General features: G+C 36.9%; 8 protein-coding genes, 6 long non-coding RNA genes and 3 pseudogenes across 41 annotated transcripts; 8 read left to right on the top strand and 9 right to left on the bottom strand.

The window, feature by feature from the left end:
- The first annotated feature begins 1228 nt into the window (after positions 1-1228).
- LOC147520626 (uncharacterized) lies at positions 1229-2206 on the top strand. The gene has a single exon (XM_086592164.1). It carries the CDS (start codon positions 1333-1335, stop codon positions 2011-2013), a length of 681 nt encoding a protein of 226 aa, XP_086448290.1. The 5' UTR covers positions 1229-1332; the 3' UTR covers positions 2014-2206.
- Positions 2207-2896: 690 nt separating this feature from the next.
- On the bottom strand, positions 2897-8012 carry MTK (S-methyl-5-thioribose kinase). Its single transcript, XM_086592163.1, has 6 exons — positions 7462-8012; positions 6454-6763; positions 6118-6292; positions 5806-6007; positions 4623-4837; positions 2897-3388 (listed from the first exon to the last, which is right to left on the bottom strand). Exons 1-6 carry the CDS (start codon positions 7648-7650, stop codon positions 3205-3207), a joined length of 1275 nt encoding a protein of 424 aa, XP_086448289.1. The 5' UTR covers positions 7651-8012; the 3' UTR covers positions 2897-3204.
- Positions 8013-13754: 5742 nt separating this feature from the next.
- Positions 13755-17053, top strand: LOC147520624 (uncharacterized). The gene is made up of 3 exons (XR_015212742.1): positions 13755-15370; positions 15483-15570; positions 15792-17053. It is a non-coding gene; the product is annotated as an uncharacterized LOC147520624 (long non-coding RNA).
- A 734-nt stretch (positions 17054-17787) lies between these two features.
- LOC147520623 (lipase 1) lies at positions 17788-22755 on the top strand. Its single transcript, XM_086592162.1, has 9 exons — positions 17788-18030; positions 18102-18218; positions 18321-18461; positions 20196-20306; positions 20406-20549; positions 20790-20830; positions 20932-21005; positions 21837-21932; positions 22020-22755. Exons 1-9 carry the CDS (start codon positions 17875-17877, stop codon positions 22349-22351), a joined length of 1212 nt encoding a protein of 403 aa, XP_086448288.1. The 5' UTR covers positions 17788-17874; the 3' UTR covers positions 22352-22755.
- Positions 22756-24624: 1869 nt separating this feature from the next.
- LOC147520622 (uncharacterized) lies at positions 24625-35925 on the top strand. Its single transcript, XR_015212741.1, has 5 exons — positions 24625-26260; positions 27502-29261; positions 29426-29759; positions 34480-35327; positions 35435-35925. It is a non-coding gene; the product is annotated as an uncharacterized LOC147520622 (long non-coding RNA).
- A 1736-nt stretch (positions 35926-37661) lies between these two features.
- LOC147520621 (cytochrome P450 76A2 pseudogene) lies at positions 37662-38573 on the top strand (annotated as a pseudogene).
- A 1983-nt stretch (positions 38574-40556) lies between these two features.
- Positions 40557-42628, bottom strand: LOC147520620 (gallate 1-beta-glucosyltransferase 84A24-like). The gene has a single exon (XM_086592161.1). It carries the CDS (start codon positions 42249-42251, stop codon positions 40824-40826), a length of 1428 nt encoding a protein of 475 aa, XP_086448287.1. The 5' UTR covers positions 42252-42628; the 3' UTR covers positions 40557-40823.
- An 11435-nt stretch (positions 42629-54063) lies between these two features.
- Positions 54064-61123, top strand: LOC147520619 (uncharacterized). The gene is made up of 2 exons (XR_015212739.1): positions 54064-55118; positions 55173-61123. It is a non-coding gene; the product is annotated as an uncharacterized LOC147520619 (long non-coding RNA).
- On the bottom strand, positions 55749-61228 carry LOC147520618 (uncharacterized). 4 transcript variants are annotated; one of them, XR_015212738.1, is made up of 7 exons: positions 60699-61228; positions 60526-60606; positions 60419-60448; positions 60119-60253; positions 58522-59787; positions 58346-58427; positions 55749-57731 (listed from the first exon to the last, which is right to left on the bottom strand). XR_015212738.1 is itself a non-coding variant. In XM_086592160.1 (4 exons), exons 1-4 carry the CDS (start codon positions 60944-60946, stop codon positions 60185-60187), a joined length of 306 nt encoding a protein of 101 aa, XP_086448286.1. In that variant the 5' UTR covers positions 60947-60953; the 3' UTR covers positions 60119-60184. The 4 variants fall into 4 exon arrangements, 1 of the variants encoding a protein (XP_086448286.1); XR_015212737.1 differs by having other exon boundaries at positions 60119-60448; positions 60699-61227; XR_015212736.1 differs by having other exon boundaries at positions 55749-57405; positions 60119-60448; positions 60821-61226.
- A 713-nt stretch (positions 61229-61941) lies between these two features.
- Positions 61942-72080, top strand: LOC147520617 (putative prolyl 4-hydroxylase 7). Of its 13 annotated transcripts, none has more exons than XM_086592156.1 (10): positions 61942-62557; positions 62672-62778; positions 65823-65924; positions 66226-66268; positions 66633-67637; positions 68157-68214; positions 68330-68502; positions 68604-68763; positions 69014-69122; positions 70438-72080. In XM_086592156.1, the coding sequence occupies exons 7-9, from the start codon at positions 68353-68355 to the stop codon at positions 69115-69117; spliced, it is 414 nt and encodes a 137-aa protein (XP_086448282.1). In that variant the 5' UTR covers positions 61942-62557; positions 62672-62778; positions 65823-65924; positions 66226-66268; positions 66633-67637; positions 68157-68214; positions 68330-68352; the 3' UTR covers positions 69118-69122; positions 70438-72080. The 13 variants fall into 13 exon arrangements, with proteins under 13 accessions (XP_086448282.1, XP_086448278.1, XP_086448273.1 ...); XM_086592152.1 differs by having other exon boundaries at positions 62672-62813; XM_086592147.1 differs by having other exon boundaries at positions 62672-65582.
- Positions 72081-73291: 1211 nt separating this feature from the next.
- On the bottom strand, positions 73292-74655 carry LOC147520616 (long chain base biosynthesis protein 1b-like). Its single transcript, XM_086594967.1, has 3 exons — positions 74494-74655; positions 74315-74410; positions 73292-74143 (listed from the first exon to the last, which is right to left on the bottom strand). The coding sequence occupies exons 1-3, from the start codon at positions 74560-74562 to the stop codon at positions 73901-73903; spliced, it is 408 nt and encodes a 135-aa protein (XP_086451093.1). The 5' UTR covers positions 74563-74655; the 3' UTR covers positions 73292-73900.
- Positions 74656-82835: 8180 nt separating this feature from the next.
- Positions 82836-86245, bottom strand: LOC147520615 (sodium/proton antiporter 1-like; annotated as a pseudogene). Its single transcript, XR_015212735.1, has 7 exons — positions 85893-86245; positions 85686-85789; positions 85245-85365; positions 84469-84530; positions 84077-84378; positions 83212-83407; positions 82836-82975 (listed from the first exon to the last, which is right to left on the bottom strand). The product of XR_015212735.1 is annotated as a sodium/proton antiporter 1-like (transcript).
- Positions 86246-98720: 12475 nt separating this feature from the next.
- Positions 98721-99629, bottom strand: LOC147520614 (uncharacterized). Its single transcript, XR_015214442.1, has 2 exons — positions 99479-99629; positions 98721-99109 (listed from the first exon to the last, which is right to left on the bottom strand). It is a non-coding gene; the product is annotated as an uncharacterized LOC147520614 (long non-coding RNA).
- Positions 99630-101350: 1721 nt separating this feature from the next.
- LOC147520613 (uncharacterized) lies at positions 101351-103331 on the bottom strand. The gene is made up of 3 exons (XR_015212734.1): positions 102852-103331; positions 102605-102768; positions 101351-101704 (listed from the first exon to the last, which is right to left on the bottom strand). It is a non-coding gene; the product is annotated as an uncharacterized LOC147520613 (long non-coding RNA).
- Positions 103332-103586: 255 nt separating this feature from the next.
- On the bottom strand, positions 103587-106234 carry LOC147520612 (bifunctional riboflavin kinase/FMN phosphatase-like). 3 transcript variants are annotated; one of them, XM_086592144.1, is made up of 7 exons: positions 106152-106234; positions 106006-106077; positions 105036-105190; positions 104843-104938; positions 104171-104322; positions 103988-104071; positions 103587-103900 (listed from the first exon to the last, which is right to left on the bottom strand). In XM_086592144.1, exons 3-7 carry the CDS (start codon positions 105157-105159, stop codon positions 103754-103756), a joined length of 603 nt encoding a protein of 200 aa, XP_086448270.1. In that variant the 5' UTR covers positions 105160-105190; positions 106006-106077; positions 106152-106234; the 3' UTR covers positions 103587-103753. The 3 variants fall into 3 exon arrangements, with proteins under 3 accessions (XP_086448270.1, XP_086448268.1, XP_086448271.1); XM_086592142.1 differs by having other exon boundaries at positions 106006-106055; positions 106152-106233; XM_086592145.1 differs by lacking the exons at positions 106006-106077; positions 106152-106234 and having other exon boundaries at positions 105036-105199.
- Positions 106235-113996: 7762 nt separating this feature from the next.
- LOC147520611 (uncharacterized) lies at positions 113997-118435 on the top strand. Of its 9 annotated transcripts, none has more exons than XR_015212725.1 (6): positions 113997-114260; positions 114353-116005; positions 116455-116666; positions 117183-117344; positions 117456-117507; positions 117673-118435. It is a non-coding gene; the product is annotated as an uncharacterized LOC147520611 (long non-coding RNA). The 9 variants fall into 9 exon arrangements; XR_015212722.1 differs by having other exon boundaries at positions 114353-116171; XR_015212719.1 differs by having other exon boundaries at positions 113998-114260; positions 114353-114547; positions 114654-116666.
- Positions 118436-128454: 10019 nt separating this feature from the next.
- LOC147520610 (gallate 1-beta-glucosyltransferase 84A24 pseudogene) lies at positions 128455-130174 on the bottom strand (annotated as a pseudogene). The gene has a single exon (XR_015212714.1). The product of XR_015212714.1 is annotated as a gallate 1-beta-glucosyltransferase 84A24 pseudogene (transcript).
- Positions 130175-143231: the final 13057 nt, after the last annotated feature.

Genomic DNA, 143231 nt, shown 5'->3' with positions numbered 1-143231 from the left:
ATTATAAACTTGCTAACTATTAAGCAACACCCGTAAAAATCACGAATCATTTAGGTAGTAATCGATTACTTACAAAAAAAAAAGTAAACAACAATTAAATAGAAAAATGCTAATTGTATTTCTCAAAACAATTTAATTCAACTTCAATAAACTAAAAGAGCAAACAGATTGAACTGAGCCAAAGGGACTTCACAAAATAGAACACATGGTTCAAATTTTGGAAACCTATAAAACTTCATTTAATTCATCTTTATATTTTTCTCTTAATTCATTCATCTTAACAAAAACTTGTAAAAATAAAAGTTTTTTTTTCTTTGATAAAGTAAAAAAATTTGTAAAAAGTTTTATTAGGATGCACTCTATTATAAAAACTTATAAAAATTGTATAATTTATTGTACCATACAATTATTGGATCGAGTGTGAATGTGTCACATATAGTTAAAAATATATAAAAACAAGAAAAACTGCAAATGATGATAAGACACGCGCCTTGTGCGCCTCAACAAAATGCACAAAAAGCACACGTTTATGTTTGCACCCACGCCTTGATTGAGGCGAGGCACTGCGCCTCGCGCCTCTTTGAGCCTTGACTATACGGGGAAGATAATGATTCAAATTGTAAACCTCTCAAGGCTATTTTGAAACACGTAGCGCAAAGTCGTTAAAGACTATCATCTGACCTCGTTCAATTTGTTGGGCCATCAAATATGACCCAGTAATTCATATAGTCAAGTCAAAGTTGTGAGTTAGTGACATCTGAGAATGAGGTCAATCAAGTGGATGTTATCCGCTGAGCACCAAGTGCAAGTTTGACAAAGCCGGCCGATGCCCTGAACAATTAATTAGTGCGTTACTGAGTCTTGGGCCAACTTGCAAGTGTGTCCAATGCCTTGAACAAGTAGTGCGTGCTGGGTCATACATGCAAGTTTCCTCTACATTTGTATAGATTTCATAATTCTAGTAAAAGTATTTTATTTTTTTTAAAAAAAAGCAAAAAGGCAATGCGCTAATGTGGATTTGCGATGAATTTTTGACAGGCTTTTAATTTTTTAAGCTAACCAGGATCAGTTGATTCATTTTCTGATTATTCTACATCTTTCCGACCAACCTTTGGTTATCCAAATCAAGGTCAAAGAATTGTTAATACTGCAGGCGCTCCAACTATTTGATGGTTTTCAACTTGACAAATCAATAATACCATTTCACGGCTCTTGGAGTCTTGCCATTCAACTGTTTGTAGTTGGACTATTGATTATGAAGCAACTATATATGTATCACCAACATTCTTATCATTCCCAAGACCTAAGAACAAACTACCCCCTGCAGTAGACATGCCTCACCTGATACTATTTTTATCTTCTCTACTCATTATTACTTCCCTCCAGGGTATGCATGCAGTTGAATATGCAGTAAATAATACTGCAGTTGGAACCCCTGGGGGTACTCGGTTCAATAACGAGATTGGCGCTGGATACAGCAAACAAACACTTAAATCTGCATCTGCCTTCATTTGGCGGACCTTCAAACAAACAAATTTGTCTGACAGGAAGAGTGTGCAGCGCGTAAGCATGTTTGTTGATAACATGGACGGAGTGGCGTATGCTATCAACAACGAAATACATGTTAGTGCTAAGTACATTGCAGGTTACTCGGGCAATGTAAAGACAGAGATCACAGGAGTACTGTATCACGAGGCAACACATATCTGGCAATGGAATGGAAATAGACAAGCTCCAGGAGGATTAATTGAAGGTATTGCTGACTATGTGAGGTTGAAGGCTGGGTATGCACCATCCCATTGGGTTCAGCCAGGAGGAGGTGATCGATGGGACCAAGGGTACGATGTGACAGCGAGATTCCTTGACTACTGCAACAGTCTCAAGGATGGATTTGTTGCCCAACTCAATGGCAAGATGAAGACTGGTTACAGCAACAACTTATTTGTTGACCTGCTTGGGAAGACGGTGGATCAACTTTGGAGTGACTACAAGGCTAAGTATAAATCCAACTAAGCACAGATTATGTCTATTGGGATGAACATTGTCTTTTCCACAAATAAAACATAAAAACATATCTCCCTCGCACCATTTTAATTGTCATACCAGCGGAGCTCTAGATACTGAGTTTGAACGTCTAATTGAGAATTGTCATTTTGTTCAAAAAGTGAGAATGGCTTAAGATTAGCTTCGGATGCTTATTTTATTATCCTAAATATTCACCAGTACGACTGCTTCCTAACTGCCAAATAAAATCTTTAATATCCGTAGCGAATTCTAACAGTTATATAAAATGGCAGACTATTCCATGCAATCGACATGAAACACAAGGGTTGGAAGCCATACAAATGAGCAGGGTGACTTGGGAAATTGCAGAGGTTGGCTCCAGTGGGAAAAAGAACCACAGAAAAAACATTTCGGCCCAGCTTGAATAGGAACGGAAATCCATGAAAAACAGATTGATGGGAAATTATGAGGTCAGATGAAAATATAATAACCTGGATCATGAGGATGCGTTGCAAAAGCACTGTGCATTGTTGGACGAATTTCACATGTGTCCTTTCGTCTCGTGCACTGGATTGAGGCTGACCAAACCCTTACTAAACAACCACTGTCTGATACCTACATATCACAAGTTCAACCCTCTTGAAAATTCTTTAGCCTTAAGTGACCTTTAATTTACCCACTTCAGCCAAAAATAAAACATTGTGCAAACCCAAGCAGGCTATTAGGACTATGACTAATATCCAACTAGGCTGGCACCCTAGCAGTCACTCTTCATGTTCACAATTATCTAGACTACAATATCAACAAGGCCAGAGTACAACTTTCGTCTACACACACGATGTATTCCAGTCCTGAGCAAATCGCTAAACAAAAATGAATTACATGCTTGGAATAACATCACAAAACAATTTGGAATAACTTATTATTCAAGAAACTACAATTGAAAATTAAATGAGAACAAATCTATTGGGTACAGGCACATGACAATAGGAGTTGTGACCAACTAATATGAATACTAAAATGTTAACTGGGTCTGGTCAACTGCACTAATGCTAATGCAAAGTTGAACCAACGTCCTCAAATGAGGAGAGTTTACCACATGGCCAAGTAAGCATGTGACGCAGTTTTTTACCAGAAAACAAAAACATAATTGTTATCAACATAAACTTCCTCACCAAAACCAAAGGATACAAGTAGTACCTAAGAAACCTTATCAAGGTTAAGGTCACGAATAGCCAAAACAACTTGATTGATACTCTGAAAGCCACGTCTTTCCTTTAGAAGCAACCTTGCAAACTCCAAAGCTCGATGTTCGCAATATGCACGTTTGCTGTCATCGTGAATCGACTCAAAATCCTCAACATGAGCTACACCCACTATTCTCCTGTAAACCAACAAATGAAGAAGCTGTAAGTACAAGAAGTAGCCTGCAACACCATAAAGATCCCTATAGTTACGAGTTCAACAAAAGAATGCTATTAAAAGAGTGGTACGTGTAAGTATCTGCTATGTGCCATCAAGGCAACCTTTCTCAGAAACTACCCCTCCAAATCTCATTGTAAGTATCCAATAACGAGATTTTGTTTCCGGTGGAGATCCTCCAAAACAAAATTAGCAGTTCTCTCTTGGTGTTAACCTTAACATTCTTGCATATAATTATTCCCACCTGTTTCTTACTAAGAATCCATTTCATAGAAAAGAATGGTAAGCAACCCCATAAACAGTTGCACGATCAACCAGGTAGAAGATGTCATGTGGCACTACATCTGAAAGAATACAGAAGTTGTGTGGGTCACTATTTGATGGATCTCTTGGTTTTTAGCATGCTCTCACAATGGTGTCTAACCATCAGATTTTGAATAAACCAGGAATGAATAACCATCGAATTTTCCTTCCAAGATTTCTTCAAACCCTGTGTAACATGCTGTGTAGGACCCATTTTCAACAATTGATAATTCAGATATTTAGTGTATTCCTTGATTTGTTATTTAAAGGAAAATAGAACTCACTATTTTTTGCACTATACCAATAAACATATGTCAATGCCTATTGAAAAAACACGTTCCAATGTACCAGAAATACACAGTGAATGAATCAATAACCCAAATGAAAAGTTATTGAAAAAATAAATAAATAGATGAACCAGCATCTTGTTTTTATATACAGTGTGCAAACCTCACACTCATGATATTTTAATAGGCTCCATGGTTCAGCACAAGAGTTTAAAACTCGGAAGAACAGGACAAAACAATCAACTAGTTCATGGAAATAATGCAAGGTAATCGTAAGAGTCCAGCAGATTGGCTGGTCAGGGCCCTGGTGCTTGTACCAGGAGGTCCTAGATTTGTTTCCCACTTACAACGGGGTTGGGGGAATTGCTCATTTCTTTAACACCTAGTTGCTTGGGTTCTAAGCAACAACTTTTTGTATAATTTTTTATTTTTTTTTTTTTAAAAAAAAAAAAACATAAAAATTTATAATACTATAGGGAAAATAACACTAAAAAATATAAAATTCGAACGAAGACTTTACTAGGTTGAAAAGAAAAAATTGAAAAACAAAATACCATAAACAAGACATCACATAACAAATATACATTATATATTCAGGCAGGTAACCTTATCATTTTGGCGGCTCCAAACCCAAGACTGTCATGGAACAAGTTCTTCATATATCTCTGTTGCACAAGCAGCAAAAGCTCAGAACTGTTATATACTGCTGAAAGATATGCCTCTCCAGACCCATCTTTGTGTTCATCCCAAAGTGCAGTGAACTTCTTTTGAAAAAGATTCCAAGTGTCTTCTATTGCCCGCAAGATCCACTCTTTATAAGTCTGCATTAGAACATGCCTCTTAGAAGTAATTCATGAAATATACAGTATGCAATCTACTGATGTACAAAAACAATCAAGATTCTATGGAGAGCGGAGACTAACATGTATAAATAAGAAAGGAGAAAATGACAAGGAATTAAAAAACTTAAATCTCTTCCAGTCATTGGTCTTACGTGACAGTAAACAACTATTGAACAAGTGATAGATAAATAAATTGTAAGCTAATGGCCCCAGAGCTATACTGATAACGTTGGAAAGTCATAATCAAGATACATGAATCTGTAAAAGCTGGAGGCCAGAGTAGAACTTCATTATTGCAGTTTCATATTCATAATAGATTTTAGTTGGTAAGTTTGCAAGTTAGACTAGAGCATTAAAAGCAAGGACTTTTTTTTAGTGAAATTCCATTAATTGTGGAATCCCATTAGAAAACAAAAGGACAGGGGGTAAAGGCGTACTAAGAAATCTTAACTACGGTGGATACCCTTTATATACCGTTGCATCCAGAAAAGCATTAACTTTCTGACCTTCAATAGTTGGGAATAGAAATTTGAGAGAAAAATTTAGTGTATTAGTGTATATAGACACAAACACGAACATGCGTTATAACGATGGTCAGGAACTAACTGTGGGGGAGCTAGACCACAAGCTTCCTTACAAGAACGTGTGAAGTCACTAGATATCGAGGAGTCAAATAGTAAACATAGATTCAAACAAAGAACTAAATATTAGCAATAGCAAAACCAACTAGTTGGTTTTTACGCATCTGTCCTCATCTCTTCCTTCTGTTTTTCTCTTTTTCTCTCTCTTGTCATGTGGAGGCATAGTATTGTCATGTGGAGGGAGAAGACACCTTGTTATTCAATTTATGGCACAACACACAAACCACTCAAGCTCATTAAATGAAAATAAGAAAATGCTAAAGTACAAACCACACAGCCACTATGATGGATTAGCTTAATGCTTACTTTACGATCATTTCCCTGATCAGAATGTCCATCTTGTGCAAAGAAAGCCAGAAACAAGTTTCCTAGGAAAGCGCCTATGTCGAAACCCATTGGTCCATAAACCGCAAATTCTGGATCTATAACCTGGGTAGAATCACAGGCGACCATGATAGAACCAGTGTGGAGATCTCCATGTATAAGGGCTTGTGCCCTTTCACAAAACCTACATTTTGAGGAATGGTTAAATTAACAGGAATAGCATATCCAAGAAAGGACACACATCTAGTGTGTCAGCGATTATAGTGATATATAAGTTTGGTGAAAAGTGAATACATGGATTTCAACTCTGCAACTTCGAGCTTCAATAAATTATCTTGCCGTACCGCCTCAGCATCGCGATCAAGATAAGGAGAAGTCCAACGATTATACTGAGACTCTTTGTACGGGTCAGAGAAAACAACTTGCTCAGTGAGCCTGCATAACTCTAAATTCCCACAATACTCAGCAACTGCACAGACAACGAAGACAATGATACATCGGTTACATGCAGTTAGAGCAGGAAAGCTACCCAAAACTCATAATTCAATGCCAACATGTCGAGACAAACATAGTTTATACAACAAATTAAGTGAATAACAAATTAAGAAAATGAATAACAAGTCTAGTTACCTGATTGTCTGTGCTCAGCAGTGGAACGGTAAAGCAGGGAAGTGAAGAAGAGAGTTCTTGCCATGTACTCAGACATGTGGTCTGCAAGCAATGGATATTCAACTCCAGCAATCAAACCCTTCCGCAAAATTATATGTGGAGGCTCCACGTATCTCATGCCAATCAAAGACATTGGACGGTCGAAATGATAAACTTCCGGAACATGATTTGGACACAAACGACCATGCTCTTTTAATGCCAATGCTTCAAAATATGCCCGCTCTTTTGTCATCGGCCATGACTCCCCAATACAACGTATGTACGGAAGAGCCTTCTCCCCCAATACACACAACAGTGTAAATGTAAATGTAAATGTTCAGTTTTAATCCCCTCAATAAACTACAGTTCCAAATGGGACCTGTAATTATGGCCCTACCTGTTTGAATTTAAAGAAACAAGAATCCCCAGTGACGGGCTTCGAAATTAAGCTCTATATAGCCCTCTTTAGTTATCATCCTTTAAAACTGTCTCTTTGTTTCCAATCATTTTATTGAGGGCCCGGGGTCCGTTTATGTAATCAAAGAAACGCCTTCTCGTTTAATGGGTGAAAACCCATCTAGTTGGTCTCCATTGTTCTTGGAATGGGTAACTTCCTAGGTTCGAGTCCCATGTTGAACAGAATGAATTTTTAAACTGTTTTGAACAAAAGGCTTATATTGTAGAAATAAATAAAATGTTCTTGCTAAGAACTCGAACCCACACCAGCTCACCCTCAAGATTATTCTGGTACGAAATTTTGCCACTAGTCCATTTAAACCAGATTTAATCGTTGCCTTTGGATTTTAATTTTGATTATAAAAAAAATTGCATTGGAGAACCCATGATTTAGATAGGTCCTTTGTTACCAAGTCTCTGGAAACCTAACATTTAAAATGATGTGATGTGGCCCTCTTTTTTGAAAGCCTGCATTGAACCTGACAATTGCTTTAAACATCTTTCCAAATGAAATCAAATTATTAGAGAGGTTACCTGTTTGATGACTAGAGAACCAGAATCCCCAGTGACGATATATACGAAATTAAGATTCCCATCTCCAACTTCTTTAACTTGCAACTCTTCAAATTTGTTTCCAAGTATTGAACATAGAGTTGGGGTGGCTTTTATGTAATCAACTAAAGTTTTCTCGTTTAATGCAATAAATCCATCTGTTTTCTCCATTGTTCGCAACTTGATAACGAGGTGGTGAATGTTGAACAGAATGAAGTAGACTGCTCAACTGATTATATAGACGATATATAGATGGGCTTAAGAACTACGCAATTTATCAGCTCACAAGTTTTGATATACTGCTAGCGTACGAAGTTTTGATAGACAGCTAATTCAGATTTAATCGTAACCGCTGGTTTTTACGTATAGTGAAGTAGAAAAAAATCTGGATTAAGGATATCGAGATATTTGGGATAGCGAATTTGTTACTCTGAAGTGGCATGGAAAAGTCAGGCATGGAAATGGATGTGGGACTGGTAGACTCAACTTTTTTTTTTAAAGTCGTACATTGAACCTGGACAATTGCTTTGAACATCTTTTCAATCCAAGCCTAGTCGGGCTTGGCACTGTTTTATGACTTTTATCCATAGTTCGTGATTTTTAACAGAATTTCGTTGAATATTTCGGATTTCGAAAAAATCGATATATTATCTAAGAGTTAAAAAATAATAACTTTTGAATTTTGGTCGAAATATTTTGGAATTCCGTCCAGAATACTAACTTTTTGAGCTGTCAATCATGTCATAATTCCAGCAATTCCGAAATCGTTTACACAATGGTTTTATCCATAATTCAATATTTCGGAATTATTGAAATTCTAAATTTTTCAAAAACTGGAATACCAAAGGATATTCAGTTATATTTCGAGAGTATTTCAAAATTCTCAATATTTCGACCGTTAACATATAATTCTGAATTTTCCAAAAATTGAAATGTTTGGGAGAATTCCGAGATTCCATACGGTTTTAGCTAGAGATAATCTTAATTGTCTGTTAGCTAGGCCTTATGTAGATTGGGGAGAGTTGTAATTTTAAAGTTTTCGCTAGTTTCAGTTTTTTGGTTAACTAGTATTAACCCCCACTAAATGAGTAAATTAGGACCCTCCCCCCCTAATGGTGGAATTTGAGTCGAACGGCTCGGAGCTCGGCTCGTTTAACTCGGTTTGAACTCGTTCATTTAATAAATTAGCCAAAATCGAGTCTATATTAAAGTTCGTATAACAAACAAGCTTGATGAAATTCAGCTCGATAAACAAACTACTTAAACTCTGCTCGGACTCGTTCATATATTATATAAGCCAAGCTTGAGCTTTTTTCAAAACTCACTTAATAAACAAGCCAAGCTTGAAAGTAGTGAAGCTTGACATGATTAGCTCAAATCCCACCCCCCACACACACACAAATACATACAAAAAAAAAAGGTTGAATCCTAATTTGTTCATCTAGTATAGGGAGTAATATTAGTTAACTATTTTTTTTTTTATGTATACCTTGTAAGAAATTGGGTTAGAGAGTTTCTTTTATAAAAAATTTACACTTAAAAGATTGAGGAATATTATTTTATAATTTTACTACTATTTACCTTTGTTATAGAGGAAACTATTTGTACAAAGAAAAAAACCTATATGCAAAGGCTTTGACTATAACTATCCACGTAATGTGGAAGTGGATAAATAAATTATTGGGATTTGTAACGGCTTTATTGTTTTTTTTTTTACCTTTATATAACTACTAAATTAAATATTATAACTAAAAATAATATAGTTCGATTATAACTACTTGTTTTGCATTTAAAAATGCAGATGTGTTATAAATTAAAACCACACCCACGTAATAAACTTATTTTAAAATACATAATGCATTTAAAAATGTAGGTGGGTTTATGTATTTTTAAATGCACACAGATACAAAATGCATTTTATTATGCAAATAGGTTCGACAATGCAACGAGTTAGGTTATAGGGGGTTAGGGTTTAGGGTTTATGCTTAGGATTTAGGTTGAGGATATAGTTTAGTAGGATTTAGGCTTAGGATATAGTTTATTGAGATTTAGAGTTTATGGTTTAGGCTTAAAGTCTAGTTATAGGGATTTAGGGTTTAGTGTTTAGAGGTTTGGTAAATTAGTGTTTAGGCTTAGGGTTTAGTGTCAAATGCCTATGGGAGACACAATATTTTTAGTTTTTACACTATATACATTTTAAAATACAAAGTAGGTGATTATAAGTTAATTATATTGTTTTTAAAATGTTAATCGAGTTAAAATGTATTTTAGTAATTTTTTAAATAAATGATTACTTTCAAACACATTTTAAAATATTTTAAACTTTAAAAGATTATGGGAGAAGTAATTGTAAATAATTAAAAGAGAGCATTTATATATTTTGTTTCCAAAAAATAGTTAACATGTGTTAAATTATAATTTTAATCAAATTCAATGTTAAAACTAAAAATATTATGCCTATGTATTTAGAGTACAAACAATTTTTAACCAACTCTCTTAAACTAATTTTTTTGTAACCCACAAACTAGCTGGATGGCATGGAAAAAGGATATAGATTCCCCGATAATAAAATACTTTTTAATTATCTGTAATCAACAAAGTAAATTAAATTCCCTTTTTCTTTTTTATTTTTTTCGATAAACTCAAAGTAAATTCCCTTGAACTTTCAAGCTTTCAATTATTCGTACTCTACCAGCTCATGGTTTGTCTTGTCGTTTGTGCATTGCGCAATTGCGAACTGTAAAACTATCGAAAAAACAAAAGAAGAACTGAACAAGTGAACAGCATTTTTATTTATTTATTTTTTCGATCAAAACTGAACAAAATCAGAGGCATTCTCGTTATTTCGTCGACTCCCGAACCTTCTTTCCTAACAAACGAAAAAGAACCCAAGAAACTGAATTCTCCTCCCCGTAGTACCCATACCATACGATCTCCACGGAGATGATGCAACTTAAAAAATCGACGATCAAATTATCAAACTATTTTTCAAATAAGGATGACGTAACTTGCTAGGTTAGAACGCTAACAAGCTACATATAATGTCACAGTGTCCCTCCATGGCCCCAACACAGCTCATCACTGGTGCTCATAACTTCATAAGTAGTTTGGGGAGAAAACTGATCTCTATCTCTAGAAATGAAACGCCCACTCGAAGAACATCAGACGGTGGTAATTGACAACAAGTCGAAGAAGAAAATGAAGACAGACGAACAAGGAGGTTGTGAACAGGCTACTGTGTTTACGAATCTCGGTGAAGATCTATTGTTCGAAGTACTAAAACACGCGGATCCAAAAACACTAGCATCGGCTGCGTGTGTGAGCAAGCAGTGGAGCAAAACGGCACAAGATGAAAGATTATGGGAGATGATTTACACACGTCACTGGGCTAGCAAGACGTTTAACAGTAACCCAAAAAAACTCAGATCAATGGTTCTTAATATGGGCGGGTTTCGTCGAATCTATTCGCAAAGTCTTTGGCCTCTATTAAAACCCTTTTACTCTTCTCCATCTTCTTCACTGTCTCCTGCTCCCAAAATGCCTACTCATTGGGGTAAAGATGAGGTTCATCTTTCCCTTTCGCTACTCTCTATTCGCTATTTCCAGAACATGAATCCAATCATCAAACGTCCCAATTGAAATTCAACTATGTAATTCTCATTATACGTGAGTGTTGGATTTGTTAGTTGATCTGTAATTTTTAGTTTAATTTATGTGAAGTTTATGGTTTATGGCTAATTTTCTGTAATTTTTAGTTATTTATTTATTTTTTAATGATTTGCGTTGGGAAGTGTTTGGGTTTGATGCAACAATTGCAGACCTAGTTCTTTTGTTTTGGGTTCTCAATTGTCTGTTGTGGAATCTAATTTGTGGGATACAGACAAGAAAAGAGTTATGTCTGGTAGTGAGCAATCTTTTTTCTTCTTGAGGTTCTCTAATGAGAGAGAGAAGGATGCAGTTTTACTGATTTTGTTTGGATGTGAACTAAAACCAAAACCAAAACCAGAACCAGATTGGTGTTGCCGACTGGATTGATCTACTTGCCTTGTATTTTGGTTTGTACTAGGGGATAGACGTATGGTCGTATCGAGGTCTTTTGGGCTTTTGGCCCAATTAAAAAGTCAATTTTTTTTTAAATCTCTAAGTTGGGCTTTTGGGCTCACAAATAATTAGGTCCTTAGGGCATCACTAATGCAGGCTCTCAAAATAGAGGGCTGTGTCAGTCTTTTCAAATGTGTTTAGAGGAGACAAAGGACATAGAGGACCTTTATATTTTAGTTTATACAATACAAACATTTATATTGAATAGTATATCTAGCTTAAGTTTTTAGCTAATGTGAAACTGGTATAGTGGAAGTATATTTAACTTGTGAATTGCACGCTTTGGGTTCGAGTTCAGTGGCCCTTTTTTGGGTCTAAAAAAACTTAAAATACTATTGACATGGGGTTTTTGGTCTAAAAATACTTAAAATACTATTGACATGGGTTCGAACTAGGGGTGGGAATTTGGCTCTAACAACCCTAATATGGCCCTGACCGACCCTGACCCTAAGCCCTATAAAACCCTTACAACTAAAGCCTTCCGCGAGTTTAGGGTAAAGGCATAGGCCCGCCCTAATGCCTTCTAAGGCAGGATCAGGGCTAAAGTTATGAAACATAGGCCCGACCCTAACTAAGCCCTAACCAAGCCCTAATTATAATTTCACTATAAAATACACAACTAAAACTATCCAACTTCTTATTATATATTTTTAATTAAAATAATACTGTCTTTTGTAATTTATCACTTACCGTATGGGTATTTCTAATAACTTGTCTTATATCATAAAAACTTGTAAACCTAATTGTTTCTATCTCATAACTCACGTCTGCACCACCCTGACTTCCTATCTAACCTGGTTCTTAAAACAATAATGAAGACTCCTGGCACTAGCCTAATGAAAAATAGATTGACGTCGGTAAAACTCATTCCATACTCTTATTTGTCTTTGTGTTCTTCATGTTAAATGTAATTTTGGTGAGATTTGAGTCTGAAAATAACATATTTATGTCGATGAAAGCTCATTCCAAAATATGTCTTGTGCATTTTAACTATAATTTTGAAATATAAATATGAGTCTCTATGTCTTCAGTTTATTAGATTGTGGATATGCATTTTAAATTATTGGACTTATCGAAATTATTACTTAGATTGGTTGTTATTCAAATTTCAAAGTGGTGGGACTTTGAGTTTGCAAATCTTTGAAATTTTTTTAATATAAGTGAGTTTTAAAACGTCATGCGAAAAGAAGAAAATATATAGACCCTGGACCGACCCGCCCTAAAAGCTGTTAAAGAGGGCTTAGGGTAGAAAACTGGTCTTTGAAATTTAGACTTATGACCCGGCCACGGCCTCCGACCCTTTAATAATTGAAAAGCTTTAAATGTTTAGGATCGGGCTAGCCCGACCCGGCCCATTGCCCACCCCTAGTTCGAACACAGACTACAACTGAAATCCTTACGGGCCTTATTTAAGGTAGATAAGATGAGCTGGCTTTTAACACGTGCCTAATGATGATGTGTCTGTGCTGGACCAATACTTATAAATAACGCATATTGACACCTTATTTTATAAAATTGGCACCCTTTTAATAACGCCTATTGACATATTATTTTATAGAATTGGCACTCCTTTGACCAATTTAAAGGTACTAGCACTCTTTCATTGATCACATAAAAAACATATACGGCAAGTGCGAGATTGTACAATCTACGATATTGGGTTGCCACGAGATTTCATATCCCACGGAAGGTGGTTGATGTGGGTTTTTTTTTCTTAATTTTTTTTTTAATTGCCACTGTAAAAAAAATTAATTACCGCGAGATGGTTATGTTCATTAAAATGGAGTATTTGCTTGTGTTAATTATCAAAACTCTTCTTTATTAATTTGATCACAAGTTTTTCTTATAGCATATGAAAATATTTACTGCGAGATAGCAAAATTATGTTTTGATTGTACATTTTTTTTGTCATGATTTTGGTGTTGTTTTTGGAGTATATAAATAAGGGTTTTAAAGAAGAAAATGAGGTATTCATATGTCGTGTGTGTTTAATACGCAAAATTTAAAGTAAAAATATATATATATATATATATATATATATATATATATATATATATATATATATATATTCATTCATTCAGCGGCAACTGCCTACCGTTGGATATAGGATATGGCGGCAACCGATGCGGTGGATTGTGCGATTTCGCTCCAACTGCCCGTGGATATGAGAACTATAGGCATGCGGGGTCTTTTTGCCAAAGGTGCCAATCCCATAACTAACATCCTTCTCGACCACGCACTCGCAGAAGTTATTGGCGCGAAGAGAGTGGGGATTTGATCAAGTGTCCCCAACTCCCCTCTACTGTTTCTGGGTAATTAATCAACATCTCTTTGTTCCTTTTCAATGATTTTGCTCTCTGCTTCAGGGTTGTTGAAAGATACTAATGATTTAGTTTTTGTTTTTACTTGATTTCTTCTTCGTGTGTGACAAGGAGTGATGTACATTCGGACTGTTAACTGTTCTATGGTTCCCGCCAGGTCAGTTTTACTGCCGAAAATATAACTCAATCCTATTTCTAAATTCTATTACACATAAATCCTAATTCGTCTATTATTACTTATCGTAGTTTTCATTGGAAAAACATATGATTTGGCCTAAAATAATAAAAAAAAAAAACAACAAGTACCCTATGTGAGCACTCAAAGCATTGCAAACAGCCTCAGACTGTCAGACATTACAAATCACAAGTGGTGTTTCAATCCCTTTTTCATGAGCAAGTAATTCCACTTTTCTGTATGATTTGGTTTCACTTAATAAGGTAAAATCTAGTGTCTATCAACTCGAACTATTTGTCTTCTTTACTTTGATTATATGCTCAACTATTTGAAGTATGATAACTGTGACGACACCTATGATTAACGGCCAATTGTTGGGTATTTTCAACCATGTTAGTGTTTGCTAGATGCCTAGATTATATATACTAATACACTATCCATCCATATAGTTTAGACTTCTACTCATGTGCATGGTTCTTAAGCTAGGAATATAATTTGATCCAGGGGTTATACATGGATTCTAGAATCGATTCATGTTATTCTCTATTTGGATTATAAACTTAGCCTTTGTAAGCATGCTTTTTCTTAGATTGTTTCATATTGATTCCATAAATTGGAACTTGTCGCTCTTAAGGCATTGCTTATGGACCTGTAATTTTCATTTTTAATCTAGGAACAGCACAACCTTCTGCACGAATCTGGGTGGGTTACCAATTCCTCTCCGACCAAGAACCGCCTGATAAATATAAAGTGGATTGTACTTATCAATATATTTAGTGTGGGGTTCTAATGGGTTGTCCATTATATTGTTGAAGGGGGGACATGTACCCTGATCTTTGGGGGTGCTAAGGTAGGAAATAGCTGGAGAACCACTTATGATACTTTTGAAGTTTTGAGACATGGAAAAGGTATCAGTGATGTGTTTTTATGTATAATACTTCGTATTTATGGTCTGGTACATTTGTACCTATCTTATATTGATATCTCATATGTATATATCAACTTTGTGGCTTCTAGAGTCAACCTTGATGAAGCATATACTGAATGGTAAAATCACAAGTTGTTACTATCTTCTGTTCATGTCTTTGTTGTTAGTATTGAAGCAAAAAAAAGCAAAGAAGTCCGTGGTGGTCTAGGACATATTTCAATTATATTAGCAGCAAAAAACCTTGTGTGGGAAATGAAGGTATGACACAAAAGGTGAAATTTGTGGTGGTCTAGGACATACATGGTTCATGTGAATTCAAACAGATCCAATATGCTTGACATGTGGGAAATGAAGGTATGACAAAAGGTGAAATTTGTGTCATACTCTAAACTGGTTCCTCTCTCTCTCATTTATCTTTTTCTTTTTGGATAATTATAATTTACTAGTGCGTATGACATACTATTTTGTAAATGCTTAGGTACCTATTCTCATTAGAGGAATGTTCGGAACATGAAAAACTAACCCTGGAGTTCCTTATGAAACGGAGGTCACAGTTGTTAAAGAAGGTATATCTTTTGATTTATTTTAGTCACATTTTGTTAGTTCTTTTTTAATGTGAACAGTTTTGACTTGGTGTTTAGGCAAAGAAAATGCATGGGGTGATTTAGAGTTGCAAAGAGACAATCCACTATTACTATATGTGATTTATTGCTTTGTTCTGTTATAAACTTTAGTTGCTTTGGGTTTGAATTATGTTTTACTTAGGCTGGATCACTTCTGTCTATAGGTCTGTCATCCTTCTTTGCAACTGAGGCTTCAACATTCTTCCATTACTTCTCTCTAAGGTAAGCAGGTTATGATGTTTAGGGAGCTGGTGTTTTGGGAGTTTTGCAGGATTGGAGCCAAGGGAAGCGGATGGATAAGGTGAAGAACATTACACCCATGTCGTTTAGTTACAACTATATTGTCTTCAACATGTTTGGGAATATGTTTTTATCATGGATTCATAAGCTCAAAATGGTAAGAGCGCTCTTAATTGAGAGGTTGATGGTTCAAATCCATCTGGATCCAACCACACAAGGAAATTTGATTTGCTATTCACAGATAAAATTATAAATTGCCTTGTGTTATCAAAATTTGATTTTATCTATTAAGATGGATAAAATACCATAATATCGATAGCTCATCACTACAAGCAGTAATGAAGGATAGTACTCTACTATGTAATTTAGCATGTGGAGAAAATGCTTTTGGAAACATAGCATTTGGAGAAGAACAATGTGCTGTTACATTGTGTTTGGAGGAAAAACGCCATCATATTATTTTGTAGTTGTAAAAAAGATGGCATAGGGCCTTGAGGTTATGGAACTATTGTTTCTTGCTAAAATTAGAACTGGAACCTGAACTTGAAGCCTCTGTTGTGTGACTTGTGACTCTTGGTTGATGATATACATTATATGAATAGTTGTTGGTCTTGAAGTACATTTTTATTATGTGGAGTAGAATGCACTTTTAGGTGCCATCATCCAGCTGAGAACTGGTTTGTTGCAAAGATGTCCGCTTCACTAACAAGCACACGCGTCAGCATTATCGTGAAGGATGCCATTCTCTGGCATTGAGTTACAGACTTACAGGTATACATCATTCTAGTCTCTCCATACGTACCATAATTATGCATGTCAGAAGATTCTAAAGGGTTTCTACAGTCATCTTGCTTTCTAGTCATAGTCATTTATCAATTTGTTGCTTCTCTTGCGAGGCATGTCTAGATGCTCAAGCCATTTGGCAGTTACCATCTCTACTCAGGAAATTGTACAGCTACTGTAATTTGGCGAGGCCCTAACTTTTTAAACGATTGGATTCTACAGGTGAAAGACAAAAACTCTCCTAGTTCACCTAAGAAATCTGTCCTGACAAAGTGACAAGTGACGACGACCAGACAGATTAAACTAGTTACCTCTTTCTTTATTTTTCTTCTTTTACCTGATCAACATACTTTTTCTCCTAAACAAACCAGCTGAACCGCCAAACCATTTTGCAATTTTCCTTTTTTTTCTCCCTGGGTTTTATAAAATAACTTTTTTTCATTTTGCAGAATATACTCGAATGAATTTATATTGGCGAAAAAAATATTTGGAGATATCTATCTATATAATATTTCTCAATAAAAATATATAAATATCACGCGATTGCATTCACAAAATGATAAAATACTACATAATTAAAACATCCAAAATAGTTAATAGATCTGATATTTTGTGTATATAATAATTTTATTTAATATTTACTATTATATTTCAAATAAATATAAATAATGTATCATGATATATCAAGAAATATCCATAATATCTACGATATTTATCGATATTTTAGATATATCAATGATATTTGTATATAAAATAATGTCAAATATTTTCAAAAAGAAAAATATATTCACGATACATATCCAGAAATTGAATATCGATAAATACCTATATTCTGATATTTTGTACTATGCTATGAAGTATTAACACTACCACACCAACCTCATCTCCTCAGTTCCACTTTCTGGTTTTCAGAGTCACTCACAAAGTCACAAGACCGAGACGTTGATATCTACCGACATATCAGAAAACACTACACCGATATATGAGCGATAACAGAGATATAAAAAATGTCGATATCAGTCACAAGATACCCGATATAATCTATTATTAAATGTGGAGATATTTTCTGCCCTGTCACTCATACGTGGTAGTTTGATAATTCCAACAAAACACCTCGTGTCATCTCACTTGTATTATTATAATAGATTCCAAAATTCTCTCTCGTGTGAGTTTGCGACGAATAAAATAAAATGCGCGGACAGTTTCGCTCATCACTTGTCCCAAATGGAGAGAAGACTGGTGGTTGCGGTCGCTTTCTTCTTATTTAAGATCGTCGCATCGTCCAAAGAATGGAATCTCAGCCGTCGATCACCGTCACAAAACGAGGGTCTATGCGCACAACTAATCCAACCTTCTGGCTATCCATGCACCGAGCACACCGTAACATTTCTCTTCCTTGGTAAATTATATTTTCAATTCAAAAGTAAAAATAATTGTTTGTGTTTTTTAAGGTTGAAACGAAGGATGGTTATCTGTTAGCTTTGCAAAGAGTTTCTTCTCCTCGTAAAAAGGATGGAAAAGTCAAACCATATGGTCCTCCAATTCTCCTTCAGCATGGTCTTTTCCAGGTGATCATCCCTCATTAATTCATTATGTTTTTTTTTGTTATTACTGTTGGTGTTCCCAGAAAAAAAATGCATTTGAGCTGATAACTCTGCAATATTGAACAGGCAGGAGATTCATGGTTTCTAAATTCCGTCGAGCAGTCACTGGGTTTCATCCTTGCAGATAGTGGTTTTGATGTGTGGGTTGCCAATGTACGAGGCACCCATTGGAGCCATGGGCACACTACTTTTTCCAAGAAAGACAAGGTACACAAACTGCTTCTGTTTCTGTTTGTGTGTGTCTGTACTATACAGTTGGGCGAATTTCCTGGTTTGTTTCCAATACCGTCAAATATTTTCAAAAGATGCCACCCTTACAACCTCACCCTCAGTTCCACTTTCTGGATTGGGGAGTCTCACTCACAAAGTCACAAGACCGAGATGTTGATATTATTATAATTAGATTCCAAAAGAGATCTCTCGACAGTCCAACTCTTATTCTTTATGATTTCGCGGACAGTTTTATTTGAAAATGTTGTTGACATTAGTTGGGCCTTCGTCTCGCATGCTATTGGAAAATTATGTTTTATTAATTCAAGGATTTCCTTTGGTATGTGCGCATTGTCTGTTAGCTTTGCAAAGAGTTTTTCCCCATAGAACTGAGCCTTTTTTTAGTTTTTCTACTGAACTTCCCTCAAAATTATATGCTAATTTGTTTTGCCCAATATTGAACAGGCAGGAGATACTAGACGTGCCATAGAGACTAAAACTTTTTGGAGAACACCCTATGCCTTTGACAGGTTTTGTCATGCCCACAACACACCCTATACGATACATGCTGTAGGCACTTAAACCATATATCTTATTGAAGGCCTTGTTTGATTGGGATAGCGCTTGTCCAAGCTTTGAGGGAGTGGGTTTTATTGACTTTCTGTGTAAATGAGATATTTTTTTGGGTAACTTGAGGGATATATGATGTATTTTTGTCGCGGAAGCAAGAACAATAGATACACAATGTATAAAAATACCCAAAACTAGGGTTTAATGAATAAAAACGAATTTCATAAATTCAATCTAATAATAAATCAAGTCTGATCATCTCTTGTTTACAATGATATTTATAAACAATCAATAAAACCTATAGAAACCAAACTCTATTCCTAAATCCTAATTAGAAGCTACAAACTACTAGTCTAAAACTATAAATAATAGAAATATGTAAGCATGCGTGTTGCACATGCTAATCATCATGTGTCGTCACATCAATATATATCTTTTTATGGTAGCAAGACATAGGATCATGATTTTGTAACTTGAGCTTTTAATGAAATGATTTGAATTTACCAACTAGGGAAAACAAAAGTAACAAAAAAGAAAATGAAAAAAGAAAGTAGAACTTATTTGTCTGGTTTCTAGAATCTTGTTGTGATATCTGAACATTTAGAAGTCTAAATGTATATTCCTTGGCCACTTGTACACCACATATTTAGTTTGTATGTACACTCTATATAATTGAGTATGATCAGAGTCTAAGTCTAGAAACTCGTATCTATTTTTTTTTGTATATCTGCCCTATCAGTCCATGTATAGAGATGTCTTCAATCCTGCCACATGTAATTGAAATTTATTTTTATGAAATCATCACCATTTTCTTTGTCTACCTGCCCCATCAGTCCATATCTAAAGGGCTAGCCTAGTGCATGGAGCACCCGCCGTAGTGGGTCTGCATTGGGTCAGATGTATGCAGCCTTACCCCAACATGCATGGAGACTCTTTCCCTGATTCGAACCTGTGACAGACAGGGCAACCTTACAGTTGCGCTGAGGGCAACCTTATTAGTCCATATGTATCTTGCATTTTCCAATCCATCCCATTATTTTCTATATTTTTCTATTCCAATAAGTCCCTCTGTCATATCTTCTTATTGGTCTCCGTGCACGTGTGATGTTGTCTATAAACTTGTGAACAAGTATGGCTGTATGGGCCTGTTTTGTGTTGCAGGAATTCTGGGACTGGAGTTGGCAAGAACTGGCGCTATATGACCTTTCAGAAATGATTACATATGTCTACAAAACAACAAGCTCCAAAATCTTTTATGTGGGCCATTCACAGGTTCTGATATCTTCCTTCAATCTGTGACTGACATTTTGTTCCCTAGTCTCCAATTGTTTGCTGCTTACTAGGTACTCAATCTTTGTAACTGCTTCACAGGGTACTATCATGGCTCTAGCTGCTTTCACACAGCCTGATATAGTGGACATGGTTGAAGCTGCTGCTCTTCTTTGTCCAATATCTTATCTGGGTCACATAAGTTCTCAATTTGTACTTAGATTGGTCAGCACGCATCTTGATCAGGTAGATTACTTCCCAAATTGATCAGGTAGATTACTTTCCAAAATAGCCTTATTTTTGCTTTAGAAATACATTTAGGCAACAAAGAATGAAAATGTTAAGGAGGTAACACAGCTACTTCACTGAAAGACAAGGTTCTTGTTGACACCCATGTCTTATTATCCACAAATATCTTGTATTTTACAAGGTTAAGTCCTTGGAATTTGTTGAGGGAGTATTAATTAACGTAACCCAATTTTGCAGATGCTCAAGGCTATGGGAATTCATCAGCTTAATTTTCGCAGGTCAGATTATGATAATTTATAATCAACTTAAATGTATGAAATAGTACTTCTTTTTTACTTAAACAGCTTATAAACTTTTCCATGCTGTATTCACTCTTCAGCGATTTCAGCGTTCACGTTGTGGATTCTATTTGCAATGATATGGACTGTTCCGATTTGCTCAATGCCATTACAGGTCTCTCTCTCTTTTATTAATGCGCATGTGATTCTTCATTTTTATGCCACTGCTTTCCTTTTCAATGTAAGTTTAAACCAGGGTAGTAATGCCAAAATTTTAATTTGGTTTTGCTTCATAGAGGAAGAAGCAATGTCTTACTACTTTCTAGCTGTTTGCCAGCATATGTGCCTTCATATCCTTGTCATTTCTTATTTTTTATTTCAGGAGGTCTCAAACTAATAAGCTTTACATCCATGATCCATATACATTACCACAAAATACGTTGATGTTAATCTGCACTTGTTGAACCATTTAAACCAATATATATCCATTTGGGTACATGATTTCATAAACTAAAGCATGTCTTTCAGTAATTTTCTTTCTCTATTCTAATTATAGCACACTTAACTTTATAGATGGCAGAACTCATACACCCCTTCCCCCCCTCACAGTATGCCACAAAAATTTCCATTAAGATTCTTCACTTCTGAATCTAATTCCTCTGTTGCATGTTTCATAAATTCAACATTGAATTGGCAGGTAGAATTATTGATATGCATATACAGCATTTCTTAGTGTGATAGTTTTGAGAAGCCATACTGCAGACTGAAAACTGCCTATCTAGTTGAAAGTGAGTTTGTAATTTCTAGATTGCATGCCAAAACAGCTGAGACTAGAAATTTAGAAATGAAATGTAGTTACATTAACAAACACAAATGTGAACTGATACTCAAGGGTGCATCATATGGTATTTTTTCTCATAATGCATTCTTGCTACATTCAAATTGTATTTCCTCAAATGAAATTGTTTGGTTTTTCTGATATTATTTTATTTCCAAAATTTTGCAGGGAAAAACTGCTGCTTCAACAATTCACGAGTGGACTTCTATCTTCAATATGAACCTCATCCATCGTCGTTAAAGAATTTGAACCATCTTTTTCAGAGTAAAGCTTAACTGAATTTATGTTTACTTCTCTTTGAACTCAAGAATCCTTCTAGTAAATCTCCACTTCTGCTTTTCTGTTTCACAGTGATCCGAAAGGGTAAGTTTGCCATGTATGACTATGGATTGTTAGGAAACCTGAAAAAGTACGGTGTTTTCAAACCGCCCACTTTCGATACTGCAAACATACCAAAGTCTTTGCCACTATGGATGGGATATGGTGGGAATGATGCCTTGGCAGATGTAACAGATGTGAAGCACATACTCAAGGATTTGAATTCCAAGCCGGAATTGTTATATCTTGATTCATATGGCCACCTTGACTTTATCTGGAGTGTAAAAGCGAAAGAAGATGTGTATAATGATATGATCAGGTTCTTTGGCTCGTCGGGTTTTTGGGGAAAGTCAACAAGTTTTTAAGCTGTTGGTTACCATTTTTTAGTAATAATTTCTGAATGCCAGATGCTGCGGGCGGATGTATATAAAGACACAAAATCGTAGTAAGGGGCTTACCTTGATGTATATGCATAGCAAAGGAAAAGGCTTCCCTTGGCCCCACTGGATGTGCCCGATGATATTATGGCCAAAAGTCAACGGTGGATCTCCACAGTACTGAGACGATGCTACACTTAAAAGTGATTAAAGGCGATATGGAAGTGGCTATCATTGTATAAACGCATGGGCGTTTAATGTCTCAATGGTGGGATATCTCCGCAGACATTGAGAATACTGTATATTCCACATACCCATTGGAAAAATCCTGCCTATAAAATGAGGCCTTTAAGGGTTACACTATTGAAAATGCAAAGAGTAATTATGTTGTACATTTAGAGTCGTCCACTGAACATATGATTTGGTCATAAAAAGTTTGTCTTCTGTCCCGCTGTAGGTGGTGTGTGGTACCGTAGCAAAATGATGTGCAGCAGTTAATTATTTTGGGGTTCCCTATTAAAAAATCAAGTGGATTCAAAACATCATACACGTGTTTCGTCAAAAATATAGTGGTAGTGTTTTCGGTAACATAAAATGTCAGATTGAAGTCAGGCAGATTTGATGATACTTATCTGAGTACGATCAGTTCAAAGCATGTTAATATCTCAATTAATTTATCATTACTATTGATGCTTTCCTATTATCCAGATTTCGCCCACGAACTCAAAACAGTCGTGGAAAACAATTGATGAATTGACAAATAAAAAAGCTATGAAGTCTTCTATCTGGAGTTCTGGACATCAAATGAAACAAACATAAAGACAAAAAATATCAAGGATGAGGTTAGGATGACAAAATACACCCAAAAACAGTTGATTCGAATTTGAACAAGATAAATAAAGTTACTTGCCCAATTTTATAAAGTGATCATTATAATTATCGAATTTGGAGCTTTGGATGGAGTAATTTGAGGTCGACCACCGTGTGATCTAATTTCATTGCTTTATCTTCCACTCTTCTTCGCCCGCCTCCCCAAAAACTAGGACTCTGTCAAACAGGTAACATCTCTTCTCTTATGAGCTTTATGTATGACTATGATTGAAAAACGAATGATACTGAGCAAGCAAAGATGCTCAAGTGCATACATGTCATGCTAATTTTGCTGATGTATGTATATCTTTTAAAGGATTCTTTTGTTAATCAAACTTTGAATGCTGGTAGACATTTTTGTCATTTATTTATACAGGGTTTATTGATCTACGAAAATAATTGTTGAAAATGGTTGTTATACTTGAATATTGATCTTGAGGTGTACACTAATTTATTTTATTGTTATTTTTATTTAGAGGAGGTACCACATTTAGTGGGTTCTCAGTTGTGACTGTTTTTTAATTTGAAATTTAAATAAAAGTTTGTCCTGAAGGTCATGTCTCATCTATAATCCATGATCACTCAAGCTCGCCACTAACAAGTAGAAAACCCTCCTATACTATACATTTTTCTCCAATTGATATCGGTTTCTTTGTATACACAGGAGTGGTAACATATCAAGAGGTTTTAGAGGAGATTAGGAGAATTCGGACACTTGGAATTAGTTTCGGGTTTATGTGAAGCTTCTCCTGTTCTGGTGAATCGATTTACTGTAAGTTTCTGCTGCCCATTTTATTACTTTTATAACTAGGTGGCTTTTCCATGCTGATAGTAGCAACATATATATGCCAATGCAGTCATTTGGTTTTAATCAACTGTTGAACACACTTTGATCTGACCATAACCTTATCATCCACATCCAATATCTAGGGCTTTAATTTTTTGCATTTGCTGATAATGCTCAAAAGTGCTATAATATTGTTCACTGTTATTTGCACTATATTTGATTACTTTCATGTGCTTTATTCGGTTCACATGCAACTCAGTGTAGTAACTTCTAGCATACCTATGGTGTATGAACTTATTTGGCTCATTTTGCTGATAATGGTTTTTATATAATCTCCGGAACGATTTTTTGGCTTCTAAATGATTGGTTGAACTTTATGAAGTTCACATCTGAAAACACAAACATCCTCGGGGTAGAAGCAATAATCACTCAAGATACTGCTATGTACAGGTTGTGTCAAAGGAATATTTCGGCCTTTGATCATGAGGCCCTAAATGAATTCCTAAACTAGCTGATGTAAAGAGTGTCAATCAAGGTGCCAAAGCTATGAGGGAGGCTCAAACCTACTGTAGAGCTTCCTATAAAAGCATTGGTGGTAAGTAACAAGTGGGAATACTTCCAATTAAAATTTTCATTTGTGTATGTTATTATTGTTCTCTAATTGATGTCAATGCTGCGGGGCAAAGATGGCTAACATGAGTTGGTGACCCATGGCAATGTGGTGTCATGTTTGCAAAAAAGTGAGCTAGTAAAATATCTGCATCCTCTTATGTCCATATATTGACTGGATTGAATACTTTGATAAAAATCAGAAACCATGGTTGCATATACGTTTAACAATCCCCACAGAACCAAACAATGTTGATAAGAGCCTATTATGAAGGCAAGCACAATCATCCATTCCCTACAGCAGCAGCGTCGACCATGGCGATGGCCTCAAATGATGTTATCATTATTTTTTCCAGCATGTGAATATCAGTACAAACTGGTACTAATACATGGATAAGTTTTGTATTCATTTGGAAATGTCCATTATGTGTATTGTATATTTGTATATGTTGTCTAATTGGTCCAACCATCCAAGTATTGGATTTCAGAATATTTAGCTATTTTTTGAATTGAGAATTTGATAAACTAAAGTTGAAATTACAGTTTTTCTTAAAATACTACCTTCATATGCGTCAGTTGAATTTGAGTTGGTTTTTCTTATCCAATTTGTTCACACGTGACATGTTTACGACAAGATCGAGTTGGTAATTTTACGTGCTACTTTATATTCAAAAGTTTGTGACAGGATCCAATTAGGGTGGTGGTTAAAGTTTAGGCTGCTTCTAGAGAGTTTGTGGCGAGTCTATCAGTGTTGTACGGCACAGGCATACCCTAGTATAAAATAAAACAAGTGCTTCAGTAGTCCTGTACTCCAGTGAACATAATAACACGGGTTGCTATTGTTAGTTTTAGGATTATAGTTTTTGAATTCTCTCTCTCTGTTACGTGCGTTGACCTTCTCATCTGCTTGGCTTTGTTCAACATTGTCCTTTTCTTGTGGTTTCTTGTTGGTACGTATTGCTTCAAGACTGTAACTTGCTCTACAATTTTGCGAAATAGATTTGTTTTTTGTTCAAAATCCTAGAATATGGAGTGTCAGATGATAGGATTTGGGATAAATCCAACTAACCCTTTCACTATTGTGACAATGTTTCATGTTCTTATTCTTGTCCTGTTTTACCTCACCCACTCAGATAGGTGATAAGGCCCAGTATCAGATTCCAGATGATTGTTGAATAAAACTGTTTGGTTGTGTGACTTGTGTCTTACTTGGCTACTTCAAGAAATGCTGCAATAATTTTGTAATTTTGCATTCATGATCTTGAGTGATGAGAACCAATGTTAATTTGGAATCAAGATCGAAACATTCCAGTTTCTCATATGAAAATGGAGTGATGTGTGTGTTTTCTCACTAATACCTATCAAGTCAGAGTCATGGACTGGTCTGGCTTTTATTTTTGACAGAGCTTTTTATCTTGATAAATGGGACAGTGGTAGATAAGGACTTGTAGTAGAGCACATTGTGGGGTGGGTGATTGAGAGTACATTAGCAGAATGGAAAAGCACCAAAGAGAGGATAAGGGATTGAAAGAGGACGAGAGTCCAGTAATTGTCCGTATGATTCATCACACAGTGAATTGTTCTCCTCTTTAACCTCAAGTGTTTATAATCTGTGATTGGCATCGAGAAAAGTAAGCTTACCTCTATATGTTGGCACTAATCTAGCATTAGCCCTTCACATGTTATTAGCCTCAATTTGTTTTCTCTTTTTCTTTTTATTTACTGTATTCTTGACACCAGTATATTTTTTTTGAAAAGCCTCTATGTTGTTTATTCTGATTTTGCAGTTACAATGCATTTTCTTGTGAAGTTTGCCATTTTAATTTTCGCTCTTGTTTTCTTATATTTTATTGAAGTATTCTCAGTTTTATTTGTTTTTTCTCAGTTCTTTTTTGTGGTTGAAATTTACTTTTGCTTTTGTTTTTTATGAATTTTCATATCTAAACGGTCATTTTTTGAAAGTCTTTTTGATATCTATATTGTTGTTTCTTTTTCAAAACACGTTTTATTATAATTAGTTCCTTTGTGGATGGTATTGGAGTTTGAAATCTACATTATGGTTAAACCTGTTTGATATTTATATTTTCATGATATATACATTTTTCTTTACTTATTTTTATTAACCCATATATGGTGATAATTGTCCTTTTGGGAATGGTGGATAAGGACTTGATCCAACAGGATAGACGCCCCAATGACTAAGAACCTGAATGAAAATATCCAACAGGATAGGGCCAAAATTTTCAGTCCTTGTGTTTGAGAGGGCTCTGGCTGAGATGCCTAAGGACCTGAATGAAAATAGAAGGAATCAATAAACATCCTTGTTTTTAGGCCCTATTGATGGGCCAAAATTTTCAGTCCTTGTGTTTGTGGGAGCGCTTCCTTAGCTCTGGCTTCAGAATGTCAGCTAGAGAAGCCTTTCTACTAAGGCATCGTTTGAACCTCCAGACCACGTGATCTATCATTACCTCCCTAATGTCTTAATAGCCTCTCACCTACTTTGTTTTGGTATATTTTACTTTAATGTTTCACAAGGTTTCATCTATATTTCAGGTATTTTCTTTTGTCATGGTGTGTTCTTGTTTTTTATATTTACTAATTGATTAAGATAAACTGAAAAGTTTCTTACTTGTCTTATCTGTCTCCTTTTTTCAAAGAACTTTCTTCTTTTTCTTAAATAGTGATTTTTTATAGTCAACATTTTTCTGCATCTTTTCTTGCGGTTAACCTTTTTTTTTTTTTTTTTCAAAACTTTATTTAGTTTGTTTTCTTATGTCTATAAAGATCTTGGAATGTCTTTATTTTCATGCGTTATCATTATCTTATAATGCTTCTCTTTATATTTATAAATGTCTTTTCTGGCATGGATAAGGACTTGTGGAATGGCCCACATAAGGTGGGTACGCTTAATAACATGACTTGAGGTAGAGAAAGTTGTTGACGATTGGGTAACGTTTTGAAAGAGGAAGAGACTGAATGAATGAATTAAGTGTCCTTGTGAGAGGATATTTATTGTATTTGGGCCGCGATTGAGACGTGTTTGTGACCAGTTTGTCGGATCATGCACTTACGCCTTATGGCCTGGGCCTGGCTCCTAGAAAGTAAGTTAACTCCTCTAATAGTAGTCTGTAGCATGTTTGATAAAGTTTCATGAACAAATTCTTGTAGCACACTTGTTCATTTCTAAGAAATGTGTAAACTACGAATGACTGATATGATGCTGTGGTATCCTGTCACCCACTAGGCAAGCCTTTAGGGATGGGCTCCAAGGTCTTGGCATCAGTTCTTAACTTCAAAATTAAGCTTGATTGTTTACTTAAGTTGATAGGACCTTATCTTTTGTAGTAATTTTACATTCACAGCTTCAGTCATTTGATATCCAGTTTCTTTGTATGTCCTCTTACTTCGTATTGATGCTGCTTTACCTTTCAAAATTTCATTTGATCTTTGTTGCAGTTTGATCATTGTATTGTTATTATGATAGTTGTTTGGGGATTTCTGTTGGATTTTGTAATGTGTTGATAAAATCTCGGATTGAACTGTCTCACCTTGTTGTGACTTTGTGTTGGATGTTTCTATGCTCACCAAAGAACTGGAGAAGATGGAAGAGAAGGTTAAGTTCAATTAGTCACTTTCATTACTTTTGAAATTTTTGCCTACCTTTTACATTTTAGGACTTCAAAAAAAAAAAAAAATCTGTCTCATTTGCAAACAGGAATACACAGGCTTGTTTTCTTGTTTTCGTGTTTTCCTTGGATATCTAAATGATAATTGCTCCTTTGTCTTCTGTTAAATGAAAAATGTTTTTCTATTGCTGAACTAACTGACAGATCTGAAGCACAGGTGAAGGTACTTGGAAAAGGCATACTCAATGTTGACAAGATGTGTCTATTTTATCTATCAATTATATTACAAGTCAATAAGGAACCTAATAGATATTCATTTTATATGTAATCTCTAGGAAAAATATTAAACTGTGTCAAGTTGGATTGATGATGCTCTCATCAAGTAAGAACCCCTTTATTTCTGAGGGGAGAAGTCAGTTCCTGGAGGAGCAGATAATTTCGAAATTAACCTCCAATGCCTTTTTATCGTAACACTATTGATCACCCTGTCAGTCAAGATCTTCTATTCCATCTAGTAGTAGTACGGTATCAAAGCATACCAAACAGGCGGTGAAGTCATTGATGGATGTTGAAGGCCATTTGACAGAAATAAAGTTCTCTTAGAGGGGGAAATTCCCAACCATTCACGTAATGCATCTTCTGAATGCATTGGAGATGGTTACTTGTTGAAAGGAAAACCTGATGAAAAACCCAATCTGGACACTAAGGATAGTGTGTCAGGATTATGGTATGACATGCTCTGGGAAAACAGGTTATTCTTTTGAGAAACGTCGGACATAAATAAGATCAAGAGGTCTATATTCTAATGCAATCTTCTCATTTCTTGTCTTTATTCAGCCTATACTTTAGGTCACAAGTCATGGTATTACAGATGATGGCAGAGAAGTAGAGACACTAACAAAAGTGAGGGAGGCTAAAGGTGGCTTGCTTTTTGCAGACGCCATAAAAATAGAAGATTCAGAGTGCAGCAGTCCTGTGCAAATTATGGTGACTTCTTTGACATCAGGTCAGTGGGGTCTGTCCACACAGCGTAGTGGTGGCCGCCTAGCATCTCTGTGAGTTGTACAATGGCTGGCTGGAGATGTATGGAGGCGGCAGTCAATAACAAATTAAACCATGGTGTGATCAGACCCATTTCTGACAGATTCACTTCCCTATATATGGATACAGAAAAAGATACTTATGAAGTCTCTCGGATGCAAGTTTTAGAGGTTGGAAACCGAACACAAGAACTGTTGGTCCAGGAGTGTGGGAGAACATGGTGATCAAACCCCGACTCCAAAGTCCTTGGCCTTGAGGGCTGAAATTAAGTGCACAAATTTGACTAAATGCTCTAAGAAAGGCGGTTACTGCTTCCCTGTTATTTTTGAGCTAGACATTTAAATCTGGAGTTGGGTGTTAGTGGAAATTCCAGTGGTCCACTCAGAAGTGAGCTGCAGGTAAGGTACCACCAACAGATACATGCCCCTTTGCTATAGCATTCTTAATTTGTTGTTTGATTAGTGTAGAAAGAGAGACAGTAAAAGTTAGGTCTCAAAGTAAGACCCATCTTCTATTTATAATAACAGAGTTACAATTGTATATAGGTTGGGCCCGTATAGGCCCAATAGGACTAATATTACAATACTCCCCTGCCGGGTGCGAAGATATCCAATAGACCCAAATTTTCGCAATGGAAGAGCGAAGATCGCGGTAGTCCCAATTTGGTTTGGTAAGAGTATCGCCAATCTTGCCTTTAGTCCTAACAAAGGGCGGGAGACAATCCCAAAGATTTAACTTTCTCCCGCTAAAATGCACATCAATCTCTATTGCTTAGTCCGCCATGTAGATAATGACTGCTAAATGGATGGCGAATTTTGATTGTCACAAATGAAGTCCCGGATGATCCGTGATCGGTGCAAAACCAAGCTTCCCAAAATAGATCGCAACCACATAAATCTTGCCCAAAGCCGGGGCACGATACTCTCACTTCAAGATGATCCGGAGACAACAGATTGCTTCCGGCTTTTTCCATGAGATAAGGTGATTCCCACGAAAAGCACATGTTCCAGAGTGGAACGATTTCAATAGAACCTCCATAATCGAATCGGTGTAGATTCTGGGACCACCCCGTGAACCGGTGCATAGAAGAGACCTAAGCCAGTATGGCAAGACTTTAGGTACCGTTAATATGCTCCATCGCATCCATATGAGATTGACGTGGAGCATGCATGAACCGACTAACTCACCACAAAGATAGGCAATGTCTGGTCTAGTATTAACTAGATAAATAAGACGTCCAACAAGGCGCTGATAAGCTAATGGATCTGACAATAATGGTCCATCGCTTTTTAGGGCACCATAGAGTAGAAACCGGTCGACAACCCAAAGATCCCCTCATCGGTCGAAGATCTAGAACATACTTTCGTTGAGATAAAGAGATTCCCTTTGGACTACGTTATCTCAATGCCAAGAAAGTAACGTCATGACCCAAGTTTTAACCTCAAAAGACTTCCCGCGGATTCCTTAATTTGTACAACGCCGATGCGTCGCCTCCGTAATAATAATGTCGCCCACATATACAAGCGGATAAGTCGCGGCCCCCGTGAGTTCAACAAACAAACAATGTATGGTCCGAGTGGCACCGGTAAATCCATATTTGAAGCACAACCTCACCGATTCTCCATCGAATCCAGCTCGTGGTGATCGCTTTGCCCATATAAGGACTTACGAGTCGACAAACTTTCCTAGCATACTCCCCACCAATGAAAAGCCCGGTGGGGATCCATGTAAATCGCCCCGGATCTCCGCGAAGGAAGGCATTCTTCACATCCAACCGGATGAAGAGGCCAATCATAAGAGGCAGCACAAATAAGAAGTCGAACAGATTTTAACTTGGCTACCGGAGCAAAGGTCGCACCAAAGTCACGCCCAGTAACATAAATCCCTTTAGCAACCAAACGGGGCCTTATATCGTTCAACCGTACCATCCGCCAAGTACTTCAATCGTAAAACCCATTTGCAGATCCAATGTATGAAGTCTTGGGAGGTAAAAAGCAACCATTTCCCAAGTCCGATTCTCGCTTCAGTATCGTCATCTCACCGCGATAATGGCTTTGGATCCGACAGAGCTCGAACCGATCGCGGTATCCGAATAGAGGAAACCGGTCGATATGTCCGATAGAAGCGATACACCCGATAAGAGACAAACCGCGAATAGGATGGTTAGTGGGAAACCGTATTTGTCCGGGGATGCCCGGTCCCGAAGGAAATCGAGGGGGCTCAACAAATGGGAGAATCAACGGGAGCAATCATAGGAGTCAACAAGAGGAGCAATCACGAGATCACTAGAAGGTGAAGGAATGTTACCCGAAAATTTCATGAGCATGAAAGCATGAAAGAGGAGAAGTCAGTTCGCTATATACACCAAAAAGGTTTAGTAGAGGGACCACCAAAGGAAGTATATTAAAGAATAGATAGGATAAATTAAGAAGGCCCTCTGGGGAGACAAAGATTCCCCGCATCGATGTATAAGGACCAAAATATGCACTATGCTCGACAAATGTGACATCCAAGGTATGATAGAGGCGACGACTAGGTGGATGATAACAACGATACCCCTCGACATAGGGGAATACCCTAGAAAGACACAATCGAATGGATTTATCATCCAATTTGGTTCAAGTGAAGCCTTTTATCATGAACATAGCAAACACGTACCAAAACACCGGGAATAATGGGAAACAGAACGACCGGTATACAACTTGCGCAGGGGCCTTACCATTAAGAACTCTCTACCGGGTGTCGTTTTGAAAAGTAGATGGTAAGAACCGCGATAATGCCAAGTGGATCGAGGAACATGCATACCTTGCAACAAACACCAAACTACATCCATAAGACTCGATTTTTCGCTTCAAAGAACACCATTTTGCTTTCGGTGTATATGGACAGTCGATTCTTTGAAGGATACCCTTATTTAAGGCGGGCGACAAATTCATTGAAACATACTCCTTCGCATTATCGGACTCAAGTCCGCGAACCACGATATTGAACCGAAGTTTTAATGAGTTGGAGAAACCGAGTGAAAATAGGGAGAACTTCGATTTCTTGGCAAATAGATCCAAGTACACCGAAAGTATGGTCATCTATAAAGGTCAATTAGTACCTATGGCCGAGAGGGTAGTCACAGAGAAGGGCCCCAAACATCCGTGATGAATCACATCAAACATACAAGGAGATCTAGAAAGCGAGGAATATAAGAATTACGCATGTTTAGACAAAGAACAAGTATCACAATGAAAAAAAGTATTTTTGCATGCTTTTATTAATTCAGAAATAAAGTACATAGATACTTGAAGTTGACATGGCCCAACCGAAAGCATGCCAACTTTTCAAAGACTCGCAAAAACAAATAACGGCCGACACGGCAACACACTAGCATGCAAACTCGATAATGGAAATTGTCTTCGGACAAGGGGGATCTCCAAAGTAGTATAGTCCATGCTCATAGCCCCCCAAAAATCTGCCAGACTCGGGTTCAAGATAACAAGAATGGGGTAAGAAAACAACGTAATGGTGATAATCTTTAGCAAGACGACTAACGGATAACGAAGTGCTAAGGAGGAACATGTAAGATCGACTCTAAAAGAGATAGCAGGGATAATCAACAAGACTTTACGGGTAATAGTGGTGTATGAGCCATCCGCTTCGCGACATGATGTGAAAAGGGTGTGCTATCGACAATAATCTAGACTCACCATCATATGATCATTTGCCCCGGATCAAGGACCCAAACCGGATGGAGGCGGGAACGAATATGGAACGCGATAGGTGTACCGCGGCGGCGCCATGGCGTATACTAGATGTCCCCCACGTAGAGACATAGCATGCATAAAAGCCGATCAATCTGTCTTTGGGTAAAAGTCCCGGGTCCTCGTAAACTCCCCCGAATGATGACTACCGTAAATATCGCCAATAGTCGCAATATTTAGGTTTGTCCTCCTAAGCCCCTCGACCCCCTCTTGGGACGAAGCTCTGGATGCAACTGATAGCAACTATCAATAAGGTGGCCACTGCCCTTGCAATGATCGCAAAAGCGTCCACGAGTGTTCCCGGATGGAACAGTAGAACGAAAGCCACCGAAGACCCCAAGTAACAACAAACGCCATCTGATCAGCAGAAGACGGTGCATCAGAAACCACTGGAGAAGAAAGTAATCCGAACACGACGCCATGTTTCTCAATAATGGCATACGCCTCACCAAGAGATGGAAGAGGTGCAGTATTGAGAACTTGAGTGCGAATGGCTTCAAAATCAGAGTGAAGACCAATAAGGAACTGATGAACTCTCTCGTTTCTCCTCACGCTCAAGAGCGCCATAATAGTAGGTGTCATACCGAGGATAGGGGAAGTGTAAGTAGAAAGCTCCTCCCATTTTCTTCAACACCCAAAGTAAGCTAAGACGAAAAGAGCCCCCGTGGCTTAATCCAACTCACGGTAGAGCTCATAAATTCAACCTCATTGTTCGTAGTAGCATACATTTCGAGAGAGCAACAAACCATCAACAGTCTCATAAAAGGTAAACATCTCATAGACATCAGGCTCCATAGAGTTGAACAACCAACTTAGAATCATACAGGGTCATGGACCAACTATTGTAGGTGGTCAGATTAATTGGACAAATCATCTTGTTGGGAACAAGCCAATCCATCTTCCCTTTGGCCCCCAAAAATAAGCCGACGTAACGAGCCCAAGAGTGGAAATTCCGCCCATTAAGAAGAGCGGTAGTAATTTTCTTCCAACAAGGAGACATCATCCGCACCTTTAGAGTCGTATCCGATAAGGGATATAGTGCAAAGAATAGTACCTTGATGTGAGAAAAAAAAGTTATAATCGTGGAAAAATGTGATAAACGCCGAAACCTACCGAAAACTGTGATAAACGCAAACCTACCGGAAAACAGTGAGGCAGCAAAGATCAGTCGCTTCCGGATGAGCTCATCAGGTATCGGCCTCGAGCCGTGAAGAAGGAAGGGGGTGGCGGCTAGGGTGGTGGCTAAGGGTGGTGACTAGGGTTTGATCTCCTTACTTCTCTCTTCCTGTTTTTTTTCTGATACCATGTAGAAAGAGAGACAGTAAAAGTTAGGTCTCAAAGTAAGACCCATCTTCTATTTATAATAACAGAGTTACAGTGTACATAGGTTGGGCCCAAGTATAGGCCCAATAGGACTAATATTACAATAATTAGTACAACACAAAATTATTTATCTAGTTTTCTCAGATTTTCGGTTTTTAAACTGTCAAAATCTTGTTTATTGAAAAGTGATTCCTATCAAAGCAAATTAGATCACGAGTTTTTGTTTTCACCTATAAATATATACTACATATATAATATATCAGTATTGTCTAAACCAATCCGTTTTCTTTTGCTTTTTGTATTGGTTGTTACCACTTTTATATATTACGACTTGCAAAACCACTGGTTGAGAATGTCTAATCTTCATTGTGGTCATAATAGCAGTAGATCCCAAGATGTCACTTTAAATTTGCTCCTTGCATGGCTTTCATGCAGTTTGGTGATTATATGGTTATTGTGAGTATTGAATATGTTTCTTTCCATTGAAAAATTACTATTAGTAGTAGCATTGTTTAAGCCAATGATGACAGTTTCAATGAATTATCATCCAGATTAACGACCATATTCATAAATTAATAAAAGTGGTTTAAACCTGAAATTGGTTATGTTTGTCGAAGTTTTAGCATCTGGCAAAAATCTCGGACAGAACACCTTTACCATGTTCGTTGGTTGTTTCTTAGCTCACTGAATAATTGGAGAAGATGGAAGAGAAGGTCAAGTTGAATGAATGTCTTCTAGAAGTGGAGGTTTGAATTCAAAGCTTCTCTGTTTTTTATGTCTGATACATTGCTAACTTTTAAATTTTCAAGGACATGTGTAATTTGCACAATTTGGCTTCTCAATTTGCAGCATAAGCCACTCTTTGAAGGGTTTATGCTGCGTAAAAGGAAGATAAAATGCCACCAATTGAAGCCATGTTTGCACCACTGCATGAAAGCTTGAAGTCTCCAGGCAAGGGGGTAAAGTCTACATTTTTTTCTGATTAATACAGTAACTTCAGGGCATTGTCTCTTTGGCTGCAATTTTAGAGGAACCGTCATCATTAAGTTCTACTGTTTCTTTACAGATAGCTTGCTTTTAAAGTAAGGAGTATGCGGCCTTGGAAAGACCTCTAAGGCGGATGATCTTCAGAATACGTGTTCATCTTTTACCCAGTAAACAAATGATTATAAATGGGAACACATGTGATGCCTTTTGAATGTTGTGATATGTTACTTTTCAAATTGCGGAGCGTTGAGTTTGTGTTGTGAGTTGTGACAAAGAAAGGAAAATGGAGCTGATCGTGATCTGGTTGTCTTTTCAGCTCTCTTACCCGAATTATGTGCAATGGACATCACATGTGCCTGTGAGTGATTAAATTCCAAGAAAACGAAAACTGAGGTAATTAACTACCACAGGCTCCAGCGAAACAACAATGTTGTTCTTTCCCTAAAACTCACCTTCCGTTTACACTTTACACCTCTGTATTCCTAAAGCATTAATGTGGATTACCATTTTATATTACCGGGAAGGGAAGGAAGAAATAGTTCCATAATCCATCATTAGATCAAACTTGTCCATTCGAGGTTCCGTTTAAATAGTATCATTTATTTCTCTTGTAATAATGCAAATTAAACATTTATTAACAAACGAATGGTAGGTACGTATGAGTATGAGCATAGTCACAAAAATCTCCGATTTTTAAAAAAAAACGTAAAAAGTCTCCGAATGGACAGGTTACCGAATTTCAAAACGAATAAACAATAAAAACGGTAAAAGTCTCCGAATTCTCGATGTTTACCGATTTTTAACGATTTTTTCCAATTTTTTTGATGATGGATAGCTTTTTATTAATTTTTAAATATATTTAAAATTGCAATTATTTGGAGGATATCGAATATATAACAAGACTTTACATATATATTTATAAAATTTGAATTTGATATATGCTCAAAGTAATCCTGACATGATGCACAATCACACACTGCATACTATTTTATGTTTTAATTATTTATGGTTTTCCCGATTTTTTCTGATTTTTTTAACGAATTTGTACGAATTAACGATTTCTTCTTTGTCGAATTGATGCCGAATTCCGAATTTGTGACTATGCGTATGAGTTGCCTCTATAAATCTGTGTAAGATCCACAGACCAAATGCAGGCAATAGGTAGGTAATAGATATTAATTTCTGTACGGGTGCGGTCTCCATCTTGAATACAAGTTGGTAAAAGGCTCGGGTGTCACTTGGAGTTACGCAGGAGTTAAAATTATGTCCGAATTTAGCTCTAAAAGTGACCATTTGTAATTTTTAAACTCACTCTTTAAATTAAAGAGAGCATCACTTGAGTGACATCCGAATTTAAAATCCAATTTTTTTACGTTTTTCCATTAGGAATTGTAGAGTGTGGATATTTGGAGATGCCTTTGCAAAAAATTTATTTATTTATTTTTGCCATATTTATAATGGAGATTTTACAATGTCAAACGAATGAAAATTCAGAATGTAAGAGCATCTCTAGGTGGTGGTAGTATACTCTTCAAATTTGAAGAATGCGAAGTTGGTTAAATTTCACCAACTCTGGTAGTCGCAAATTTGTGGTCGCAAAATTCATTGGAGATGACCTTTTATTGGTATTGCCATTACCAATTTCACGCTGACATTCTCAGGCAAAAAAGTAAAAAAAATAACTTGTTAAAATTAAAAAAAAAAAAATTATCAAGTCAAAAAAAACTTGGGGCGACATTAGTAATTTTACTATTGTCGCCCCGCGATCCGCATCCAAACCTCCACATTTGCAAACAAGAATGCGAACGGACAGATTATGCGACCATGAATGAGGCCACCTAGAGATGAAATTTCGAAAAATTCCGAATTTTTTCTTCAAATATGAAGAATTTGACAGGTTATACTACCACCTAGATATGCTCTAAGTTGGTTAGTTCCGCAAAAGTTAAGATAGTGCGATATATAGTTTTTATTGGTACTGCCAAATTTAGGAATAGAGAAAAATAATCGAAAAACAATTAAAAAAGGTATCAAACATTCAAACTTTACATTTTTTGACAGTTTGGGGGCCAAACTTTTTTTCTTGACAGTTTGGAGACCAAACTGTTTGTTTTTTGCAATTTAGGAACTTTTGTCAAATTTCTCTAACATTGTTTTTAATTTTTTTTTTTTTTTTTTTGAAAAATAAAAAACATGCTGACGTGTACAACTATAACTCACAAACCCAAAAACCCTTTTTCAGTTGGAAAAAAAACCCCAAAAACCAAATGTACACCTTTCCTCGCTAAAAACAGAGTATAGGTACAATGGAGTGGACATTGGCTTTCAGTACATTCTTGTCAGGCATTTGCTTAGCAATTGCCTTCCTTCTTGCTGGAATCATGAAAAAGTCTAGTGTTTATTCTAGGCAACTGCCCCCAGGGCCTGCAGGATGGCCGGTAATTGGCAATTTGTTTGATGTGGGTGCAATGCCACACCACTCCTTAGCAAGCCTCAGTAGGAAATATGGCCCCGTCCTTTGGCTCCAATTAGGTGCGGTTAATACCATGGTAATATCATCAGCTGAAGCAGCTATGGAAATGTTTAAAAACCATGACCTCGCTTTTGCTAAACGTACCACCAACGAAGCCATGAGGGTAAACTGCTTTGAACAAGGTTCCATTTCTCAGTCCGAATACGGGCCATATTGGCTGATGGTTCGACGTATATGCACCACAGGGCTCTTCGTTAACAGTCGAATAAAAGGGACAACAAATATATGTGCAAAGTGTATGGACAACATGACAAAGTGGATATGGAATGAAGCTCAGGAGAAAGGTAGTGTAGAAATTGGCCAATTCGTCTCTTTTACGAGTTTCCATGCCATAGCCAATATCATCCTTTCCAAAGACGTTGTAGTGGATCCAAAAGCCGAAGTTGGATCAGAATTTGTTTCTTCCGTTACTCGACTTATACAATGGATTAGTAAGCCTAACGTGGCTGATTTCTTTCCCTTCTTTCAATGGTTCGATCCACAGCGTATAAAGAAGAATATTAAACCGATAATCGAGCATAGTGTTGGCTTTGCTTATGGTTTTGTTGAAGAACGAATTCTGGACCAACAGACGGGTAAAATTAATGCCAAAAAAGATTTTTGGATGCAATGCTGGACTTTCAAGGCAATCAAAAAGATGGGGAACCACAATGTTGTCGGAAATATCACCCACGATTGCAACTGAAAAAGGGTTTTTGGGTTTTTTTTTTCGATCACCGAAACAAAAGTTTGGGGAAGACCTATTGCTATCCGTGAGAAATGTGTGCGTGTGAGTTATAGTTGTACATGTCAATATGTTTTTAATTTTTCGAAAAAAAAAATACAAATTAGAAACAGTATTAGAAATTTGATAGAAATTCCTAAATTGCAAAAAAACAAACAATCCAAACTGTCAAAAAATGTAAAGTTGGATATCCTTTTTAGTCGAAAAATAATTCAGGCTCATAGCGGCATGTGTAATCAAATAAATCGGACAAAATGTCAAAAATTAGAAAAAGTCGGCTGTTTGAGAAATAAATAAAATGATACTGAACGTTTTTTTTTTAAATCGGACACATCAACTCGCCGGCCTGCCCAGCCAATATGAATCCATTTTTATTTTTTTTTTAATTTGGGATTACCAGATATGAACGTTTGCGTTCAACCAAAACACTGGACTAGAAGGTCTTTGCAATGTTGTAAACTTGTAAATGAATCCCACACGTAAGATATACCATGAGTACTAGAATTCAGTAAAACACAAACATGATAGGGTGCAAGGGATTCATTATTATTAGTTTATTACACATGGATATTGAACGCAGGCACATAGCTGATACACGTAGTGGTGTACGTCAAAGTTTAAACTCATCTGGGGTGTCATTGTCTCAAGACACCGACAGGAATATATAATAACTGCGATGATGAGGTTAAACACTGACACATGCCTAAGTCTTTAAAAAGTCGTAAACTGGATATTCAATGTTCATTGTCTTGCGGTATTGAAACTTTGAAAGCAAAATATAATAGCCTGCGATGAAGTTAAGTGGACGTTCGTTTAAAACTTTGTCGACCTAGATACTTCATATTATGTCCGTGCATATTTTTAAATTATCCCATTTGCAGGCAGCCAGACATTAAAACTTTGCGGTTGTTGGTTGTTTTACCCTAAGAAAATCATAGTGTTTTTAAAATCTCAGATTATCGATCAAAACTTTGCAATAGGAGTACTATGGTACTAGGCTGGCCGATGGTTATAACATAGAACACAACGACGAGATATTTGCAATTTTGAGTCTTAAAATATCAGAATTTAACTTTTCTGTGGGAGTTTTACAATTTTTTAAGGACATATCTGATGATCTTGCAGTATTGTCCCTAAATATCTCGTCACAGGAATGTTTGATGTCTGTTTAATTTGTGGGGGCGGGGCTAGATAGTATATTTAATTGGTTGTTGGTGACTTAGTACCGCCTGGTTCGTTAGTTGTTAACTTTTGCCGATAATGGTTTTTCTAGATTTTAATGAGTCCTGTTAATAACGGATTCCATTTTGTGTTAGGCAGATCCTGATTTAATTTGGGGTCTGTAATTATGTTGGGCACAATATAGAGTGTTAGGTAGACTCCATCACCAAAATCCGAACAAAAAAATTAAACTAGAAATAACCAGTTACACCCCAACCAAAGAAACCAGCTAACCTTCATCTCTGTCTCATCTACTCCACCAAAAACCAAATATTGATTCATTCTCTTTGAAATTAAAGATTGATTCCGTCTAATTTCTTGGTTTCTCTTCGCAGCAAATTGTTAGGTCAACACAAAATATAATTTTTAGGTTAATGGTAAATTTGTAATATATATTTTGGGTCCATCTAACACAAAAGTCACAAAATAAATGGAAGGTGCCATAGCAAGTACCATTTTAATTTTACTACTGTGCACGGTGCATTTGTGTGGCCGTGTGTCGTTTCTCAAAATTTCCGGTTGTATGTTTTCGCTGTCTTTAACTTCGCACGTACAATTTAGAGCTCTCAAACAAGTAGAAACGCTCCTTCTCATACAGAATAACAGAAGCAAATTAAGAAAGGAAATACCACATTCATGTCACAAATACATGCAATTCCAAACTACAAAGGATTTGTCCTCCTCAATCCATACTAGTTACTTAGTTAGCCTACGTATAAGATGTTAGACAAATTAATGCTTTGTTTGATTCATATTGAGCTTTTAGTAAAAAAAATCAGGAACAATGAGCATCATCCATGGCAATTTTATGCCAGCTTCAAGCTTCAACAACAATTTTGATGGGAAACGAAAAATTGAGGAGAACAGGAAAACTCCATGGACAGCAAAACGAACCCCTTCCCTACGCTAATTGTAAATACACTAGATCTCAAGTTGGTGCGTAGATAATATTTTCTCTTCTTACCTATTGCACACTATAAAATGTAAAATTCACTTGGACGCCATTCTTCGGATGTCATCAACAAACGCTTGAAGATTCCTGTCTGAGGAACCGCCTTTGGCGACTGCTTCCTCTGCTTTCTTCTTCCACTTTAAGGCATTTGCTTTAATCTCCTGCGCCTTGGGTCCACTTGTGACTTCGACGACACATTTTTCCACTTGCTCTCTTGTCAATCCTTTTAGATGATCTTTACTTCGACCCAAACGCACCCCGACGCCATAAACTTCAACCAAGAACTTGGCGTTTGTCACCTGATCACCCCATTGAGGTGCAGCAATAATTGGTACACCAGAGCTCAAAGTTTCCATAGAAGAGTTCCACCCACAATGAGTCACAAAACAAGCTAATGATGGGTGAGCTAAAACTTTATCCTGTGGACACCACTGTACAACTAGACCTTTACCTTCAGCTTCTTCAATGAATCCATCTGGCACTCTTCCTGCATCTTCAGAGTATTCTGTAGGTGGTGGTTTAACAACCCACAAGAACGGTAACCCGGAGTTTAATAGCCCCCTTGCCATTTCCTCCATCTGATTTTTCTCCAAAAACACTATGCTTCCAAATGAGACGTAAACCACCGAACTTGGTGGTTTACTGTTCAACCACTCTATACACTCGTCTGTGGCGCTCCACATGTCGCCGCGTATGGTATTAGACTTATCTTCATCTTCTGTATACTTGAACAAAGGGCCAACAGGTCTAATTGGAGACAAATTCAACATAGGTTCAATTGCTTCACGTTCAAGTTCTTCAAATGAATCCACCAACACGCAGAACGACTTCGACAGGTTCTTAAACTGTCCCAAAATTGCGTCTTTCAACGTTTTATATGGGTCCAACGGGTGAAGGAAACTAGGAATCTCGTCGGATACAAGAGTAGGCAAACCGGGCAAATCGAGAGAACTATCTGGTTGCTCAACTGTTGGAAATGGGGCTAAGTTATGAAAATAATGATAGTAAGCAGAATAAACTGAACATGACTGAACCCAAATAACCGCACACGGAATACCCATGTCCGTCGCAACGTCTGAAGCCCATGGAACAAACGGATTGTTGATTACACAAGAAACTGGCCGCCCCAATTCAGCTTGTTTATTGAGAAGTTGAACAAATGAATCTCGACCAGCAGTTTCTAGCTGGTGCATCAAAGCGTCTAGGTCGAAGCGTTTTGGATCATCGTCGCTCCAACCATCTGAAAAATGTTCGAAACGAAGCTGGCCTTCACCTATCTTGATGGCTGTATCAGTATTGGTGTTGTTCGTTGAATTTTGAATCATATGGCCTATATTTTTAGGGGTGGAGAAGGTGATGTAAAGACCCTTTGAAGCAAGGCGTTTTGCTAACCTTAGCAAAGGGTTAACGTGTCCTTGACCAGGGAAGGAGACCATGAGAACATGATGAACTGTTTCAGACCCCATAGCTGCTATTCTGTGGAAATCTTGTGGAAGGTGTGAAGCAATTCTATGGATTGCATGTGGTCATGAAATTTATAGAGCTTTTTGTTACATTTGGTTGTTTCAATCATGTTGGTGTAACTAATGATGTTAGCAAAGTTTTGTCCTATACTCCTATAATCAGTATGAAGGCAATATCTGCAGCCATATGGCTAGTCAATGTCGACATGTCGTGATATGTGTAACGACTAAAGAGGGTGACTGATATTGATTTTCTGGACCTTTATTTTTGGCAATCAAACGTGATCTTGATTCTTGAACATTAATTCCAGAAATATGGAAACTATTACACATGAATTTTTGTCAAGGTTTAATATTTGCTAGAAAGAAATGATGTATTCTTGTATCCAAATGTTCGGTGGACGTCCATGCATGTTAGGACCATATCACCATAGACATGTACTATTTCTTTGATGAAATGTTTTTAGCTTAATGCTATTTTTATATTTTCTGAGCTTAGTGGAAGGGTTGATTTGTATAAAAAATGTGTAGGATTGCATATTTGCATTGGAAGTTAGTCTCCTGCAAGGCCCAAAATTTCGAATATATCGGTGTACTAAAAAACCGAGATATATCGGATATCTCGGTTTTTTTGGTGACCAGTCCAAAATTTCTAAAATATCGGATATCTCACCGATATATCTTGGATATCTCGCCGATATATCTCGGATATTTCGAAAATTTCAATATTAAGTTATTAACAATTGGTCAAAAAGTCAACTGATATATATCGATTATCTCAGAAATATCAATTATATCGGCGATATAAACTTTCATATCGAAAATTCCGATATATCTCAGAAAAAAAAGAGGTTCAATATTCGGTGGATATATGTTGGAAATATCAATATCGGTGTACCAATTTACCGAGATATATCGGCGAGATATCAGATATCTCGGCGATATTTTGGGCCATGGTCTCCTGACTCCTGAGCATCAAAAAGTGAAAGAGTCCAGATCGTACCCTTGAGGAATGAAAAGCAGCCACTATCCTCTTTCACAAATTCGAAGCCAAATCACCTTAAATCCAGCAATGCAAGCCGAGACTATTCAATTTTTGTGGCACGAGCCTGGCAAGCCAGATAAAACATATGGACGTGTGCCTTTGATAATTATTTTTTTGGGTAAACTTCTCGAGCGTTTGCCGTGTAATATAAGTCGCCCACTTCGGAAGTTTCGAAACGGGGTCCTAGAAACTAGAAAGTAGATTGTGATTTGTTTGTTTTTAGAAACGATATATAGTGTCTGGACTCTAGAGTCTAGAAGTAATGCGGCAGACACGCACCATTTATAAATTAAAACTATATGCTATGTTCTTTTTGTATGTATGTATAGGGTAATCTGTATATGCTATGTTCTTTTTGTATGTATGTAATTATGTATAGGGTAATCTTAGTCACACCCAAATAAACTGTCACGTAACTCCAATGTTTTACAAACTGCCAATTCTATCCTTTTTTGTTTTGGGGTGTGACAAAAAAAAAAAAAAAAACAACTACTATACCTTGTTCTCTAATTCAACTGACTTTTTTCATCTCTTGCTTCTCTTCCCCACCAATCTCTTTTTTATTTTCCTTCCCCCCCCCCCTCCTCTCCTTTTTCAATTGAATCAATTATATTATGTACAAATTGATTTCATTCTAATACAACTACGTTTAATCCCATTCAATCAAAATTTCCACTCAATCTTATTTGTGGAAACTTGGAAGAAAAACACTTGAAAGTTAATTTGTTAGGCTGCAGATGAGAATTGAAAAAAATAATATTCTTTTGTGGAATTAAAAAACTCTATTTTGAGATTTGTTAAAAAGATAATAAAATTGAGAATGAGAAAATAAGAAGAATGCATCGTCGAAATTGATTAGGTAGGACAAGAAACAGGTGCAATTGAAAATTGTACAGGTGATGGTGCTTTGAGAAGAACTTTGGTGGAGAAATATAAAATAAATGAATAAATAAAAGAAAAAAATATATTTTATTTTTATTTTTGGCCACATCCCAAGAAATAGAGATAGAACTGATAGTTTGTAAAACATTTCGGCCGCGAGATAGTTTCTTTAGGTGTGACTAAGATTACCCTATGTATAAATATTTTGAACATATCTATATCTTAATATTAAAGCTCTCACATGGGGCATTTTTCGAGCTCTATTAAAATTCCAAATCATCATCTCCTATTAAAACGGAAATTTCTCTCCTATTAAATTTTTTGTAGGCACTTCTAATTAAAACAGGAATCATTCTCCTATGAAAATTCTTCATCTATTAGAAGAAGAAAAAATTCTAGCACTTCTGATTAAAACATGAATCTCTTATTAAAACGGTATCTCTCATCCAGTTAAAAAACGGGTTTTTAAAACTTAATTAAAATAATTTGTTGAGAAATTAAAATGAGTTAGCGACGAAAACATGAATCACGATTTATATATATATATATATATATATATATATATATATATATATTAACAAGAACTGACACGTGGCTACAACGCGTGACAGTTTTTTTTTTTGCTGTAATAATCTTTGTAATTGTTCACAAAAAAATGAGGGCAATGTTTCAATTTCAAAAGAGGAGTCCACGTCGGCTTTTTGACAAAGGGCAATATTGTAAATATTTGCAAAACTGAGGATAATGTGCTAAATCAAGGGGGAAACGTCTAAATTTTACCGGTCAAATACCGGTCTTACCCTTCCATAACATATCTTATTTACGTATTTACCATTTAATAATAATTGTAATAACCAAATATGTTCAGGGGTATAAGAGGAAAATATCACTGTTCACGAGACAGTTTTCTTTAAAGTAGTTAGATATATATATTTATTTACAATTATTGAGCAAATTTTTAAAAAAGTCGGTGCGTATATACTAGGGGTGGGAATTTGGCCCTAACGACCCTAACCCGGCCCTGACCGACCCGACCCTAAGTCCTATAAAGTCCTTACAACTAAAGCCCTCACAGAGTTTAGAGGCGGGCCCGACCCGCCCTAATGCTTTCTAAAGGCGGTCGGGCTAAGGTTTTGAAACATAGGGCCCTAATCTAACTAAGCCCTAACCAAGCCCTAGTTATAATTTCACTATAAAAATATACAACTAAAACTATCCAACTCCTTGTTACATATTTTCAATTAAAATAACATCATTCCTTTTCAGAATTTATCACTTACCGTATTTTGGATTTCTAATAACTTGTCTTTATATCATAAAAACTTGTAAACCTAATTGTTTTATCTCACAACTCACGACACCTCACAATTCACGCATTACACCTCACAACTCCCCGCCTAACCTAAATGAAAAGAACAATAATGAGCACTCTGCACTAGCCTTAATGAAAAATAGGTTGACGTCGGTAAAAACTCATTCCATATTCTTATTTGTCTTTGTGTTCTTCAAATGTTAAATGTAATTTTGGTGAGATTTGAAAGTCAAGAAATAACGGATTTATGTCGGTGAAAGCTCATTCTAAAATGTGTCTTGTGCATTTTAACCAGAATTTTGAAATATAAATATGAGTCTCTCTATGTCTTCCGGTTTATTAGATTGTGGATATCATTTTAAATTGTTGGACTTATCGCTAATTATTACTAGATTGGTTGTTATTCAAATTTCAAAGTGGTGGGACTTTGAGTTTGCAAAATTTTTGAATTTTTTTTGTAATATAAATGAGTTTTAAAACTGATGCAGTAAAAAGAAGAAAATATATAGGCCCGGCCTGACTCGGCCCTAAACTATTAAAGAGGGCTTAGGGTAGGGTCAGGGCTTAAAATTTAGACTTATGACCCGGCCCGATCCGGCCCTATGGGGATTTTAGGGCCGGGCTAGCCCGGCCCTAATAACTAAAAGACTTTAAATGTTTAGGACTGGGCTAGCCCGACCCGGCCCATTGCCCACCCCTAGTATATACAGGTCTACTTTCTAGTATGATATTATATTTCTTATACTCTAGTATTTATTAATATTTTGAAAAATGGAGCCTACGTGCTTCACTTTGAATCGGTTGTACAAATAGGACTTGGGGCACTTGGGGATTGTTTTAATATGACAAACTTCAATTAGCAAATAGAATATTCCAATCCCTAATTATGTACAGAAAAGTCAGGGTGCTACCATCTAACTTGTCTTGTTAATTTTCGTGATTGAGAGATCTTACAAAAGTCAGGGTACTGATTGAGATCATCATTATAATTTTCGGGACCAGAATTAGGGATGTTTATGGGTCGGTTCTAGGTTGGTTCTTACTGGTTTCAGTTCTGGGTCTATTTTTAGCAGTTCCTATCGGGTTCGATTCTTTCGGGTTTTTTTTCTATATTTTGAAAACCCAGACCCATATCCATTAAATAAGTCGGTTCTAGTTTCGGTTTCGGTTCTTTATCGGGTTATATATTTTTATTGCTAAAATTATTTTTTTTAGTTATATAACCGATATAAAAGTTGGTTTACGGGGACTATAACACTTGTCATCGATATTTTTGTCCTCTCATAAGAAGTAATGGTCCTAAATTCAATAATAACATTTGAAAGTTATTTAAAAATTTTAAATACATTCTCATACATTATATGTATGTGTATATTTTAAATCGAACATATGTATATTATACTATACGTAATGCGTCATATATAGAATAAATACCACATGTACCACAATTGTTAGTTAGCATTGCACGTATTCGTTATCTAATATATATACATGTAATATCGCATTAATGCTTCATGTATTAGTTAATATAGACAAGGCATAAATTAATTCATAGTATAACGACTATATATTATAGACGTGACATGTAAATATTATTATTAATATTTATAATACACATATTTAATGTAATATTATAAAAAATACATTTAATAACACACATTCACTATTATGCTAAATGTTATATATATTTAGTATAATTTTACACCTAACAAATATAGACTATATATAATACTATATATAATAATAATGTTTGGGTTTGTTTTTATTTAGTGTAATATAATACTAAATTCTATATATCAAAATCAAACTAATCGGTTCCGATTTCGGTTCGGGTACCCATCGGTTTTTTACTTATTGAGTCGGTTCTTAAAGACCCATTTTAAATGGGTATAACATTTTAGGACTCAGACCCGCTATAAATGGTTCCAGTTCCGATTTCGGTTCGGGTAATTGGGTACCTATGCACACCCCTAACCAGAATGCCTACACCAAGTTGAATAATTAAGAAGAGTATATACCCAATATTTGTTGATTCTCAGAAATACGGGAAGAATACTAGTCACATTACTCACATACTCACATACACCATATCTTTTAGGCCCGGCTAGAATTAATGCAAAATTAAGAAGCAAGAATGCAAGATCGCCTCAAAAAGAAAAACCATAAAATATACATACGCCATCGTGGTCCATACGGCCACATACAGTCAATGCAAATACATGTGTATGCTCAGTAATCTTTTACCTATAAAGAAAACTCCCCAAGCAACAGTGTTATTTCCATCAACTGGATTTTTTCTTTCCAATTTTGCCCTCACTCATAATTTCTATTTACAATGCTATCATCTGATTTTTATTTGTAATTTATTATATTTGATAAGGTTAAATGTGTAAATATAATATTCAACTCTCTAACTAGCTTGGTCAACAATTGCGGCTGGGCTGAAATTTGATGGGCTTTTTACTACTGGGCTTCGGTTGCGCTTAATTTGAGTAGGTTTCGGTTGCAATTTTTTTAAAATCAATCTTGCTATATGGATTGGGCTTTTGTTCGGCTTGCTTTCCTGGCTTGGTTAATTGGACAACTCTCAATTTCATGCTTTTTTAAAATTCAGAAATTATTTTATTTTTTTTTATCCCGACAAATTTAACACATTTAGTTTAAATTAGTGGGTTAGTGGGACATCTTTACATCTAGAGCAACAAATCGGGTTGGGAATTAAAAAATTTATGATCGATTCAAATTTGAATTTTGGAATCGGAGTTTTTTTATTAACTCGATTGATTTTGGTTTCGGATAGGTAGTATAAAATAAGTGCAAAAAAAAACAGGCGCATCGGTTGCAATTTGGTTAGGCTTATTTTGACTAGGATTCAGTTGCAATTTTTTTTAAATCAACATTGCCATATAGACTGGGCTTTTGGTGGGCTTGCTTTTATGGTTTGGTTCATTGGACAGTTCTCAATTTCACGCTCATAGAGCGTGCCCAAAATGCTAGTCACAAATAAAGAATGGACTTGGCTAGTGTTTGGCATGGAGGAGCCGATGGGAGATGGTGGGGCCTAACAAATTTGATTGAAGCCCGAACTTTAGTGTATTTTACTAGATTTTGGACCGGACATACGCCCCGGGATCTATTAAATATTTTGTGGGCTGAAAATGTTTTACAAAATGTCTCACACACATTTTCGAATCAGAATATATTTTTATTGAAAATAAACCGAAATACATTAATGACCAACGATTATGGTGCATAAGTACTTGGAAACTAATTAAGAGATCAAATTGAGATAGTCTCATCACTTTGTGGTTTAGGATATTAATCCGTAATTTTCAAATAGAATTATCTTAAACTCGATCTATCTTGTATAATAATTTTATTATATTTATGGTGATTTAGCGGCAAATTTTCGAATCAGAATATATTTTTATTAAAAATAAACCGAAATACGTTAATGAGCAACGATTATGATGCATAAGTACTTGGAAACTAAGAGATAAAATTGAGATAGCCTATTCACTTTGTGGTTTAGGATATTAATCCATACTTTTTAAATAGAATTATATTAAACTCGATCTAGCTTGTATAATAGTTTTCTTAGATTTATGGTGATTTAGCGGCAAATTTTTGAATCAGAATATATTTTTATTGAAAATAAACCGAAATACGTTAATGAACAGTGATTATGGTGCATAAGTACTTGGAAACTAAAGAATCAAATTGAGATAGTCTATTCACTTTGTGGTTTAGAATATTAATCTGTAATTTTCAAATAAAATTATTTTAAACTTGATCTAGCTTGTATAATAGTTTTATTAGATTTATGGTGATTTAGCGGTAAATCATCACCGTTCGGCTTACGTACTAATGTGTACAAATTACTAAAACAGATTGATTGTTTCCATATCCTCAAATAATACACTACTCCCACTTGAAAAGATTTATCATATGAACGTGTCCTACGAACGGATGTCGTTATATTAAATTATTCTAAAAAATATTAACAACTATACATAGTTATGAGATATGAAAATTATATTAATTACTTATTTAAATTTCTTGCACCACTCTCTATAAAAAGGAAGCACCAAATCTTGATAAAACTAATCGACTTTTTTTATTTATTGTTAGGTTTAATAATTGAAGTTTTGTGAGAATGCCCAATGCGGCGAAGATAATATTGAAGATACTTGAATAGCAAGGTATTCCCAATTACAATAAAAAGAATTATAATAAACACTACTTAAAATGCAAAACTATATTTGTTGAGACATTTATTCCCCCTACATAAAATACAAATATGTTTTAGGGTTATTAGTTCAATGCATTTGCACCAAGTTTATGATTTTCCATTAATTATTCTTTGAGGTTAGTTTAATATAGTATGTTGCATCCCGTTTCTAATTTCTCATTAATTATTCTTTTTGAGTTAGTACAATACAGTTGCATCAAGTTTTCGATTTCCGTTAATTATTATTATTTGAGGTTAGTATGCTGGTTAATTACATCTACTTTATGATTTCCGTTAGTTATTCATTAAAGTTAATTCAAGATGTACAATATTGCATCCAATTTTTGATGTTTAGTTAATTAGTCTTTGAGATTAGTTCATTGCATTTGCATCCGTGTTCCAATCTCCCGTTAATTACTCTTTTGAGGTTAGTTCAATATATTTGCATCCAGTTTCGATTTCCCAAGTTAATTATTTTTTTTTTAGGTTAGTTCGATAGTTTTACAATTTCTATACGGTTTGCATACATGTAAGAGTCTCTGTTTTATAAACTCACTTTTCGTTTTGGGTTCATAATTACTTGTAATTACTCATATGAGAAGGCTAAAAAGTGGATATTTATGCCTTGAGGTCACAATGCATGCAGCTACATCCCGACTTCCGATTTCTAGTTAACCATTTTTTATGTTATTTCAATGCATTTGTATCCAATTTTTGATTTTCCGTTAGTTAATCTCTGATTTTAATTTAATGCAGTTGCATTCAGTTTTTAGTTTTCCGTTAATTATTCTTTGAGGTTAGTTCAATGCAGTTGCATATAATTTTAGATTTTATGTTAATTGTTCTTTGAGGTTAGTTCAATGCATTTGCATCAAGTTTATGATTTCACATTAATTATTTTTGAGGTTAGTTCAATGCAGCTTACATCAAATTTATAATTTTCCGTTAATTATTCATTTAGGTTAGTTCAAGTGCAGTTTCATCCATTTTTAATGTTTCATTAATTAGTCTTTGAGATTAGTTCATTGCATTTGGATCCAGCCTCGATTTCCTCGTTAATAACCCTTTTAAGGTTAGTTCAATACATCTCAAGATCTAGTTTATGATTATTTATGCTTTGAGGTTAGTTCGATATAATTATATACAGTTTTTTATTTTCCGTTAACTATTCTTTGAGGTTATTTCAATGCATTTGCATTTAGTTTTCAATTTCCCACCAATTATTTTATGAGGTTAGTTCAATGCAGTTGCATTCGGTTTTTGATTTTATGTTAATTATTTTTTGAGTTAAGTTCAATGCATTCGCATTCAGTTTCCGATTTCCCATTAATTATTATTTGAGGTTTGTTTGATGTATTTGCATACCATTTCCGATTTTCCGATAAATATTTTTCAAGGATTTGCATTCAATTTCTAATTATCCGTTAGTTACTCTCTATCATTAGTTTAATGCAATTTGCATAAAGTTTATGATTTCCCATTAATTACTCATTGAGCTCAGTTATGTATTTGAATCCAGCCTCCATTTTTCTTATAATTATCCAATGTGGTGTGTAATACCAACTTCTAATCGATCCATCCAGAAGTGTCCTTGAAAACATGACATAAAAAGTAAATTATGTTTAATTTACTATATGTGGGATCATCGAAGATTATCTAGTTTCCGATTTCTCGTTAATTATTCTTTAAATTATGCATGACTCACTATATGGAATCTTCAAAGATTATCTATAAACGGGTGTTGTTATATTAATTATTCTAAAAAATATTTGCAAATATGCATAATTATTATATATTAATATTATATTGATCACTCAACCAAATTTCTTATTACGTGAAAACCTCACTCCATTAATTAAAAAAAATAACTCACCTTTGATAAAATTCTTCAACTTCATTTTTGTTTAATAATAGAAGTTTGATTGAATTTTTATTGAGATTGCCTAATAAAGGCTAAGTTCATATATATTGAAGCTACTTGAATAGCAAGGAGTTCCCAATCATACGGAAAGAGATAATATAAACATCATTTTAAATGCAAAACTATACTTATCGAGACATTCCCACAACATATAACCCAACTATGTTTTGAGGTTAGTTTAATGCATTTGCATATAGTTTCTGATTTTTCGTTATTTATATTTTGAGGTTAGTTCAATGCAGTTGCATCCAATTTCCAATTTCCATTATTTATTTTTTGAGATCAGTTCAATGCAGTTGCATCTAATTTCTGATTGATCGTTAATTATTCTTTTCGGTTAGTTCAATACATTTGCATCAAATTCCCAATTTTCTATTAATTGTTCTTTGAGGTCAGTTCAATGCATTTGCATATAGTTTTTGATTTCCCGTTAATTATTCTGTGAGATTAGTTTAATGTATTTGCATCAAGTTTTCGATTTCTCATGTTTATTATTTGATAAAGTTGCATTTGCATCTAGTTTCCGATTTCCCGTTAATTATTGTTTGAGGTTAGTTCAATGAGTTTGCATCAAGTTTCCGATTTCCTGTTAATTATTTTTTGAGGTTTTGCATCTAGTATATTTTTTGAGATTAATTCAATGCAATTGCATCCGGTTTTCGATTTCCCGTTAATTATTTTTTAAGATTAGTTCCACGCATTTGCATTATGTTCCCAATTTATAATTAATTTTTCTTTGAGGTTAGTTCAATACAGTTGCATCCAGTTTTCGATTTCCCGTTAATTTAATCTTTGAGGGTTAGCTCAATGCATTTACATCCAGTTTCTGATTTTCCGATGTTAGTTTGATATATTTGTATCCAAGTTTTGATTTTCTATTAATTATTCTTTAAGATTAGTTTAATGCAGTTGTATCCATATTCTGATTTTCTATTAATTACTTTTTAAGATTAGTTTAATGCTTGCATTTGCATCCAGTTTTCGATTTCCCGTTAAATATTATTTGAGGTTAGTTCGATGCATTTGCATCCAGTTTTCCGTTCCCCATTAATTGTTTTTTGTCGTTAGTTTCATTTAATATTATATATATTTTAAAATATTTGTCATTATTGCTTTGCCGTTATTTTTTTTTTCATTTTCTATTATATATTTTGTATAATTGTTTTTAACTATATTTTGAAGCCATGTTAAGAATATATTCGAAATAATTGTAATAGGGAATTAGTTTATACAAATCACCTATTTTTTAGCAATTTTTTTTATTTGATCAAATATAAATTAGTTTTTACAAATCACCTATTTTTTAGCATTTTTTTTTATTTGATCAAATATATAAGAATTGGAACACTAAAAGTGTTTGATTTGTATTTCTACAAATCACCTATTTGTTTAGTAATTTTTTTTTATTTGATCAAATATATAAGAATTGAAAATACACTCAAACTCTCAAAATATAATAATTATAAATACACTCAGGGGCTATTTGTTTTTTTGGTTTAAGTTATAAGAAGGTCTTATAAGACCATGTGTTATAAGAGGGTCTTATAAGATGGTCTTATAAAGTGGTTTGTTTTTAATTTTAAGTTCCTCTTATAAGCACTTGTAAAAATAAAAAAAACAAATACATGACATCTTATAGATGGTTATTTGACAAATATAACCCTACTTTACATCACATTTAACTTGAATATATTAATTTGAAATAAACGTATAGTTTGATTTTCGGTTTCAAATCAATTTTGATAATTAGAATATCAATTTTAGGAAACTACTTTAATTGGCGGTGGTAGTGGTAGTGGTCTTAATAACACGGTGGTGGTAGTAGTGGAGGTGATGATATTGGTTTTAATAGCATGGTGATGGTGGTGGTAGTAGAAGTGGTGGATGTTTTAATAGTACGGTGGTGGTGATAGTTTTAATAGTACGGTGGTGGTGGTAGTGGAGGTGATGATATTGGTCTTAATAGTACGGTGGTAGTGGTGGTGGTGGTGGTTTTAATAGCACAGTGGTGGTGGTGATAGTCTTAATAGTTCGATGGTAGTGGTGGTGGAGGTAATGATGGTGGTGGTAGTGGTGGTGGTGATGGTGGTGGTGGCAGTGGCTGCAGTGGTGGTGGTGGTGGTGGTAGTCGGTGGTGGTTAGGGTAATGGAGTTATTTGGAAAATAAGATAATGAAAATGGAAAAGAGATAAATGAGGCTGGGGTATATGGGATGGGGTGTTTTGAGTCATTTTTCAAGTTATAAGACTTATAAATTGGAAGTAGATCTAATTTTGGTTCTGCAATGGAGCCTCTTATAAGACATTTTAGTAAAATCCTCTTTATAAGAGGCAAAAAACAAACAAAAAAATGTCCAAAATCACGGGTCACATCTTATAAGAGGTTATAAGACCTCAAGGTCTTATAAGAGGCAAAAACAAATGGCCCCTCAAACTCTCCAAAGAGGTTCCATGTACGTGGGAGACTATTAGAAAATATTATCTTTCATATTAGAGTGCCACATAAGATAGACAAAAAAGCTAACTCTCATATTAGAGTGCCACATAGGAGAGAGAAAATCCTTCTTTAAAGGTCTCTGCTTTAGTATATAGATAGTAGATATTATAGTTAATTAGTTACTGTAATATTTTTTTTCGCAAAAATGGATACCTTGTATTTTGCACTTTTGGGTACTCATCATGCATTCTGGGTTAGAGCATTCCCAATATAGGTGAAAATTTTCACCTCTTTTTGGCGCAAAACGAGTGCGCAATGCAGAGATAAAAAAAATGGTAGCTATTTTCCCAAATAATTCCCAGAGTGAAGCTTTTAACCGAGATAGTGACTGATTTGTAAGCTTCGATTCTGTCTCGTGTGTTTTTTTAAAAAAAAATCGGTTTTTTTTTCGGTATGTTTTTTCAAATATTTTTTAACTTGAGACAAAATACCAGACGGGATGTTACATTCTATTTCGATCAAAAAGCCTCCAGACGGAATCCAACATCCCGTCCGAGATTTTTTTTCACTTTTGCATTGCGCAGCTTCACCTTGCTTTTTACCAAAACAGTGATATGAGAGAGAAAAACTGCCTACTTAGAGGTGATAAGAGAAAAAAAATTCACTTGCATTGGGAATGCTCTAAGTATGTATACACATTTTTCAAACATATGGCTCCATCATGCATCTGCTTATATGGCAATGACGACACGTGTCTAAGCCGAATAAATAAAAAAATATAAAAAAGGCTCACTCTCCCTACGTTCCCTCCCCCCTTAGCTTTTCTATCCCTCTGTCTCTTTACCTTAAAACTTTACTTTCACAGTATTTTACATAAAATACACTAAAGTTCAATACCATACCAATAATTTTTTCTATATGATTCTACAAAGGTACAAATATACTATGGATGTGTTTTGGCTAGATCGGATCGGATTTGAGAGAAGCCGAAACCTCTACCGAATCCGTTCCGAATTTTTTCGGAATGGGAAATCTAAATATAGGTTGCAAAATACCGTATTTGCAAAAAAAATTCGGAATGGGAAATCTAAATATAGGTTGCAAAATACCGTATTTGCAAAATACAATAAATATTGTACCCACTTTTACAAAAAAAATAATACAGTAGGCATAATATAAAATACACTAAAATTCAGTACTCATATCAAAAAAAAATTCTAAATTTAAAGAATCATCTAAAGAGTTTGGTTTTAGTGTAAGTGCCAAGAAGGGACGAAGGACCAGAAACGCATTTGGTTATCAATATATTCCGTCAGCTGTATTCTAAATTTAAGGAATCATCCAAAGAGTTCGGTTTTAGTGTAAGTGCCAAGAAGGGACGAAGGACCAGACACGCATTTGGTTCTCAATCTATTCCGTCAGCCGTTGCGTAACTTTTTCAGCTCGAGCCTTTATCATTGTCTGCTAGATTTCTTGTCTCCATTAATCATGCCAAAAATTGATGCGGGGCAGTCTATGTGCTCCAAAAATCGTCCAAAGGAGAGAAACTCATCTTAGAACAAGGTTTATTACTCCATTTGGCAATGCTCCATGAAGGTTGTTCCAAAACTATTATTATTGATCATTGGGAGATATTCTTAGAATCAGATTGAAGGCTATTCCAACTTCAAATATTTTCGTGGGTGAAACAATTTCTCATTGCTTGTATTCATCTTCCAGAAACATAATGGTTATGTTTAAACATCACCTCTGTTTGCTTTAAAACCATAGCTATATGGGCTTGTATAGAAGCCGGGGAACATACTACTGAGTTAATAACACAACCTGGAAAATAAATGCATCAACTCACTCTAAGCTTCTTCCCTGTCTAGAGCACCTGAAAACAGATACACTCGGGGACAAACAATGAGCTTAACCAAAGAGTTCTGAATACAAAATAGCAGAAAGTACCTGCCCTGGATCTGTTCAATTTGAGAAAACCTAGCTTGAGTGGTCAGTAGACTAGACTAGTTTACATGACATGGTTAGCAGTCGGGCTGGATATAAGACTCATGTAAATCACACCCACGCTGATGTGTCTCCTGATCCTAGATACAAAAGCCCAACTCCTCCATATATAGCCAAGCGCCCAAGCCAATAGGCGTCTTTCTGCGCACCATAAGGACCACCTCAGCAACCTAAGTACCTAACAAGTACCATGCCCAGACATGAATTCTTTGTGTTGTCTATATGCACCTAGATGATTTTAGTGCTAGTCAAGTGAGCGGAGCGAACGATCTGTAGAAGGGGGTAAAAAACTCTCTCTCTCTCTCTCTCTCTCTCTCTCTGCTTAGCAGGTACAGATTTGTGTGAGTGCACCCCATTTAAGTTCTTTTAAACTACGGCCATGACTAAGTACACCCACTATACCCATAAACAAAATAAAAGAAACACATCTTATCACCCCTTTAAGATGGAGGATTAAATCAAATACGCAAGAAACCATCATACCAACCCAGTAAGATGGAGCATATAAAATCGAATACGCAAGACACCACCATACCACCCCAACAAGACGGAGCATATAAGTTAAATACACATAGCTTGAGCACAAAACAACAAAAGAAGCACATCCAAAGACGTATCCTCATAAAAAGATGAGTCAAAGCTGCAACTAGACATACCTCCGCGAGTAATCATCTATAATCCTATATTACAACCTTCTTCTTTTCAGTCGTAAGGAGAAAAGAAGAAAAAGAAAATCCTAAAAATAACCATGACGTAAGCCTTAATCCACTTCTAACCAACAAGAAGTATATTTTGTTTTGATCGGTAACCAACAAGAAGTATATATGTTGCAAGCTAAAAGTCTCATGAATTAACAAGATTTAGAGCTGTAAGCCTAGGTTCAAAATATGTAACATGAATATGCCCTAATGAAATTCAAGTGTAGCCATGACTCAAGCAATATATTTTATGACTGGTTAGTGGGAGCCAATAACTTGAATTACTCCATTAGTTTGCTATACATGCATCACTAAAGGAGATAAGAACCTAGGTAGATAACCCTAATCATTGTGATGGTAAAAGATATATAGAATGAACTAAAACAAAGTAAACTCAGCCTAGGACCCCAGAGATGGAGCATACAATCAACTATGCAGGGACTGGAACCAACAGAGCACTAAAAGAAGCAAGAGGGCAATGACTTCCTGAAAATATTTCCCAAAGTCCCAACTAATCTTCGTATGGAGTGGAATATCACAGGAACAACATCTCTCAAGTCGTTAATCACTAATCAATAATCAATGATCGCTTCCAAATATAAGCTTTTAGTATGCAGGCCATGGTCTACACACCAAAAATAGCCATAGGGAAACCATTTAAAACTATTATTCAAGCCATCGATTTAAGTATTTAACCAAAAAAAAATTAATCAACTACCAGTTACTCTAATCGAGAATTGTCCACAGTATACTTCGCAAGCTGAACAATTCATCAATTCACAACTAAGAGCATCTTTAATGGTGCAAGCTCAAAAACACCAAACTTTTTATCAAACCAAATACCAAATCACTCAAACACCAAACAACTTCAGTCTAGACATCAAAGATTCAACACCAAACCACGTTGTTTTTGATAAACCGCGCGCCCAAGCCCATGCTGCTTTCGCAAAACTGTGAGATAAGCCCAAACTATAGTAAGCCACGCGGTGTTCGAAAAAGTGCGTGGGCCTGAACTTTAAGCCCACACTGCTTTATGAAAACCGTGCACATAAGCCCATAGAGGAGCCCAAAGCCCACACTGTGTTCGAAAAGCCGCACCGCCTAGGACATTTGGTTTGATGCTTTTTTGAATTGGTGTTTCCATTAAAGATGATTTTTAATCAAATTTTCAACAATTGGGTGTTTGAACATGAATTGGTGTCACCATTAAAGATGGTCTAATCAAGCTATGCAGTCTTTTATTTTGACATTAGAGAGAGAGAAAAAAAAAGTACGTAGATTCAGGTTAGCAATGATGAGTGAAATACACTCAAGTCACAGGTGTGGGCAGTCAGAAATTGATAGATCCTCAAGAAAATGAAAAAAACTGAAAATGTGAAAAGTTCCACAACCCATGGAAGAAAACAGCTAACCCGTTAAGATTATCCGTCATGCAGCACAGTAGAAATCTTCTTTTACTTTTATAAAAAAACCTTAATGCATTTGTAAGCACTCAAGAATCAAGCAATTTTGAGAAGTCGCCTGTTCTAAAGATAAATTAGAGAAACTTGACGAGTAAGACTCACTTGATCGAAAAGAAGTTTCACAAAACAGGAGATTTCGTTTGGCAAGTGAAAATTCTCCACGCTCCTCCTGCTATGAATTTTTCTGCAGAAATATTCACAAAGCGTGGAGAATATATTCAGTATTCACAAATGCTTCCCGATGCATGAAAAATCTTCAATTACCAAATGATACTTACACATATATCCACCAAACAGCCAAAGGGCACCCTTCAAAATTAAAAAATATATGAAATGGAACGTTTTATTATGCAAATAAAATAAACAAATAAATAAATAAACAAAAAGAACAAAAAAACAAGCAAAAACAAAAACAAAAACCAAAAACCAAAAACTTGGAGAAGAAAAGATGCCACACAACACAATAGAAGCCTTTTCAGATATTACACCATAATGCAAAGATACTACTGTCAATAATCCAGGTGAGGTTTTCAGGACTAAATCCTAATTTGTAGATGTGAATTTTCAAGAACTAGGAAATTCTTTTTTGATTTTTCACTTCATGAAAATTATCCATGATCCCACCTCCATGACTGCAAGACGTATCGGTGAAGATTTTACAAAATCCTGAAAGGCACTACTAATTTGGAAAGACAAAGGAAATTTTGTGTTAAAATCGTGAAACTCAAGCAACCAACAGAAAATTATAACAAGAAGAAACAGACAAACCAGTTGAGTAAAACTGATATGCAGCATGAAATAAAGCTCCAATTTATTTATTTTTTAAGAACCCTAATACAAAGGTAATCGCATCCGAAGGTAATTTTGAAATTCTGTTGTTTAAGAATGAATGAAAGAATTTTCACCGAGTAAGACTCACACACAAAAACTTTGGTATCACAAGGCGAAGGCATGTGTCTTTCAAATATGGTCGGCTAATCTATAATGATTGATGCCCACCTTGGCCCTATGGCAGGGAACTCAAAGTGGTCTATTGTGAGGGTGCCAATATATCAGTACAAACACAAGAGTTATGGGATAGGGATTCTCACTCATGTTACTTTAAACTATTCATCAGCTAGAACTATAGAAGTCATAGAACTAGATGACATGAATTATGAATACATAAACATGTGGAATATTAAATATGATGAAAAATGCGTAAAGCCTGAGAATACTTAGAACTATGAACTGTAAAATCAGCATGTCAATATTGACGGAGCTCAGGTGCCTCAATGAGACAAGGATGTGCATGATGGGTCATATCAAGTGTAGTTATTTTGGGTAATCTGTCATTGTGCGAAAACCTGCACAATAAGAGCAAGAAACTGGAAGATACCAAAGCTTCCCTATAAAACAAAGAGGCGGCACCTTCACCCCACTAGAGCCCTCTCTCTTTCAAATCACTGCCGCTGACTAATAGTTTTGCATGAACAATGAACTTGAAGATACCTAAGCTTCCTTGTGAAACAAAGAGGCGGCACCTTCTCCCCACTAAAACAAAGCTATATATTATACCAAGAAACACAAGAAAGTCAACTGTCGAACTCACAAAAAAAAATGTTGAACTCATAATTTTTCTCTCTGGGGTCATGGAAAGCTAGCCAAATATGCATCAAGAAACCTCATAAATGGTCACTAGGGAGTAGAAAATCACGCACATGTGAAGGACTTGTTTTTTCTTTTCTTCATTGTACTAATATGAGCATAAATTATAAAATCAATAAGGCTAAAATACTTTATCCGTCAAAACATGGCTACAATTCAAGCATGTAACATTTAAATAATTTGTGTGCTTCTAATGAAACAATAAATCAATAAGGAGTTTCAGATTACCTCAATTTTCCAATAGCAGGACTAAATCCCTTGAAGAGTTCAATGTAGTCAACAGAAGCAAATGCATCACAAGTGGAAAGTGTCTATACCAATAATGAACTCCGCACGTTTGCCAATATAATCCATTTCAACCTCCTACGATGAACGTACAGCAGGATTTGGAATCAAACATTTCACAGAAATCATGCTTAGTGGAACGGTGACTAAATCTTAAGGGAGCCATATGATCAGTCTCAAACATCAAAAACTCTATGCTTTTGAACATCCGATTATCTATGATAACACAATCTTCTAACTCACTTGTATTACTATGAAAGTGGTTTCTGTTTCCTGCGTGCAAAAGAATCCCATCAAAGAATGCACTCATTGTCTCTAGTTTGAAAGAGCGGAAGGGGTTATAATATTACCTCAGAAAAACGTATGTATCTCTGAAGGGGTATATTACCTTCTTGTTTGCCATCGTCGCAGCAAACCTCCTTATAAAATAACTGCTCAGGAATGATCAACACAAAAAAACAATGAAGTTGATTATTATGACATTGACAATACCAAAAAAAAAACTATCAGATTGCCACTTAACCATGTAATTGGTCGATTAACCGGAATAGATGGATTTTGCTACTGAAAACATTTTTGTCGCTTGAAAATTCAAATAAAAAGAAATCAAATTATCAAATTATGTATATATAGAGGGGAGCTAACGTTCTGGGCCGTGGGAGCTATGGCGGACAAAAATTCATTTGGTTGGTTTGTGTCTGTCCTCATTTCTTCGTCCCTCTCCACTCCACGCCCTCTCAATCTCTCTCTCCGCTCACGCCCCCACTGCATATCAGTATATTAGTCATCAAGTGAGCTAACGTTTTGGAGCGAGGGGGTTATGTGGACAAAAAGTCATTTGGTTGATCCTATATGTCTGCTCTCATTTCTCATCTCTTCTCTTCATCCCTCTCCTTCTCTCTCTCCACGCCCTCTCAATCTCTCCCTCTCCACTCACGCCCCCACAACATAGCTAGTAATACTTCGTTTTATACCCGTTTTATACACATTTTATATATTTTTCCGTATAATATGAATAATAAGACGAACGTTTCAAACCTAAAAATTAATACTCGAATTATAAGATCCAGGTTTATAATTGCCGAATAATAAGGTCCGTATTTTTTAAATGAAAAAAATACACTACAATTTGGGCAAAATATTACTTTATAAACTTATTATAATGCAATAAAATATGAACGAATTTTTTCGTATTATATCCATATAAAACACGAATTATATTTTGACATTTTTTTCGTTTTTTGGGCTGAATTTTTAAAGGAATTAGAATCCAAATTTTCGGATTTTTGACGAATAATTTCCGTACTGAATTTACTGCCGTCCACGAATCTTTATATATATATAATAGCAGTCCCTTTTGGAGTGCTGTGAGGGTGTCCACGTAGACAACTTTTAAGTACCTTTTTTACTCACGAGAAATCGAGACGAGTATATTTCTGCCTCTTTTGAAAAAAACCCCAAACTCTCTCAAACTCAAAAAAGAAAAAAAAAAAAAGTCATCGAACTCAAAAGACCTATGCGAATTGATTCCCCACTCTGACTATTTGATTCCCCACTCTAACTGTAACAGTTCTTATGCTCTAGCAAATCTCCAATTTTCTTCTACTTCAGTCTTAAGGTATGACTTTTCTTTTCCAAGTTCATTGATTTTTTTTTCGGTGAATGGAGTGTGGAAGCTAGGGTCTTCCGGATAGTAGCAGTTCTTTTGTTTTTATTGTTCCACCGACATGGATGAATTCTTAGTGAACCGCTTTCTAAGTTGGGATTGAAAGTGGCGAAGAGCTTTCCAAAATATGAAAAGATTGAGATCAGAGAGCATGGATTTGATGGTGGACGGTTTCTACGGATTCGGGTGACAGTGGACCTTCTCCAACCATTACGAAGGGGAGTTACGTTGTTGATACATGGAAGGGATCGATGGGTACCATACCGATATGAACGCTTGCCGTCCTTCTGTTACAAGTGTGGCCATCTTGGCCATATTCTTAAGCATTGTCAGCAGGAAAGTGGGGGGCATCCGGCTGATCCAATCGGAAGGCATCCTTATGGTCCACGGCTCCGTTATGAAGGGCCCATCGGCAAGAGAGTTGAAGTCTTCTTTCCTGGTGAAGTCAGACTGAAGTGTAGCTGAAGGAGTGATCTACGAATAGGAGTTTGCGGGAACTGACTGATAAAGAAGGTCAAAAGCTACTTGCACTCATGGGGATGCCATTCAAACAGGGTGGAAGCCAAACTGCTGTAGTTCGCAAAAAGAAGTTGAAGAAACATCATTTTGATTCCAAATCTAAAGGATCTAAAGAAAGGAGGTAAAAGTGAAGAGTGTTTCTGTTACAATAAGTTTTGGACCCATCTATCACAATACTAACCAACTATGGATTTCCGGTATATATACACTCTTATTCACTTTATAACCCAATATCTTTTTTTCGTCAGTAAATTAAAACTTTGGAATTGTTCATCTGTAATGGTTTTTTGCAATTCATGTTGCATTTTCAGGTCTGGGTATAACCTTGGGTATGCATTTGTCAACTTCACAAGTGGTGTTGGTGCAGTCAGATTTTACAATGCATACCATAAGTTCAAGTGGGATAATACTACATCTGGTAAAGTTTGTAATATAACACATGCTAGGATTCAGGTGAATTTCTTTTTCATTTAGTTTTTCTTAACACTAAAGATAATATAGTCATGGAGAGAAACAAAATATAATATTCTTCATTGGTTTTGTTCTTAGTTTTTTTTTTTTTTTTACTATGTTGTCAGTTTGGCATTATTAACTAGATAACATGGATAGAATAGTTTAGACTTTTAGTTATTATAGCTCCATTGGTTGGTTTTCTTATTGTTAGAATGTATATGCTTGATTTTCTTATTGTTTCTTTTTTGGATTGGTATAGTAAGAGGTAAGTACAATATAGATGTATAGGATGAGATACCCTTCGAAGTGAGTACAAAGGATGAAAAACTAGAAAGATAAAGTTAGTACAACTCCATGAATAGAGAATTTCTTATTAGAATTGGCTATGTTTGGTTAGAGCCTATTGAAGAAGCATTGGGACCTCAATATTGTGGTTAGAAGCAGTAAATAAGCTTCCTGTTACAATTTTACGTGTCTGTTGGCTCCCCTATCCAGCTGTCTAACCCTGCCTATTAGAATGGTTCTGATTTTTGTGAGACCGTGGTTTAAAGAAGCCGTTTTTTGAACATGATTGATCTAAGTGGATCTTGGTAGATGACGTTGGAAGGATTTACCAGGGAGCATTGTTTGGTAGAGGAATAGTTGTTAAGTTGTTTTATGTTCCATGAGAAAAACTCAGACTGAGCAAGAGATCTGTAAGAGGGTAAGGGATGGGAGATGAGTTTGTTGACACAGTGTTCCTCATTAGTGTTAGGGAGATATCTGTGTGAGGGTAAGGAACGGGATATGTTAACGAGCCGGTGAAAAGATAGAACAAAGGAGAATTTTGGATGGGTTGGTTCGAGATGGAATGCTTTGTTTACGAGTGTGAACAGAAAACCGAGGTATAAAACAAATGGCTGAACTCAATATTGAATCCAAGTGACTTGGGTATTTGAAAATACACACGGAAGGAGAAACCGGTTGTTTGAATCCACGAGGAAGACTCATAGAATAGTTGTTAAGTTGTTTTATGTTCCATGAGAAAAACTCAGACTGAGCAAGAGATCTGTAAGAGGGTAAGGGATGGGAGATGAGTTTGTTGGCACAGTGTTCCTCATTAGTGTTAGGGAGATATCTGTGTGAGGGTAAGGAACGGGATATGTTAACGAGCCGGTGAAAAGATAGAACAAAGGAGAATTTTGGATGGGTTGGTTCGAGATGGAATGCTTTGTTTACGAGTGTGAACAGAAAACCGAGGTATAAAACAAATGGCTGAACTCAATATTGAATCCAAGTGACTTGGGTATTTGAAAATACACACGGAAGGAGAAACCGGTTGTTTGAATCCACGAGGAAGACTCATAATGTCTTAATCAGTTCTTTTTTGCAGTCAGGTATCTGGTATATATAATAGCAGTCCCTTTTTCTGCTCTCTGAGGGTGTCCACGTAGGCAAATTTTAAGTACCCACTTTACTCACGCTAAATCAGGAGAGGAAAAAATAAAAAAGGAATTATACCCCGCGATTACAAGAAAGGGGAAAAAAAAATTGCCCGAGAAACTGGCTCAAAATAGAAAACTAAACCAAAAAAAAAACAACCCCGCGATTTAAAAAACCAAAACCTTTCTTCTTTTCTCTTCCGCCGACCCTAAAAAAAAATTCCCAGCACTCAAAAACCCAAAACCTTTTTCGGAAGTTCTCCATGTTCAGGAGTGGCAGTCCTTTTAGGAGCCGAAGCCCTGCATATCAGAGGAAGAGGAGCTTGAGTAGGGATGACGAGGTTGTTATTCATAAAATGAAGGTACCAGTGATACTGTTGAATGTGACAAGATTAACAAACTTCCGTAAGGATGGGCACCCATCAATCTACGGCAAAAATGTGACTGATGGACGGAAGGTTTCTACAAGGCAGCATGACTACAGTCATTGGTGTGTTCCAGGGGTTCCTGATGCATGGAATGAATTGATATATGTGAGTCTCATCTTACAACAAACAACTCCACCAAATTTAAAGTAAAAGTTTTGTATTTGCTTGGCTTATTTCTTTTTTCTTTTTTAATTATCACTAACAAAGGAAGAAAACATAAAAAAAAGTCAATAAATGAAAGAACAGGAATCAGTAATTAATTGTAACCCGTAGCATATATAAATTTTGTTTAAACTTTTATCTTCTTTATGATCATGGACATATCAAACATAGTAGGGGGTGTGGATTTTACATTCAAGTATAAGTGAAAAGAAGTTATTCGATAAAAAGAACTCACTTTTAATTGTGGTTCAAAAAAATATAAATGTTCATGTATGGCATCAGTAGCATCTCAAAGGAATGTAATTCCTTCCTACCTAATACTGTTTGCATCTCTTACATTGACGAAGGGAAATGCAGTTTAATGCACCAGAATTTTTTTTGCACTTCTGTTAATACATGCTAATTAGAAATGATGAGTATATTATGAAAGCTTATTCTGATGTATAATTCATTAATTAAGTCATCACCTTGGTCTTAATGGATCAGAACTGAGTGTAGATGTTTATAAAGTCCACTTTTTTCACAGTGGATCTTGGGATTAAATTAGAATGAAAGGCAGATATGTTGGAGATTGTGATACCAATAGGATTATGATGTCAGATCTTAGAAAGAACATCGTTGAGGTCTTGAGGATTATGGTACTAATAGAATTTGAGTCAGATGTAGATATACTTCAGAACCAAATTGAACGTACAGTCTCATTGTCCATATCCAATCGTATATCAGAATAAGCTTTTCGAGTACTCTGTTGATTCCAGGTATGTTGTTCAATACTATGTGGCTTATGTATCTGACGTTCAAATATATAGCGACTTGATAAAATTGCCTGAGTTAAGGTACTGACTCTGTTCAGAATGATGGGTTTTGAATGTATCATGTATGTTATTTTGTTATTTGAACTAATTTGATTATTTGTTTTTGAAATAATTATTTTTTATGAATTCAAATTTATCAATGGAAATTTACTGATAGGTTACATTTTTGAAAAAAATGTCTAGGTTACTGAAGAAAGCTTTTCAGTTCTTTGTAATGCGGATGTCGCTTTGATTGTTATCTCTACCAAAGGAAGAAAAACTTTTCGAGTACTCTGTTGATTCCGGGTATCATTCCATTATTTTTTACTCCCTTCAATTTTCATTTCTACTCGCTTGAATTTCATTCCATGGAAATGTGCCCATTATTTACTCCATTATGTTCAATGGATAATTAGTGCCACGCTGGCACTTAAATCTAAATGTTAAGTTTCTCTCTTTTTCAAATTCAGCCTCTTGATTACTTTACCAAGAACAACCCAAATCTTAGTTTCAAATTTGTAATTTTTAATAATAAATAGGTATGGCATGTGTTGAATGGAATTGGTCAAAGCGTTTGTTAAAATGTCTCACAGTCACTTTTATGTAGGGCTGGTGATGGTGATCCTTCACAACATTTGCAACAACTTTAGGTTCGTAGTAACAAAAGTAATGGTTTGTGAATCACTATTGAATTGGGTTGCACATAATTTGAGATTAATGAAGAAAACTTACTTTGATGTACTCATAGCTAAGGTAGTTACACTCTCCTCTCTTTTTATTCTTGATAGTGTGTAACCCCTTCATAGCGTACTTGCAGAGTTTCTTCTCCCAAGAAGCTCTAATATTGATCATGGATTCCAATGGTTCAAATTTAAAATTATACCTATTTTAGTGATTAGAAAACATGTTCTAAAATTTTAAAATGTGTGTCATAATTTTATCATCTAAGTTGACCCTTAATCAATTCCAGTATACAAGTTTCCTTTTTGATCAATTTTTTTTTTATCTATGCAGGTCAAATAATAGATAGCAATGAATATTCTTAATGTAAGTTCTTAAAGATTTTGAACAAAAATATTCCACGTGAGCAGTCAAATATTCTAGCATTACTGATTCCTTGGCTTACGACATGATGTTGGTTCCATTTCTCGGCTTTCAAATTATTAAAACTATTAAATTTTTGTACATTGTCAACCTTTGATTTGAAGATTTTTTTTTTTTTTTGATAGGCTACTTTGCTTTTGATCTTTATAGTATATATCTACTTTTAGGAGAATGTTTTTTTACAATATTTGTTTTGGAATACTACTCACTATCTACAAGGAAACTAAGGCCATCAATAGATCTCCGAGACTTAACTAATAACTCAATGTTTTTCTAAACTTTTGGCATGAAGCCCTTCATAGGATCGCATAACCTATCTCCCTTCTGATAGAGAACCTATCCCTTTTGTCCGTCTTTCTCCCTTGCCTAAACTTAAGGTGACCGTTATATATGTGATTAGGCCGGATTCCTCTTTTCTTTGAATTCTTTTTCAATACCGAGCTTGCCTATCATTCTAATACCACTGAACAATCGGATTCTACCAAAAAGATGGAAGAAAAGATTTAAACAGAGACGAAGCAGGATTTGAAGAAGACTTGGCAAGCGGGGGAATCGAATCAACCCGAACTTATAATGGGCGTAGTGGGGGTGTAAACAATTTGGTTTTTTTATGAACAGGGCAAAGTCTACAGGGGACAGTTGGAAGTCCATTTTATATAGCCCCTGAGGTATTAGCTGGGGGCTACAACCAAGCTGGTGATGTCTGGAGTGCTGGGGTTATTCTTTACATTCTTCTCAGTGGGATGCCACCATTTTGGGGGAAGACTAAGTTGAGGATTTTCAATTCTGTCAGGGCTGCCAATTTGCAGTTTCCATCTGATTCTTGGGATCACATATCTGCATCTGCCAAGGACTTGATCACTGGAATGCTCTGTACTGATCCCGCCCAACGTCTCACTGCTTCAAAAGTTCTAGGTATGTCATGTCTTAACTGCCTATTACGATGTAGTATCTGTTATAATGGATTCATATTTTAGATTCTAAAATTCTACTTTGGATTCCAAGAGAATTGAACTTGCTTACCTGTATTTAGTTTTTCACCTCTTGCACGAAGTAATCAAATGAATATCTATCTGTAAGAACTTCACTTGGACTATAGTGAATTAGTGATTGTTTGATCGACCTTCATTTTGGTATCTTCCCTCCTATGTGTTATAGGCCGATTGGTCCTTTATTTAGTCGTTTTTAATCAATACTAAAAAAATACACTTTGTCTTCTTATACTGAAAAATAGACGAACAAAGTAAAGAGAAACAACCAATTACTATGGTATAAGACAATTTGACATCTTATTCGTTCGAACTTATATTTCCATTGGTTTTGTGTTTTTAAACGTAGTGTTTGCTTCTTGGATTATCAAGTTCTTATACACTCTTGCGTTTTCAGTATCACATTTTTAATTGATAGACTATTTAATTTTATTCTGTTGTCAAGGATGATATTGTAGCGAGGATTGAGGACCGTATTTCAGGGTGGACTTTTCTTCGTAAGGGTATTGTGCTTCTGTCTCTCTCTTTAGATTCTAGGCCTCAATTTCATTTTGTTATATCGTTGTTGCCTTTGATCGTGTACATGTACATATGAAAAGATGTTCGTATACTTTACAGAGAATAGTGAGCCTGTTCAAATTATGCATTATGTTCATGAAGATACTAGAGAGCGTCTTGATTACTATGGCGATATAGCTAGACTGGGATTTGACAAGTCATTGATGGCAACAGTAGTGCTGTATCTATCAAATGTCTCTCATGGTGGCAAGACTTTCTTCCGTAAATCAGAGGTATGTGATTGGAAGGATATTCCTCAACACTACTATTTACTTATTAGCTATTATTCCAATTATAATTTCTGAATGACACAATCTGTATATTCTGCTGTCAGTCTACAAACAGCCAACCGAAGGAAGATACATGGTCTGAGTGTGCAAGGACAGGTTATGCCGTCAAACCACTTAAAGGGAATGCTCTTCTCTTCTTTAATGTGCAACCCAACACAGCACCGGATGAAAACAGCTCAAATGCTAGATGCCCTGTTCTTCAGGGTGAGAAGTGGTGTGCCACTAAATACGTTTAAAACTTCAGTATCTTCTGGATAATTATTTATCAGTGGTTGTTTAGATTTTACATTTAAATAATTATTTCCATTATGGATTTAATTTGAGACATTGATTTATTAAAAACATATGTTGTTATAATTCATTTAACAAAATTCATAAATATAGAAATAACAGAACATGTTGGTAGGACTTGGGTTTTTGTAATTTTAATTTCTTATTTCATGTTCGTATGCAGCAACTTGCAAGGTTAAGAATGTCGAAATTGACAAATTATGCGTCCACGGAATGATTACGTCACTCCTCTTTGGTGGCTGCAGATGCTTTTATCTTTTCAATTAACATAGGTGAGGCATTTTTATTGTGTTTTCTTCTCCTTTCACAGTTAGATGGTTTAGTTCATTGTTTATTGCGGCATTTATGATAGTTTTTATGTATATCAAAATTTCTTTTAGTAAGAAAAATTTTCAGTAGGAAACATGAGCTATATATGACTCTTAGTTTAGGCTTGCAAATAGTGCTCCTACCACCGAAGGTACATAGCCAGACGATGGGAAGCAGATACCAAGACATTGAGAAAAACCATGAAGAAGAGAGGAGTTAAGAATTCCCCGGGGTGGTGTTTTGTTGAGGTGGATGATGAGGTGGTTCATAAGTTCATTGTTGGTGATAAAACACATTACACTGAATATAGTGCATCTATCACTACTCCAGAGTTCATACACACTATTGAGCTTGCAAAAACTTCAGCGTACCTAACATGCTCAATGGTTCACTTTAGAGTAAATATTAATTTGGTCTAAAATCTCGGCAGATACCATTACCAAGAGGACACCCTCCTTCACCCATTTACTCAAATGGTTCTGCCACACCATGTTAAATCTTTCCTCACTTAGTACATGAATGATATACCTTTTTAGTTTATCAGAAATTCCATATGTGCATCTGAATATATTTATTTGTTTGGTAATTCAACATAATAGTAAACCTTCGGAATTAATTAGTCTAAATAAATCCAACCTGAACGGCATTTTCATGCAATAAATATTTCCTGTCAAGATTATTTAATATTTATCAGATATGCGTATTTAACAATGGGTCAGAGATGTCCACGGGAGTCCGTCGTGTGATATAAATATAACTGAGGTAAACAATGGATCAGAGATGTCCGTTAGAGCTCAACACACAAGATAACCAAGGTAATTAAAGTGCCTACCAAATTCATGTTCTTTATCTCCTGACGTAACTTATTTTCAGGCCGTTAGATATTAATGTGGTTGGATTATCCAGATTCTGTGATTGTTATACCATCAGCCATTGTCTTTGTTTCATGAGAAGTGGTTTTTGTGTTACATCCTGAAATCTATTGTAAATCCACTTAAATAACCAAGGTAAAGTGCCTACCAAATTCACGTTATTTTTCTCATGGTGTAATTTATCAGCTCCATAGATATTAGTATTTATGACTATCCACAATCTGTGATTGTTATACCTCTAGCCATTTCATTGTTTCATTAGAAGTGATTTTTATATTACAACCTGAAATCTATTGTAAATCCAATTTTCAACTTGCTGTGTGTTTGAAATTTATTTTCCAATCCAAATAATAGGAAATTGTTCGTACTACAAATCAATCAATCTACCTTTCTCGATTTCTTGCAGAGAAAAACAAAATAAGTATGGGAAAAGGTAGGGTTCAGTTGAAGAGGATTGAGAACAAGATTAACAGACAAGTTATGTTTTCGATCAAAAAGAAGGTCTGGGTTACTAAAGAAAGCTCATGAGATCTCAGTTCTTCTTTGATTGTTTTCTCAACTAAAGGAAAGTTTTTCGAGTACTCTGCTGATTCCGGGTATAATTCCATTCGTTTTTACTCAATGAATATCATTTTATGGAAATCTATTGATGCCCTACAAAGAGTGCTAATTGGAATGTTTTGGATCATGGATTGAATGTATGTCTACGAGGAGCTTTTTTTTATGGGTTAAGTAGTATTAACACACACACACACACACACACACACACACACACACACATGAGCCAATTAGGATTCCGCCCCCACTAGATGGGAAATTAGCAGGGTCTCCCCTCAAATACACACAAAAAAAAAACACATATGTCAAGCTGTGAGACGTTGGGCAGGATCAGTACAGAGCATTCCAGTCATCAAGTCCTTGGCGGATGATCAGTATATGGCAATGCAAGGCTAGAGTTGTGTCTACAACAGACCGCTTTACTTCTCATAGCTATGGTCGATAATGCTTGCTACCGAGAAATTCAGAAGGTACATTCGTCATTTCAACCACTATTTATGGATATTAAAGAGATTTGTAGTCAATCAAGAGAGTTAACATCAACTATTTTATTCTAATCTCCTTCTTAAGCATCTTCTATTGTTCTGCCTTTGCTGATGATCGCAAGGTAACACTCTACTTTGTCCTCCACTCCTCCCTAATAAGCCATTTGGTTTTTCCTTTTTTATTGACACACTGGGTGAGAGGCTATATGAAGGGTGCGACCAGGCTTACATCCTCAAATTCGATAGGGAGACAACCATCTGTAGACTGCCCAGTGAAACACAATTGTTAGAAGGGAAAACTGGTGCAGATCAGAAGACTGTAGCAGTTGCAGAGGGGAGGAATGGGCAGGTCCAGCAGACCAACAACCTAAAAGAAACGCCAGTAACAAAGCAACCAGTGGCCAAGCCAGAGGAATTGGGAAAAATGGAGGGGGAAGAAGAGGTAATGTGTAGAGGGAAGGAATCATGCAAGGAGTATATCAAAAATTTCTGGCTGCTATCCCAATTAGAGAATTGCAGGTTGATATCAAGAAGGGGCTGATGGACTCCACACCTCTTCACCATCGACTTCAGATCGAATTTCATTACACCGAGTTTTTACAGCCAACTCCTGAACCACAAGCGGTTGAAGCAGCAGGAGCTATGTTAGCAGTGGTACCAGTTGTGGAGGCCTGTTAGCAATGTTAGCATTGTTGATAGTACTTACTTTATATATATTTCTTTTCTCAACTGTGTGATAGGTTTTGGAAAAATTGGGTTCAAAGAAGAGCCCACTTGAGTTGCGTGACTTCGTAATTAGGTGTTGTTGGTTCTATGTGCTGGATAGGGAGTAAGAACAACTTATCCGTGTGTGATTAGGGTGTTTCTGTGATAGGTCTAATTTTTTATTTCTTTTAACTGTTTTCTTTATAGGGGATATTGTGTACATGAGTGTGTAAATGTTTATAAGAATACTATAAGATAGAGTATGAATGTATAATGAAAATTATAATTTTGTTTTCATAAAGGTTTACATTGTGTATATGGGAGCTCTCACTAAGAGCACATATTCACCTCTAGCACACCACTAGACCATTCTAGAACAAGTTCTTGAGAACAGGTACAATTATTGCATATTAGTTAATTAATTCTTCACGTTACTTGGGAATTTCTCTACTTTTTTGTATCCCGATTTAATCACCTGTGATTATTTTTTCTATAGTTTTTATTTAGTTCCCAGTTCGCTTTCAGATTCCTTGGTTCATAGCTACAAAATAAGTTTCAATGGATTTGCAGCCAAACTCATTGCTAGAGAGAGGAAAAAGCTTGACAATTAGTATAGTACTTAACTTCGACTTTAATAATTAAAGCATAACATCTTACATGCTCTATTAGAGTTGCTACGAGAGCAATGCCATAGTGGGCGTCATGGTCCTCCACCGAAAAATGGAAGGGCAGTTGCGATGGAGGTAAAAATATTACATGCAACAAGTATAATCCCATTCTTAACTGGCGTAGAAGTCTATCCAGTATAAGTAACTTTTGTGTATGAAGCTAATATAGCAAAACATTTTGAACGTTGCCCACCTTAATTTGGTGTAGAAACTACCATATCCTTTATTTAAGGGTTTCTAGCATTGAATGAGAGCTTATATCTAATAATTAAATAGTTGAGGTTTTTCACATTGATTCATTGCAAATATTATGTGCTTTGATTTTCAACTCTATAAAGGTTGAGATTGACCCAATAATTGATAGCGAAAAAAAAACAAAGATTGGCCCAATAACTTGACAAATATCTTGCTTGGAACAGTTAGTAATAAGATACTTGAAGTTAGTCAACAAATGAAAGAACAGGAATCAGTAATTAATTGTAACCCGTAGCATATATAAATTTTGTTTAAACTTTTATCTTCTTTATGATCATGGACATATCAAACATAGTAGGGGGTGTGGATTTTACATTCAAGTATAAGTGAAAAGAAGTTATTCGATAAAAAGAACTCACTTTTAATTGTGGTTCAAAAAAATATAAATGTTCATGTATGACATCAGTAGCATCTCAAAGGAATGTAATTCCTTCCTACCTAATACTGTTTGCATCTCTTACATTGACGAAGGGAAATGCAGTTTAATGCACCAGAATTTTTTTTGCACTTCTGTTAATACATGCTAATTAGAAATACATTGAGATACTCGCTTCTGTTATGGTTGTTGAGTAGTGTTTTCTCTGCCCAACTAGGTGATTTCGTTTTTTTTTTCAGATCAGTTTAGAAATACTGTCAGATGTAGCTTGGTGGTCATATATTGTAGAATTTGTCATAACACTCGCCGTGACAAAAATTGTGTATGTGTCTTCTATTTAGCACCTTCTGTTCTTAGTTTGTTTTGGTCCGAAGACTATACCCATTTATTGCCGACCTCAGTAAGTTGATTTGTTTTCGTTTTTGTCTTTTTAAGGTTTTGAAAGAATGCTCAGTTTCGTGTTCCTCAAGCCAAACTGATTTTGGCCATTTAGAAGACTATATTTTCCGACAAGTACATTTGAAATGTCCAGCGAGGTTTATTTGCTTACAATTCTTTTCTATTCTGCTGCGAAGGTAAAAATTGTAATGCTCCTTTTACTTTTTGTCTGATGATTATGGGGGTGGAAACACCAACCCAGATCCCCAGTTTTACTTGGAATGCTTGGGTAATTATCCAAATCCGCATGGGAATCAAGAAACAACCTATAAGAACATTGCGCCTGTCAGATGGTCTGGTAGGTGTCGCCCTATTATACAAAGACGGAACACCACAAGATCTGGACAGTTTTTTGACATGGCCACAACAGCTGCATTGGTCATTTTATTGCAAAAATATAGAATTGAACACTGTGCTCCCGGGCAATAGCTGGGAAGACTCGAAGTTCACGTACTGGTACAGACAGCTCAGGGTTAGAGCAAACCTTTCCACAAAAGAGCAACATTTTCCCCTCAGTGTCCCAAGCAATTGATGATTCTCCTCCAAGATATCAATAGCACTAATTGCAGCACTTGCGAGGTAAGGAGGCAAGGATGCAGAAAAAACATAGCCAGAGCTACTCAACCACTGCGAATAAAGAAAGAGTGAGGAAGCAAACAAACATTAGTGCAACTCATCATCACTACTTAAAAACAATAAAGGTCGAATCAGTTTTGAATAGCGATAAAAAATTCTAAGAAGATTCAAAGTTCCATTTCCTGTTTGGTAGACGTTAATCAAAACTAAATCAGCACATACTTGATGATCAACCACTCTAACACTTCCAGTACAAAATCCACCATCCGTAGCCAGTGCATATCCCATGGAAGCGGTTATAATATCAATCTTATCAACCTACAATAACAAAACAATAAATATACTAAGAGCACCATTGAGATATCAGCTTATCAATTGAACCAAGTGAATTTCAAACTTACTGGAACACCGTAATGTTCAGTCAAGATCTCTACCAGAACTTCCAAGCACCCCAAATGAGTTGCTCTCATATAGCAAGACACGAAAACGAAATTTCTCCTTCAGTTTGATAATCACATCCAAAGGAGCTATCTGTCCAGAGTTCTGTAATCATTTGCAAACAAAAAAAAGGCATGTTCATATCGTGAACCACCTAAAAGTACAAACCCTCAAGAACATAACACCATATTGTTTAAAATAAGATATGACTTGCAAGGTTATGTTTTATTAATAGTTTTCAAAAGAAAGCATTTGCAAGATCAGGAACTTGCACCATTTGCAAGATCTGTATGACGTCAGTGGTGAGAACAGATGTCGTGAAAGAGATTAACCTCTTTTGAGACTACTACTAACAGTTATTGACTTATTTCTATATTTTCCCACAGGTAGTTGTAAGTTTTTGGGAGAACATATCATTAATAACAAATTTAACATATCAAGTCTTATTTCAGCGAGTTCTCTTAGCAACTTTACATCAACGATTAACGGCCTTATCTCTTTCACACCAACATGATTTTGAGTTCTTCTTACTACGTAGCTATGTCTACAAGAAAGCGATGGTCAACCAAAACACAAACGGGGTGTCAATCAACCCCTCCCACAAATTCAACCAAAACAAACAAAATTCCTTTATAAGACACTAGAATCACTGGACACCCAATCAGGTCAAGAATAAAAGAATTTTTTTACACCTTATTCAACATGTTTGCTTTATTACACTTACGTATGGCATATAAGACAAGATGTATCTGCCAAGGTCTCTCTTTCTCTCAATCTACGATAGTGTGAGTGGGATGACAGCCATGAGGATGAGGGAGGTGGTTATTTCTTTAGCAAGAGGAAAGAGGAGTTAGTTGACTCAACCCAAAAACCTTAAGCCACTAGGTGCCAAAAAGGGCAGAGGCACAGTGGATAAGCTCGGAAAAGGAGAAAAGACTTTAAATTTTCATCACAAAGTTATGGGCTCAACTCACTAAGATTCGAGGTTAGTTAAATCAAGAAGTGGAAAGAATCTTTTTCAGAAGTTGGATCAAAAGCTGAACCCTGAGTAAGCCAATGCCCCTTGCTTAACAATTTAAGGAAATGGTAAAACTAATTTCTAAGATACATGGACCACATAGAAGATATAAGTAAAGAAGGAAAATAGATGTTACCTGTGCCAAATTACACACTCACTCCCTCAAGTATAGATCGAGAGTAAGACCAAATTGAAAGGAAACCTATAGTTCACAGCGCATCAATTAAGGGTCGACTCTACAACCTGCTCAAGGCACTCTCCCATATCCTAAAACTCAGGTGGTAAGGTCCACCCCCTTTTTCCCCTAAAAAAGGGTGCTGTGGATGTAACGCAACACTACATGCCCCTCGACCAAACATAGTACTACAAGTCTACAACTACACAAACATACAACCCCAAGTCCCCAACTGCCCAACACAAAGCACACGACCAACAGTAACACATCAGCTACAAAGACTAAATCACAGTCCACAAATAGCCCTAGATTTGGTTACTTTACTCAACATGTACCGATTGCCTTTTCACGTCAGATCAACAAATGCCTGATCCGTCTGTCAATTACCATGATTTCGATTCTCGGGAAACGATGAACAGAGACTACCAACAGTGCATTGCTGAACCTTTTGGTCCTAGCCATCTCGAGGTGGACTGAAGCACACAGGGAGATATTCTTCTTTATCACAAGGAAAAACTGTATCCTGGAAGTGGTGTTTCAAAGCCTCTTTGCCCTATTAAAAAGAGAATCAGACAAACAAATTTAACAAAGAAAATTACAACAGAGAAGGTTCAACAAAAAAAAAAACATTAGATCATGCATGCTTGAATAAAGCTGCGCGGCATGTAGTTTAATGAAACTTAATTAATTAATTACCTGTAGTTTTGCGTAAGTAACCTCACATACTTTCTTGGACAGCAACTTTAGACGTGGTTCCCCATTCAATAACAGGACTCCCCTAGCCTGAAAAATGTAAATGACAAAATTAAGATAAAAGCTAAAGATACAATTATTGAGAACACATCAAAAAGGCGAAGAAAGGAATACATTGAGAGGAAGTGAGCGAGTGAACCAATGTGTTTTCACTGTAGAAATAGAACAACGTTCTTGAAGATTAGCCTTCGGCTTTAGCTACAACATCCACTTTCCGTACTTGAAATGAGTCATGGTATAATTAGAGAGTCAATTGGAGCAATTTAGTTCAAAGGAAGCTGCGGGGGGAAAAGAAGTAGCAATTCAAATTTGTTAAGTTGACTATTCAAATTTTTCAAAGGAACCGTCAATGTTAAGTTGTTCGGCCCAGGCCCAACAGTAATAGTATACTTATGGGTTTCTAATCTACCTAATTAAAAAATAAAAAATCTAATTTAAAATAAGGTAATTTAGATTTTTTATTTTTTAAATTAGAAAAATAATTTAAAAAATCTAATTTAAAGAGAAGCTCGCTGTTCCAAAATATCAAAATTTAAGACATATACAAAACTAGAACCCTACGAAAAGTGAACTTTCAATCACTTAGTAAAACATAATCTATTAACCTAAAAAAAACAATTGAACTACACATATCGAAAAACCAAGTAGCCTATTTTCTTCATTTTCTCCATTATTTTCAATTATTTATTGACTTCATTTTATTATGTATATTGCGGATAATGGCATGAAAATTAATTAACTTATGTAAAAAAAAAAAATGCTAAAAGAAATTCTAGAAGCGGGACTTAACATTCAACAAGATCCAAATTCTACAACACGTAATTAGAGAGCGGACGATTCAAAAGCACCAGAACATTAAAGGTACCAAAAGACTTATTCTTTAACAAAGAAGACGTCATAGTTAAAGAAATTGATGGAAGCCCAACATATTCTGTTGCAAAAGCAGAGGATTCAGCAGCTTTTCACGCAATACAGTTTATAAAGAATGAACGTGATATGGAAATTGAAGACTTCAATTTCAAAGAACTTATGAAGAAAAGAATAGAAGTTGAAGAGAAACAGAATCAACTCGATATCCTCAAAAATATTATGTTAGATTGTTTGGTTGATGATAAACATAACAAAGATAAAATATATTATCTCGAAGAAAAAATTAAAGGAATGAAGGGCATGTAGAGTTCCATAATAAAGAAAAGAAAACCATGAGGATTAGTACTTTAATACCAAAACTTTATTATGTTGGTCACATAGTATTTTTTTAATGGCCGAGGTTTAACGCTTCTTATTTATGAAAGTTTGTAACTATTGAGTCCGTTATTTTTTAATTTAAATTTATAATCTAGGCAAACTTGCTTTTCAAATTCGACTACTTCAAGTTAAATTGTGTTCGATATCGAAAAAACTATAAGTCATTTGTCACCTTTGGAGTAGGTATTCGTATCATAGCATTGTTTCGTTTGCTGACCTTCTAAGAAAGTGAGTAATTGTAAATAAGTGGATGCACTGAACATTTAACAATGTAAATACTGGACAGTGTCGTCCAAATATTAATGAGATAGAGAGTTCCTCCTTCAGTATTCTAATGCCAAATACCAGATGATCTTTAAAAAAAAAAAAAAAACACTATTGGTAGTGCGAAAGAATTAGGCAGTCAGCAACATTCTTAAATGTCTAGATTTTTTTAGTATTTTCTGGGCAGTTTTTCAAATCTATTATATAAACTCTCCTAAATCACCACAAATTACCACAAAAGCACAATCGATTATGAGTTTCTTTACAATCCTAATGGGGATTCCAGCAGTCGTACTACATAGTCCAAATGATGTCTGTAAAAGATCCTCCAGTGCTTCCTTGATCTCTTTTGACTTTGGATCGTAATGTCACCAAAGAAATAACTCATGTATAATCCCATCCTCTACTTCCATCAAGCTGCAAATGGGTTTCTTTCTAACTCATTTTTCTCTAATCGATTTCCATGGATCCGACAAGCACCAAACAAAGGCTCCACATACCTAAATAGGAATCGTCACAAGGTTTAAGAGCACAAATATGATTATTCCTTTGCCCGACATTAGACTACAAGAAACTCTACAAGAGAAATATCCAAAATAAGATGATTATTATAGTGGCGTGAGCCAACCAATTTCGTTCAAACAACCATAAACCACATCAATTTTTATTTAACAAACTTTTGGAAGGCCGAATGGTCAAACATGTAGCATTCTCAACATGGTTCGCCCTAATGCCATTCCAACAGCCCAACCCAAGAAAATACAAGGCTATTATGTCTGCAGGAACCACCATCCCATGTGGATTTTAAAAAATACCCACTATTCAAATCCTCCGAATTTGCTCCCCGAAATGATATAAACAAACAAGCAATGTGCTCTCCCTTCTGTTAAAACGCAAGTCTACAAGATTGTCACAAAGTTTGGTGCATCACTCCACCATCTATCAAGAGATCGATACATGTATAACTTCTCAACTGTTTGATCAAAATTCTCTTCAATCTTTCACACTATACTTGAGCAATCTATGGTGGACATAGAAGATTGGCCTATTTAATGTCCTGAGAAAAACGGGGACTCCACTAGATCGGAAGGTGGAAGATACTCACCAGCGCAGATGATGAGTCAGAACTACTTCACTATTGAATTCGAAGTCTTTAAGCTGAATCACATTCAGTTTGAGTGGGTTAAGCTAAAAAGCTTACAGAGGGCGTACATTTTGTCTTGATAAAAATTCCAGTATTCACCAATTAGCTTTAGACTTTCCTATACGAAGCCAACCTGCCACCTGAATCTACTTCTAGACGACTACCACAAAGGTGATCCTTACACCCAGTGACCCAGTATCGAGCCATACACTATAGTTGCCTGTTCCAATGGAATCATCTTTAACAAAAGTAACGCTGTTGTGACCCCCGCAAGTTGGAATTACCAGTAACTCTGGACGTAATTTGATATATGTGTTCTTTTGGAAACAGCTAGAAATAAAATATTAGTTTCCTCATTTTAATTTTTCAACTGATGCTCCCCCTTTCTACAGTCTATTTCAAAGATACTACTTTCCTCTTATTTTTTTTGTTTGTTGGTGCTCCTAATAAATTCAATGGAGGCCATGAAATTTATAAAACTGGCATTTGCAGGGGGTGGGGGGAACACAAACAAAAGTAAAAAAAGTTATAAGCACCTTATCTTAAATAGTCAACTCCGTGCCTACTCTTTCCAAAGAGATACAATTAACGAGCTGCGCGACAAAACATGCCTTAATCTCACCCCTTTTTCCGTTTCTTCGGCATGTTTGAGCGTGAAGCGAGAAGTGCCTCAAAACAAAACAATTTTTACCGCAGATAGATCGAACAACCGGACAGAGAATTTGGATGCATAAAAGAAAACATAAAACTTGGCAACCCTATAAGATCCTTCAAAGGCAAAATAAACAGATACAAGCTACTGAAAATGTTGCAAGCAATGAAGCCAAAGTAAATTTCATCAAAGAAAAAAAAAACAAAGACTTAAAACTGGAAAGTGGAAACAACGGTTTCACACTTTCACAACTTCAAAATAGACTAAAAAGATTCGACTCTAAATATTGTATTAGATATTCTATTGACCAAGACCTCGATTGCTTGAAGTGTGACTATCAGTACCAATTTTATCAAAGTGACATAGCGTGAGGCCTTGAGCTCTTGCCAGATTATTAATCCACCTTTTTCCACACGCAGACGGAGCTAACACTTCCTTAAGTTCTGAAACCACCAATAGAGCACATAACAATGCAGCAACACCACCATTTGGTTGGTTGAAGTAGGATACTCAATCCAAAATGGGATTCATGTCAACTTCAGTTCAGACTTCAAATGGGAATACTTCATACTTTGATATAGCTCAATAAATAAGTATAGTGATCTGTTATAATTAACAATCGCTGAATGGGATGCACAAGGACAAACTCAAAGCTTGAGAGAAAGTAGAGGATTCCCCTTGGGTGTGCCCAAGTAGAGAGTTCTTACCGCTTTGTAGTGCTCCAATTCCTATCAGTCAATATACTATAATAACTATGTAGCAAATACTCTATCAAGACTACAGAGAGTCTTAACCAGTATGACATTCGCCAAGTGGTTGAAATTTATCCCTTGAACGGTCGATGTTTCTATTTGATACATTCTATATTTGGCACCATATACTTGAACAATAGAAGAGGTTGGGCAAAGGGTTGCAGACCGCAAGGTTCCCAGGACAACAAAGTGGTATTTAATATTGTATAATAAAAACCTTTGCCTACCGAGTTAGTCTGTTCCAAGAAAATAATCTAACTCTACTAAAAAGAATCCTATTAATACTTAACTTCCTAAACAAACCTATCTATATAAACACAAAACAAAAACACTAATTATGGATATATAAAAATTAAAAGAATGAAGGGCATGGAGAGTTCCATAATAAAGAAAAGAAAACCATGAGGATTAGTACTTGAATACCAAAATTTTATTATGTTGGTCACATAGTATTTTTTTCTGTTAAACACTTATTTTAAACTTTAGATATGCATTAATTTCATTTATTTACTTCATTTGTAGCAAAATAATGTTGTTTTAAAATATATTCGTAGTTAATGTCCTATTCGAAATACAGCATTACAAAAGAAGTCTTCTGATTTCACTGAAGTTCATGCCTAAAACGAATAACCAATGACCAAACCAAGATAGCATAACCTACTTCAAAGCCCATTTGAAAGCTTATAGACAAATGTTTACAATATGTCTTATTTTCAAAGCAGTAAATTTACACCGAGAAACTTATTTAACATTTTAACCTACACTACAAAAAGAACGACTTTACCCGACTGACTATGGCTGTCGCGAAAGGTATTACCCGACAGACCAAAACTGCCGCAAGGCCGTCGGAAAATGCTCGGTCGGCATAGGCTTCCGGCGGTTTTATTGGTCAAAACAGCCGCCGGGTTGAAGATCTTTGCCGACGGACATTCCTATCGTTAATAACCGGCCGGATATGCCGATCAAAACCGTCGGATAGTTCTTTAACATCAAAGACCGCCGGATATTCCTGGCCGCTAAAACCGGCCGGATATTCCCTCTTAAAAACCGGTTTGATAGTTCTCACTGTTATGAACAAATCGGTTAGACCAACTATCACCGGCCGTCCGGATATGCCATACTAGCCAGTCGGGTAGTTTGCTATTAGACGCTTTTATCCGGCCGGGTATTAGTTCTTTATTTAAAAAATATATTTCTTATAATAATTGTTTCGTGTATCCCAACATTACATTCTTTCCTGCACCAATTACATTCTTGCAAGTTCCTACTCAAATGCTACAAACGCGTTAATGTATTCATAAAGAAACAATGTGTTCATAAAAAAACAAGAATAAGACATGTCGCTCACTAAGTATACATATTACTTCTTTCGTAAAACCAAAAATCAGCACCACACCATCTCGTCTAGCAACCAGGTCCTAGTAATCTCTAGTACCCTAGCAATGACTAAGCACCAATTGTTTAGCAACCTGCTGAAATTCAAAATTAGAACTGGGTCACTCTAAAGCACATAGTAACGCCACCATTGAATGTCTAACCAGCTTGGATCTCCGACATGGGCCACTAGATCACTTGACTATCACAAGATTACTAGTAACGCCTCCTGAGAGGTATTTGATATGCCTCTAATAGAAATCTACCCATCGATCATGGAGGGAAACATAATTTCTTATGAATGAAAGTAAATTGACTAGAAATCGCCTTTCCGTTGAGCCTTGCCTAATATGCCATTTCTCCAATCCATCCGCAATGCTCAATCTTCAACACATGACACGGATTGCAATGATGAGCACCATGAAAGGTGGAAAATCAAACTTCCATAGAAGAGCGAAAGCAACATGAAACCAAACTGTCAAATGAAAATCATGGTGAGAAGGCAAGAACTGCACAACTTGATGATAAAAATCTAAAAAGACTCCTATCTAGTATGCCTACTATTTTTCCAGATTACGATTACTCAAATGATGCAAGTGAATAACCCTAAGACTACTAGGAAGCTTACCACAATATGAATTGTGATGGAAACCGCATATATCCGCAACCACCAAAAAACGTTATCAAGAAAAGAAAACACAAAACATGATCTAGTTTTCATTTCATTTACTATCCAAAAACAAAAAAATCGGCAATCAAATTGCGGTGAAAGGATAAATGTAAAGTATAGCTAATCCATACTAGACCATGAACGTAATAAAAAATCACCGTATAGTTTTTCATCCTCCCGAAAGATTGCTCATCGGTCAATACATCACCGATGATGACACTTAGGCCGTGTTCTCACAGACAATGTCGGAGCACTACGAGCCGCATCAGTTGAATTAGCGATTGCTATTCCAATGTCAGCCTTCTTAAGGGCAGGAGCATCATTCACTCCATCACCAGTCATTTCACATATATGTTTCCTCGCTTGCAAGCGTTTCACAATCTCATATTTGTGCTCTAAAACAATAAAATGCAATGAGACGCAAACTTTAAGCCCCATAAGACAAGTCAAAGTTGGTCAGAACATTAATCCCTCCATTCAATTGCAACAATGTCGTAAACACGAGGAATAACCTTTTCTTGAGTACTTGCAACATATAAGAAATCAATTAAGGCACATACAATTAAAGGAATAAAGCCAAGTAACAAATGAATAACAAGTATACTACCAATTTCCATGCACTAATACAAACCTCAACATTATGCTGCCAAAACTCAGAATCTTGAGGGAAAGATGATAAGGTGTACATTCCCATTGTCGCAGCAACCAATGGAACATTATCTATAATTGCAGATACCACCCCTATTGCACTTGCAATGAGCTCAACATTAGGGATGTGGGCATCCAGATAATTAGCCAATTCTCGAAGGAGTCCTGCAGCCTCTAGGCTAGAAAGTCCCCAAATTCAAAACTGTCAGCAAATGAACAATTAAATGTAGAAGAAACAGAAAATGTATCAGTTGTATAGCTCATTTAAGAAACGGAGGAGAGAGAGAGAGAGAGGCATCTGCTAGGCGCACCTAGGCTTATAGTATACAATATCAGGAACTAGATATATATCATATAGAAATAAATGAATATTAGTTTAAAACAAAATTTGGTAGAAAATTTAAGATTATTGAGATTTAAACCACGGAAATTTCTTGCTTTTCATGAAGTGCTTGCAAACCCAAGTTTTTGAGGTTACCATTGGTAAGGGGTTCTTTCCAAACATTTTCCGGTAATTAAATATAGTGCTGAATTTCTGTTCAGTACTCTATTAATTTAAATGATAATCTTTTCAAATGTCTAAGATAGTTCAGCAATTATAACTTCAAATATTCCAAAAGTTAACTACACCCTGGGATTTAGGTGTGCTTCTGGCCTTTTCGGCCTCCGTAATCAGGTTAGACACTTAATGAGTAGGAGCACTCCAAAGTCCAAACCAGATGCATGCACAGACACTTCATTCTTATAGCAATATCGCAAGTATCCATAAAACAAAAAAGTTCAACAACATAAACCAGTTGAGTGCAGTGATTGCAGAGTGCAAAATTTCCAAGAAAGTTCAATAATACCTGCAAACAGACAAAAGGATTCCAAGGAAGAAAAGGGCTCCTTGAGTATCAATGCGAGATAAAGCTTGTGGTACTTTCAACCTCTGCCTTTCAGATTCCCATAATGAATAGCATCCGTCAAAATCCAAAGAACTCCAAGGCCAAGTAGTATACCCATGTAAGGAGGCAGACCAGTGATTGCCTTGAACACTGGAACAAACAGCAAAGCCCCAATGCCAACAGCAAAAACAAGTTGTCCTCGAGGAGCCATCTGTTCAGATGCCAAGACACTGGTAGAGTCCCGACCCTTCCCATCAACCTCGCTAAACAAAAGAATAACTAGAATAATAAGAAATCTGTTAAAAAGAAACCCAAAAAGTATGTGGATGTGTTTGGTTATCCGAGAATCATACCTAGTAAAGGACATAAGAGCCAATGGGACAGCCAGAGAAACAAAAGAAGGAATAAATAAATCCTGCAGGCCAAAAAAATTACTTTAGAACGAACGAGAGAGAATTTGGATTTTGGAGTACACATTTTGAAAGTATGAAGTTATATTGGTCTTCAATTACAGATTTAGGGGCTGTAACTTCTCTCTAAATGCCTTGTGGCTGGATCAGTTTTATCTACTTCTCCATTGGATAATAAACAATTAAACAGTAAGCACCAATGACGGACTGACAGTAACCACTTAAGGATGCCAATTTGCAAGGTTACAGGAACAATTTGTCTTGATGGTTCATATCACAGTTCGGGTTTGTAACTTTAGTTACCTATAGATGGGAGAGTAGGGGTATAAGCCGTATAATGTGTCTGACTGAAACTTCATCTTTAGCATTAACTTTAAGATGATTGTTAAGGGATCCTGTTTCTGGTACGGAATTCCCTACATGAGAATTATGAAGGAGAGTCAACATCCTGCATGCTCGAATCCAACCATGCCAGCTAGTGAGCCAGAGATATTAGCATCCCCAGGTTTGTGATATTTAGATAATATCATCTGGGTCGTCCTGGCACAGTCCTATTTTCTTCCTATTGTGATATTTAAAAACAAAACAAAGAAGAACAACACACAGAAAAGGAGCCAGTTGATATGAATATCCTAAAGCCTTTCCAGAAACAAAAGGGTGATAATGACTATTTTAAACCAAAAAGACCTACACTTTATTAAAAAATAATTGAGAAACACCTTCATTGTTGGCAGGGTAGAGATTTGCCCATGTATCCACAGCATTATTGTGGTAACATCACCGATAGGAGTCCATGCACCACCAGCATTTGCTGCTATCACAACAACAGCTCCAAGGAACCTATTTAGATAGAAACCAAAGGGTAAACAAGTATGAAAACATTAACTTGATGAATGATCAGTGGAACTCTAGGGGGAGTCTCCGCTACTTTATCTTTAAGAGTGGATCCACCAGTATGGGTCTTTAAGTTGTGGACTCAGATGAGCCAATAACAAAGCATTTATGGGGCTGTTCATTTTAAGTCCAGATTACTAATCGAAAGAATGGGAAAAAATTACTTCAAATAACACTTACAATGCTTAGAAATTACTTCAAAAATTACTTCAAAGTTTAGAAATGCTATTGACAAGAAAGTAAAACCAGTAAAGATAGATGATTACCACATCATCAAGAGCAAGTCTGAGAAGTGCAGGTTGCCTCCTATTACCACATACACCACCAACATCTGTAATCCCATTGATGAACTCCTCGTGTAGTTGCATGCCTTGCGTGAAGATCATGAACACATAAAAGATTAAGTTAAAGAATCCTTACATAAATCAAAGATAGAAATTGGGCAGAAAGACAAGCAATTTATTATGGTTTACCTAGAATTCAACGAACCCATAACGAGAGAAGGAGTGAAGCGGCTACAACAAGCCCTGAGTGAGAGAGGGATAACAGTTTTTGGGTTATCTTTTTGTTATTTATTTATTTTTTTTCCTAAAAATTAGGCGTGGGAAATGAAATTAATTTGGCGTCTGGTATTCGGAAGAGATATGCCGATGGCCCAAACTCGTAGGAGCAAATCCGACGGTTTGAAAACATTGAAAAATATTGAAACAACAGTCGGGAAATTACGTAGTCTGTTGGAAATCAACAACAATTAAAAACCGTCGAAATAGCCGACCGACAATAACTCTCCTACAACCGTCAGCCACATCTAAAACAAATGAAGTACCTAGGGAGCTTACCCAATAGATGGAAATATTATACCCGACTGACAAAATCTGCCGGGTACTTCCTACTGATGGAAACCGTTGGATATTCTTTATGGTGTATGTCGGGTAAACTCGTTTTTTTGGTAGTGCTACTATTTAAATCTACTAATGTATCAGAACTCCTAATAAGTACAAATTTATACATCAAAGTTAAGATAGTTGTTAATCCTAATAATTCAAACAACCCACCATTCGTTAGACTTAAAAAACAATGACAAATGAAATAAACAAAATACACCGAAAAAATAATAATTTAAACATAAAGTACCAATATTTTTTAGAATAATTTAAAAAATCCTATTTTTCCTTTCACGAATACGTAAAAGAGAAGCACTCCCATAAAAGCACTCCAAGTTCAACTCTTTTTCAGTAAACGTCTTCAAACAATGGACAAAACAGGTACCCTCTTTGTTCTCAATTGATTATAGTAGTTATTTAATCATAGATAATTAGATAGTAACTCAACCGCATTGTGACTGAGCAGAGCAAGTAATTTTGAAGCAATATGTGAATAGCAATAATTTTCTAACTTCTCTTCACTACATCTCTTTAATCAATTGAGGTACGATTACCATTTATTTTTTATGTTAAAGGTATAATCATCATTGAACAACAAACAGAAGTAGAAATTCATAGAGCAAGACTTCGGGACCAATTGCGCGCTCAAAATGCTGAGAATATTGAGGTATATTTTTTTAATCATAGCACAGCTTCTCCACTTCTCTGTACTTTTGTTAGCATCTACAGTCTAAAAAATAACAAACTTATTATGAGTTTTTATTTTTTATATTATTTATCTTATTATTTATCTTATTCCTTATATTGTTTGTTTAAATCAATTTTTGACACTTTTTGGACGAATGTATTATTATTAGCATTCAAGAAGGAAAAGAAATAACAACAAAAACAATTACAATGTTTCTCAGAATTCAACTTCTTCAGCTCTTTCTCAACATTCCATCTCATAAGGATTAGTACAGCAAACGAAAGTAGAAATTCATAAAGCAAGACTTTGGGAGCAATTCCGCGTTCAAAATGTTGAGAATATTGAGGTATAATTGAGAGGTAATTGCTACTGGACATGTTATGCTATCAATTTTTTAATAATACGAAGACGTATTGCGAATTCTTATTCTATATATTGTGAAACAAAGAATTGATATTCTATGTTTGTTTTTGTAGTTATCTCATTTGTAAGTTGTTGGTTAAACTATTAATAATGTTTAAAACAGTTTTTGACAATTTTCATATGCATGTATTAATATTAGCATTCATGTTGTTGTTGTTGTTGTTGTTGTTTTTTTTTTTTTTTTTTCCTAAAAAAATATTCTTCATCTTATTCCTTATATTATAAAGTATATGTTTGTTTCTTCAACTCTTTCTCAACATACTATCTCACGAGGGGTAGTACCTACTCGGCAGCAATTGGCTCAACGCGCTCGCCAAGAAAAGAATCGTATGCAATGAGTATTCACCTCTCCAATGGATGTAGATGTACCTACTCCATAGAAAAGACAACATTATCTTGGTTGAATGGATGTGCAATGTGGATTCTGTTCTGCCCTACATTGGAAAGATCAACAAGTATCAAAGTCAACCAAAAACAGACCTCTATTTGGGATGTGCTGTTTACAAGGAAAGATCAAATTGCCTTTGCTTTCTCGAATCCCCCCCTTTAAATCATTGTATGAAGGATCTAATGCCAATGCGAGGTCATTTCGTAAGCACATTCGGTCATACAATGCGTGTAATGCTTTTACAAGTCTTGGTGTTAATCCGGACATGCATGTATTGCATGGGGCGTGGTCCAATATCATTTGTTATAAACGAAGGACTCTAGCTATTACATAATCAGAAATAGCAACAGAGATGCATTGATAACGTACATTTCTTCTGTGCAGCTGCTGTTCATTGCTCTTACTTTCAGCCATTACAAAATTTTATAAATTTACACAATTTACATTAAAAAACTGAAAAATAACATCATTTCCAATCAACAACAAGTTCTATGTACAACGAAAGAGTTGTGGGATAATACAACCTAGAATAACTTCTCTCCTCAAATCCTACAGTTTTCGCCCACCTTTAATTGACACCTCTACTCTGTCCATAATCAATTATTTCTCAATTTATTTACATAAACACACAAAATATAGCTGATAATGGATGTAAACTTGAAAAAATTAACACTTTTTTCATAGAAAGCAAGAAACCATTACTAAATGCTCAATCATAATTTATTAATAGTGTAGCCAAGTATCATTATCTAACGTGATAGCGAGATATACTAATTAATAATATTCATAGAAATCACATCAAAAATATTGTGAAACCCAATATAATATTCATATCTCATAGCTCAAAAGAAAATATAATATGCATATCTCATAGCTCTACATAAAATATGTGGATAACACTTACACAAACGAACTGGAAAAGACAAAGAACAACACACATACAAAATAAAGTAAAAACCAATATAATATTTATACCTCATAGATCCACATAGGTATTATAATTTTTATAATAATTTAATATAACGGCACCCGTTCATAGAACGGGTTCGAAAACTAGTTTACTGCCCATAGTATAGCAGTATATTAGTTAGCTTAAGAAAAACGCAAAATCCAAGCCCAATGGTTTATAAAAAGAAGCCCCATAGTCCCATTGCCCAACAACACCAAATGGGCTCTCTCGTTTTCCTAGTTCTACTTCTACTGCGTCCTTAATATGTGTGAGGTTCTTATTTTGCATTTTCTAGTAGGATGGATTACCGTTGATGAACATTGATAAGTTAACGATTTATTTAAACTCAATATTATCAATAGTCATTATATATATATATATATATATATATATATATATATATATATATATATATATATAAAAGCAAAGTACTTTAGGAGGAAAATTTCTCAACCGAACTGTGTATTTGTAATATCTCTATTTTATGATTTTAGAACCACCTCCCTTAATTATTCTAATCAGCTCCCTCCTTTTTAAACAATTTACCAAAAACTCTCTCACTTTATTGAAATTATATAGTAATATACCATATTTGTTTTTTTTTATTGTACATTATTCACGAAGATTATATATGAAGATTAGTTAAGGGAGGTGAAAAACGATATATACAGAAGAGTTAATTAAACGAGAGAGAGAGAGAGAGAGAGAGAGAGAGAGAGAGAGAGAGAGAGAGAGAGAGAGAGAGATTGCTATACAGACATCATTCTTGACCTCTTCCCCAAGACATATTTTACCAGCTACCAACTTGGTTTATAACTGATTTAGTCTTTATTCTCATTCCAAATGAACTAAAGAAGAAAAATGAACCTTGGAAGGGGTAGCACAACTGGTCCAGCATTGGGTTTGCTCTCCAATGGTCACTAGTTCGATTTCCCTCAAGGCCACTGGCGTGGCAGCACCCGGTCGAATTTACAACCAGGGCCCCATGATTAGTCAAGGTGCGCGTAAGCTGGCCCAGACACCCGGTTAGCAAAAAAAAAAGAAGAAAAACATTATTGAAACCTCCAAAGAAGTTCCAGAATGACCCTTATAATTCCATAAGGCCCTGTTTGGCAAGTTGTATAATGAGTCCATATCAATGAATAGGTGACGTGGCGGCCATGTTTAAGTAATGTGGGTGTTTGGTCCGAAAAAAGCAAAAATAGGTTATGTACCCTAGTGAATTGCGTAGACACAAAAGTAAGGATATTGAAATCCAAAGGAATATGAGAGATACGGTAAATCAGGTTTGATAATGAGGAGAGAGAAAGAGGAAACAAGAAAAAACTTTTGCTCATCTTCTCCACTCTTTTGTCTTCCACTCTCTAGTTTCATTTCACCCACAATTTTTCTTATTCTTTTTCTTTCTCTTTCTTTCAATCCATCATTCTCCAAAAGAAATATATTAATGTTCACAAACTCCATCTTTAATATATGTATTTTTGTAATTGAAGAAAAGATGAAAGAGTGTAGATAATCTCTAAAAGAAGAGATGTTTATGGAAAGTGATTGCTGTTTCAGATGAAATTACTGAATTTTGATACAAAATTGTTGGGTTGCCAATGATTGTTTGATTTGGGGTTTTTTCGGATAATCAATATTTTTTTCACCAACCAAACACTGGATTTGCAAAATCTGTGATAGAAGAGACTATTCCTCTCAATCAATTTATCTCCAGATTTGGGTCACCTAAACAGCTTTAAGTACTACGAATTTAGTCGCAGCCAAACAGAGCCTAAAGGATGGACTCTCACAGGGTTAAACCCTTTGCTTGCTTTACCAAAAAAAAAAAAAAACCCTTTGCTTGCCATTAAGTCTCTTAGCTTGGATCCACTTTCTTTCACGTATATTTTAGCCTTTACTTCAGTAAGAAGGTTAACATCAACCTCTGCCCTGAGGAAAAACAAATTTTGGGCTAAACTTGGGGCTTGATAAAAACCCCTTTACAAAATTCGCACCTAATTAGTGGAAGTTGTCATTAATTGATCTTAGTTCGAATAAACTCAATGGTCCCCTTCCTGATAGTCTCTCCTCTTGTCTAGCACTGAGAGCTATTAATTTTGCTAGGAATAATCTCAACAGCCAAATTCCCAAAAGCTTCAAGAATTTGCAGTCCCTCTCTTACCTCTCGCTTTCTAACACCAGCATTCACAATATTTCAGTTGCTCTTGTGGTTTGCAGCAATGCGAGAACCTAAAATCCCTTGTGCTCACCCTGAACTTCCAATCTGAAGATGCCGTGTTGAAGATCTAAAGTTTGAGAACCTTACAGCTCTTTGTAATTGCATATTGTGGCCTAACTGGATCTATTTCACACGCGTGTATGAGAAATTCCACCAAATTGTAGTTGTTGGATATATCGTTGAATCACTTGAGTGGAACCATTCCAAATTGGTTAGGCGGGATGCAATCTCTATTTTACTTGGATTTGTCGAACAATTCTCTTTCTGGAGAAATCCCAAGTAGCTTGACCAAATTGGAAAGCCTCATTGACCGTAACATCTTGCTGGAAGAACCGTCTCCTGACATCCCATTTTTCCTTAGACAAAACCAGAGCAGTGTTAGGGTGCTGATAATAGTCTCTGCATTCAGCATTCATGAAATTTCTAACAACCCGAACTGAGTACACTACACCTGAAGTTTGCCAAAAATCAAATATAAAGAACACATATATAATTTGGCCTTTCCAGTTATTTAAGACACAGCAGCAAGTCAACAATTTCAAGTGTTAAGTGCAAGGTGCAAGTGTTGAGGATCTCTTAGTTTCACCTCCATACCAATCAAAACAGTTAATAACTTAATATTTCAAGACATTATAGACATCACCTTTGATGCTTAACATAGAGCAAATAACATGAAAACTCTTCAAGATTTTTGAAGGACCCCAGCCGTTGCCTTTCTAAAAGATTTCTAATAAGCATGCACATTATGACGGAGAATGTTTTTTGGGACAATCTAACTAGAATTATAGCCAGAGCAACATCTTCGTTTCTTCATGTTTTTTCAAAATACTGAGGCATGGCAGCCCGTGTAACTAATCAACACATTTGTTATGATACATAATTTAAAGATCAAGAACTATAAATATTCCCGCTTTTCATAATAGATTCTAACGGATGCTAGCCCAATTAATGCAACACCGTGGCCGAGAGTCCGGGAGGGTGGGATGTACGCAGCCTAACCCCTGCAATTGGAGATGTTGTTACCAAGACTCAATTTTACAAATAAAAGTTAACGAGTATTAGTACATTGTTGTGAGGAAATAAAAACTGGAAATCCATACCAACACCAACTGATGTTTGATTAAAGAGTGGAGATTTTATACAAACTACAATTCCTAAAATCACTTTCCATAGCAAAAAACAAATGGAGAATAAAATACGCTGGAAAATATGAATTTTAAAGAACCCTGAGTGGTAGAATCCATTGTGTTAGCATATGGAGTTTTTGGGATAAGAGAAAGCGCACCAAATAAGTATGTGTCAGATTTGCCGATTTCATAGCAACTTTGAAAGAAGCATGTTCAAGCTTCAACTCTCCTGTGACTTCAGCTGCTCCTGCTTTTACTTTCGGCGAAATAGAAGCCTTAGCACCATAGTGTCTTCCATCGATGCACACAACACTCTTTTCCCTTGTTAGCAATTCGCCGAATTATTCTCGAATAATTTGCGAATCGAATTTTTGAAGGGCAAAACGTATAATACTTCCGAATGTTTGAAAGATTCACAATAATTTGCAATTTTTTGCCTTGAAACGAATAATACGGATTTTGCCGAATTTTTTAGTTTTCAAAAATTTGGCTCAAAAAAGAAAAGAAAAAGAAATTAATGAAAATTCGGTTGTGTTTTTGTTATTTTTTATGTACTTTATTTCCTCACTCTTACTTTAAGTCCCTCACTCGTACATTTTTAGTGATAAATTAATCCAAAAACTTTGCCTTTATACTTTTTGGGCAATATTTAAATTGTCATGTCATGGTGTGTGTGTATTTTGAAATTTGGACGTTAATTTCAATCCAAGAATAAATAAATGAAAGTACATATGTGGACCATTCAATTGGTTTCAATATTTTTGTAGCTAAATTGTTTAGATATATTTGTTATGTTGTAAAGAATGACAACTATTATTAATATTTACTAACATTATATCATGAATTTTTTACTTCCGAATTTTTGCAACCAAACGTTTAAAACATGTATTAATTAAACACTGCATAATTGCCGTATTGCGATTTTTTGAGCGAATATTTGACCATACCGTTTTTTTGAATCACCAAATAATTCTTGAATTATTCTTGTACCGAATTTTTGCCATATCCCGAATTGCTAACAAGGCTCTCTTCTAGTAGTTCGGATGATTGATGTCCACCATCAATTTTCTGTTAGAACTTTTCTCTTTAAGGTGTACCTACATATTTCATATACATTACACAATTGTTAATTGTCAAACTACGTTCGAGTGACATTGGGAAGAATCACTAAACTGTGATCTTAAAGTAACATGACCGAGTCATTTATATGTCTCAAATCACAAGTGTCAGGTCATGACACGTGTATAAAGTGAGTATGTGCTTAACTATATGTGCAGATACTTTTTAGGCTTAAGCGTATTTCTATTATCATGATAGGCTATAATAGAAATACACCCATAATATATAAGTTGAGGTCCTCACCCCAAACATTAACGTTATTCTCATAGTTTTTCATCTGAGAGAACACAAGAAGGGTTTTGGAGTAAAAGACAACAACGTTCCGCTGCTTATAGGACTTACTTGATCAATGCTATGGCTTCAGGTATGTCCTATTACAATTTGGTTTTCTTTATTGATTGACATACGATTCTGGGCTTTGGAAAAATCCTTACAATTGGTATCAGTCCTAGAGACATGTTAGTCATTAAGAAAATGCAAGGTTTAATTTATTTTCTTGTTTTGTTAAAATTGAGTGAAAATCGATTTTTTATAAAGTAACGCGGGTTTCAAAGTTTTTTCGTTTTTATCGAATCATCAAATCTAGCTGTTCCGGTAAAAAGGTTTCATACGGTCGCAAGTTCATTATCCAAGAATCATATTCATAAGGTGGATGATGGATTTCGATCAATATGCTTTGATTCATTGCCGATAACCCATTAAAAATTCAATTTTTTCTCGACTTTAAATCCATGTAAATTTGTTATCTATCTTTTGGACTGTGCTGAAATTTGGTGGGTAGGGTCGTACTACACTCTAGATTATATCTCTACGGTTGGATTTGTGTTTGCATCATCATCTGGTTGTAGGCGTTCAGGCAGGGCCGGCTCAAACCAAAGTGTGGCCTAAGGCGGATTTCATAATATTGTTATATTGAGGCCTTTTTTTCTCAACAATTTAATAAAGAAAAATGGTATATAAGTAGTAAGAAACTAAGAATTGAGGCCTATAAATTTTGGGAAGTTTTTTCCCACACGATTCTCGTGGAGGCCTAATTTTCGTGAAGGAATTTACATGTTAGATTCTTAGTTTTAGAAATTTCTTTTTTGTTTTATGATATAAAGCTAAATTAAGGCCTATTTTTAAGGTGAACTTTGGGGATTTTCCAACAAACCATGCAACTTACGCAGGCCTTTTTTCAAAGTGAGGCCTTAGGGCGCGCGCTTTTTTCTATAAAAGGACGAGCCGTAAGATCAAGCTCGTGGGTGGCGATGAAGGTTGCCGAAGGAAAAAGGGTTTGTTTTCTATAACAGACTCGAGGTTGTTCTTGAGTCAACTCGCCATCCAAAAAAACTGAGTTTTAATTACGATTCAATAGTTTAGAGAGAAAACAGATCTAAAGGCCTGCACCTAAAAGCCCAACACTAAACAAAAGCCCAAAATCCAACTCGACCCATAAACTAGATTGGGCTTCGTTCTGGCCCATGTATGCCAGTCTGACTTTGCAAACAAAGTTTGACTTGTGCTGACCGGGTCCGACTCATGCTGACTGGACCTAGTTTGACCCGGTTTTGGGCCTATTTGGTATTTTTATTGGCCCAATTAACTGGATATATAACTCGATTTAAGTCCGTTTTGGGCAGTTAAATAGTCAAATCGAAGATTTTTTCGGGCCCAATAAAGTAGATTAAAGTAGATAGACTTAAATTTCAGTTTGATCATGTTTGGATTTATAAACTTTGCTATTGGAATTTTCTTTTCTACTATTAATTATCATGTTATTTAATAGAATTGAATAATAGCATGTTCCAAACATTTGAAAATTAGCAATCTAAACCATAAAACTTGGGTAAGTTCAACGTGATATGCTGCCTAAGTGGCTTCTTTCATGGAAAATTTATTTGGGTTTAATTGTAAAGTTTATTGGATTGTATATAGTTAAGGCCTTTAATCCATGCAAGTAATAATCGGCCCAATTTTGGCCAGATTAGTGACGGTATAAGATAATTAATATATGTAAAATAATTTTAGGAGTTACTTATGCATTCAATAGTCGACCCCTAAGAAAGACTTATTGTTTGGCCAAACCTAACTTTGTTTTACATATGTCGATTAGCCTTATGTGTTTAAAGAGAACCACTTACACGTTAAACGCTTGTCCAAAGACTTGAATTATAATGGTGTGTTAGGTTTCTCATTAAGGCCCACTACTAAAGATTTATAATTATTTTCTATCTTGTCATTTGTTTATTTGATTATTATTTTTCATTTAGACTAATGAATGCATAATAATATTATAGTTTATTATTGTCTATGCATTAAAGTATATGGCATATGTGTATTAATGTGAGTTATCTTTTGTGTCATGTTCAGTGAATACATCTTCTATATCTGCCAATTTAACTAGTATTCTAGTTCTTACTGGTTCCAACTTTACAAAATGGAAAGAGCATGTTCTAATCGTTATTTCTTGGATGTATGGATTTGGATTATGCATTACATGTTGAATTGATGAGCCTGCTAAACTTAAGGCTAATAGTGGAGTTGAGGAAAAGGCTAACTACGAAAAGTGGGAGCCCTCCATTCGCCTTAGTCTTAGTATAATTAAGCACTCTATTTCTGAAATGTTTCGTGGTGCAATGCCTAAGGAAGAAAATGCCAAGAAATTCCTAAGCCAAGTTGCCGACCGATTTGTTGCATCGAAAAGGTGGAGGCAAGCACGCCCCTTAGCAAACTTGTCACCATGCAAGATAATCGGCAAAGGAAATGTTAGGGAGTACATTATGGAAATATCTAATCTTGTTGGCAAAATGAGGGCACTAAAGTGGAGTTCTCTCGATGATCTCCTTGTGCACCTCATTCTTATTTCTCTTCCACAATTTGGTCCCTTGAAGATCAATTATAATACTCAAAGGGAGAAATAGACTCTTAATGAGCTCATTGCTTAGTGTGTGCAAGAAGAGGAAAGGTTGAAACAAGAGAAGACTAAAAGTGCTCACTTGGCAATTTCCTCTAATGGCAAATCAGGCACTAAGAAAAGGAAATGGAATAATAAGAGTAAATGAACTATAGATAATGCGACACCACAGGTGAATGCACAAGATAAACAGGTTCAGGCTACTTTCTACTATTTTTGCAAGAAACCTGCAGGTCACATTAAGAAAGAATGTCCAAAGTATACAAAGTGGAAAGCAAAGTAAGCATGTAATGAATTTAGTTTTGTTTGTTCTGAATTAAATCTTGCCGAAGTACCTTCTAATTCATGGTAGATAGATACAGGAGTAACTATTCACATTAGTGTTTCCATGCAGGGTTGTGTAAGGAGCCGAAAGCCAAGTGATACCGAAAGGTTCATTTACATGGGTGATGGCAATAAGGCATGTGTTGAGGCCATTGGAGTCTTTAGATTAAACTTAGAGTTTGGTTTTTATTTGGATTTAGATGAGACTATTTATGTATCGTCTTTTAGACGGAATTTAATTTCTATTTCCTGTTTGGACAAATTCGGTTATACTTGTTCAAATGGAAAAAAGGAATATTTAGTCTCTTTCAAATCTTATCGGTACAAGCTCTTTGATTGATAATCTATACAAGTTAGACTTGGATGCTTCTCACTTAAGGTTAAATGAAACTTTGCATGTTAATAACTATGGTACTAAGTGTAGATTAATTAATGAGAGCTTCTCTCACATTGTGGCACAAGCATTTGGGTCATATCTCTAAACAGAGAATTGAAAGGCTTGTGTCAAATGGAGTTCTTAGTGCCCTTGTTTTTTCAGACTTTAAAGTTTGTATTGAATGTATAAAGGGTAAACAAATAAATATAAGGAAGTTTGGTGCCTACAGGAGTTCAAGTATCTTAGACTTGATATATACCAATATTTGTGGTCCATTTCCTACGGTTTCTTGGAATGGTCAACGGCATTTTATCATGTTTACAGACAACTATTATCGTTATGGGTATCTATACTTAATTCATGAAAAATCAGTCACTGGATGTATTTAAGGCCTATAAAGCTGAAGTTGAATATCAACGTTCTAAGAAAATTAAATTTATAAGATCTGACCGTGGTGGTGAATACTATGGTAGGTACGATGGAAAAGTCCAACATCCAGGACCATTTGCAAGATACTTGGAGGAATGTGGCGAAAATTCTCCTCAAGACACCATGTCGTGGACTCCACGTCAAAATGGTGTATCCGAGAGACGAAATCGAACTCGAAAGACATGGTTAGGAGTATGATTTGTCATTCTACCTTACCAGAGTCTCTTTGGGGTGAAACCTTAAAGACTGCAGTATATATCCTTAACCGAGTACCTAGTAAAGCAGTAACTAAAACCCTGCTTCTTGCCTTGAGATGTAGAAGTGCTCCCTTTGCAGAACGTTAATGAGGTGCTGATGCATTGCAACTACCTTTGACAAAAGCAGAAACAAATTGAATGCAAGATACACTTTTAAATAAAAATCTCCTCAAGATGGGAAATTAGCGTCTCCTCCCTAAATACATACAAAAAAAAAATCAAATTGGGTTGACCGATTTTTTTTTGTGTGTATTTAGGAGAGAGACCCTAATTTCCCATCTAGTGGGGGGAAATCCTAATTGGCTCATCTAAGGAGTAACACTAGTTCACCCTAAATAAAATAGGAAGTTTGGGAAATCCAAGCTTTATAAAGTTACATAACTCTCTTACCCTCTCATCATCCAACTCACAGGATTTGGACATTGATTGTGATTTGTATCTTTTATAGATCAACCACCTAAAAATAACTATAACCTTGGACTTAATCACATTTTTCTGTTGTGTGATAGTAAATCAGAAGAGCAAAGTCCCACTTGAAATATTTTGTGTGCAATTTTAGTCTTTTTTCCTCCAGGATATCTACCAACCACAATGGTGGCAAACGGGCAAATGTGGCATATAGAGATCATACTTCATTTGAAGAATCTCGTAATCCATCTGTGGATTTTATGTACATTGGGAGACCTGCTATTGTAGTATTTGTCACTATTGTGATAGATATCACCTCTCTCAATCCAAATATTCCAATGAAGTTGTACACATAATTTGTTCCACATTCCATTGGCAAATTTCATTTTGCACTTTGCACAACCAATTTGTACATTGATGTATACATTCAAATTATGGCTAAAATTTCGATGGCTCTCTATCCTTTAAAAGGTGTTAAAGTCGTTTGCACTTTGCACATCTCTTTTTACCATAATTTGTACCTGCAAAGTAGAACAGCATGTATACATTCTTTAGCTTCTATTTATCGACTTTAACACTACTTTTAAAGGGATAGAGAGCCATTGGACTCAGCCTAAGTACACAATTCTATGGAGACTTGTGATTCTCTCAATAGGATACGTCAGGGCCAAGTGGCCTTCCAAAGTTGTGTATCAAAATGTGCTAGGTTGACTTAAACAGTTCTATGAGCAATTCAGCCACTGTGCGGCTGTGCCTACCTGGATGATTGTACAAATGATACGATTTTATGACAATATTGTAACAACTAAACAGATAACAAGAGGCCAATAAAATCAAATATCAGCTGGGGAACAGTGTCTCCTACATTCAGAGGACAAGTAAAATGTCGTAGAAATTAAATACTTCAACAAGTGCCATAATTAACATACAGAAAAGTTGCACTGTGCCATCATCAGTCTTCGAGTTCATGACAAACATAAACTCTGAACACACCAGCATTCTTCTTAATCAGCTCAAACACACAAAGATCTCCTTCTTTCATATTAGTTTCTCTCATGACTTCAGACCAACCCTGGCTGAACCTACACCTGCCTTCGCCAAAAATGCACTTAATTTCCCATTCCCGTTCATCTGAAAGTTTCAATGTAACATAATTGAACATCCCCCTCAGATATTTCCTGGTAAAGTGTTTAGGGAGTGGCTGCAAAAACAGAAGCCAACATACAATTTTGGTTGTCAAGATGATGGAACTTTTCAGAGCAAATACAAATAAAAAATGGCAGCATAAGTCCCTTACATCTAGATTACTTACTGATAATTAGGAGTTATTCTAAAGACAATGCCAATGTAAACTTTACAAACTAGTCATTAAAAACGATGTACCGCTAATAATATATACAATAATTGTTCGGGCCCTGTCTCCAGTAGAATGGACTGCTTACAGGTTACTTCTACTTGGTGAGGGAAAACCTATTGATTGGCAAAAAGGAGTAACTGGTATTTTTGGATGATTATATGATGAGAAGTGAGAAAGTTTGTAAATGATTAGAGATTTCATTTCCACACTTACATACTGCTTTGTATACTATTTAGTGGTAATGACAATGTTGAAAACTGTCCTGAAGAACAAAAGGAAATTCATGCCATCCAGACATCCAGCAATGCTTCACAAAAAATGCAGAGTTTATCCAAAACACATTTCCTAAAGTCATTTTCCGCACCAAAAACCAAACAGAGAACACAACATGATGGAACACATAAATTTCTAACAATCGTTCCTAGTGGAGTACTTTGTATTACTATAGAGTTTTGTGATAAGAGAACGCCACCAAAAACCATGCTTCACATATTGCATTTCATAGCAACTTCAAGGAAGGATGTTTAAGCTTCAAGGTTTTTGATGCTTCCATTGCTATATCTTTTCCTTTGGGAGGCACAAAAGACTCAGCACGTAAATGTCGCTCATGAATGGGCAGAACTTTCATGTTTTTGTTGTTGGTGACACATCTTCACATTTTGAGACGATGTGAACTTTCAGCAGTGCATCCTCAATCAGTTCAAATTCACAAATATCCCCTTCTTCAAGGTTGTTTCCTTTTACAAACTTTGGCCAACCTTTACAGATATGAATGATTGTACAGTTAAAACTGATCCATCCAACAACCCACCTATGCCCATCTGGCTTACTTTAAGTGTTAAACTCCTCGAGCCATTTTTAGATATCTGCTGAAAAATCTTAATGGCACTGGCTGCAAAACAAAAAAACTTAGTATGCAATTTATAATATTACATAAGAGCATGTATAAGACGGAATTCAAGTTTTGAGGGCTCAGCTAATTAGTTTTGGGTTTAACTAGTATTAACCCCCCACTAGATGAGCATTTATAATATCACATAAAGACCTTTTCCTTGCAATATCAGGATGAATTCAAATAGTCCTTAGAACACCCTCCTGGCTCACTTAAGGGTAAGATCTGTCTAATGCTAAAACAAACCTAAAATTCCCAAATTATTTAAAATAGGTGTTGTGATGGAGTCATTTTCAACAAAGAGTTAAATTCCTGGTACATGCAGTTTTGGGGCATCCTACCATCTGCTAGTATCGTATAACAGCAATATAAAGACCAGCACAGTAAAGATTTATGATATATGAAAAGATATGAGGTTTTGAACCCTTTTGTGAACCATATGCTTATAACTCCATAGTTCATACTATTTTCCAGTGGTAGGCAATTATTGACTATCAAAAGTAACAAATAAGGGTATAAATGGGACATCTGCCTGTTAAGATGAAGCTTATAAGTCACTTAAATAGTTACGAAAGGTTTAGTGCCGTTACATTGTTGTGTACTTGTGTTGGTGAAGTTATAGAAGGGATTCACGGTTTCACCTTTAACTGAAGCTACTAGCTAGGCATACTATATAGAACGTTACTACCAAGGTTAAATGAACTGATACAGATGTAATTTAATTTAACACCCCAACCTTCTTCTTGGGTTATCACCATATACTATAAATGATAATGAAGTTGTGTGATTAACTTGAGTGGGAGATGTGTTTTCCAAAATCAGCATTAACCCTGATTTGCTGAACTGCTGATTGACTGTCGTATCTTCTATGTACTTGCACAAAGCTATTGGGATAAAAGCAAGCTCACCAAATAACGACCACTTCCATTCACATAGGATGATCGCATAACAACTCTGAAGGAAGGGTGCTTAGGTTCCAAAGCACTTTGTAGTCCAGTCGCTCTGTTTTTCACTTGGGCTTCACCAGTCAATCTCCTTGAGACAGTTGCTCTAGTATACTTAATGTCTTTCCCCTGATGGCTTATCAGCTAGTTCTTCTAATGAGTTATCTCCATCTTTATCTAGTCATTGAATGAAGATTTTGAAGTAATTAAGTACAATGGAAAACATGAAAAAAAGTAAAGTATCATATCTATGCTGAAAAACTTACTAATAGAGAAACCTAACATTCCAGGTCTTGCCTCTTCAGTTTCTTTGCCACTATTGGGTTCTTCAAGATAATCAATATAACGTGAATAACAAATCTCACAGGCAGTCGTGGTCAAATATAGAGACATGAAAATCAGAATTTTCATTGTATCTGAAAACTAAAAATGCCCAGTGGCTATAGAGTAATGCTCAATGAATTCCTGCCAACCATTATGGAATACAATGCGGCAACCACTTTGCCTCAACTCCACATGCCACCTTTTACCATCAGGAACCTTAAGCACTGCAACATCATGCAATTCATCACCAAACTTCCGCACGAACTTCATGGGAAGCATCTGCAGTGATGCCAACATAAAACAATAAGTAGAAGAATTGTAGGCATGAGTTCGACATGATGTAAGAACTACAATCTTTATAGTTGTCAGTGCATGAACAGAAAGCATTTTGTTAAAATCATCTCTTTATGAAGGATCAAGTAGTCCTATCTATTGTGCTTGTATAATGTTCACATTAAAGCATAAAGTAGCATGAACAGTTGAATGCCATGTTGTCGAAAGGCTTTTAGTCTGGGCGGAAGATCCAACTCTGGATTAATTCCTTGTGTGGATTTTACTAAAGTGAGAGACTATTATATACATAAACCAGTGATTCGCAAAACCAGATATAAAGATGGCGACCAGGGTTGCTATATGCAATGTGATTATGTTGTTTCCAAGTCATTTCAGAAATCTCTAGTTAGTCCATGTCAATTGTCAAGTTACATTTCTTCTGTATAGGAAATTTCCTAACCACACTGAAATACAACGGTCTGAAGGAGGTAAAAGCTTTAGTGTGACACTTGTTAGCCGGAATTATGATTTTAAAGCAAAATTTCCACCATAAATCTGAACCACATAGCCATATTAGGCCATATCTGTAATGGAATTTATACCAAAACACAAACAGTAAACTAAAAACATAGATCTATCTACTGTAACAAAAGATATAAAAATAGTAAAAGCTTCTCTATAGTTATTAGTCGATAGTGATGTGAATAGACAAACAGTTCTCAGTAACATGTGCAAAACTGCAAATGAACCGTGTAGTTGAAAATTAAACAGAGAAACATCAAAACATTCCTTCCACTCACAGTGGCTCCAAACACACATTTAAGGACTCAAAATTTTAAACTTTAGCATTAACCAATTTCCAAATAAGATAAAAAGAAAGAGAGGCAAGAAAAGAAAAGCTCTTACAAGGCCTTGTTCAAGCATAAGAGATGTGTGAACGATCCTACAGAATCCAAAACTCTTCATCTTCTTCACTTGCAAACTCGAGCCTTGTTGAGCATTAGCACCTAAGCTTCCCTGTCGACGGTAAGGACCACGCATTGTCGAAAGTTGGTGGAGGGGCAGGTGGTCTGGTTCAAGGTTTTGCACAGCACAAATGGTGAGTGAAGAGAAAATAAACTAGTGAAGTGAAGTTAAAACTTAAAACACATACTCATAATTTGGTCTGTTTTTTTCTTCTTTTTGTAGTTGAAGTTTGAAGTTTTGAACCCATGTACTCATAACTGTGTTTCTTGTACTGTCTTCTTTTTCTTTAAGAATAGTACATGGTGTAGTTGAAGTTTTCAGCAGCTGCATGGCTGAACGTAAATGGATGGAGTTATGAAAGATTGAAAGAGACACATGAGCGAATATAGGAAGTTAGTAAACAGGGCTTGAAAACCAACATCAACTAAGGCTACTCTTGAAGAGGAGGAAACTTAAAACACTAGGTGTCGCTCTCTCTCATCTTTATGTTTTATACTTTTACAAGGGATTGGGTAAATACCCATAGGACAAAGAACTTACTCTTAACAGGAATTTTTTATTTTTTGCTGGATCTTAACAGGAATTATTGATATCTTTCTGTAATAAATAACTCGCTAGTTTTTTATCGAGTCCACTGAAAGGAAAATCTGTAAAGAATCGAGTCCACTGAAAGGAAAATCTGTAAAGAAGAGAACCAGGAGCATCACCTGTTACTTTACAATCCTATAAAGTTGATCTTAGTTAAAAAGAGAAATATGCGAATGTGGTCGTTCACATGGATTAAAACAAATATGATGGTAAATTAATTAATAATAATAATACTCATACAGTCATCGATGATAAATTTTCTGTCTCTGTAACCAGGTGAAGTTCTCACTCACTATTTTCTTCTATGTAATGTACTGTATCTTGTGCTTTGCAATTTTCTCTCAATAAAGTCTACTTATCAAAAAAAAAAACTCATACAGTCATCGAAATGTCAAATATCAGTCGGTATACACAACATTGAGGAGTTGAAAAATATTATACAAGACGAATCAAATCGTAATTTAGATTTGCTACAGCAAATCAGTAAAATGTTAGGTTTCTTTATTGATGTCCGTTTAACTGCAATGAGCTTGTCAAATATGGATCATTCTTGTAGTGCGCATACATAGGAAGATCAAGAGCATTTTCTGCAAATTTCCTGTCTTCATGAATCTTTGCTATCAGACTTTCTAGGGATGAAAAGTTGGTCTGTCCAATTCAAACAAAAACAATCCCAGTAAACAACAGAACAACAAGAACTTTGACATGATTAAGTAAAAATATATGTTAACCTACCTCCGGTCGTATATAGCCAACAATAGCAAGCCGTAATTCCTCCCCATAGAAATCCTCACCGAAATCATGAAGCAACCAGGGCTCCTGAAATCAAACACAAATTCAAGGATGCCGAGGAAGATGGAAAGAATTAGCCAATGAGCACACATGGCAACCAATTAACGGTTAAAGAAGAAAACTCACTATTGTCTTCTCGGTGTTGTTGAAGTACGGATTCCAACCAATGCTCATGACCATCTTGTGCACACCCTGCTTAGCTAATCCAGCCCAACCAAAGTACACCCCGGAGGGATGTTCTGAAAGGATGTTTGAGTAACCCTCCGTAGATAAATTAGCTGAAATAAGTAAGGTTTGTGAGATCTACTTCGGAAAACCAGATTAATTGGCGCTAAAACTTAGAATTAGAATATAAGATGCAAGTTCCTCATGTCTCTAACACTAACACTAACAGTAAAGACAAATGGATTAAGTGCTTAAACCCATTATTAGGGTATGTTAAATAATAAATACACTAAATGACACACTACTCGAGGTCCCGTCAGTAAGTTGGTGGATCCCAGGTTTTACGGAATGAAATTTTCTTAGTACTCATTACTCAACACAAGTAACATTAGATAACATCAAAATATTGAGTAGAAATTTCTCTTTATTTCTCCGCTCGTTGGAGAGAGCATTCCCTATTTTGTGCTGAAAAGCATAATGCGAGTTACTCCTAATAATCAGGAAATATGATATTCATCTATTAGTGGAACTGACTCCCTCATAACTAAGGACTGTGATTATAATGATGAAAATTACTTCAGCCAATTCCATTAGCAAACAGCTGTAACCAATATCAGTTGCGTTGTAACACACCTGTGGGTATTCCAAGTACCTTGGAGCCCCGACCAAAACCCTTGATGACAGGGCCTCCAATATGCCATGGTTCAATAGGTAAAGTACCCTCTATCCCTGCAATTACGTGTCAACATCTATAATCAGAACGATTGACCAAATAGTTTTCCAAGGTAAAATTTACAAGGAGTTAAAGAAGGTTTGAGGGTAATACAATCTTGGAATGGTGGTAGTCCACACTTTTCAGGTTGGAAATCTAACAAGGAGTTGATCACTTCATCAGCAGACTTGTAAAGATTGGATTGCTTCGGAAGAGACGGTACAGCAATCACTGTCATATGAGCAGCCTTACCAGCTGTAACACCTGGTCTGTTACAAGTTGTACCACAGCTCAGTCCATGGAATAATAGTGTACAAAAAGTGTAATACAACTATATCACAAGCATTGCCCAAAATGTCACCACATCTAAAATACTTTAAAGATTACGCCTCTTATCTACAGTGGGGCAATAGTATTTTATTATCTAAAATACTTTAAAGATTACGCCTCTTATCTATAGTGGGGCAATAGTATTTTATTATTTTTTTAATGTATCTCTTGGTTACTTGGTCATTTGTTATTTGCCCATCTATTTTTTGATATTTACCTAATTTATCCTATTTAAAAGAGAGAGAACAGTTGTTAGACATAAAAGAGAGAAAGATATGGTTGGATGAAGAGAGGAAAAAAACATTCTAGTACATTTAAAAATTGAGAATAGTACAGCTACAACATAGAGTACTAAACATGACTCCAACAACAACTACAATCACGCTCCACATAATTCAGTAAGCCTCCCCCCAACCCACGGTATATTAGTTAAATTCATACAACTCGAAGACTATTAAGTGATGCTCTATACAGAACAAGACAGCTCCCAACAATTCAAATAAAAAAAAGACTGGGAACCAGTGAATCAGAATTAACAAATTCAGGGATCTTACAAACAATGTTCTGAATTCGAAGAAAAAGCTTGCAAGACCTGAACTACTCTAAGGGCTGGTCAAAATCTGTCACAACAGACACTTAGTTTTTCTAATCCCTCATTTTTCAATGGCGGAGGCCGTCAAGGAAATCAATTGGTATAGAAGTGAAATCAACTTCACTAAAAATCAACACTGGTACCCATGTTAAACCTCCTTACCTCGAAAAGCACGGGATGTTTGAGTTTCCCGAACATCAAATGTTTCAAATCTGCAAGGATTTAATGTGAAACCTGAAGTTTACAAGTAATACTTTGATCGATTATTTTAATCTGACTGACACATTTATATTCACTACATTGAATACCTTAGCAGTCACAACATTCTTTGTCTAACCAAAAGTTAGATGGAAGAATTAGATCTTCTTCACCATCAATTACTTGTGACTCTACTATTAAGGAACGCGTTTTTTTTATATATTTATTTTACTTTACTGTTTTATTATCTTATTACTATTGTTATAATAATAATAATAAAATAATAATAATTATTATTATTACCATTAATTGTGATATTTAGACACTTCAATAGTTCAGTCTAGCATATACATACAATTCACTCCCTACCTACAAAGGGCAGAAGCTCAGTTGTCTGGGGAAGGCAAGGAGCTAGGCTTGACTAGCGCTGTGGCACCTTTGACAACAAGCAGCAAAAGTTTTCATTAAACTTGGTGCCTTAAGTGCCTTGGCTGGGCTGGCGCATTTGACAGCATAGGGATGAAGGTTATTAAGATCCTAAGTGACCTTCAAGTCTCCAACAAAGGATCATGCTATTTGGGATTTCAAATTCAATTTTTTAATCAATGACATACTTGTAATAATTGTTTTTTTGAATTTTTTGAAACTAATAGCACACTTGTAATAATTGTTTAACACAAATTGGGGTCCGCAAAGAATAAATACCTTTGTTAAATGCAAAATATATGATAGCCGGATCTTTAGGAGGAAAATTTCTCAACCGAATCGTATTTGTAATCTCTATTTTATGATTTTAGAACCACCTCCCCTTAATTATTCTAATCAGCTCCCTCATTTTAAACAAATTACCAAAAACTCTCTCACTTTTATTGAAATTAGAATTAGCTTCATATTATTTAAAATAATTTAGAAAACCTCATTCACGTCACTCAAATTATATTCAACCCCTCCTAATGCTTTTATATTATTTTTTAGATTATAACTAGAATTTAAAAAATCATACTATCAAAGAGATGTTAGAGTGACAGGTTTAAAGATTTGAAAAAACACCGATGCGTAGCATGGTTCGCATACTCGTTTATCATGGTATCAAGAGCTTAGAGAGATCCTAGGGCAAACATGATTTTTTTTTTTTTTTTTTTTTTCCAGTTTTTTAGCCTCCAGGAGAGATCATGGTTGGCGGAGAGGAGAGGGAGACCAATCAAAAGATCCTTAATTATTCTAATCAGCTCCCTCATTTTTAAACAATTTACCAAAAACTCTCTCACTTGATTGAAATTAGAATTAGCTTCATATTATTTAAAATAATTTAGAAAACCTCATTCACGTCACTCAAATTATATTCAACCCTCCTAATATTTTTATATTATTTTTTAGATTATAACTAGAATTCAAAAAATTATACTATCAGAGAGATGTTAGAGCGACAGGTTTAAAGATTTGAAAAAACACCGATGCATATCATGGTTCGCATACTCGTAAAAGTACAATAACTACAACACCAACGATAGGGTTCAAGGCTGATTATTGGGTATTGTAACTCTGCCATAATCCTTGTGTTTACTGCATCGTCATATTAATATATTATCAATCCATATAATTCAGCTATTTACTCTAAAGTTTATGATATTGGAATTGCATCTACTATGCTCGTACATAAGCGTAAACAAGGCATCTTCTCTCCATGCAGACGGTGTGGCAAATTTACCTATCCTCTTACAATGTTACAAAGTAGTGATCGGTCTTGACTTGTTCATTTTTCCTTTGGGAAGTGGGCAGTGGAGAGAAAAAAAGTGGGTCGTAGGATTACCTAGAGAACTACTTACGACATGTCAGATACATGGGAAAGGTAAAAGTAAGATTCTTTTTTGTTTATGTAATTTTCTTTATATACTTGGTCCTTATCTTCATACACATATCTCAAATTGATTACTCATGTATTATAGTGAACATTTTGGTTTATAAAGTCGACACTAATGAAGCATATGTTAAGCTTGTAGTGACTAACTAGGGCATCATTGAGTGGTAAACCTTTAATTATTATATCTCCGGTTTATGTCTTTCTCGGTATTTCTAAACAGAGAAAATAAAACAAGTTAGCGATGGTCTAGGACATATTTTATAATGCATTTTACATACTATTTTATGAAAAGTCAGTCACCTCTTCTCATTGGAGTGATGTTTAGAACTTGCAAAAAGAAAATCTTAGAGATACTTTATATAAGGAGCCATAGATGTTATCCGAGGTGAGTTGTGGTATATGAGCTTCAATTTGTCACATTTTTTTATTTAGTTTTTCTAGATATTAAGTTATACATTCTGTGGTTTGGGCTGGACCACTCTTTAACTGTAAGGCTGTGTTTGTTTAGTGGCAAATCTCTAGTGGGAAAATATTAGATTTGCCAGCATTTTCCCACTAGAGTTTTGCCATGCTAATTTGTAGTGGGAAAATTTTAGTTTGCCAGTGTTTGTTTGCAAAAATTCATAGTGAGAAATTATAAGATTTGCCAGTTTTGCCAGCGTTTGTTTACATGGTTTTTATTTTTTCCGTGGCAAATGATTTTTTAACTTTTTAGAAATATTATTTTTTTGGTTTCCAAACTCAATGAAGTATAAAAATAGAAAGAACATTGAATTCCAACTACGTGAACTTTCCAAGTATGGCGGGTGAACAAACACCTCCATTGGAGAAACAAATTCAAATTCCAATATCCCGACTGCTCAATAAACATCATCACACCACTAACATACTACAATATTTCTACAACACCATTTCATTAACTCATCATCTTGATACATCACCAAGGATCATCAACTATTGCAAAGATGGAACTACCAAATTAAGCAAGTAAATTGGACAATTCAAAACCTAGTCCAACATAAGAATTTTAAAAACCAAACATCCCATTAAATTAAATGCTTGAAACCTCTACTCACATATATGCAAAACATGGAATACCAAACTGAAAAGAGCTCCTTGCAGCAGCACGTAACACCCAACGCCTTGCAATGACGCAAATAGCGGCGAAGAATAAAGACGTAGCACCCAATGGCCGACGTAGCACCCAACAAACACCACCACCCAAAGACCTTACAACAGCAAAGACACACGCGATACTAGTAGTAGCACCACGGTCCAATAGCAGCGGTAGCACCCAAAGACGCAAAGACGCAAAGACCCAACACACATCAACCAACCAAGAAGCAGCAGACCAAAGACGCAAATAACACCCCAAAGACGCGCGCCACCCCAACACCTTGCCCAGAAGAAAGAACAACACCCAAAGACCTTCCACTAGCACCCCTAAGACGCTAAAGAACACCCAAAGCACCTTGCGTTGGCAAAAACAACACCCACCCAACCATCTAAACCAACCTGCACACAAACACTCCACCCAGCAGCAACAACACACTACCCAGCACACACTCACACACACCACACTTGCACACACTCACCACAACACACAACACCACAGTCACACACACACACACACTCACCACCCAACGCCCACTCGCACACACCACACTCGCACACATAACACCACAGTCACACCCAGCACACAATCACCAAGACACACACACCACACTTGCACACACTCACCACAACACACAACACAACAGCCACACACACACACTCACACAAACCACACTCGCACACATAACACCACACTCACACACACTCACCACACACGCACACACTCACACACAACACACTCGCACACAACTCCACAGTCACACACACACACCACCACCACCCAAACACACAACACCACACACACACACACACACACACACACTCACCACCCAAGACTCACCACCCAAAGACACAACACCACGGTCCACACACACACTCACCACCCAAAGACACACTCACACACACACCACACTCGCACACACTCCAACACACCACGGTCCACACACACACACTCACACACACCACCACCACCACCACTACACACACACTCACCACACTCATCACACTACCACCACCACCACCACCACCACCACACACACACACACACACACACACACAAACACACACACACACACACACACACACTCATCGTCATAATATCGAATAGTTCAACCAAATCTACAAGCCTTGTTCAACATACACTATTTTCAGTAAAATCAAAATCAAAACCAAACCAAACCAAATAATACCAATTATAGTGAGAACGAAATCAAAACCCCAAAAGAAATCAAACCCAAAATCATACCTCGATGGCAAATGAGTCATGCGAGAGCTAGAGAGATTACATGAAGAACGACCAAATCGAGAAAGAGAGGAAAAAAAAAACGGTGAGAAAATGAGAGAGAGATGAGAATGTAAAATTTACAACAAAACATGTCAAATTTTAAACCGTTGGTCGATTCAAAACAGTTGAATTGATTAAAGAGATTGTTGTTTGAGTTATTTGAGTTAGAAATTGAGTGAAGTGAGAGATGAGAGAGAGATTACTTGTCGAGACACGAGATGCGCTGGCGAGAGAAGGAGATGAGTCGCGATAGATTGATGGTGGCAAATGTTTTGGTCATAGTGGGAAAATTTGATGATTTTCATCTTTGGCAAAAAAGAGTTTAGGGGGAGGTGGATTCTATTTTCCCCACTTCAAGGGAAAATTTTTTTTTTGCCGGCAAATAGGAAATAGTGTTTGCCACTACCCTTAAATGTAGCCAAACACTGGCTAAGGGCATCTCCAATGGGGAGTGTAAACCGTATAGAGTGGAAATTTTACACTCCAAATATCAAAAACTCTCTCCAATGGGGTGCTATACCGTAGATAATAGTGTATTAGCTAATAGAGAGGGTGAGGAATTCCCTCTCTCGCTATTAGTTAATAAAAAACCCGGGCGACACTCGAACTGACGTCTGAGTGAAAGAATTTTCGAATGTCACTTGGAGTAACGTCTCTTTCTAATTCTACAATGAATTTTTTAACTTTCGGCCACCCAAGCCGACGGCCCAGGTTTAAATTAAAGAGGACGCCACTTGGAGTGACGTCCGAGTTTAAAATCTATTTTTTTACACTCTTCCATTGGAAAGTATAGAGTGTGGATATTTATAAGCTATACAATACTATACAATTAGAGGTGTAAAATCCTAATGGCACCTACGTGGAGCCTAGGTGGAGGTGTAATTTTACACCCCCCATTGGAGATGCCCTAATGGTGCATCTAGTGGGAAAATAAAATTTGCCACCCCCATTTGCCACTAAACAAACACAGCATAAGACTACCCTCCTTTTTACCTGAGGTCCTCAGTATTCTGCCACGACGTTACTTCTCTCAATGACAAGCAAGTTATGATGTTTAGGGTGGTGATGTAATTGACTAATTGAGTGATTTTTGCAGAAAGGAGCAAAGATAAGATCAGACCAATTATGCTAGTGCCCAGTTAAATATAGTCCATGTTGGTTTGTTATATTTAATACGTATTTGGTGCAAATATATTTGTCAATCTGTTTTCACAAATGGATTCATAAGCTAAAAATGGTTAGAGCGCTCGTAATTGAGAGGTTGGTGGTTCAAATCCATCTGAATCCAACTAAGAAAGGATATACTGTTGACAAAGTTAGTAGACACGTAGGAAAGCGGGCTTTCTGCTGTTGTTTTGGTAACTCTTCTTCACTTTATATCTTTTCGAAGATTTTGTTATTTTGTTATTTTACGAAGTTAGGGTTGATAGAATGACTGATGATTCTTATTTTTCTGTTCTTGTTTGTCTTCTTCTTTAGGAGCGACAAGAGGAAGGAGTGACTTATGAAAGCAGGGTCGGGTTGGTCTGTTTTTATTCTAGAATTTGTTTCCAGGTTCGGTTTATTGTCAAGAAACCAAACCCTAATTCTAAATTGTGGTATACTTAAATCCCGATTCCGTCTACAACAATTGTATGTAGCTTTTCTCAATTTAGTACTTTTATAATCTGTAGAATGTTATATGTAATTTTGAAATACGTAGGCAAGAGCTGTCATACAAATTGAATTAAGTGGACCAAATAAACCAAATAAGTCGTAAAGCGGTTTTTGTTCATTATTTTCATTTGTAAATCTAGAATCTGATCCAAGTAAATCAAATTGCCTGTTTATATGCTTCTAACTTTCTAAGAACATTGCTTTCGCCTATTATTGTTTATATCTCTAGTTGAGTTATTGGAAAAATATCGATATATCTTGTTGGCGGAAGCTTCAACAATGGATGAACATCAATAAGATTTAATAAAACAAACACCTAAATCTAGAGTTTAAACCTTCAAACATGAAGAACAATTCACAAAGAATTAATAATCAATAATAACCATCTAACAATGAAGGCTAGAGACTTTATATAAGAAAAGATTTCTATCTTGACGGTGAGGTAGATGATTATTCTCAGAAGTTGGGAATCATCTCTTTGTTGTTGTTGATTTAACTTCGAAGTGGTGAGTGAGGAAGTTTATCACCACTTCTTTTTGATAGTAGATCTGAGTTTCCAAGGCCTTGTCGGTGAAAAGGATTAATGGGAGGAAGATGACGCCCGATCTTTTCAACAGGAAATGATGGGGTCAAAGGTGATTCCTCTCTCTGTTGGGAATGTCTATTTGTTGCTGTTTGGGGTTGTGAGAAACACCCAAATCGACAACTTTAGAATTGGAAGTTGAAGCTGAGGAGTTATGGCGCGAGGGTGCATGATGGCGACGATGCGAGAGCGGAGGAAGTGAGGAGCTTTACGAATTGGCGGAGTCAATATCAAGATTGGAGTCTTGGGCAGGTAAGTTGTCATCTGCTACCTTCTTGATCTCGAAAGTCTGCTCAACGTCAATTGCTTTTGCTTTGCCTTTCTCGATTACGCATCATCCATTTGCATATCCAAAATCGCGTTTTCTACTCGATTCAGCCTTGTATTAACTCCGGGAGGTCTACCACGATCTCGTTCTTGATTTGCCATAGCAAAATAACCAAGAAAGTTTGAAGAAAGTTTTTTTTCCCCCTCTGCAGTGAACAGTGTTCCGGTGAACAGTACCCATGAGGCCATGATGAACGGTGTTTCCTTAAAAAAAAAAAAAAAAAAAATCCCAAAAATCGATTGGCTCTTGATACCAAGTTTGATGTATCTTGTTGGCAGAAGCTTCAACAATGGATGAACATCAATAAGATTTAATAAAACAAACACCTAAATCTAGGGTTTAAACCTTCAAACATGAAAAACAATTCACAAAGAATTAATAATCAATAATAACCATCTAACAATGAAGGCCTAGATGCCCTTATATAAGAAAACAACTACTAAACCTAATTAGAAACCATCTTATTCTTATTCCTAATTCCTAATTAGAAACCAAATAGAAAACCAAACTCTATTCCTAAAAAGAAACAACTAGTCTAAATAATAGAAATATGTAAGAATGTGCGTGGCACATGCTAATCATCATGTGTCCTCACATCAAATACAAAGCGGAATAACAAGATTAAAAAGCAGGCTTTTCATATAGTAAACTAAAATTTGGTGGTTCACCCTTGTAAGACATTTCATGTAGTTCTTGACAAATTGCATAGCTAGATGTTGCGGAGAAGCATGGCGAAACTTTACTGGAAAAAGAAGATGCTGTTCTTGACTTCTTGCTGGTACTGTGGCTTCAAGTCTTCAACTGCTCTGCATTAATATCGACACAAAGCTTAGGAGATTAATGTGATCTTCCATAATCTTCATGTCAGGGCTTACATAGTTATCATTTTTCCATGTTTGTTTCTTATAGGATGAGAGGAATTTCCTAGACAGGGAACAGGGTACTGGCTCGTGCAGGGACCACCTTTGAGTCAAGTCACTGTAGTAGTGGTATAGCAAATGACTGGAAAGATGCTAGTGACGATATGATGCCTGTAAGGAATGGCGTGAAGATCGATTAAGATCGTGCAGGTTTGACTTCGCTATTTTCCTTGTATATTTTATATTCCATCATGTGAAAAAATGTGTGTCCTCTTTTTACCTTCTCCTAGTATCTGCATGCTTGCAGTTATAACCTTTCCATTCGCCAGGAGAAACTGTAGTGGCTCCAAGATACATTTTCTTTTGCTGAACTAACTGCCAGAACTGAGACATAACTAAATTATCGATCAATTGTCTTACAAGCCAGTTGATAGAAGGAAATTAAAGAACTATCTGCTTTTCATGTATTTTTATCGAAAAATATCAAGTACGGCTCAAAGTTCGTATTAGAAGAAGGTTTGAGAATGTCATCAGTAAGTAATAAATGCTCTATTTTAGCTGTTAATTGTTGAATAGCCATTTGATCCAAGGAAATTCAATAATATCTGTTTTGTATTTTATTCAGGAAAAATATCAATTGCGTCTCAAAGTTCTAGGATAAGGATTGAGTTGTCCTCATCAAGTAATAACCACTCAGGTTTTTTTGGGGTGAAATTTATGCATTTGACGTTCGCGTCGCCAATCCTTGGGCAGAGTGGATAGGACTGCAAAATCTACCTTCAATGACTTTTTGTGGAGGAGACCACCGACCTCTCATAGTGTGAGGCCTTCAATTTCTTATAGTAGTTTATTTTGTCAAAGGCGGCACCAACGGACCACGGTGTCAAGGCAGCAAAGGCGGTAATCATTAGTGAAAATCCCCGCAGGTCATCATTGGCGTTCCCAAGGCGCTGCCAAGGCGTAAACCTAATGCCTCACCTCGCCCCCGACAAGATAGCTAGTAGTACATTTTTGAAACATGCCAAACAAGCGTCGATGTCATTTGATGGGAGTTCACGGTCATTTGATGGGGTAAATATGTGTGAAGTTGAGCAGTTTCTACTTTCTAGTTGTTCACTCGAAATATCTTCTAAAGGAAATGAATGGTGAGGCGTCAAAAGGAAACCTTGATGAAATAACCTAGCAGGTGCTGGATGTGGGTACAAAGGAGGTCTAAAGTATCATGCAATCTTCTCCTTTATTTTGTTATTCTGCCTTGACCTAACTCTGGTTGCAACTCATGGGGTTACAGATGCTAGTAAAAAAGGTAGACCCTAACAAAAGCTATGGTGGATTGGAGGTTGAAGCCAAGAAGATGAGAACGTAGGTATTTGCTTTGGAGAAAGAGGTAGCATATTTATGAAAACAGAGCTAAGCGATAGGTCGTTTGAAGGGGCCCACAAACAGTTCTCATTTGCCTTCACCGAGGTATGCTTAATATCACCCTTACTTGGTTTGCTTTAAAGATTGATACTCTAGTCATGTGTTAGTAAATTGTAGTTCGAGGTGAGGTTATAAACTTTTATGAACATTGATTGCCTGAATGTTATTAACATCGCCAGCAAACTACAAGGCGGAATAGTAAGAATAAAGCAGGCCTTATAGACAGCCTTCTCTAAATTAAAAACTGGTGGTTCACCCTGGTAAAATATATTCTGGAGATCTGTAGATGAACGTTCGATCACATTGAAAGGTTACCACCCTATTAGCCCAAAGACCTTCTGTTAGAAGCAGGGATACTAAGGATATTAAATTGGTTCTTCACACGAAGTTCTGCAATGATAGTATGTTGAAGCAACTTAGAAGTGTGGAAATTGAGTCCTTCAAGGAAGCAAGAGGTAAATGGACTTGGTGAGATGGAGAAAATGAATAGTTCTCCTCAAAACTGAACCGAACTGATGCAGCAAACTATTAGTGAGATAAAGATGTTAACTACAGTTTCTCCTTACACAACCATATCAGTTTTAAAACAACTTCAGGTGACTATGAATGTTACTCTAATAGCTTTTGTTCTCATGGATATCTTTTGAGCTTTGGTTACATTTTGTGATTTAACTTCATGATCAATTCTTAATTTTGATTAACTGAACTCTCAACTATTACACTGATTTTAGTGTTGAGTTTGTGGATGTGGCGTTGTAGGAGATGCTGATGAGGGATATTGATAGGCTATGCTATAAGAAAAGGAACATGGGATGTGGAAGATATTTGCTGCAACAAATGTTACTTTCTCTTTTCAGTAATGTCAATTTTCCCAAAAATGACTGATTCTTCAAAAATCTACACCTATTGGATCTTGGTACTTATGCTTTATCTATTTTTATGGAGAACTGTCTCCTGGGAGATTTTAGATGTCTTGGCAAGATTCTGTGTGACAAGCTATATCTACCACCGTTTTGCGCCTGGTATCTTAAGCTACTCTTTGAGTTTGTATATGCATTGATCACTCTTCTTTCCTAGCTCATAGTGTATTAGTCCTGCGGCAAGCCATGCACGTTGTTTCTTTACAAGACAGGCTTTGAAATTGTGTATGCATCAATTAGGTTCCATTGCTCATTTTGCCCAAGTCCTGGAGCTAGCTATTTCTACAATTTTTCTTGCGCCTAGTTTCTTTACAAGTCAATTTTTGAATCTATGTATGCAATGACTGAGTCCTGCTGTTTGATTATTGCTTCTTGTGTTTTTTAGATCTATTTCAAGTGCTGTGAAGTGCGGTGCAACTGCTATTTGCTTCAAGAGAGCATCAATTTATTACCAACTGTAGAAGTTTTTTAGCCGGAAGACCTTAGCGATTGTGGGATGCAAATTGAAGGCACGCCACCAGTACACAGATTGCAAATGTTGTACTTGGAAGAGTTCTTGGAACGACCATATTCAAAGTGGAAGTCCTTGGTAGTTTGGTAATAATCTTTCTTCTTATGCCAATTTTAATTCTCGGGTTTCTAGTTCCTGGAATTGGAGCTAGATTTGAGGTTAAATAATTATCCTATTAAGTCTATTATAATAATTGTCTTTGTTCAAAGAAGTTGCATTGGCTTTTACTGTCTTAAGCTTCCATGAGCACTAGATCGAAACCCACCATTGGAATAATCCTGATTTCTTACAAGTCAAAACAATAATTAATTCTCTTCTGATCTACAATTGTTTCACACCAATTTCAACTACTTGAAGTACGATAACTAAACGGTCAATGGTTCATGGCCCGACTGTTGGGTATATATTGATTATAAACTATATAGATTATTTGTTTGCTAAATTTTCATCCATCCTCAGTACTAAGTAATAATGAGATTGCATCTGTTTTATTTTGTGAGCGAGGCACGCGTTTTTCATTCTTTTTCTCTCTATGCATACTAATTTTAGTTTGCAAATTTGTCTTTGGCCCTGACTCCATTTTCTGGTACCTCTTATACAAGGCTGAGCTACCAATAACTCTCGAGAATCGTTTTAAGCCAATGGGACCTAGAGTATCTGAAATTGAAGAGTGGCCTTCTAATGTGCTGTTCATTTTACTGTTTTGTGGACACGGACCCTGCTTTTTCGGGAAGGAAATAGCTAGATAATTCCTTGAGGAAAAGGTAAAAGTAAGATTATTTTTTATGTAAAATTCTTTGCATTCAAGGTCTGGTATATTCATACATGTCTCATATCGATTGCTATTTAGTATATACTACTCTTGTATTGTATAGGAATTTGGTTTATGGAGTAGATAACTGAGGTTGGGCGCTGCTTGTAGGAAAGGTAAAATCTTAACTTGTTAATCTGTTTATGTCTTTGTTGTTGGTATTGAAGAGAGAAAGAAAGAAGTTAGTGGTTGGTCTAGCACATAATTCAACAATCTTAGCAGCGAAAACCTTGTCTGTACATTGTCCATGTAAATACTTATGCTTGATGTGGGAAATGTAGGTATGACAAAAGACTATCATTTAGGTACTTCTCTTCATTGGAGTGACGCCCTGAACATGAAAAACAAACCTTGGGGATCATTGGAATAAGAAGACTGTAATTGTTAACAAAGGTGAGTAGTGCTATGCTGGGCAGTTAAATCGCTACTCGGCGGAGGTGCGAGTAGCGAGTAGGTCTACTCGGTCGGGGATTAATCGGGATTACTCGGGCAATTTTTTAAACCGCTACTCGGTGGAGGAGCAAGTAGCGAGTAGGTCTACTCGGTCGGGGATTAATCGGGATTACTCGAGATGTCTTAATTTTTATGTTTATATGTAGTATGTACATTGACGCCAAAAATGTGGCATACAACATGGTACAAATTTTTGCTATCAATATGCTATAGAAATGTTGACATTGTCCATAGTTATTTGACCACTAAAGTTTCAGTCAATATCATTGTTTTTTCAATATTTTCTTTTCTTTAACTTGTCATAGTTACAAATGCAAAACATGGGCCGCACATTTATTTTTATTTTTTTTATATTAAGTTGTCATCAAATATTCAAGTGGGTTCTCAAAAATCATAATACACCACATAGTGTTCACTGAACATATTTTGTGAAGATTATCGGGGAAAAAAAAATCGACGTCTTGCATTTGTAAAGAGAGTGGAGAGGAGAAGAGAGTGGAGAGTGGGCGAGTGGCAAACTGGAGAGGAGAAGAGAAGGAAAAAAAAAACGTAGAGAAGAAGAGACTGGAGAGAGTGAGAGACGGAGAGAAAGTGGAGAAAAAGAAAAAAACGTACTTGGAATTGGAGCTTGTTTTCGTAGCTGGAGAAAAAAGCCCTAACTTGATTTCGCGGTTAAAAAAAAAAAATCTCGATTTTCTTTTATATACCGATTTATGGTGAGTAACTCGCCCGATTCCGATTCGTCATAAATTGGCAACTCGGCCGATTACTTGGCGATTTTTGGACCCCAATCACTTATGGGGAGTAATTGGTTGGTCGGGTCGGCTAGGTACTGAGTAGCGATTCCTCACCAAGTACTCGCCGATTTAATAACACAGGTGCTATGTCTGTATGGGGTTTTGATTTGTTTAGTCTTCAACATTCTGCCATTACTTCTCTTCAGAGTAAGCAAGATATGACGCATATGGAGCTGATGTTTTAGGTGATTTTGGAGAAATGGAGCAATGGAAAAGGTGTAATCCAGTTAGGACAGAAGTCTCGAGTTCTCTGTAGTACAAGTTGTGTGGTTACAAGTACTTTTTCTCCTAATATGTATTTGGTGCAAATATATCTGTCAGTGCATTTTCTCGAAAAGCTCAAAATGGTAAGAGCGCTTTTTATTGAGAGGTTGATGGTTCAAATCCATCTGGATTCAATTACGAAATGGAATCTGATTTGTTTATTCACTAATAAAATAGCTTCCATTGAATACTATTTCCTATAGTTGGTTGTTAAAACTACTGTTTAAATATTGATTGGTTATCATAAATGCATTTAGTAATAAAAGATAGTTTTTATTCGATAGCATGTGGAGAAAGTGCTGTGGTATTAAGTTTTTGGAGGAGAAACGCTATCGTAGTAATAGCATTTTTAATTTGTGGTGGGGGTGTTTCATATCTTAAGATGTCTATTTAATGGGAGGGAGTTAGTATATAATTAGAGGTGACTTCGGATCGGATTAGATCGGATTAATCTCCTTCGGAATTTTTCCAAATGTTTTTCGGAACTTAATATGCTAGCCAAATCCGATCCAATTTTTTTTCGGATTCAAAATATATTTCCAATTTCGGAACTTTCAGAAATTTCAGAATACTTGGTAAATTTTTCAAGATTTCTTTACTTTTCAATTATTTTTGGAATATCATACCAATGTTTATTGTAGGAGAGAAAACCATGTCAACAACACCAATGTACTAACAACAATACGCACTTGTTTCTTGAAAAACCCATTTTCATTCAAACAAAGTATCCAAGAAAAAGCGAGAAAAGAACCCGCGGACCACCAATAGCAAGCATTAGCGCATTTGAGGTCTAGGTATTTGTAATGTTTCAATCTTTTTTTTTAAATGTGGGAAATTGAAGCGTGAAGTGTCTGCATAAATAATGGATTATGGTATTGGACTCTAAGTAGCTTTTACATAATATTCTATCTATTGGAATTTGGCTTTTGGATTGGTCCGAAAAGTCATTGTATGACTTCAATGATATTTTTTCATATCATTGTTGTTATGGCAGACGGTGTAATGACAATAGAGTGGTCCCAATTCAATGGGGAAGTATGGCTATGTTATGTTTTTGTTTTGTTTTGGAAGTAAAAAACTAGAAAATGAATGAACGGTCGAGATCTAATCAAGTGGATAGTGAGAGAAGTATATATTTTCGGAATAAATTGGCAATAATATCGGAAATTTCGGATCGGATCGGATTTTAGAATTATATCCAAATCCGATCCAATTTTTTTTTTGGAATTTTCGAAAATCGGAAAATCGAAAATTCGGCCCATGAAAACCACACCCAGAGCCAGACCAATTTCGGGTCGGATTTCGGAAAAATCGAAAATTCGGCAAAAAGAGACACCCCTATATATAATGTATCAAAATGTTGGCGAATATTTTAAGATGTCTATTTAATATGGGGTGTTTGGTTTGGTTTCAGGCTACTATATATTAAGATGTCTATTTAATGGGAGGGAGCTAGTATATAATGTATCTAAAATGTTGGTGAATATTTAAAGATATCTATTTAATTTGGGGGTTAAGATGTCTATTTAATTAGGGGGTGTGGGTGTGTGAATAGCTTAAGATGTCTATTTAATAGTTACTTAGAGCATCTTTAGGAGTGATATCAACTTAGCATCTCAATTTGGTGTTTTTTCAACTTCAGGAGAGTTACATATTGATGAAAACACCAAACCAAACACCAAATCGGCCAATATTTGGTTCCGGTTTTGTCTTTGTATCAAATCATATCTGTGGTTTTAGCAAAAACCGCAAGATTGAATGTTTTAGGCTAGTATCTAAAATGTTGGTGAATATCTTCAGATGTCTATTTAATTGGGGGGGTGGGGTGTGTGTGTGTGTAGTATATTTAATGGGTTGTTGGTGACTTAGAGCATCTTTAGGAGTGATATCAACCTAGCATCAAACACCAAATTTCTCAATTTGGTGTTTTTTCAACTTCAGGAGAGTTACGTGTTGATGAAAACACTAAACCAAACACCAAATCGGCCAATATTTGGTTCTAGGGTTGGTGCTGTATTAAATCATATCTGGTTTTTGCTCCTACGCGGTTTTAGCAAAACCGCATAGAGGTGATGTTTCAGGCTAGTATCTAAAATGTTGGTGAATATCTTAAGATGTCTATTTAATTGGGGGTTTGGTTTGGTTTGGTTTGGTTTCAGGCTACTATCTATTAAGATGTCTATTTAATGGGAGGGAGCTAGTATCTAATGTATCTAAAATGTTGGTGAATATTTAAAGATATCTATTTAATTGGGGAGGGGGAGGGTTTGGTTTCAGGCTACTATCTATTAAGATGTCTATTTAATAGGAGTGATATCAACTTAGCATCTCAATTTGGTGTTTTTCAACTTCGGAGAGAGTTACATATTGATGAAAACACCAAAACCAAACACCAAATCGGCCAATATTTGGTTCCGGGTTTGGTCTTTGTATCAAATCATATACTGCCGGTTTTAGCAAAACCCATGAGATGAAATGTTTTAGGCTAGTATCTAAAATGTTGGTGAATATCTTCAGATGTCTATTTATTTGGGGGTGTAGTATATTTATTTAATTGGTTGTTGGTGACTTAGAGCATCTTTAGGAGTGATATCAACCTAGCATCAAACACCAAATTTCTCAATTTGGTGTTTTTTCAACTTCAGGAGAGTTACGTGTTGATGAAAACACTAAACCAAACACCAAATCGGCCAATATTTGGTTCTAGGGTTAGTGCTGTATTAAATCATATACGCGGTTTTGCTCCTACGCGGTTTTAGCAAAACCGCCATAGAGGTGATGTTTCAGGCTAGTATCTAAAATGTTGGTGAATATCTTAAGATGTCTATTTAATGGGGGTATTTAAGAGTGATATCAACCTAGCATCAAACACCAAATTTCTCAATTTGGTGTTTTTCAACTTCGCGGAGAGTTACATGTTGATGAAAACACCAAACCAAACACCAAATCGCCCATATTTGGTTCCGTGATTTAGTCTTTGTATCAAATCATATATGCAGTTTTAGAAAAACCGCCGGTTTGGGGTATAGTATATTTAATTGAGACCGCATTTAGGTGATGTTTCGGCTAGTATCTAAAATGTTGGTGAATATCTTAAGATGTCTATTTAATTGGGGTTTGGTTTGGTTTCAGGCTACTATCTATTAAGATGTCTATTTAATAGGAGTGATATCAACTTAGCATCTCAATTTGGTGTTTTTTCAACTTCAGGAGAGTTACATATTGATGAAAACACCAAACCAAACACCAAATCGGCCAATATTTGGTTCCGTGTTTGGTCTTTGATCAAATCATATCTGTGGTTTAGCAAAACCAGCAAAGATGGGATGTTTTAGGCTAGTATCTAAAATGTTGGTGAATATCTTCAGATGTCTATTTATTTGGGGGGGGTGTAGTATATTTAATGGGTTGTTGGTGACTTAGAGCATCTTTAGGAGTGATATCAACCTAGCATCAAACACCAAATTTTTCAATTTGGTGTTTTTTCAACTTCAGGAGAGTTACGTGTTGATGAAAACACTAAACCAAACACCAAATCGGCCAATATTTGGTTCTAGGGTTAGTGCTGTATTAAATCATATACGCGGTTTTGCTCCTCTGCTGGTTTTAGCAAAACCGCATTGCAGGTGATGTTTCAGGCTAGTATCTAAAATGTTGGTGAATATCTTAAGATGTCTATTTAATGGGGTATTTAAGAGTGATATCAACCTAGCATCAAACACCAAATTTCTCAATTTGGTGTTTTTTCAACTTCAGGAGAGTTACATGTTGATGAAAACACCAAACCAAACACCAAATCGGCCAATATTTGGTTCCAGATTTGGTGCTGTATCAAATCATATATGCAGTTTTAGAAAAACCGCGCGGTTTGGGGTATAGTATATTTAATTGAGACCGCACAGAGGTGATGTTTCAGGCTAGTATCTAAAATGTTGGTGAATATCTTAAGATGTCTATTTAATTGGGGTTTGGTTTGGTTTCAGGCTACTATCTATTAAGATGTCTATTTAATGGGAGGGAGCTAGTATCTAATGTATCTAAAATGTTGGTGAATATTTAAAGATATCTATTTAATTGGGGAGGGTTTGGTTTCAGGCTACTATCTATTAAGATGTCTATTTAATAGGAGTGATATCAACTTAGCATCTCAATTTGGTGTTTTTTCAACTTCAGGAGAGTTACATATTGATGAAAACACCAAACCAAACACCAAATCGGCCAATATTTGGTTCCAGGTTTGGTGCTGTATCAAATCATATACGCGGTTTTAGCAAAACCGCGCAGTGGGATGTTTTAGGCTAGTATCTAAAATGTTGGTGAATATCTTCAGATGTCTATTTAATTGGGGGGGGTGTGTGTGTAGTATATTTAATGGGTTGTTGGTGACTTAGAGCATCTTTAGGAGTGATATCAACCTAGCATCAAACACCAAATTTCTCAATTTGGTGTTTTTTCAACTTCAGGAGAGTTACGTGTTGATGAAAACACTAAACCAAACACCAAATCGGCCAATATTTGGTTCTAGGGTTAGTGCTGTATTAAATCATATACGCGGTTTTGCTCCTACGCGGTTTTAGCAAAACCGCACAGAGGTGATGTTTCAGGCTAGTATCTAAAATGTTGGTGAATATCTTAAGATGTCTATTTAATGGGGGTATTTAAGAGTGATATCAACCTAGCATCAAACACCAAATTTCTCAATTTGGTGTTTTTCAACTTCGGAGAGTTACGTGTTGATGAAAACACCAAACCAAACACCAAATCGCCAATATTTGGTTCCAGATTTGGTGCTGTATCAAATCATATATGCAGTTTTAGAAAAACCGTGCGGTTTGGGGGGGGGGGGGGTATAGTATATTTAATGGGTTGTTGGTGACTGAGAGCATCTTTAAGAGTGATATCAACCTAGCATCAAACACCAAATTTCTCAATTTGGTGTTTTTTCAACTTCAGGAGAGTTACATGTTGATGAAAACACCAAACCAAACACCAAATCGGCCAATATTTGGTTCCAGATTTGGTGCTGTATCAAATCATATATGCAGTTTTAGAAAAACCGCGCGGTTTTGAAAACACCACGTGGGCTTGGGCTGCTAAATGGGCTTCTATGGTGCGATTTTGGCAAAACCGTGCGGTTTTTCTAAACCGCGTGCTCTCAATGACAAACAATGGGCAAAAAATGGCTATATCTTTCTAACCCTATAAATTGAAACACTCACACCATAGTTTTACACTCACTTCTTTTCTCTACTCTCTACTTTCTACTCTTAAAACAACAATGACTAGTCAAGAACCAAAATCAAAATCTAGAGGGGCTTCATGGATATAAGAAGAAGATGTTGCTCTCACCAATAGTTGGCTACAAGTTAGTCAAGATGGTGTAGTAGGAAATGAGCAAAAGTCGAACGATTTTTGGGCTAGAATTCTAAATGCAGTTCATGCAAATCCATGAAGAATGACCGAACGCAACTTGACGGGCATGAAACACCGTTGGACTCTCATTCAAGCTAATATCAACAAGTTTCATGCTATTCTTTCTAAGATTCAAGCATCTCCTCCAAGTGGCTATAATGACAATATGATGGTAAGTATTTACTTTTTATTTGTTATTTTGATTCACAAATACATCTTTCAATTCTAATTTAGTTTTTGCTTAATTGGTAGGTTGAGGAAGCAATAAGTACATATGTGATACATAATGAGGTTTGGAAGTGGATGCAATGCTATAATATGGTGAAAGACTCACCCAAATAGAAGAGGCTACAGTTGAGAAATGATTTGCATCCCACCAAAAAGTCGAAGTCAAACAATGGGGAAGGAGGTTCATCAATTCCAATATCAACTGCAACAATTCAACCAATGGATTATGATCCACACCAAGTTCATGGGCTTTAGGATGGGCCTCTTGGAAAAAGAAAGAAGACAAGAAAAGAAGGCAAAAAGAGAGGAAAAAAAAATGATTCTAAATTGGAGGAATCTGCTAAGAAACTTGATGATTTTCTGGTGGAACTTTTCAAAACCACCAAAGAAGGCTATGAATTGGAAGCTCAAAGACAATTGAAGAAAGATGAGATGGAATTCGAAAAACTTCAATTGAAGAAAAGTTCAATGGATTGGAAGCTCCAAATCCAAAAAGAAAATTTTCAATTGAAGAAAGATGCGCTCCGAGTTCGAGAAGATGAAAATGATGCGAAAATACTATGAATGAAATTAGAAGGATTACCCGAAGACGAGCGCGAAATTTGGCAACTCAAAAGGGTAAAAATTTTACAAAAAATGAAGAATCGACTTGGCAATATCACTGGTAGTAGTCAAAGTAGTGCATAGTCTAAATTTGAGTTTTTATGTGTTTTAATTTGAGTATTTTAATTTGTCTTTTAATTTGAGTTTGTATTTTGATTTTAATTATAATGTACTTTAATTGAATATTTTCTTTTAATTTGAGTTAAGTTACCTTAATTTAAAGTTGATACTTTTTATCATTCTAAAAAAAATTCGGAAGAGTCTACTTTGTATTTTCAAAATTCTCATATACATAAATCCTTTCATAAAACCACAAATACATAGAAATAAACTTGGAACACAAATACATAAAAATTGAAACGATAAATAAACACAAAGTCCAAATGAAGTGCAAATAGAAATAGAAATCAAGTCTGACCACGCCGCCCACACCTACTCCACAAATGCTCGACCAAGTCTTTCTTTAATCTATCATGAACAACTTTTGAATGAACCCTCTCGACGCCAGATGTCCAACGAGATAGAACAAATTGGTGTTGATCTTCAGATGCACCTTCTCTACTTGGTATTTCCAAATCGGGGAATATCTTTGCGGATATCCATTTCGCGTTCATCTTCCACAATCATATTGTGTAAAATGATGCAAGCCCTCATAACGATAGCCATATTCTCCAAATACCATAACCCTCGCGGGATTCGCTAAAATAGCCCAACGCTACTGTAATATACCAAATGCCCGCTCTTTGTCTTTTCTAGCAGCTTTTTGCTTCTTTGCAAAATGTTTGTCTTGTGCAAAAGTCGGTTTAGCAATTGTTTGAATCAAGGTGACATAATTAGGATAAATACCGTCAGCCAAGTAATAGCCCATATCATAATTATGGTCATTCACAGTGTAGTTACAAGGAATAGCTTAATCATTGACTATATCATCAAATATTGGTGAGTGGTCAAGCACATTAAGATCATTGTGAGAACCCGCCATTCCAAAAAAAGCATGCCAAATCCACGTGTCACGATCGACAACTGCCTCTAAAATCACTGTTGGTTTATGCTTATGGCCAGTGTGAGACCCTTGCCTCGCGGATGGGCAATTCTTCCATTGCCAGTGCATGCAATCAATGTTTCCTAGCATTCCAGGCCATCCGCGTTCCTCAGACTTGGAGTGTAAAAAAAAACTGTTGACCCATCATCCAGTAGGGTACCCGGTCTCTACCCGCCACCCAAACCTGTACCGACCCAAAAACAGACCCGCCCCGCCCCGCCACCGTTTTTACGCAGTCAGGCTATGGGTGTAGGTTCTATGCTCAAACCCGACCCGTCAAGCCGCCTGATCCGCACCGTGTCAAAAGCCGTTGACCCAACCCTGTTGACCCGCATAATTTCAAAACTCTAACTCTAATATTTTTGTATTTTGTTTATATTTTCTTTTAACTTTTGTAGAAATTTGGGAGATATGAACACAAACTTATGAGTTCAACATCAATTTCAAATTTTCAAGTTTGAACATTGGACAAATATCAAAAGTTCAAATTCAACTTTCAAATTTTGGAGAAGATGAATCATTCATTCTTGTATTAATTTCGAATTCTTTTAGTTTATATTTTATTGTTTTGTACCATAGATTCTCGCTCTCATCTTCATTTTATCATGTTATAGAAAATAATCAATTTACAAATAAATCACGAGAAAGAAGTTTCAAATTTGCAGATATGGTTTTGGGTTCAAGTTCAAATTTTTTTATTTTTGTTTATTTTTATTGATTGATTCCATTTTTTTCTCTATATTTTGAATTGGAAATATATTACTTGCAGAATTAGAAAGGTTTTTTTAGGTGAAATTGGGATAAAATGATAATTTCCACCCGACTTGAATGACCATGAAAACCGCCCGTAAAGTGACCCAACAGCGGGGTGATGGTACTAAGACATGACACTTCAACCCAGCCCGCCCGCCCCATCACTATTTGACTTCATGATTGACCCGACCAGACCAGCCCGTTACACTCCTACCTCAGACTCTTTAAGCAAACGTTAAATATCTGCAGCATTTGGTTTGCGCAAATATTCAGCTCCAAAAATTCTAATAATTCCATCACAGAAATAGCGCATGCATTCATGAACAGTTGGTTCAACAACATGTAACATATCATCTACTAGATCAGCTGCAGTACCATAAGCAAGCATTCGTATAGCAGCAATTACTTTTATTTTTGGGTTAATCCCAAACTTACCCGCACTATTAACTTTTTGTTGAAAATATGGTACATTATGATTAAGATGATTGAAAATCACGAGTAAATAATGATGACCCATCTGAAATCGGCGTTGGAAGTCGTGGTCCGCGAAAATATAGGATTTCTTGCCCAAGTAGTTAGCATTTACACGAGCTAGTCTTTTTGCCTCGTCTTGACGATTCTTACATTTTCTTCCTTTCTTTGAACTTCCATGTGATCTAAAAGAAGACTCCGCTTCTTGCTGACGCAATAAACTCAGATGATGTCGAACCAAAGGTAGAGCAATAGTCACTAATTTACGATTTTTAATTGCAGTGTTATCATTTGAAGAGCTCGAGCTCGATGAAGAATCAGAAGAAGATGAATGATCTATTGAAAAATCGTCAAGAGTTTTGGTAGTGTTTTTTTTTTTTTGCTCAAGGAGATGAATTTAGATGAGAGAACATGAAAAATGAAGAAAACCTCGCATGACCAAGAGGGTTAAATGGTTATATCAAGCGGTTTCTGAAAAACCGCGTGGGATTGGGCCTGTCAGATGGGTTTCTATGGCGCGGTTTTGGGAAAATCGCGTGGACTATATGGCGCGGTTTATCCAAAACCACGTAGTTTGATGTCGAAAATTTAATGTTGCTCTTAAAGTTGCTTGGTGTTTTTTGGGTTTGGTGTTTTTTTTGTTCAAAATTTTGGTGTTTTTTTGGTAGCTCTCCTAAAAATGCTCTCAGTACCGCCTTGTTGGTTAGATGTTAACTTCTGCCCATAAGGTTTTTTCTTGATTTTAATTTTACTACTGTGCACGGTGCACCTGTGTGGCAGTGTGTCGTTTCTCAAAATTTCCGTTCGTATGTTTTCGCTGTCTGTAACTTCGCACGTACAATTTGGAGCTCTCAAACAAGTAGAAACGCTCCTTCTCATACAGAAGCAAATTAAGAAAGGAAAGCGTTTTGGGCAAAGGATAGTTAGGTTCAGCTTTTCTAACTACCACATTCATGTCACAAATACATGCGATTCCAAACTACAAAGGATTTGTCCTCCTCAATCCATACTAGTTACTTAGTTAGCCTACGTATAAGATGTTAGACAAATTAATGCTTTGTTTGATTCATATTGAGCTTTTAGTAAAAAAAATCAGGAACAATGAGCATCATCCATGGCAATTTTATGCCAGCTTCAAGCTTCAACAACAATTTTGATGGGAAACGAAAAATTAAATGAGGAGAACAGGAAAACTGCATGGACAGCAAAACGAACCCCTTCCCTACGCTTAGATAATATTTTCTCTTCTTACCTATTGCACACTATAGAATGTAAAATTCACTTGGACGCCATTCTTCGGATGTCATCAACAAACGCTTGAAGATTCCTGTCTGAGGAACCACCTTTGGCGACTGCTTCCTCTGCTTTCTTCTTCCACTTTAAGGCATTTGCTTTAATCTCCTGCGCCTTGGGTCCACTTGTGACTTCGACGACACATTTTTCCACTTGCTCTCTCGTCAATCCTTTTAGATGATCTTTACTTCGACCCAAACGCACCCCGACGCCATAAACTTCAACCAAGAACTTGGCGTTTGTCACCTGATCACCCCATTGAGGTGCAGCAATAATTGGTACACCAGAGCTCAAAGTTTCCATAGAAGAGTTCCACCCACAATGAGTCACAAAACAAGCTAATGATGGGTGAGCTAAAACTTTATCCTGTGGACACCACTGTACAACTAGACCTTTACCTTCAGCTTCTTCAATGAATCCATCTGGCACTCTTCCTGCATCTTCAGAGTATTCTGTAGGTGGTGGTTTAACAACCCACAGGAACGGTAACCCGGAGTTTAATAGCCCCTTGCCATTTCCTCCATCTGATTTTTCTCCAAAAACACTATGCTTCCAAATGAGACGTAAACCACCGAACTTGGTGGTTTACTGTTCAACCACTCTATACACTCGTCTGTGGCGCTCCACATGTCGCCGCGTATGGTATTAGACTTATCTTCATCTTCTGTATACTTGAACAAAGGGCCAACAGGTCTAATTGGAGACAAATTCAACATAGGTTCAATTGCTTCACGTTCAAGTTCTTCAAATGAATCCACCAACACGCAGGACGAGTTCAACAGGTTCTTAAACTGTCCCAGAATTGCGTCTTTCAACGTTTTATATGGGCCGAACGGGTGAAGGAAATTAGGAATCTCGTCGGATACAAGAGTAGGCAAACCGGGCAAATCGAGAGAACTATCTGGTTGCTCAACTGTTGGAAATGGGGCTAAGTTATGAAAATAATGATAGTAAGCAGAATAAACTGAACATGACTGAACCCAAAGAACCGCACACGGAATACCCATGTCCGTCGCCACGTCTGAAGCCCATGGAACAAACGGATTGTTGATTACACAAGAAACTGGCCGCCCCAATTCAGCTTGTTTACTGAGAAGTTTAACAAATGAATCTCGACCAGCAGTTTCTAGCTGGTGCATCAAAGCGTCTAGGTCGAGGCGTTTTGGATCATCGTCGCTCCAACCATCTGAAAAATGTTCGAAACGAAGCTGGCCTTCACCTATCTTGATGGCTGTATCAGTATTGGTGTTGTTCGTTGAATTTTGAATCATATGGCCTATATTTTTAGGGGTGGAGAAGGTGATGTAAAGACCCTTTGAAGCAAGGTGTTTTGCTAACCTTAGCAAAGGGTTAATGTGTCCTTGACCAGGGAAGGAGACCATGAGAACATGATGAACTGTTTCAGACCCCATAGCTGCTATTCTGTGGAAATCTTGTGGAAGGTGTGAATCAATTCTATGGATTGCATGTGGTCATGAAATTTATAGAGCTTTTTGTTACATTTGGTTGTTTTAATAGTGTTGGTGTAACGATAGTACAAAATATCCCGATATATCGCGATATTTGGGGATATCTATCCATATTTCAGAGAAAGATATATAAATATCACGATATGTTTAGGGATATATACGACTATAAATATCAGTGATATTTTGACGATATTTATGATTTTTATGATATTTGGAGATATTTAGCGATATTTTGTGTATATAACAATTTTATTTAATATTTATCATTATATTTCAAATAAATATAAATAATGTATCATGATATATCAATAAATATCCACAATATCCATGATATTTGTCGATATTTTGGATATATCCACGATATTTGCATGTGAAACAATGTCAAATGTCTTCAAAGAGGAGGATATATCCACGATACATATCCATAAATTGAATATCGATAAATACCTATATCCTGATATTTTGTACTATGGGTGTAACTAATGATGTTAGCAAAGTTTTGTCCTATAATCCGTATGAAGGCAATATCTGCAGCCATATGGCTAGTCAATATCGACATGTTGTGAGATATGTGTAACGACTAAAGGGGGTGACTGATATTGATTTTCTGGACCTTTATTTTTGGCAATCAAACGTGATCTTGATTCTTGAACATTAATTCCAGAAATATGGAAACTATTACACATGAATTTTTGTCAAGGTTTAATATTTGCTAGAAAGAAATGATGTATTCTTGTATCCAAATGTTCGGTGGACGTCCATGCATGTTAGGACCATAGACATGTACTATTTCTTTGATGAAATGTTTTTAGCTTAATGCTATTTTTATATTTTGTGAGCTTAGTGAAAGGGTTGTGTTACAACACAAAATAGTAATGGCAATCTCTTCTGTGGATTACGGGTTACACAATGCTATCTTCCCCTCTCCTCACAAGACTCTCTCTCTCTCACTCTTGGCCGCCCCCCCCCTTTTTCTTTCCTTTTTTTCTTCTCTTCTCTTCTCTTTTATATCCCCTCTCCTCTTATCTCAACCCTCCACCTGTCTTTTCATCTCCTGGTCCACTCCCCTCCATGTGTAGGGTTTCCGTACCGCGACCACCTTTCATCTCAACCCTCCACCTGTCTCTTCATCTCTTGGTCCACTCCCCTCCACGTGTAGGGTTTCGTCAGCGACCACGCGTTTCATCTCAACCCTCCACACTGTCTTTTCATCTCTGGTCCACTCCCCTCCATGTGTAGGGTTTCCGTCATCGCGACCGCGTCTTTGCCATCCCAATCTGCAACGCGGCCCCTATCGATTCACGCTAAGTCCGCCCAAATCCCCATGCTATTTCAAGGCGGAATCATGCCACTTCTGATGCCCCTCCGAGTCCAGCGATGCTATCTTGCTTTCGTGGAGTCGAGAGCTTCGCCCTTCCTCTTTCCGGCCGTGGTCTTCCCTCTTCCCCTCACAAATTGGGTTCCGCGAGTGTTCATGCGGTTGCACCTTCGACCGCCGTTTTGGCGTGCATCCCGTGTCTTTCATTGGGCGGTTCTTTTTTGGTGTCCCCTCGATTTCAGCACCCACCCGCGCAATTACCCCTTTGCCCTCACCCTCTTATAAAAGCCCGCCGATTTCTCTTCTCTCTTTCACTTAGCCCTTCTTTTCGCCTTCCAATTCCTCTTCCCCTCTTCTTCCACATTTCTTACGTCTTCCCTAGCTCCGGTTATTTCCGCTTCGATTCGATCTCTTCAACTCTTGTGGCTGACACTCTTGCTCCGGTTGCTCTCTCTTCTCCTCAGGTTGGTCTCCTTCTCTCTTTGGCTACCTTTGATTGTTATAGTGCGTATTTCCCCTTTGTGTTTGAAACTGTTCATCTTCCTTTCCCTTTTTGCCTTGTTGTGGTATTGTGTGTCTTCCGCCCATCCTCGATGTCGTCTCTAGATCCGCCACCTCCTCCTCCTCCTTACCGCAGCCTTTGCCCCCCGACCGGACCGAGGCCCCCTCTACCTCCGGGCAAGCCTTTACCCTTCCGCCGCCACCACCACGTAGTCGTAGACCTAATCTCGAGGCTGTTAAAGCGGCCTACGGGATACCCGCTGACGTCATTTTAGAGCACGTGCCTGATTTAACTTATTACCCACATTTGGTCCCCCACAAGCCAGGGTGTCTCGTGGCCACGGTCGGCCAGATTGTCGCCGGTCTTCGATTGCCTCTCACTCGTCTTGATGTCGAGGTGTGCAATCATTATAACATCCCCCCCTGCCAAGGTATTGGCAACTTCTGGAGGGTCATGTATGCCGCGAACCACTACAACCGCTCGGAAGTACCTCGGATAACGGTTCGCGACATGGCCGCCCACTTCTACCTCAAGAAGAGTACCAAGGAAGTCAGTGTGGGCTATCATTCATTCTGCCTCCGCCCCCGCCCACAGCACTTTATCCTTCATCACCTCCTCCGACAAATTGTGGCACCATTACCCTCTCTATATATCCGGGAAATTCCTCTCCGCGGATCTTCCACCTGAGTTGAACCTCCGTCACCTGGCTTTCCTCCCCAGTGGTGAGTCCCGCTTTTTATCTATCCCCATTGAAATATGTCTTTCGGCACTAATCCAACTTGTTGTTTTGTCTTTTTTCAGGTTGGTGGCCCGACTTCGATATCGCGACCTCTACGACATCTTTTCCACGACATTCCGGAAGATTAAGTGATTTGGGCTGGCTTCGGTCGGTGATACTCGGCATTGACCCTGCCACCGCTACTCCCCTACTCTCTGATCCTGAGCTAGCATCCATAGGAAAATACAGCGCCCCATTTTTCCGTCCCCCCTAAAGAAAGAAAGCCCCGTGTCACCTCCCCCCCTCAGAAAAAACGCCGCACCGCCGCCTCTACACACCGCAACCCCCCTGTTCGCCGTACCGTTCATAAGTCCGCAGCCCCCACTCCGTACCGCTCCCTGAAGACTTGGGAAGACCAATACTCCCCCTCTCATTCCTCTTCCACCTCTTCTCCCCCTTCAAGCATGGGGGCTAATAAACGCAAACTCTTTGATAGCGACTCCGATGAGGACGTTATCGCCACGCCCCCAATCCACCATTGTTCCCCATCTCCTCCCCCCGCCTCCAAACGTCCGCGGCCATCCGACCCTGGAGAAGGCCCTCCATCTAAGGCCGCTCCCCCCATCTGCCGCGCTTCTCAAGTGGAACAACGCCGGGAAAAAGGTGGCGCCCGCGACCGACAAGGAGGCCGACGAGCCCATTCCTCTATTTTGTCCCTCCTTCAAGCTCGGGGCCCGCCCACCGGTATCAAAGGATTACGCTCAAGAACCCCGGCGATGGCTTCTTCCCTCGTTCTATGGGTCTCACCTCCCCCCACCGATATGGCATCATGCCGAGGGTGGCTCCTTTGAGTCCCACGGACTTCATACCGCAGTTGGGGAGAAGGTACTATTTTCTTTACATTTGACCTCTTACTTCTCTCTCTTTTAAGTGTTACGACTTTTGCTATCTTTTTTCGGATGAGTGCGGATATATCCTTCATGATCCGCGGCCTATTTGGTGCCGGTGGCGGATCGATGAACTTGATAAGGAGGTGGCCCTCCTAGCGAGAAAGAACTTCGGCGCGGACCTAGACAAGGTCCGGGCCCAAGACGAGCTGAGGACCGCAGAGGCCGCCCATCTGGCGTATATGAACACGGCCGCCCTCCAGCGCGAGTCCCTTCAAGAAAAACACGCTGCCGCTCTGGACTCCCTTGCTCGGAAGCACCAGGAAGCTCTTGCAGCAATCCATGCGCAGCATGAGGCCGACATGGACGAGCTTCGGGACATCTATCGGGCCCAGGCCGAGAAGAGGGTGGCCAAGAAGGTCAAGGAGGAGATTGACCGTCTCACCAAGGAAGGCCGCCTTCTTCCGGAAGCTCCCGTCGCTGCTCCGCTATCTGAGGGCGTTGTGCCGGTGCAGGACTCGGCTTCTGAAGGGAGGGACGCCGCTGAACGGGTAGCCGAGGCTATAGACACGGCTGCGGACCTAATCATAGAAGAAGCCGCCGATTCGGTGATTCTGGAAAGTACCGCTCCTTGACTATAGCCTGTTTGTGCCCTGGCTAGGCGTCTCTTGATGCTATGTGTTGTCATACTCTTTCCGCTACTTGTTACTGTACTTTTGCTCCCTCCAGTAGGGATGTATATATTATGTTCTGCTCCTTTCTATCTGATTGTTTCTGTTCCTTGTATTTTCTGCTATCGTATTATGTGTTTGCCCTTTGTAAAGTTGGCCTCCGTTAACGATCCCTCCCCGCCCGGTTGGGGATGTAAGGTTTAATACCCCCGCCCCAATTGGAGCTTCGCGGCTCTCTCTACCTCTGGCAGGCACTCTGCCCGCGGCATGCGGAAGCCTCTTTGCTTCCGCTGCCCTAATCTCCCAGGGGTTCGCGGTGACTCCTCTCACCCCGGCCCTGAGAGACTTTACCTTAGGGGACAACTCCTTTTGCCGCTTCTAAGGTTTGGACCTCTCGCTCTTGGGGCTCATCCCCCCCCTTCACTCTAAGGGGTAATGAAGACTCACACAATACTAGTTCACCTCAAAAGTGCTACGGTTTTATATATGTACAAATAGCTCATGCAATTTTCAGTCTCTCTCGTTACATTCACTCGTGAAATATTTTCAACAACCTTACATTCCACGGCTTATCCACCGCTGTTCCCTCCACAGTTTGTAACTTGTAGGTGCCGGTTCCCCCTACCCCGACCACCACGTAGGGCCCCTCCCACGTCGGGCCCAACTTCCCCTCACTGGCTTTTTTGGTGCTGGGAGTCACCCTCCGGAGCACCTTGTCTCCCACCGCGAATCTCCTCACTCTCAGCTTTTTGCCGTACTGCCTCTGCAGGCGGCGGTGATATTCCTCCAACCTGATGCGCGCTGTGTCCCTCCTTTCCTCTGCCAGGTTCAAGTCTCTGGCCAAAATGCCCCAGTTTGACTTATCCTCCACAGCCGCGGTCCTAGTGGTCGCCGCCACCATCTCGGTTGGTATCACGGCCTCTACACCATATGCCAATGCGAAAGGGGTCTCATCGGTGGATGTTCGTGGGGTCGTCCGATAGGCCCACAGTACCCGACTTAGTTCGTCGGCCCAGGCCCCTTTCCTGCCCTCCAGTTTCCTCTTGAGATTGTTGAGTATGGTTTTGTTAGAGGACTCCGCCTGCCCATTTCCTTCGGGGTTGTATGGGGCTGAGAATCCCTGTTTGATGTGATACATTTGCGAGAAACCCTAACCTTTGAACCAGTGAACTGGGTTCCATTATCCGCGATTATAGCATAGGGCAACCCAAAACGGCAAATGATGTTCTCCCACAAAAACTTGATCACCTGCACCTCTTTAACCTGCTGCAGAGCTGCGGCTTCAATCCACTTTGTAAAGTAATCAGTCGCGACCAATAAGAACCTCCTCTTACCACGGGCCATGGGCAGCGGCCCCACTATGTCGAGGGCCCACATCGCGAATGGCCATGGGCCGGACCTACTAATAATGGCGGCTCGGCAGGGCCCATATCAGCTGGGAAAATCTCTGACACTTCTCGCATTTCTTGGAGAACTCCACAGCGTCTCTCTTCATGTGAGGCCAGAAGTAACCTGCGTCGACCAAGCGGTTATCTTGTCGTCTGCCTGCCGAGTCCCCCGAATCCCTTCGTAACTCATCAGCACCTCCCCGAGCCGGACCCGGCCCCAAGCATTTCAACAAAGGTCCCTTGAAATTCCTCCGATATAATTCTCCCCCCACTAAGGTGTATCTCCGAGCCGTCTGTTCCAACCTTCGTCTCTCCCTGGGATCAACATTCTCCCTTCCTGTCAAAAACTGCTTGACGGGCAACATCCACCCCTCGTCGCTCTCCGCAGTACTCATTACTCCCACTGGTTCCTCTGTGCTCGGTCTGTCCAGTCTTCTCACCTCTATAGTCCTTCCTTCAGATCCCGGCATGGCTGCGGCCACATATGCCAGGGCATCGGCGTGACGGTTCTCTCCACGGTTCAAATGTACAAACCTAATCTCCGCGAACTTAGACGCTCTACCCCGGAGGACCTCCAAGTATCTCGCCATCCGGGGACACCGTGCCGCGAATCCTCCATTCGCCTGACACACCACCAAATTAGAATCAGAATACACAGTGAGTTCCTTCACCCCCAAGCCCTCTGCCATTCCCATGCCCGCGATTACCGCCTCATACTCTGCCTCATTATTGGATGCCGCGAACCCCAATCTCATCGTCAGCTCTAGCCTGCTATTGTCGGGCGTAACCAATACTACTCCTATTCCGCTGCCTGCATCTGTGGCTGACCCGTCGGCAAACACTCTCCAACCGTTACCCTCGTCCCATGGGTCCGCGCTATCAGGTTCCTTTGCTCCCTCGTTTTCCAACACCATCTCCTCCCCCCAAGTAGGGTCCTCTGCGGGGAACTCCGCCAAGAACTTCGGCGGGGCTGAAGCCTCGCCCTAGCTTGGTACTGGATCTCATATGCACTCAGCATCACGGCCCATTTCAACATTCTCCCAGATTTCTCTGCCCTCAAAGCCTGCTTAAGGGGCAAGTTCGTGACCACAATCACTGAGTGTGCTTCGAAGTAGGGCTTTAGTTTCAGGGCCGAAAATATCAAGGCGAGGGCGTACTTCTCCACGCGACTATACCGGGTTTCCGCATCCAACATCGTCTTGCTCTGAAAGTACACTGGTCTTTCTATCTTATCCACTACTTTCGAGCGAGGATCGAGCCGATCGCGTGTCGGTGACCCTAGATGACGATACAAATTTCTCTCCCTCTTCCGGTCGCGACAACAAGGGGATCTCCCCAAATATCTTTTGAGCCCCCGAATGCTGTTCACACTCTGCCGTCCATGAAATCCGGCGGAGTTCCTCAACACCGGTCGATCTGGTGGACTGCATTTGTCAGACGACTTCGATATGAATCTATTGAGAGCTGCAACCCTTCCAGCCAACCGCTGCACCTCCTTCACCGTCTGCGGCGAGGGCATCTCTACCAACGACCTAATCTGCTCTGGGTTTGCCTCTATCCCCCGCCGCGTCACAATATACCCTAGAAATTTCCCTGTGGTTACTCCAAATGTACACTTCTCGGGATTGAGCTTCAAATTGTGGGTCCGCAGTATTCGGAACGTCTCCTCCAACCCCTCCAAATGCTCCTGCTCCGTCATGCTCTTTTCCACCATATCATCGATGTACACCTCAATGCCTTTGCGAATTTTGCCCTCGAACATCTTCTCCGCCAGGCGCTGGAACGTGGCCCCTGCATTTTTCAACCCAAACGGCATTCTCGTGTAGCAGTAGGTGCCTCCTTCCACTACAAAGGAGGTCTTCTCTGGTCCGGCCATACATCGCCACTGGTTGTACCCCATCGATCGTCCATAAATGAGAACAACACCGAACCCCGCCCGTCCTACCAACTCGCCAACTCGCGGCATCGGATAAGCGTCCTTTGGGCACTCAAATTCACGCGTCGTGAAGTCAACACATCATCGACCTTGCCATTCTTCTTTGGGACCGCGACAATGTTGGACAACCAGTCCGTGAATTCCACATCCCTTATAATTCCCGCATTCTTCAACCTGATAACTTCTTCTCGGATTCCTTCCGCGTATTTGGGCCTCACACCCCTCATCTTCTGTCTCACTGGCTTCGCGTCCTCCCTCATGTGCAGATGATGACAAGCGAACTCTGGATCTAAACCAGTGATATCCTCTATCCCCCACGCAAAGACGTCTTTGTTTCTCACCAAGCATTGTATCAGTTTCTCCCTCCATTCCTCTGCTAAACTCGCCCCTATCGACGTGAACTTCTCTTCCTCCCCCTGCCCCAGGTTAACCGTCTCTATCTCATCCAAAGTTTTTGGGATCACCGCGGCTTGCTCCCCCTCTTCCACGGCCCCACACTGTAATTGCTACGCGGCCCTCTTCCTGGAGCTCGCCGGCTTATCCTCTGGTCCGCGGGACATTCTTTTGATTGTATTCTGGTGACTATTTTTGGATGCCACCTGATCTCCGCGGACCTCATATGTGCCCGCTGGGGTAGGGAATCGAATAACTTGATAGTACGTCGGCGACCTCGCCTCATCTCATGTATCCATCTCCTTCCTGTGATTTGCGTTATCTTGGAGCCGGAATCGACCACCATAAACCGTGGAGAACAACATCCACCGGTCCCGCGGTTCTTGGCGGCAAAAGAGTTCCCCATAGGCTCGATGGCGCTTCCATTGAACCCGTACAAGTTTGTCCGCGGAGGTCTCAGTTGCCCCGGGTCGATTCCCATCTCCTCTAGAGCCCCTTTGAACAGTAAATCCACGGCGCTGCCACAGTCTACCAGAACCCTTTTGACCACATAATTACCCATCGCCACTGTAATGACCAACGCATCCTCATGCGGTGTGTCCACGGCTCGGAGGTCCGCCTTGGAGAATGTAATTGTCTCTTCCATTGTCTCCTCTCTGTATCTCTGTCCTCGGTGTGACTCGTTGACCTGCTGGATACTCGCGGTCCTTCTGACCTTGTCTCGGTGGGCATTATGGCTCAGTGCTTCCCCGCTGAAAATAACATTTATAGTTCCCAGTATTCGCCCGGCCGCTGCGCCCTGCTCCCTATTTGGAGGTTCACCCACAAATTCCCTCAGCATCCCCTTCTCCACCAATCTCTGGACTAACCATTTTAAGGCATAACAATCGTTGGTCTCGTGATTGTGCACCTGGTGGTAGTCGCAGTATGGCTTGTTAGGCATTTCAAATTTAATGGTTCAGCGACCCTTCATATCCTTGCACATTTTTTATCAACGGCAATATCTCACTCAGCGGTCTCGTCAGCGGGACGGTCTCCAATTCGTGGTATGGCTTCCTCTCCCTCTGTTCTCTTCGAACTACTTCCCTCCCTCTTTCCGGCCTCGACGATTGTCCGCGGTACCTTTCTTTGCCCCGGTCTTTTCCCCGGTCTTTACCGCGTTCCTCTCTTTCTCCAATATATCGATTGTCTTGCCTCCTCTCTTCGATTCCTTCTGCATGGTATCTTCGTACCTGATGTACTTTTCTACCCGCGGGTATAATTCATGCAAGTTCGCAATCTCGTTCTTAGCCACCGACTGATGGACCGCTGTACCGGGTCGCAGCCCCCTTTCAAACGCTATTACCGCCGTTCTCTCGTCCAGATTCTCCACCTTTAAGGTCGGCCTTTGAAGCGACCGATATACTCTCTGACCGACTCCGCGGATCTTTGTCTGACATTGAATAGGGCCGCGATGTCTACTACCCTCCTCTTCTGATGTATAAAATGGTCCACAAATGCCTGTTCTAGCTCTTGGAAATTCGTTATGCTCTTTGAGGGTAATCGATAGTACCAGTCGGAGGCCCCACCCTTAAGGCTAGCCGGGAACATCATGCACCGCAGACCATCATACCTCGCCTCTTGCCGGAGGGCATCTCATTATCTGAAGTGATGGATGTGATCCGCCGTCCCCCGTGCCGTCATACCTCTCGAACCTCGGCTGGTTGAAGCGTTTTGCCAAATGTTACAACACAAAATAGTAATGGCAATCTCTTCTGTGGATTACGGGTTACACAATGCTATCTTCCCCTCTCCTCACAAGACTCTCTCTCTCTCTCTTGGCGCCCCCCCCTTTTTCCTTTTTTTCTTCTTCTCTTCTCTTTATATATCCCTCTCCTCTTATCTCAACCTCCACTGTCTTTTCATCTCCCCGGTCCACTCCCTCCATGTGTGTAGGGTTTCCGCATCACACCACCTTTCATCTCAACCCTCCACTGCCTCTTCATCTCTTGGTCCACTCCCTCCACGCGTGTAGGGTTTCCGCATCACGACCACGTTTCATCTCAACCTCCACTGTCTTTTCATCTCTCTCGGGTCCACTCCCTCCATGTGTAGGGTTTCCGCATCACACCACGCGTCTTTGCATCCCAATCGGTGCAACGCGACCCTATCGGTTACGCTAAGTCCGGCCCAAATCCCCATGCTATTTCAAGACGGAATCATGCCACTACAGGTTGATTTGTATAAAAAATGTGTAGGATTGCATATTTGCATTGGAAGTTAGTCTCCTGACTCCTGAGCATCAAAAAGTGAAAGAGTCCAGATCGTATCGTACCCTTGAGGAATGAAAAGCAGCCATTATCCTCTTTCACAAATTCGAAGCCAAATCAATCCAGCAATGCAAACCGAGACTATTCAATTTTTGTGGGACGATGACATATGAACTTCAGAGTAATCAAGTAATAAGGGGCCTGGCAAGCCAGATAAAACATATGGACGTGTGCCTTTGACAATTATTTTTTTGGGTAAATTTCTCGAGCGTTTGCCGTGTAATATAAGTCGTCCACTTCGGAAGTTTCGAAATGGGGTCCTAGAAAGTAGATTGTAATTTGTTTGTTCTTTAGAAACGATATATAGTGTCTGGACTCTAGAGTCTAGAAGTAATGCGGCAGACACGCGCCATTTATAAATTAAAACTATATGCTATGTTCTTTTTGTATGTATGTATAGGGTAATCTTAGTCACACCCAAATAAACTGTCACATAACTCCAATGTTTTACAAACTGCCAATTCTATTCTTTTTTGTTTTGGGATGTGACTTTTAAAAAAAAACCAACAACTACTATACCCTATTCTCTAAGTTTTTTCATATTTTGCTCCTATTCCCCACCAATCTCTTTTTAATTTTCCTCCCCCCCCCCCCCCCCCTTTCAATTGAATAAATTATATTATGTACAAATTGATTTCATTCAATCTACTATCTACTATCTATATACTAAAGCAGAGACCTTTAATTGAGGATTTTTTCTTTCCTATGTGGCACTCTAATATGAGAGAGTTAGTTTTTTTTCTCTCCCATGTGGCACTATAATATGAAAAGATAGTCTTTTCTAATAAATTTCTACATCTCACATACATGAAACCCTGTGAGAGTTTGAGTGTATTCTAATTATTATATTTGGAGAGTTTGAGTGTATTTCCAATTCTTACATATTTGATCAAATAAAAAAATTTGCTAAAAATATAGGTGATTTGTAAAAAGTAATTTCTATTATGAATCAAACACTTTTAGTATTCCAATTCTTATATATTTGATCAAATAAAAAAAATAGGTAATTTGTAAAATTCCTTATTACAAATCATACAATTTTAGTGTCTATGATAAAACACCGAATTTATTTCAAATATATTCTTAACACGGCCTCAAAACATAGTTAAAAACAATTATACAAAAAAATAACATCACAAAATATATAATAGAAAATGAAAAAAAATAACGGCAAAGCAATAATGACAAATATTTTTAAAAATTGCTAAAAAAATAGGTGATTTGTAAAAGTAATTTTCTATTACTTAATCAAACACTTTTAGTGTTCCAATTCTTATATATTTTGATCAAATAAAAAAAATTGCTAAAAAAATATGTAATTTGTATAAACTAATTCCTTACTACAAATCATACAATTTTAGTGTATATGATAAAACACCGACTTATTTCGAATATATCCTAAACATGGCCTCAAAACATAGTTAAAAACAATTATACAAAAAATAACATCAAAAAATATATAATAGAAAATTAAAAAAAAAAAAAAAAAAATGGCAAAGCAATAATGACAAATATTTTAAAATATATATAATAATCGAATGAAACTAACGAAAAAACAATTAATGGGGGAACCAAAACTGGATGCAAATGTATCGAACTAACCTCAAATAGTATTTAACGGAAAATCGAACCTGGATGCAAATGCAAACATTAAACTAATCTTAAAAAGTAATTAATAGAAAATTGGAATATATATGGATACAACCAGATTAAACTAACCTCAAAGAATAATTAACGGAAAATCAAAACTTGGATGCAAATACATCAAACTAACATAAAAAAAAATAATTGTCAAGAAATCGAAACTGATGCAAATGCATTGAGCTAACCCTCAAAAATTAAATTAATAGAAAATTAGAAACTGGATGCAATTGCATTGAATTAACATCAAAGAAAAATTAATTATTAATTGGAAACATGATGCAAATCGCTGAAACTAATATTAAAAAATAATTAATGGGAAATCGGAAACCGGATGGAACCTGACCAACTAATCTCAAAAATAAACCTGGATGCAAATGCATTGAACTAACCTCAAGAAATAATTAATGGTAAATAGGAAACCTGGATGCAAATTCATTGAACTAATCTCAAACAATAATTAATGAGAAATCGAAAACTAGATGCAAATGTAACTTTATCAAATAATAAACGAAATCGAAACCGGATGCAAATGCATTAAACTAATCTCACGAGAATAATTAATGAGAAATCGAAAACCGGATGCAAATGTATTGAACGACCTCAAAGAATAATTACCGAGGAATTGGAAATTAGATGCAAATGTATTGAACTAATAAAAAAGAATAATTAACAAGAAATCGAAACTAGATGCAAACCGCATTGAACTCGATCTCAAAAAATAAATAACGGAATTGAAATTGGATGCAAATCAGTATTGAACTAACCTCAAAATATAAATAACTGAAAATCGAAACCGGATGCAAATACATTAAACTAACCTCAAAACATAGTTGGGTTATATATTGTGGGAATGTCTCGTAAGTATAATTTTGCATTTAAAATGATGTTTATCTTATCTCTTCCCGTATGATTGGGAACTCTTTGCTATTCAAGTAGCTACAATATATATGAACTTCACCTTATTAGGCAATCTCACAAAACTTCAATCAAACTTCTATTATTAAACAACAAAATGAAGTTGAAGGGTTTTATTAAAGGTACATGAGTTATTTTTTTTAATGGAGAATAAGGTTTTCACGTTATAAGAAATTTGGTTGAGTGATCAATATAATATTAATATATAAAAGTTTTGTATATTTACAAATATTTTTCAAAATAATTAATATAACAACACCCGTTCGTAGATAATCTTTGAAGATTCTACATAGTAAGTCATGCATAATTTAAAGAATAATTAATGGGAAATCAGGAACTGGTAATCTTCAATGATCACACATAGTAAATCAAAC

The sequence above is a fragment of the Coptis chinensis genome, chromosome 2 (genome assembly GCF_015680905.1).
Source record: "Coptis chinensis isolate HL-2020 chromosome 2, ASM1568090v1, whole genome shotgun sequence".
Classification (NCBI taxonomy): domain Eukaryota; kingdom Viridiplantae; phylum Streptophyta; class Magnoliopsida; order Ranunculales; family Ranunculaceae; genus Coptis; species Coptis chinensis.
Note: the sequence above shows the minus strand (reverse complement) of the source record. Positions and strands in the feature narration are given on the sequence as shown.

What these genes read in the sequence shown, in the direction of transcription:
- LOC147520626 (XM_086592164.1), top strand. Translation starts at nt 1,333, where the DNA reads ATGCCTCACCTGATACTATTTTTATCTTCTCTACTCATTATTACTTCC.
- MTK (XM_086592163.1), bottom strand. Translation starts at nt 7,650, where the DNA reads ATGGAGAAAACAGATGGATTTATTGCATTAAACGAGAAAACTTTAGTT. An exon ending in TGCTGAGCACAGACAATCAG is followed by an intron (nt 6,293 to 6,453) that starts GTAACTAGACTT and finishes TTGTCTGTGCAG; the next exon opens with TTGCTGAGTATTGTGGGAAT. An exon ending in GGAGCCGCCAAAATGATAAG is followed by an intron (nt 3,389 to 4,622) that starts GTTACCTGCCTG and finishes GTTGGTTTACAG; the next exon opens with GAGAATAGTGGGTGTAGCTC.
- LOC147520623 (XM_086592162.1), top strand. Translation starts at nt 17,875, where the DNA reads ATGGAGAGAAGACTGGTGGTTGCGGTCGCTTTCTTCTTATTTAAGATC. An exon ending in ATCCATGCACCGAGCACACC is followed by an intron (nt 18,031 to 18,101) that starts GTAACATTTCTC and finishes GTGTTTTTTAAG; the next exon opens with GTTGAAACGAAGGATGGTTA. An exon ending in CTTTTTCCAAGAAAGACAAG is followed by an intron (nt 18,462 to 20,195) that starts GTACACAAACTG and finishes TTTGTGTTGCAG; the next exon opens with GAATTCTGGGACTGGAGTTG.
- LOC147520620 (XM_086592161.1), bottom strand. Translation starts at nt 42,251, where the DNA reads ATGGGGTCTGAAACAGTTCATCATGTTCTCATGGTCTCCTTCCCTGGT.
- LOC147520618 (XM_086592160.1), bottom strand. Translation starts at nt 60,946, where the DNA reads ATGCAGTGGGGGCGTGAGCGGAGAGAGAGATTGAGAGGGCGTGGAGTG. An exon ending in TAGCTCCCACGGCCCAGAAC is followed by an intron (nt 60,607 to 60,820) that starts GTTAGCTCCCCT and finishes ATTCCTGAGCAG; the next exon opens with TTATTTTATAAGGAGGTTTG. An exon ending in CCACTTTCATAGTAATACAA is followed by an intron (nt 60,254 to 60,418) that starts GTGAGTTAGAAG and finishes CGTTCATCGTAG; the next exon opens with GAGGTTGAAATGGATTATAT.
- LOC147520617 (XM_086592155.1), top strand. Translation starts at nt 68,353, where the DNA reads ATGCATTATGTTCATGAAGATACTAGAGAGCGTCTTGATTACTATGGC. An exon ending in CTTTCTTCCGTAAATCAGAG is followed by an intron (nt 68,503 to 68,603) that starts GTATGTGATTGG and finishes TTCTGCTGTCAG; the next exon opens with TCTACAAACAGCCAACCGAA. An exon ending in TAGATGCCCTGTTCTTCAGG is followed by an intron (nt 68,764 to 69,013) that starts GTGAGAAGTGGT and finishes GTTCGTATGCAG; the next exon opens with CAACTTGCAAGGTTAAGAAT.
- LOC147520616 (XM_086594967.1), bottom strand. Translation starts at nt 74,562, where the DNA reads ATGAGAGCAACTCATTTGGGGTGCTTGGAAGTTCTGGTAGAGATCTTG. An exon ending in CTGAACATTACGGTGTTCCA is followed by an intron (nt 74,411 to 74,493) that starts GTAAGTTTGAAA and finishes TTGTTATTGTAG; the next exon opens with GTTGATAAGATTGATATTAT. An exon ending in TTAGAGTGGTTGATCATCAA is followed by an intron (nt 74,144 to 74,314) that starts GTATGTGCTGAT and finishes CTTTATTCGCAG; the next exon opens with TGGTTGAGTAGCTCTGGCTA.
- LOC147520612 (XM_086592144.1), bottom strand. Translation starts at nt 105,159, where the DNA reads ATGACAGTGATTGCTGTACCGTCTCTTCCGAAGCAATCCAATCTTTAC. An exon ending in ACTACCACCATTCCAAGATT is followed by an intron (nt 104,939 to 105,035) that starts GTATTACCCTCA and finishes ACGTAATTGCAG; the next exon opens with GGATAGAGGGTACTTTACCT. An exon ending in GGTACTTGGAATACCCACAG is followed by an intron (nt 104,323 to 104,842) that starts GTGTGTTACAAC and finishes TACTTATTTCAG; the next exon opens with CTAATTTATCTACGGAGGGT.